At 39.4% G+C, this 113588-nt stretch overlaps 4 protein-coding genes and 1 long non-coding RNA gene across 11 annotated transcripts; 2 read left to right on the top strand and 3 right to left on the bottom strand.

Moving 5' to 3' along the window:
- Nucleotides 1-6686: 6686 nt before the first annotated feature.
- On the bottom strand, nt 6687-7384 carry LOC308652107 (protein yippee-like 1; the record flags this gene model as incomplete). Its single annotated transcript, XM_081299809.1, has 1 exon — nt 6687-7384. The coding sequence occupies exon 1, from the start codon at nt 7044-7046 to the stop codon at nt 6687-6689; it is 360 nt and encodes a 119-aa protein (XP_081155935.1). The 5' UTR covers nt 7047-7384.
- A 24651-nt stretch (nt 7385-32035) lies between these two features.
- Nucleotides 32036-65160, bottom strand: TOR1AIP1 (torsin 1A interacting protein 1). 2 transcript variants are annotated; one of them, XM_081297868.1, is made up of 12 exons: nt 64433-65160; nt 62614-62691; nt 59548-59610; nt 58117-58161; nt 53141-53185; nt 51549-51635; nt 45097-45153; nt 42142-42183; nt 41450-41518; nt 36410-36454; nt 35998-36054; nt 32036-33231 (listed from the first exon to the last, which is right to left on the bottom strand). In XM_081297868.1, the coding sequence occupies exons 1-12, from the start codon at nt 64905-64907 to the stop codon at nt 32441-32443; spliced, it is 1854 nt and encodes a 617-aa protein (XP_081153994.1). In that variant the 5' UTR covers nt 64908-65160; the 3' UTR covers nt 32036-32440. The 2 variants fall into 2 exon arrangements, with proteins under 2 accessions (XP_081153994.1, XP_081153995.1); XM_081297869.1 differs by lacking the exon at nt 35998-36054.
- A 7090-nt stretch (nt 65161-72250) lies between these two features.
- On the top strand, nt 72251-85356 carry TOR1AIP2 (torsin 1A interacting protein 2). Of its 5 annotated transcripts, XM_081297516.1 has the most exons (4): nt 76387-76513; nt 79752-79828; nt 82513-82670; nt 83832-85356. In XM_081297516.1, exon 4 carries the CDS (start codon nt 84439-84441, stop codon nt 84832-84834), a length of 396 nt encoding a protein of 131 aa, XP_081153642.1. In that variant the 5' UTR covers nt 76387-76513; nt 79752-79828; nt 82513-82670; nt 83832-84438; the 3' UTR covers nt 84835-85356. The 5 variants fall into 5 exon arrangements, with proteins under 5 accessions (XP_081153645.1, XP_081153644.1, XP_081153642.1 ...); XM_081297518.1 differs by lacking the exons at nt 76387-76513; nt 79752-79828 and adding an exon at nt 72268-72389; XM_081297515.1 differs by lacking the exon at nt 79752-79828.
- LOC308650936 (torsin-1A-interacting protein 2-like) lies at nt 72252-96965 on the top strand. Of its 2 annotated transcripts, none has more exons than XM_081297508.1 (5): nt 72252-72389; nt 92219-92395; nt 94658-95140; nt 95431-95535; nt 96135-96964. In XM_081297508.1, exons 2-5 carry the CDS (start codon nt 92296-92298, stop codon nt 96896-96898), a joined length of 1452 nt encoding a protein of 483 aa, XP_081153634.1. In that variant the 5' UTR covers nt 72252-72389; nt 92219-92295; the 3' UTR covers nt 96899-96964. The 2 variants fall into 2 exon arrangements, with proteins under 2 accessions (XP_081153634.1, XP_081153633.1); XM_081297507.1 differs by lacking the exon at nt 72252-72389 and adding an exon at nt 76390-76513 and having other exon boundaries at nt 96135-96965.
- Nucleotides 82950-106773, bottom strand: LOC308650943. The gene is made up of 2 exons (XR_014022442.1): nt 106562-106773; nt 82950-83183 (listed from the first exon to the last, which is right to left on the bottom strand). It is a non-coding gene; the product is annotated as an uncharacterized lncRNA (long non-coding RNA).
- Between the last annotated feature and the right edge of the window lie 6815 nt (nt 106774-113588).

Genomic DNA, 113588 nt, shown 5'->3' on the forward strand with positions numbered 1-113588 from the left:
TTTTTTGAAAAAGAGGAAATGCTTTTGAAAAGCTAAGCTATTTGCCCAACATTCTACCATTAGTAAAAAGGAAATACAAGATTTATGATCTCCTTTACTCCAAAACTTACTTTTCCTTTTTCCCCATGCTACCTGCTGGGCAACAGAGAAAAACACCAAAATTTTCTACCATGGTGTGAGCAGCAGCATTATTATGGTATCAAACTATGCTCAGTTTCCACTTTTTTGTGCTGATTTTTTCCTCTTTCACCTTCCAAATACCTGACACATCAGTCTCCTTCCTTTTTCATCCTGTAACTCTTGCTGTTTATACCCTACAGATTGGCTCTTGAGTGTATCAAGCTTTGTACTATTTGTTCATAGCTTAACAACTGTAATTAATCCCTGGAGCAAGATTAGAAATGGAATGTAAACAGCCTTGTTACCCTTTGGAAGTCTCCCCAATGTTAGGTATATGGTAGGTGTTCAGTATGGCCTCCTTTTTATTCCTATTTCTTCTTCTCCCTTTCCTTTTCCCTCTCAGTATGAAATGTGGTCTCAGTATACTGCCCAGGATGGTATTAAATTCCTGGGATCAAATGATCCTCCTACTTCAACCTCCAAAATAGGTAGAAATACAGGTGCATACCACTGGGTCCAGCCTTCCTAGGAATTGAATCCACGACTTCATGCGTGTTAGGGAAGTACTCTACCACTAAGTCACATCCCCAGTCCTTCATTTAAAAAAAAAAAATTATTTTGAGACAAGGCCTAAGTTTCTTGAACTTGTTATCTTCCTGCCTTAACCTGTAGAGTAGCTGGGATTATAACATGCAACTACCATGCCTGGCATCCTACTTCTTAATAAACACCAACATTGGATTTTTTTTACATTTTACATTCTTTGTTGATTATTATGGCTTTGGCACTTGCCTCTCTTTGGATAACTAAGTCTTAGTCCAAAACTTTACACTAAGTCTCCGATTACCTATTACTCATCTCCTCCTGACCTCTGTCTCTCAAGTGAAGTTTATCATTTCCCCTCTACTCAACCCTACAGAGCCAGTTTCTTTCCCTGCCCCTGTATTTCTATTAATGGCCATCATGAAACATCCTTCTGAGGGCTGGGGATGTGGCTCAGGCGGTAGCGCGCTCGCCTGGCATGCCTGCGGCCCGGGTTCGATCCTCAGCACCACATACCAACAAAGATGTTGTGTCCGCCGAGAACTAAAAATTAATAAATATTAAAAATTCTCTCTCACACTCTCTCTACTCTCTCTTAAAAAAAAAAAAAATTTTAAAAAAAATCCTTCTGTGAACTAAGAGGCTCAAAAGTTCAGAAATAGTGTATGTTATTCTCTTTGCCTTGCTCCCACCCAATTGGTCATTAAGTCTCTAAAAAACCATTGTTTCATATTCCCCCCCCCTTGGGGGGTGGGCGAGGTACCAGGGATTGAACTCTACCACTGAGCCACATTCCCAGCCCTCTTTTGTATTTAATTTAGAGTCACAGTCTTACTGAGTTGCTTAGCACCTGGCTTTTGCTGAGGCCGGCTTTGAACTCTCAATCCTCCTACCTCAGCCTCCCAAACCACTGGGATTACAGATGCACGCTACAATTTTTTTTTATTTTTTATTTGTTCTACTTAGGTGTACATAGCAGCAGAATGCATTTCAGTTCACTGAACACAAATGGAGCACTGTTGCATATTTTCTATATGCACTCCCCTTTCATCCACTTGTACCAGTGCTCTTCTAAATCAGGCTTTCATTCCTATTGCACAAAAGATTGTAGCAGTCTTCCCAGATGTCAGCTTGAGTTTTGTACCTACCCCACCTCTACCTGCCAAGGTAAATAAAAACTTCTCACTTCAGCCTTCAAAACTTTTCTCGGTATGTTCCAGCTTAGCTTTCCATCTCTCTAAAGTTTGGTAGCACATTAAAGTAGAAGGGGGAGAAATGTGATTTCAGGAAGACTGATTCAAATCTTGACTCCATCACATAATTGCCCTATGAACCTCCACCTTATCATCTATGAATCAAGTCTAGTGATATCTACCCTGTAGCATTGTCTTGACGATAAGAAATAACATGGGTTAAGAGTCTGACATTATGCAGAACACGGTGGTACACACCTTTAATCCCAGCAACTAGAGAAGGCTGGGGCAGGAGGATTGCAAATTCAAAGCCATCTTCAGCAACTTAATGAGGCCTGAGCAATTTAGTGAAACCCTGTCTCTAAATAAAGAATAAAAAGGGCTGGGAATGTGGCTCAGTGGGTAAGTTCAATCCCTGGCATCAAAGAGAAAAAAAAAAAGTCTGGCATTAAAAGATAGAAATAGGGGCTGGGGTTGTGGCTCAGTGATAGAGTGCTTGCCTAGCATGTGTGAGGCACTGGGTTGGATTCTCAGCATAGCATAATAAATAAATAAAATAAAGGCCCATTGACAACTAAAAAAAATATTTTTTAAAAAAAGATAAAAATAAATAGTGGCTATTATCACTTCACTAAATGGGAGTGATACATTGAATAGGAGTGCTACATTTCAATCAAACTTGATTTCAGACACAATCTCATTCCTACCTTAGGCCTTCATTTCCTGACATGGAATATATATTACCCTGGTTCACAATTTCTGCCATGTTCTTTAGAACTAACCCCAAAACTAGTACTAGAGGAAAAAAAAAATTCATGATTGTTCATTACTTTGCAGGTACTTTTCTACCATGAACTCCATGATGTTCTGTATCCACCATAGGGCAATGTCTACGATTGGCAGTTCTGTTGTCTCTCTTATAACCCTATCATCACATTTGTTCATAACATCCTTTGTCTCCTTCACCATGAATTAAGAGCATGATCTCTGGAGTCAAACAGGCCTCTGTATGAAGCCTGGCTCAGGTACTTACTCCCTGTATGACTTTGGTCAATGAACAATGGAGACTGCAGTGGTACCTATTACCGCAGTCCAGCTGGGAGAAATAACCGGGAGGTGACAAGCAACTTGTGAAGGTTGAAGCAAGAACTGCTTTATTGTGGAACATCAGAGGTATATATATCTAACTGATTACATACAGCTTGACTCAATCAGCATCATCCAATCATGGCATTGCTCCCCTACAGATACAGCAATCAGCCAATAAGGAATCTCCACCATCTTGATGGCTCGGTGGTGTTGCCTCACAAACCACTCCTTCTGGCAAACTGCCAGGCACCATCTTGACTTGGTCACAGCCTCCAACATCTCCCCCTTTTTGTTTTATTAAACAATAAATGACCGTGCCTGTCTTATGTAGTCCAATACTACATATGGTTCTTACCCGTCACTGGATGGTCTGACCTCAAATTGTCAGCCTCCTGGCTTAGGTTGGTACCATTGTAATTGGATTTTACCCGTCTTTGACTATTGGCCCAACATATTTAGCCATACTTGTGGATCTTTCCCTGTTTCTAGGGCCATCATGGCCGGTTTAACAACCATAGTGGTTTCTTTTTGTTGTCTGTGTAATTTACACAAACACCATAAACAACCTGCCACAAGCAGAAAGAGAAGGATACAAAATGCCACGATACCAAGCCATTGATGGCTCCAAGTGAGAAGCGCTTGGAAAAATTTTACCACCAATGACCCCGTCAGCAAAGATACCCTGGTACTATTAAGAGTTACAATTTGTTGGCTCAATAGATTAGTTAAATTTTGAAACTTTACATTCCATGTGCCATTAAGCGTAGCTCCTAGTTGTCTGGAAAGATCTCCTGCTTGAGAAATATTATCATAATGCATAGAAGTGATACACAGTCCAGGTAAGTTTTGTAAGCAGCTTAAAGCAGAGGAATCCATTAATATGTCTATTTCTTCTTGAAGTAAATCGACTCTTTGATTGAGCATCAGAATTCCATTTCTAAGATGATCATTAATAATGTTTTTGTTTGTAAAGCTTGTACTACTTGTTGAGTTACATTATTTATTGATGCAGCAGTTTGTACTGTTTGTGTGATAGCTATCGCAGAAGCTGCAGCAGCAACAGAAACAGCAACAGCTGTGATGATGGTAGCTGTAATTCCAAAGTCTCGTTTGGTTTTCAGTAATACTGGAAATTCTTCTATTTTTGTCTTCACTGGCACTGGGATGAAAGTAGGAATTCTGGCAATGATGGCTAAAGAAAATTGTGTAGCATTCCAGCAGGCACTAAGAAAACAATTTTCTGAACAATTTGGTACATTATCCTAAACAGAATTATCAGATATGATGAAAAGGAAAGGTGAAAGTAAACAAACAGGAGTTTTGTTCACATTTTAAAACAATCCTTGTAAATTTCTAAATTTAGGTAGATTATTTCATAGAGATCAACATTTTATTAGTTTTTTTTGAACACCTAGAAAAACTTGAAAGCTTAATTTTAAAGACATCTTTATTTTCATCTCTTTACCCAATTTAAATTGAACTGTTTAAATCACGTGAATAAAAGATATTTGGATCCATTTTTTTTAATTTTTCATGAGTGCTCCTCATATATCTGTCAATTTTCATATCATGTCTATGACATATGGACATATGCACATACAGACATACAACACATAACACGAGTGTGCACACATAACACAATAGTAAAGGCCTTGTAGCTTTTCACAGGTGAAATCTCCATTGCAATGTTTAAAAACTCCACAGTTGATCAAAAAATAGAACTGATCAGAAAAACATTAACCTAGGTCTGTAGGATCAAAATTGTGAGCTCAAAAAATATAATAGAACTCCATGACATGGGAGAGGGCATAATAAAATAGATATTGAAAAAAGCATCCTGGCTACCACCTGGGTTTGACTCTTCTTTTGATATCCCATCCTTCTTCCTGTTACTTGCATATGGGTTTGAAGGTATTCCCACAAGTAAGCCTCAAGGTTTTTTACATTTGAAATAGGCCTCAATGGTGCTCATTATTCATTAGCCTCCGGGTATGGGAGACCCATTGTCACAGATGTAAGGATAGCTAAACTGGAGTTCTGGATATCAGCTGTTATGGATTTGAGCCAAATCATCTTCTTTTTGGTCTGTAGAAATCGCTTTAGTTAGTCTCTCTGCAATCCAAATCGGCTGCTGTTCTCCCTGTGGAAACACACATACAGACCCCCGGCTCCAGACAATCACTGGGTCAGGACCTTTCCATTGTCCAATCAGAATATTCTTCCAAAGTACCTTGGGTTTATGTACATTTTTTGGACACATGTGCCTTTCCGCAGCACTGAGCATTGATAAATCCAAATTTAAAAAATTTAAAGTAAAAAGGGTTATGTTAAGTTTATCTTTGGGGGATATATACCCCTTCCCAATTCCCTCTTTTTGCTTTAGTAAGTACATTTTAATAGTTTGATGAGCTCTTTCAACTATACCTTGTCCCTGTGGATTATACGGAATTTCTGTTATATGAGTAATGCCAAATGATGAGCAAAATTGCTTAAAAGAAGTAGAAGTATAACCAGGGCCATTATCTGTTTTTAACTGTTTTGGAATGCCCACAGTGGCAAAGTTTTGTAAACAATGAGATATAATATCTTTAGTTATTTCTCCGGCATGAAGGGAGCCCATCAAATATCTGGAAGAAGTATCAACTGTAACATGCAAATATTTTAATTTTCCAAATTCTGGCAAATGTGTGACATCCATTTGCCATATATGATTAGGTATCAGTTCTCCAGGATTGATTCCAAGATTAACTTGTGGTAAAAAGGTCACACAATTTTGACATTATTTTACTATTTGTCTAGCTTGTCCCTTAGTTATTTTAAAACGCTTTTGTAAAGTACTAGCATTGACATGGAAGGATTTGTGAAAATTTGTAGCTTCTTCTAGTATTGAAAAAACATGTATGTCATGTGTAGTTTTATCTGCTGAATCATTGCCTGAACTAAGGGCTCCAGGCAATCCTGTATGTGCTCTGATATGTCCAATGAAAAATGGATCTTTTCTGTCCCAAATTAGACTTTGTATAGTGGAAAATAAAGAGAAAACAGTAGAGGAAGGGGAAATCCTACGAGCATCTTCAAGGGATATTATAGCATTAACTATATATTGACTGTCAGAAAATAAATTAAATACAGAATCTTTAAACATCACAAAAGCTTGTAATACTGCATTAAGCTCTACCTTTTGAGCTGATTGTTTGGGTACTAAAAATGTAAAAGCTTGATCAGGGATAACTTACTGTTGCTGTACCATTATTTGACCCATCAGTAAATATTATTGGAGCATTCATGATAGATGTTTTTCTTGTCATTTTTGGAAAAACTACAGGATTCGAGGACCAAAAAGACAACATAGGATTATATGGTAAGTGGTTATCAAATGAACAAATAGATTTGCACATGATTATTGCCCAAGTATTTAACTCATTAGCTAAGTCATCAATTTGATCCATAGTATATGGAGTAATAATTTTTTTTCATCAGTTGGTTAATTCTTTTTCTAGAACTTGAGAAGTTAGAAAAAGATCATTGCAAACTTTCAGAAACAACCATGTACATAAACAGGACACAAATTGGGGATGCCTTACCCAAGGAGATGGCCAAGAGAGGCCTTTGAGTGTCAAAGCACGGCTAGCCTGTGAGGTCAAAGTTCAAGAAATATTGTCATCTGGGATGCTCTTACATCTCCATTACACTTCAGTCTCTTTCACAAAATAGTATTCAAGAGAATGGAAAGTTTCCACTTTATTCCCAACCATTGTCTTTGATCATGTGGGCAAGCTCAATAATAAATTTTCCTTCCTTATATTTCTGACTGCTCTCAAAGGCATGCTCATATTTCCACCCGAGTGTGGTCTTGCAGTTCTCACAGTAGATGTCTGCAACTGCATGCAGCCCAGTGAGAAGGACCCTCTCCTCAGCGGGACCGCAGCCCATGTTCACCACAGAATTGAAGAGGTAGGCTCTTCCCTGACTTCCCTGAAAGGACTTGGAGATCAGCTCGTCGTGATTGGCCAGGTGGGCTCTGCAGTGGATACAGCTGTACGTTCGGTGACAGTTTGGTAGGTAAGCTTGGAACGTTTTGGATTTGGTCATTTTCACCATTTCTGCTGGGTGCTCCTCACTCAGCTCAGGGCTGGCACTTGAAGACCTGTGGCTCTGCTGGACTCTCTGACAAAAGAAACACTGGAAAATGCACGCAAGAGCCGTTGTTGTTTGGAAGGGTGTGTGGCACTGTCCACACAGCTGGGACAAGAAAAAAATGTCACAACGGCCGCTCTGCGGTCCGTGCCCTGGCCCGCAGCGCCCATCCGGCCCGGGCCTCGGTCAGCACGGGCTCTGCTCTCAGGCGGCCCCGGCATGGCCCGGGACGTGCTGCGGCTGTTGGCGCCTCGGCAAACCGCGAGGCATCCTCTCGCCGCCGCCCCGCGGGCCGCCAGCCCTTTGTTTTTTCTGGAGTAATAATTTTATTAGGAGAAATTCCAAACATTCCCTTTGCTGCTTTTATTCCTTTGAGTATTAATTGTCCCACAGCCTCAGGATACCTAGTAAGAATAGTGTTAGGAGAATAAGATAAATGTATCCATAATAATGGACCTTCTTGCCAAAATACTCCTGTAGGAATATTTTCAGTGGGTAATACAATAAATAATAGAGGCAAACTTATATCAATTCTATCCAGATGCATATTTTCCATATATGTTTCAATGAGTTTTGATGTTTTTCTCGATTCAGGCGTTAACATGCGGGGTAAGTTTGGATCCAATGGACCTTTTAAGATATCAAATAAAGGTCCCAACTCTCCTGTTGGTATGCCTAGATAAGGCCTTATCCAATTTATGTCTTCTAACAATTTTTGAAAGTCATTAAGTGTTTTAAGTTGATCTACTCGTATTTGAATTTTTGGTGGGTGGGCCATGGTCGAGGATAATAGAACTCCTAAATAATTAATTGGAAAATTTAATTGTACTTTATCTATTGCTATATCTAGATTATAATTTTTTAATAAGTTTGTAAGTGTAGCATAGCATTCTAGCATTGTATTTTTATCTTTGTGTACTAATAATACCTCATCCATATAATGAAATACTTGTAGTTCAGGATTTTGATTTCTAAGTGGCTGGATTGCTTTGTCAACATAAACTTGACACATAGTAGGACTATTAGCTATCCCTTGAGGGAGTACTTTCCATTCCGGCAGAGGCGCAGATGTCCAATCCTGTGCCCCCTCTGGTTTGTCTGATAAGGGAGTTAGTTAATGGATAATGTGTCCTGGGCACTACCCTGATGGTGTTGCTGGGTTCCTTCAATGCCCCATATATTTGTAGTTGTGGGCCCCGGGGCATTGGACCCCCCTGTCCGTTTTTTGGCAATGGAGTACCCGCTACAGTAGTCTGAGAACAGCATTTACTAGCCCAATGTTTTCCTCTATGACATCATGGGCAAACACTTGGTATTTTTCTTTTTTGATCATCCCCAGTTTTGTTACTTGTTTTAAATCCTCCTCCTATGGAGCAACTCCTTTTAAAATGTCCTGCTTGACCACAATTATAACATGTTTTTGGCCTGGCACCTAAAGCCTGTTGTACTCCTTGGGTTACTGCAGCTGCCAAGACTTGCCCCTATACCACTGGTTCATTAATATCTCTACACAATTTAATATATGCACTTAAGTCTTTATATTTCCAAGGTCGAATAGCCTCTCTACACCATCTATTGGCTTGTTCATAAGCTAGTTGTTTTATTAATGGCATCGCTTGTTCTACATCCCCAAAGACTCTGCTTGCTGTTTGCATAAGCCTATCCACAAACTCAGCGTAAGGTTCATTAGCTCCTTGTATTACCTTAGGTAATTGACCTTGTAAATCTCCCTGTCCTTGTAAAGTCTTCCATGTCTTAACCGCAGCTGAAGCGATTTGTAAGTATATGGCAGGATCATATCCAGCTTGTTGCTGCTGACCCTCATAAGGTCTCTCTCCTAGCAACATATCTAGATTTCTCTGTGGATACCCGACTGCTGCATTTCACTTAGCAGTCTCCACACACAATTCCTGATTAGTAACTTTCCATAACAGATATTGTCCTCCATTTAGCACAGTTTTGCACATGCTAGCCCAATCTGCTGGTGTCAAGTTTAAACTTGCAATGGCTTCAACCATGCTTACAGTAAAAAGGGCTTGAGGACCATAGGATGCTATAGCTTCTTTTAACTGCTTTATAATTTTAAAATCCAAAGCCTGGTGATAGCACTGCCCTCCCGCATCCTCAAGTACAGGGCATGCTAATCTTCGAGGTCCTGTCTCAGGATCCCATTTATCACTTATGGAGGATGGGTGTCACCCAGAATATGTTGTCCCCATATACATAGGTGGAGCTGTTGGTCGAATACTTACACCTTCTGGTGATAGAAAGGTATTAGTAGAAGCCTCTTGTTGTAACTCCTCCCCCATAGCCCTTCCTCCTCTGAACTTTCTTCCCCTTTCTGACTAGCTCGAGAGACTTCCTCTTTTACTTGATCTAAGATGTCTTCTCCTTCCTCTATTATAGTCTGAACTGAAGGCTTTGGACTAAGCAAACAAGATCGTATCAATGTCCATAATGGTAATGTGCCGACTGGCAGAGTTCCTGGGCTTTTCTTTTCTATCTTTTTTAAATCTTCACCGGGCTGGGGATGTGGCTCAAGCGGTAGCGTGCTCGCCTGGCATGCGTGCGGCCCGGGTTCGATCCTCAGCACCACATACCAACAAAGATGTTGTGTCCGCCGAGAACTAAAAAAAATAAATATTAAAAATTCTCTCTCTGTCTCTCCTCTCTCACTCTCTCTTTAAAAAAAAAATCTTCACCATGATGGTCCCATTGTGGTATATTTAACAACCGCTCCTTTAAGAATCATGGACTACATTTTTGTATCCTATCAACGTATGCCCTAACTGTTCTTGGTTTTACTGGGGTGCCTCCTTCCTTTAGCAATTTACTTAACACCCTTTCGGTTTGATTTTTACTAACTTCTGATCCCATATTTCTGTAACAAAGACAACACAACACAGTAAGATAACACAAAACAAAAATGAAACAAAACGAAACAAAAAAAAGCACATTGTATCAATTTTTCTATTTTCTTGAAATGGCCATCCTATCTGTTCCTCGGGGACGAGCAGCTTTCCTCCCGTCCTATCTATTTCTAGGGACGGGCAGCTTACCTTGTCACTTACCCCCGAGCGTCCTGGAGTTCCCCTTACGGGCCACCACTTGCTGCAGTCCAGCTGGGCGAAATAATCGGGAGGTGACAAGCAACTTGTGAAGGTTGAAGCAGGAACTGCTTTATTGCGGAACAGCAGAGGTATATATATCTAACTGATTACATACAGCTTGACTCAATCAGCATCATCCAATCATGGCATTGCTCCCCTACAGATACAGCAATCAGCCAATAAGGAATCCCCACCATCTTGATGGCTCGGTGGTGTTGCCTCACAAACCACTCCTTCTGGCAAACTGCCAGGCATCATCTTGACTTGATTGCGGCCTCCAACAACCTATTACAGCATTGTGCAAGAATTAAAAGAAAGACCATATGTTAAAGATATAGCATAGTATGTGACAAATAATAAGTGCTCGAAAATGTTGGTAATTCTTTCCTATTTTTTGTAAGTTGAATAAGTACCTTGCATATAGTGGGCACTCAATATTTTTTAATTAAATCGATCCTTGTTGAATTTAATTAAATTTTGGGCAAATACTTATATGTTCTCTCTTTTGGGAATGTGAAATTTAATACTGATTATAGAGAATAAGTTGAGAAATGGAGAGACATGGTGTTGGTGATGAAATTATGTCATTCACTCTTTGTAATTAATTAAATAAAAGTGCACAGCAGAATGAACTAGAGACATTCCCAAGGAAATGTCAAGGCTGGATACCAGATCTGATCTGTGGTCGTGTCCATCATCCTCTCAATAACAAATTCAAGCAAAGTATAAACCTCTTTTCCATTCAAAAAACTATGCAAACACCAAATTCAGGAATGGGCTCACTGGTTCCTTTATTTCCCTGCTAGGTTCAGTTTTGGGGTTTAGTCTTGAACTTTTCCAGGAGATTTGGTATTCTGATGGACAGAATTATGGAAAAATTAAATTCATCAATAAGAAAATTATTTGTCAAGGAAATTGACATGGCCATCTATCTTCAAATATATAAACATTTGTGTACTTGTGTGTGTATGCACGCACATGAGCGCACAACCAAGGAAATATTGGTCAGAGGAACCTCTGTGACATTAAATCCAGAAAAAGAAAGGAGAATAGGGATATCTACAAAGTCAACATTTAATTGTATTTCACTCTACAGGGATATTTAAATTGGCAATTTTGAGTGAGTTCCCAAGACAAACTGGCAGCAACAGCCTAGTTTATGAGATGGACCCAAGGTGCAGATTTTCTTTTTTTTTAATTAATTTTTTAAATTTATATATGACAGTGGAATGCATTACAACTCTTATTGCACATATAGAGCAAAATTTTTCATATCTCTGTTGGTACACAAAGTATATTCACACCAATTCGTGTCTTCATACATGTACTTTGGATAATAATGTCCATCACACTCCACATCATTCTAACCCCATTCTCCGTCCCTTCCCCTCCACCCCTCCATCCTATCTAGAGTTCATGTATTCCTCCCATGCTCCTGCTCCCTACCCCACTATGAATTCCTCATATCAGAGAAAACATTAGGCATTTGGTTTTTTGGGATTGGCTAACTTCACTTAGCATTATCTTCTCTAAATCCATCCATTTACCTGCAAATGCCATGATTTTATTCTCTTTTATTGCTGAGTAATATTCCATTGTGTATATATGCCACATTTTTTTTATCCATTCATCTATTGAAGGGCATCTAGGTTGGTTACACAGTTTAGCTATTGTGAATTATGCTGCTATAAACATTGAAGGTGCACATTTTCAAAGGAGAAATCTAAGACCAGTATATGATCCTTGGGCCCCTCAGACAAGACCTTTCAATCTGGTCACTGATATGAAAATATGGAGAAATTATAGATACAAAGGTCTTGAGAGGAAGATGTCTTCTGAGAGGACAGGCATCAGGATACAGAGGTTGCTTCTTCTTTACCCCAAGCTAGCAACAAGGGCTATGAGAGGCAGCATGGAGAGCCTGATGTGGGCACCAGAACATGAAAGGCAGAGCAGCCCGACGAGGCTGGATTCAGACATGGAAAGAGGGCGGCACCCTTGGCAATGGAGTACAGGGTGGTGCCAGGGAAGTTTTGTTTCTGCTCTAAAAGGAGAATCAAAGTTTGGAGAATCTGAGAGATCAAATATGGGACCTACAGTAGGAATCATTATAAACTATAAATTGTAAAAGTAGGTGTCGTTATAAAAAGGATCCTTTGGGAATAGTATTCTACTAATTTTTTTTCTTTTTTTTTTAGATGTAAATAGACACAATACATGTATCTTACTTATTTTTACGTGGAGCTGAGGATGAAACCCAATGCCTCACACGTGCTAGGCAAGCACTCTACCACTGAGCCGCAACCCCAACCCTTCTACCATTTCTGTAAAGAATAGGTGGGAAACAACCAATAAAAAAAAAAAAAACAATAAAAAAAAGAATAGGTGGGAATACACATGATATTTGCTTATGCATGTATAAAATGTCTTCAAAGGGATACATAACAGACAACTAATACTGGATGTCTATGTGCAAGGAAACTGGTAACTGGGAGTAAGGAGTCTTATCAGTCATCTGAACTTTTCAAATTTTGAACAAAGTAAATATACCAGGTATTTAAAAATCAAAAATTTTACAGAAACAGGTTTTTAATTAAAAAAAGAGGAGAAAAGAAAATAAATTAGAATTGAAAGAACCCTCCCAAATGATGGCCTACCATAGTGACTGGACCCCAGAAGAGGGGACAGAAGATGAGGGGACACTGAACATGGCTAATTGAAGAAGGTGACATACACATCCAAGGAGCTACAGCCTCAGAGGTTGGACAGGAGAGTATTTAAAGAACCCAGGGAACTCTTCTAAGGAAAAGAACTGGCTTTAAATATCTACTAAGTCTGGGGTGAACAAAGCGTAAAGTGAGGATGTTTTTGTGTCCCTTACAGTCTTCCCTTCCTCCCCAACTCCCTGCTTTGCTCCCTAAGAGGTGCAGAAATTAAAATTAGTGAGCTTGAGGAAAGGAATATGGTCCAGGTAGAAAGAGAAGGGAATGACCACGTCCTTCTCCCAAGACACAGCACAGCTGCCATTTTAAAAAAAAATGGCAAACTAACTACATCACTAGCAAATCAGGGAAACACAAAGTGAAACCATAACCAAAAACTATTTCGTATCCATCAGATGGGCACCATGTGTTGACAAAAATGTCAAACAATGATAATTTTTTAACTTGACATGAAGTAAAGTTGACAATGTAGCCATGACCCAACATTTTCACTCAAAATGGTCTGCATTCTCAAACTCTTTGTTACTGGACCACAACAAGATAAAGAGCTTGTTCAAATTGTAAATCAATAATAAGTCACTATGTTTAGTGACTTATTTTTTGAAGATAGACTTTTTGATGAAGGAAATAGTGTATGGACGTGTTCTGACATAAGCTCCTTTTCTCTGTGCAAAAAAATATTAAGCAATTTACTGTCATAAACCACTAAGTTTCAGGATAACTTGTGCAGCATTAATAATTAGAAGCTAAATTTGTAATCATAGTCTATATGCTTTTTTTTTTTTTTTGGTTCCAGGGATTGAACCCAGTGGCATTTAAACACTGAGCCACATCCCCAGCCCTTTTTTATATTTTATTTAGAGACAGGGTCTCACTGAGTTGCTTAGCACCTCGCCTTTGCTGAGGCTGGCTTTGAACTCACAATCCTTCTGCCTTAGCCTTGTGAGCCACTGGGATTACAGGCGTGTGCCACCACACCTGGCTCTATATACATTTCTTATTTTGTTCCCTTTTTTCTTGTTTTAGTCAGGAGTGATACTAAAACATAACCACAAGTAAGGTTGGGAGATAATCAGAAGGGGGCAGGATCAGAAGCTGCCTCCAATCTTAGGAATCAGTAAGCTAGAGGACAGCAGCTATTTACCTGTCAGTGCAGAATTATTTATTTTAATATTTAAACCATCAAACCAGGGCAGACAACTTGTTAGCTAGGAATTAGGTATACCTTATTTTAGTGTTTTCAGTGGGCTTTGGTCCATTTGTTTAATCAACCTAACATCCTTAAAAGAAAAACTTGACAAGAATTCATCTTTGGAGGGGCTGGGGATGTGGCTCAAGCGGTAACGCACTCACCTGGCATGCGTGGGGCGCTGGGTTCGATCCTCAGCACCACATAAAAATAAAACAAAGATGTTGTGTCTGCCGAAAACTAAAAAATAAATATTAAAAAATTCTCTCTCTCTCTCTCTCTCTCTCTCTCTCTCTCTCTCTCTCTCTCTCTCTCTCTCTTCTCTCTCTCAAAAAAAAATTCACCTTTGGAAAGATATACTGGACTAATGTTTTTCAACAGACAAATCTGCAGGTATATGCCTATCTCAACAACATCGTGTTTGTCTAATGATGGATGTCACACAGGCCTGGAGATCATGACTCATCTTGGAGGAATGGCTCTGAGATATTGAGATTCTATGGGAAGGCACATGATCATGCTTAACTGCTGATCAGATACCTCAGAACAAAACAAAACCATAACATAGAATGTACCTTAAAGTGTTTTGAGGATTCAGTCATTCACAGGCACAGGTAAAATAGACCAGTAAGGGAGCAGTGTTTATCTGCCCCTCAGAAAAAGAGGGACTTGGGATTTGAGCTCATCGGTGGTTCAGAATCTTCCTTTTATGAAATGTGAGGTTATTTGATCATTGTAGAAAGTTACAGCTTAGAAAAAAAGAAATTCTGATTAAACAGGATCTATTAAAATAATACAAAGCACTTGACCTCATTTAATTTACTTAAAACTTCTTGTTGACAAATAGATTGTTTCTGCCTGATTGTGAGTTCAAAGATTTATTACACTCTGGCAAAGTCAAAGCATCACTCTTTAGGAGAATGATCGGTGATTTTTTGCTTTTTTTTTTTTTAATCTACATTACAGTTACAGGGATTTAGCAGCAAACAAGCCTAAATAAGCACAAACATTTCATGTGGACTGAGAATTTATTTTACCTTTAAGATCTTAAAAATGCCCACTTCAAGCTGGGCATGATGGTGCACACCTGTAATCCCAACACTCAAGTGGCTGAGGCAGGAGGATCACACGTTCAAAGCCAGCTTCAGCAATGGTGAGGTGCTAAGCAAGTCAGTGAGATGTGTCTCTAAATAAAATACAATATAGGGCTGGGGATGTGGCTCAGTAGTTGAATGCCCCTGAGTTCAATCCCTGGTATAAAAAAAAAAAATTCCACTTTCAATAAACTATAAATACAACTAACATTGATTTTTGCATAAACTAGATGTGAAGAATGAAATCCTTGTGACAAAATTGCAGGATTTATATGGACCTGAGACTTTACTATTTGAGTAGCAGGGCATTATAGTTCTGAGTCCACACCTTTTATTCATGGTGACTTGCCCTATGACTCAACAATAAGGAATTTGAATTGTATGGACCTAGTGTTAGCAGGGATTCTGGTTTTAAGGTATGTATCTTTTTTTGAGCAATAGAATATGACTTGAAGTTACGAGGAACTAGAGGACAAATAGCTAAATAAGTGGTAGCAACTACACTTTCTCCCACCACCCTGTTCTTGATTTACTGGTTTATCATGGTTGGTAAAGGTAAGTGGGATTTGGTAAGTACCTCCTGTAATGTATAAAGTTGCATGCAAAGGGTAGAGATGTCCTTCACAAAGTTAGTGTGTGTGTGTGTGTGTGTGTGTGTGTGTGTGTGTGTGTGTTGTTAGGGATTGAACCCAGGGCCTTGCAAGCACTCTACTACTAAGCTATATCCCAGTCTCACAAAAGTTAACTTCACAACCAAAAATAAAACATAAACCTGTTAACATGGTTCTATACATTTAGCTAAAGCTAATGAAATGTCACTAGATACTGGGTTATTCAGATCAAAGTAGCTTTGGGGGATTGAATGGTGTGGAATATTGCTTCAAATCTGCACTTCACTTGTGGGGACTAATCCCTGTCGAGGTGAGCACTGAAGCACTCCTGGCATGGAGCCAGGCAGAGAGGTAGCCAGTTTCCTTCTCCTCTCTATTTCTGGATTGGCTGAAAGCAAACCAAGCAAACCCAAACCCAAACTTAAAGCTGGCTGGCTTTATGTTTTTATTTTAAATAGAGGTTTAGAATCATTGATTCATTCATTGTAGCAATTGGGAGACATTAGTAACAATAAGTACAGCTGAAAAACAGTTTATTTTTATTTACTTATTTTTATGTGGTGCTCAGGATTGAGCCCAGTGCCTCATGCATGCGAGGCAAGCACTCAACCACTGAGCTACAACCCCAGCCCCTGAAAAACAGTTTTAAAAAATATAATTGAGGGCTGGGGATGTGGCTCAAGCGGTAACGCGCTCACCTGGCATGCGTGGGGCGCTGGGTTCGATCCTCAGCACCACATAAAAATAAAATAAAGATGTTGTATCCACCGAAAACTGAAAAATAAATATTAAAAAATTCTCTCTCTTCTCTCTCTTTAAAAAATTTATATATATATATATATATGTGTGTGTGTGTGTGTGTGTGTGTGTGTGTGTGTGTGTATAATTGAGTGAAAAAACCAAGTTGCTTAAAGAATCTGAGGTTTATGTAAGTAAAAACCAAAATAATTTTGTGTTGTGTACAAGTACATAATAATTTATAAAGGTGGCAAACCCTGGTGGTGAGAAGGTCTGAATCAGGATGAGGACCATTTTTGATAATTTTGTTGCTATGATATGCTTCTGTTTTGTTAGTTTTCCTCAAGATCTGTAAATGAGACAACCAATATATATTAAAATCTAAGAACCAAGTCTTTCCTATTTTCTCCACATTAAGAACAAGAACACTGAAATGTGTGATTCAGAAATTTTTTTAAGCTTTAAAAATTGTTGTTTCCTACATTTGCTCCTCATGAACCTTTAAAGATTAGTTTCCTTTACTGTCAAGTACCTTCATCAGCATTTCCCCTGTTGGGATTCCCTTTAAATAGCCTTGCTAACAGACATGGTAATCCCTTTAACTGTACAAAGGCAATCCTTTTACTTAGAACACTCTTAAAATGAAGAGCATCCCTAGAGCATCATTCTGTTTGATGCTGATTTATGACCCAGTAATACAAATGAAATACGTGATGAACATCTTCTAGCAAGACAGCTGCGAGGAAACACGGCTGAAGGGTGCATCAGAATGAGGTTACATGTAACCAGACCTGGTTCTCTTTCGCAAAGGAGAGAGTGAGCCATCCTATTTCCAGGCATTGGAAAGTTTTAAACTTTTGACAGGAGATTTTCTGTAGCACTTCCAAAAATAGAAAAAGGCAGCTGGGTGCCCAGCCTTGAAGAGGACCACAGGTTTTAAAGAGGCTTATCAGCCACTAAAAACACTCCTGGAATCCCAGGACTGGGTGCTCCCACCTGTTGAACAAGGATTGGGAACATGTGAACATTTGGTGACAAATCCTACTGCACTGACAGCAAACTAGAAAATATTATATGAGAGAAAAAAGCCACTGAAAAATTGACAAGCGTAAAACAGAGCAGTGGTGAAGGGGCTGCTGGTTATGGAAATATAAGTGGTTACACAAATTATTGAGAATTGAAAACTTGTGCAAAGGAAACATACCCTTCTAATGTGCTGATGCATTTATATGCATTTTCTAATTTTCTTTGTTACATACATAAATGGCTGTATTATAAATAATACATGTGAATTTTATATAGCCTTTCTCTAACTGGTAATAACATCTGTATTTTCATAGGTGTTTTCTTGTTTAATTCTCATGAAGATCTATAATGCATCACCATCATCTCTCTCTCACAGATGAGGCAGCTGAACTTGGAAAGGTGCAGCTACCTGCTCATGGTCAAAAGGTTGGAGAATGGTAGCTAGAACTCAAACCCAATCATCTGAATCCAGAATGTGTGCCTGTTCCATTATACCACATAGCTGTGCAGAGTAGCTAGATGTCATTAAGAAACGACACTGGAGCCGGTGGCAGTGGCACATGCCTGTAATCCCAGAAGCTTGGTAGGCTGAAGCAGGAGGATTGCAAGTTCAAAGCCAGCCTCAGCAATTTAGTGAGGCCCTAAATAACTCAGCGAGACCCTGTCTCCAAAAATAAAACACAAAAAAGGGCTGGGGATGTGGCTCAGTGGTTAAGTGCCCCTTGGTTCAATCCCCAGTGCCAAACCACAACAACAACAAAAAATGACACTGGAATGATTTGTTGACACCAAAAGCATATGAGCAACTAAGTGAGAAATTGTTCTCTTTGCTCAGTTGATGATCCCTGTCTTTCCCCAACTATCTAATCACCATTTAACCAGCCCACAGAGGTAAATAAGGACTATGATGTTTATATGCATCTCTCTTGATCCTAAATTAATTTGACCCCCTGTCAGTATCTTTAATCCTGAACTCAGGCCAAAATGAAGGAGAAATGTATTAAATTTCTATTTTAAAATGTATATAGAGCTATGCAATTGTTATTATAACATTTTATTTTTGTCCTGAGATCCCAGTTTACTTTTAGCACAAGAATTTGATATTACTGGAATATAAACAATTTATATTTATTTGTGTTTTTTGTCAGATGTAGTAATAAAGAGTGCACACTGCAAAGTTTGTGCTCATGAAACAGACTACACAAGGTTTATAGGTAGTGGGAGATGAGAACAAAAGTGAGAGAGTAACATTATTAAAAGTACGAGAACAAAGGACTGCTCCCCTCCTCCCCTAAAGTGTTCCCCATAGAGATTATGCATTTTCAGGGCCAGTTCTGAGTTAGGAGGGGATAGAAAGTATAGAGTAATTCCTCGATCTCTTTTGATTGCGCCCTCTAGCTTCCCAGAATAATTTATGAGACACATAAGAGTCATTAGGACATGGCACACTAAGAGATGTAATTTCACCATGGATCCATGTTAGAAATCCAAAACGGGTCTTATGAAATAACTAAACCTAATGTGAATACTATTTTGAATCTGAGAGAATTTTTATATCATCTCTTAAATTTCTCCCAGAAAAAGTAACTATGGATCTCTGACAAAGTATTTCATTGAATTGTTTACAGAAGACAGTCAGTTTTAAAAGTACATTTAATAAAAAATGTATTTCAATAAATGTCTTTTGGTATCTGGAGCTGACCTAGTGATTCAAACAGAAAAGGAGATTAGATTCCTGAAATAAATTTCTGATTCCATCACTGACTCATGTGCATGCTTAAGCAAGTTGTTTAATCTTTTATTATCTTAGTTTCCCCACCTATAAAATGGGGGTAATAATATTTGCATTAGATAATGTCAGCAAAGCACTTGGAGAACCTCAGATGAAGGACGCCAGAAGTATTTTGCTATCTTAAGCATGACCTCATCCTGTCTGAGAAATGGACTTTACTAGGCTTGCTGATTACTCCAACACCTGATTTCCAAATGTTCAATCTTCAAATTGCTTTTTTGCCTTATTCACTTCTATTTATACTCAATGTGCATTTTCACGGGGCTGTTTGTATTGTTTTGAGATGATGCTTTGAAGAAGAAGCTGTTAAGCTGGGCTTTAATTTTTTGCTGTTTTAACTCTTCTACTTATGTTGAAGATTTGAAACAAATAGAAAAGCAGGTAAGCTACTTATTATGAGAGGTTCTAGGAGAGTTATACAGTAGTAGCTGTATCCATTAATTCCTCTTATTTATAGTTTGTTCATTTTACAAGTTAATTTGTAGTGAACATATATTTCTCTGTGTATACTTTGTGCAAGTTTTAAGGCAGATGTTGAGACTGTCGTAAATTTTTATGTTTGTGTCCATTTTCTAGAACAAGATGATATAAGGGCAGAGGATTAGTTGCTTAGAACTAAATCTGAGCTTAACCTACAGTCCAACTAGCTAATACATGTTGATCTCCTTGAGAAAATTACCAAGGTCAAAGGGCCACCTTGGGAATAATCAGATAACTAGAAAACAGAGCTGCTGATTCAATAACAAAACTTAGAGATAAAGTCAGATAGGAAGTTGGCTGCATTTCCCAAGAACAAAAGCACTTTATTGCCCCTCATGTCTGTCAACCTGCTTATCCAGAGCTGATAAAAATATTTCAGAGGAATAAACCATTGGTCTTTGAAAACTTAATAGAAAACTTAATTCTATTTCCAAAAGAAAAAATGTTTCATTTTAATCTACTAAGATGTTATTTTTTTTTTTTTAACAAAAGGAAATTTATTGGGAGGATACTGGGAGTAATAGCATTGAGTAAACAGCTAGAGAGCCAGGTATTGAAAAGAGCCAAGGACCAACGTGCTTTTAGAGCACAGGAATGATCACAAATGAGGGACAATTTAGCCAGGGCACTGCTACTGCCACTGCTGCTGCTGTTCCTGCTTCAGATATACATTCCATAGAGGGAGCCTGTGATCAACTTGCTTGGGTCACACACTTGCCTCTTAAGGAGAGAAGGTGGGGCACCTGAATTAACAGTTCCCCATTAACTTTTACTTACCCATTGTGAAGGAGGTCATTATCCAAGAGGAAATTACTGCAAAAAAGAAAAAGAAAGGAACCCCCCCCAAACAAATAAAAAACAACAACAGATAGAAAAAGACCAAAAGTTGTTGTTTATCTGATTTTAGCATCAAAAATAAGGCTGTTCTTGGGCTAGGGTTGTGGCTCAGTGGCAGAGCACTTGCCTTGTACATGTGAGGCACTGGGTTCGATCCTCAGAAATATAAAAATATTTAAAAATAAATAAAATATGAAAATAAATAAAATAAAGATTTTAAAAAAATAATGCTGGTCTCACAGAGTGAATTTGAAGCGGTTCCTCCCTTTCACTTCTTTGGAGTAGTTTTAAATTTTTTTTGTGTGTGTGTGTGTGTGTGTTTAAATACTTTAAAGCCAGTTAATAATTTTATTAATAAATGTTGCTCCTAAAGTGTTTTGAAAATGAAAGCCAATAAAAATTTGAGGGCAAATAAAGAGAAAATTTGCTAGAATAAATTTTTTAACAAAAAAAATCAATAAAAAATACATTGAATATTGTTCTTCCTACTAGAGAAACTGATAGCACAAAGATTCATCCATTTTTATTTAGTTCTTAACTTCTTTCCAGGACAGCTTCCCAATATTAGAGGATTATAAGTTCCAATGGATAAAGAAACTGTGATATACATACACAATGAAATATTACTCAGCATTAAAAGAGAATAAAAATTATGGCATTTGCAGGTAAATGGATGGAGTTGGAGAATATCATGCTAAGCCAAGGAAACCAATCCCACAAAACCAAGGGCAGAATGTTCTCTCTGATAAGTGGATGTTGATCCAGAAAGCAGGGGTGGGGTTTCGGGATAGGAAAAATGAAGGATTTTGATTGGGCAAAGGGGAGTGAGAGGTGGGGAGGGGGAATGGGGGCAGGAAAGATGGTGGAATGAGACTGACATCATTACCCCAGGTACATGTATGATAGAACATATGGTGCAACACTACATCATGTACAACCAGAGATATGAAAAGTTGTGCTACAATTGTGTACCATGAATCAAAATGCATTCTGCTATCATATATACCTAATTAAAATAAATTAATTTAAAAAAAGAAAATATGACTTGAAGCTATTAGATGCTGTGGTTTGAATTTTCTGAGGCTTTAAAAACATTGTAAATCTGCCTGACATAAGATTTTTTCATGATCCTATATAAGCAAAATCTTTGGTTACAAACTTGTTGTTAAAATAAAATCAACTTCTTTGAAGTAGTTGGAGAGGAATATGGCATTGGTTCTTTAAAAGTTTAGTGAGATTCAGCAATGAAGCCTGGTCCTAGGCTTTTCTCTGTTGGGAGACTTTTCATTATTGATTCAATATTCATATTTGTTATTAGTCTGCTTAGGTTTTCTGATTTCTAGTTTAATTTTGATATGTTAAGTGTCTCCAGAAATTTGTCCATTTTTTCCCCCTAGGTTTTCCAATTTGTTGATAATAGTGCCTAACAATCCTTGGTACTTCTGTGGTATCAGTTGTAATGTCTCCTTTTTTATGTCTGATTTTTATTTAGATATTCTCTCTTTTCTTAGTCTACCTAAAAGTTTGTCAATTAAAAAAATTTGTAGTTGTACAGCATACCTTTATTGTTTGTATATGTTTGTTTATTTATTTATTTATTTATTTTGTGGTGCTGGGGATTGAACCCAGGGCCTTGTGCATGCAAGGCAAATACTCTTCCAACTGAGCTATATCTTTTCAAATTATCAACTTTTTTTTTCATTCATCTTTTCTAATTTTTAGTTTTTTAAATTTTTGTTCTGATCTTTATTATTTTGTTCCTTCTGCTAGTTTTGGATTTGATTTGTTCTTGTTTTTCTAGTTCCTTGAGCTACATTGTTAGGCTGTTTTAGTCAGCTTCCCACACTATAACAATTGCCCAAAGAATAAAGGTTTATTTTGATTCACAGTTTTGGAGGTTCCAATTGATGGTGGAACAGCCCTGTTATTTTTGGGCCTGTGGCAAGGCATCATACCAAGGCAGGAGCATAGGGTGGCTCACCTCATGGCCAAGGAGCAACAACAACAACAAAAGAGACAAGAGCCCAGGTTCCCAAGAACCTCTTTGAAGGCATGCTCCCAATGGCCTAAGGCCTCCCACAAGGCTCTGCCTTTTAAAGTTTCCAACTCCTCCCAGTAGGATCAAGCTGGGGCATTTGAGGACATTCCAGATCCAAACTATACCAGATTGTTTATTTGAAATCTTTCTATTAAAAAAAAAGTTGGAACTTATTGAAATAAACAAAACTCTTTGTAAAATCCCAGCAGCTTTAGTTATGAAAGCATGGTGCCTGTGTACATAAACTTGCACCACAGGTGGGACTGGCTCATCTCTATTTCGTTCTATTCACAATTCTTCAAGCCTTTGGTGTCTGCAGTATTAGTGTTGGTGGATCCTACAATGCTGAACAAGGAAGAAAGAAAAGAAATTATAGAACAGCTACAAATAAGAATCTATAGTTTGAATATAACCTTTTAGAGATTGGGGGTGGGAAATACTATATTTGGGGTTCTGGAAAACATCTTAATTCTGAGTCAATATTCTACAGCTGACTTTCCTGTGTTTTAATCTCTGTCTTACTCTGTCATTTCACCTCTCTGTTACTCAGTTTCCTATCTATTAAACTGACATAACACCATCTCCCAGGGTAATTGTGCTAATCAAATCATTTAATACATGTCAAGCACTTGGAATGCTGTTTCAAGCATTCCAACATTGAGATCATCTCAAGATACAATTTTAAAAAGGGCTGTGGATGTTGTTCCATGGTGAAGTGCATGAGACCCTGGGTTCCATCCCAGCACCACACACACAAAAAAATCCCATCAAGAAATGTAAATAACTTATTGTGTCCCCAATAAAGGTCAGTAAAGCATGAAGTAGATTCTGCTATTTTTAGCTTAAGAATGGTATTCTTTAAAAGAGGGGAAACAAGTGGGACTGGGATGTGGCTCAGCGCTAGAGTGTTAGCCTAGCATATGTGAGGCACTGGGTTTGATCCTCAGCTCCACATAAAAATAAAGGTATTGTGTTCACCTACAACTAATATATATATATATATATATATATATATATATATATATATATGGAAACAAGTCAGTCACAGTGGTGCACATCTGTAACCTCCGCTACTCAGGAGGCTGAGGCAGGAGGATTGTTAAGTTTGAGGCCAGCATGGGCAACTTAGTGAGAACCTGTCAAAATTCTTAAAAGAGCTGGGAATGTAGGTGAGTGATAGAGTGTCTCTGGATTCTATTCCTAGTACTGAAAAAAAAAAAATCCCTAGCATATCAAGTTTGAAGCAGAGGTACACAGTCATCTACCACCTCTCTTGCCTAAGAAACAGACTAAAAATTAAAGGAAGCTCAGTGTTCTGTTGAGGGGCTTACAACAAAATAACAATAGACGATGTAATCACAATATTATTTCAAGTTTTGATAACTGTCCCCCTTTTCTGCATAGAGAAAATAGAAGAAATCACAATGTATTTATAGTAGAGTCATTATCAGCACCCAGATTTTAAAACTCCAATGTTTCCTACCTGAGAGACTGAAGTAGTAGGATTTCAAGTTTGAGGTCAGCCTGGGAAACTTAGCAAGACCCTCAAAATAAAATCAAAAAGGCTGGGGGTGTAACTCAGTAGAGCACTTGCCTAGCATGGATAAGACCCTGGGTTCAATCCCCAGAACCACACCAACAGAAAAAAAGAAAAAAGAAAAGAAAAAAGAAAGAAAGAAAAAGACAAAAAAAAATCCAAAATGTTTCCATTACTCTTAATTTCATTTTTGTAAAGGCAAAATAAAATGAATTAGTGTAGCATGTTATATATTCAAAGTATCCTTGTGTGTTCAGTGATATATTCAGTTGCCCCTTAACCATATCTGCCTATGACCCGTCTAACCTTGAGAATACTGCCCAACCCCACCCACCTCATGGGGTCCCTGTTAAAAGGGCCATCTAGGTGGGTGTGTTCAATCATACATTCTTTTCAGGGATCCTCTGTACACAGACTGAGCCATCAAAATCACTGTCTTGGCATTTAAGTCACAAGGCAGAAGTTGCTACTGGGGAGAGGCAGAGGATGGCTGCTATGGTCCCCATCCAAACCAGCCTTCCGTTTCCAAGTTTTCTTTTCTTGGAGTCTAAGATGTATATTCTTTTTTAAAAAAATATTTAATTTTTAGTTGTAGGTGGACACAATATCTTTATTTTATATTTAGTCATGCTGAGGATCAAACTCAGTGCCTCACGCATGCTAGGCAAGTGCTCTACCTCTGAGCCACAACCCCAGCCTCTAAGATGTATATTCTTCCAGTCCTCATCCTAGCCTGATTCTTGGTCAAGCAGAGTTCTTATTCTTTACTATCAGGTCCTGATTAACTATCTCTGCTTTAGTAAACTGCTAAAAATCAACATGGACATGAAGAAATAAAAATTGAGCCTGCCACTTTGTGCTTAGTAGCCAGGAAGAGAAATACATGAGCTAATAGAATGAAAAGATATTTTCAGTAGAACATTTTAAAGAGTCTTTTGAAATGTTGTATTCAATTACCACACCCTGTCAATTCTATTTCTCAAATATTTTTTCTTTATGCCCCCCCCAACACCACTTTTTTCACACTCATAGCCATCTCTTACCTGGATGATACTCTCTTAAGCAATATAAATAGATCTAAGATGACCTGATGGCTATTTTAAGAATACTCAAATGCCAAGGCTTTTACTGATACCCATATTCCTCATGAGGACCTCTTACTAAACGTTACTGCCTTCATTGCTTCGGTTGGGCTTCTTCCTTTTTCCTTAAATTATCCACAACACTGCTGAATTCAGGCTGAACTTTAATTTTTAGAAAGGGCTCAAGAATAACAGGAAAAAAAACCATAACATGGTGAAAGATACAATGTACCTACCTCCTTGATTAATAAGGTAGGGCTTGTTCTTTTATTCAACTAAGTTTTATTCTATTTTTAAAAATATCTATTCTTAAGTTTCAGGTGGACACAATATTTTACATTTATGTGGTTCTGAGGATCAAACCCAGTGCCTCATGCATGCTAGGCGAGCACTCTACCACTGAGCCACAATCCCAGCCCCTAATTTTTTTTTATTGTTGGTTGTTCAAAACATTACATAGTTCTTGACATATCATATTTCACACTTTGATTCAAGTGGGTTATGAACTCCCATTTTTACCCCGTATACAGATTGCAGAATCACATCAGTTACACTTCCATTGATTTACATATTGCCATACTCGTGTCTGTTGTATTCTGCTGCCTTTCCTATCCTCTGCTATCCCCCCTCCCCCCCTCCCCTCTTCTCTCTCTACCCCCTCTACTGTAATTCATTTCTCCCCCTTGTATTATTTTTCCCTTTCCCCTCACTTCCTCTTGAATGTAATTTTGTATAACCCTGAGGGTCTCCTTCCATTTCCATGCAATTTCCCTTCCCTCTTGCTTTCCCTCCCACCTCTCATCCCTGTTTAATGTTAATCTTCTTCTCATGCTCTTCGTCCCTACTCTGTTCTTAGTTACTCTCCTTATATCAAAGAAGACATTTGGCATTTGTTTTTTAGGGATTGGCTGGCTTCACTTAGCATAATCTGCCGCAGTCTGGCTGGGCATAATTCAGGAGCCACTTGTCAAAAGAAACAAACTTTATTTTTAGAACTACAAACACCAAACAAAACAGCTCCTCAGGAAAAAACCCTCAGAGCCCAACTGCCACCACCGGCTTCCCACAAGCCTCTCACCCACACAAGCCTCACCACCTCCCACAATCCTCCTGCTCTTGAGGCCGATTGGCTGGGTTGTGTGGGCGGAGCCAAAGAAGTCCCCCAATGAGCAGCTCCGTGGTCTGAAAGGGCAGGGAAACAGCCCAATGAGCATCACCGCAGAGGAGCCAATCAGCTAGATGTTGCTGGGGCCGCTGTGAGCCAATCATCAGCTGGCAGTCTGAAGGGCGGGGAAACAGCCCAATGAACATCACCGCAGAGGAGCCAATCAGCTAGATGTTGCTGGGGCCGCTGTGAACCAATCATCAGCCAGCAGCTGGAAGTTTGCTGGCAGCTGGAAGTTTGCTGGGGCCCCTTTGGCTGTGGCTCTCAACATAATCTGCTCTAATGCCATCCATTTCCCTCCAAATTCTATGATTTTGTCATTTTTTAATGCAGAGTAATACTCCATTGTGTATAAATGCCACATTTTTTTATCCATTCATCTATTGAAGGGCATCTAGGTTGGTTCCACAGACTTGCTATTGTGAATTGTGCTGCTATGAACATGGATGTAGCAGTGTCCCTGTAGCATGCTCTTTTTAGGTCTTTAGGGAATAGACCGAGAAGGGGAATAGCTGGGTCAAATGGTGGTTCCATTCCCAGCTTTCCAAGAAATCTCCAAACTGCTTTCCAAATTGGTTGCACCAATTTGCAGTCCCACCAACAATGAACAAGTGTACCCTTTTCCCCACATCCTCGCCAGCACTTGTTGTTGTTTGACTTCCTAACGGCTGCCAATCTTACTGGAGTGAGATGGTATCTTAGGGTGGTTTTGATTTGCATTTCTCTGACTGCTAGCGATGTTGAGCATTTTTTCATGTACTTGTTGATTGATTATATGTCCTCCTCTGAGAAGTGTCTGTTCAGGTCCTTGGCCCATTTGTTGATTGGGTTATTTATCTTATTGTCTAATTTTTTGAGTTCTTTGTATACTCTGGATATTAGGGCTCTATCTGAAGTGTGAGGAGTAAAGATTTGTTCCCAGGATGTACAAGCCCCTAATTTTTAAGAGGTCTCCCTGTGTTGCCCAGGCTGACGTTAAACCTCTTTAGGCTCAAGTGATTCTCCTGTCAAAGCCTCGAAAGTAGCTGAGACTATAGGCGTGTGCCACCAAACCTGGTTCAACAAATATTTGAATGCTCTATGTGATCACCTACGTGAATGTATGACACATCTCTGCTCTCAAGAGGCAGGTAGCACTAGGAATTGCTGATGTTGAGGCAAGGGTAATATAGGATATAAAGAGTACAAAGAGGCAGCAGCTAGCCAGTGTGTATCACCTCAAGTCATTTTAAAATGCTGAGCTCTCCCTCTTTATCTGGAAGATTCACTAGTTATTTGAGAACTTTGGAGTGGCTCACTCCCTCCCCAACTGGTGACATTACAGGGCTTTGGATAAGAGCTGGCTCCCGCTTGCAGGGGTTTCCTTTTTTCAGGGCTCTATTGGTTGTCTTGTGATGCTCGTGATAGATTTTCCCAGCTTCCAAGTCATTCAACCCAGGAAGCCAGAACTCCCCATTTCTTAGTTTTTGTGATCATAAAGATCTTAACTTAGCCGGGTGTGTTGGCACATGACTATAATCCCAGTGGCTAAAGAGACTGAGGCAGGAGGATCACGAGTTCAAAGCCAGTCTCAGCAAAAGGAAGGCACTAAGCAACTCAATGAGACCCTGTCTCTAAATGAAATACAAAGTAGGGCTGGGGATGTGGCTCTGTGGTTGAGTGCCCCCAAGTTCAATCCCTGGTACGGGAGTGTGGAATGGGGGGTCTTAAGTTAACCACCCTTGCCACATATCCCCATCCCACCCCCCACCCCAAAAAAAGGGAAGAAAAAGGAAAAACAGAAGCTACCCTAAAACAGTATTTGAGGGAAGGGAATTAGGGAAGATTTCATTGTAGTTCTGCCTAAAAAGCCAAGTCCTTAAGAGTAAGAATTAGTGAACCATGAGATTGGGGAAAGGGAGAGGACAGGAAAAGAAGTGTTCCCAAAGAGTCTAAGGATGTGTAGAAGAGCACAACATGTTTAGGAAACTGCAAGTAATTTACTATGCCCAGAGCATAGAGTTCAACGGTTTTTCTCTGTTCATGTTCAGGTGGAAGGCTAAACTTTTCAAACTTCCCAGAAGGGGCTTGCCCAACCCTGGCCAAAAAGAGACAGGCAATCAAGAGGAAGTTTCCTCCTCTTTCAGTCTGTGGCAGCCTTCTTGGTTTGGTGTCCCAGGCTCAGGATTCATTTCATTCTTGGTGGTTAATGCTAATAGAATCTTCCTTAGAGAAAGATTCCACAGCTGGGCACACTGTTCTTGCCTGTAATCTCAGTGACTCAGGAGACTGAGACAGGAGGATCACAAATTTGATACCAGTCTCAGCAACAGAGAGAAAGACTCTAGCTTAAGATTTTACTCTAGAACCTTACTTAATAAGAACACAGCAGTACATTATCTTCATGCATTCAGTGAGAACTCTTGTTCACATAGCCAACATACAGCCACTTTCAGTAGACTTTCAAGCCTACGGAACTGAATTTTGCATCTAAGCATTGGCATTAATTGTGGTATGAAATTTGTAAATTCTTTCATTTCCAAGTTGCAGTTCTTTCCACCGAATAAAACCAGTGTATTTCCAATTTTGTTTTGAGGATGAGAAGTTTACACAACTTAAAGATATTCTCATTGGAAGAAAGAAAGCAAATTGTTTCCAGGAATTTTAAAACTGGCATTGTACTATGGTGTTCCCTGGCCACTGCTGTCACCCAAAGTTACATGTACTTAATTTCTAGAGGCTCTAGTTCCTATTTCCAGGCTAATGACTTATTAAATTTTCCTTTCTAAAAGGATTGCAACAAGGCAGCAACTATTGAAAATATAGATGATCTTGGGGCTGGGGTTGGGCTCAGTGATAGAGTGCTTGTCTAGCACGTGCGAGGCGCTGGGTTCGAGCCTCAGCACCACATAAAAATAAATAAAATAAAGGCATTGTGTCCAACTACAACTAAAAAAAATTTAAAAAGAAAATATAGATAATCTTGAACATGCATTCTCAATGGAGAGGAAAATTGGTTTGTGGGGAGCAAAAATATCTATTTTGCATAACACAAAAATATATACAATATGTAAACAGATATTCAGTGTAAAAATTCATGGTAATGGGCTATTAGGAAAAAGTAAATCTAAACAGGATTTTTGGGGGGAGATGATGAAGAAAAGCTTAAGAGACTCTGGTGCAGAGATTCTTATGTCAAGTAAGGAAAACCTTAAGTAACTACTGAATTATTAAAATTTCCTGGATAAGTGAGGTATGGTGGTGCACATCTGTAATTCCAGTGGCTTGGAAGGCTGAGGCAGGAGTATTGCAAGTTTGAGGCCAGCCTCAGCAACTTAGCGAGGCTCTAAACAACTTAGTGAGACGCTGTTTAAAAAAAAAAAAAAAAGGCTAGGGATGTGGCTCAATGGTAAAGCGCCCCTGGATTTAATCTCCAGTGCAAAGAAAAAAGAAAAATTCCTGGATAAACTAGAAAATCATGGGTGTTCCATTTCTTTTTTCTTTTGGTACCCCAGGGGTAGTTAATCTCTGAGCCAGATCTACAGCCCTTTTTTATACTTTAATTAGAGAAAGGGTCTACCTAAGTTGCTTAGGGCCCCCACTAAGTTGCTGAGGCTGACCTTTTTTTGTTTTATTTTTTAGTTGTCAAAGGACCATTTATTTATTTATTTATTTACTTATGGTGCTGAGAATCAAACCCAGTGCCGCCTCACATATGCTAGGCAGGCGCTCTACCACTGAGCTACCACCCAGCCCTGAGGCTGACTTTTGTGATCACAGGAGTGCACCACTGTGCCTGGCTGATTATTCCACTTCTAACCAATGTACTTGTGAATCGCTCAAATTCTCTGGTCTTTGTTTCTCCCAGCCAAAGTCACTAAAATTGTTCAAGTGTAAAGAAAATGTGGATTTATAAGAAAAAGTTTCTAAAATCATTAAGTTTATATCACATAAATGTACAAACCAAGAAAGTAAGTTTATTTAAATTACTAAAATAGTTTTTAAAGTCATTTACACATCAGCTGCTTCAAATATTTTTCCTGAAAGATATAAGTAACATATTACTTTTAAAAAATGTTTCACTGGAGTCAGTGAAACATTTAATAAAAACATTTATCCATATAATATGTATGTATAAAATAAGTCTTTTCAAAAACTCCTGTTTTCTAATCCTCTATAAAATAAATCAGATGATCTAACTTTGGATAGTTAGGAACAAATTACAATAAAGAGTATAAATTTATGAGTACTGATAGTCCTAATAGAAAGAAACTAGACAACTCTCAGCTACCAGTTGTGAGACCCTCAAAGGGTAAATGATGAAGTCAATGACTGCCTTGAATACTCTAAAAACAGTCTTTTCATTTAAAGCCCTGTGGCCAATTAAAAAAAAGGTGAGTCCAGAATTATAAGATTTTATGAAAACCAAAGCAGTTGACAGGTGAGAAAGCTCAATTTAAATGCAAAGTTATAATTAAAATACTACAGAAGTACATCTAACATTCTTCTCATGTGGTAAAGTTTACTATCTTTTTGGCTTGAGGCACTCAATAAAATTTATCATGTGCATGAGATGGGAGGGAAAGGGAGAGAAAAGGGAAATTGCATGGAAATGAAGGGAGACCCTCATTGCTATACAAAATTACATATAAGAGGTTGTGTGGGGAATGGGAAAATAAACAAGGAGAGAAATGAATTACAGTAGATGGGGTAGAGAGAGAAGATGGGAGGGGAGGGGAGGGGGGATAGTAGGGGATAGGAAAGGTAGCAGAATACAACAATTACTAATAGGGCATTATGTAAAATTGTGGATGTGTAACCGACGTGATTCTGCAATCTGCATTTGGGGTAAAATTGGGGGTTCATAACCCACTTCAATCTAATGTATGAAATATGATATGTCAAGAGCTTTGTAATGTTGTGAACAACCAATAAAAAAAAAAAAGAAACACCAGCAAAAAAAAAAAATTTATCATGTGCATAATAAATCTTCAGATTTGTGATGCCGTGTCACTAAAGGACTTAGACTGCAACAAATGGGCAAGCAGAAAATTAAATCCTTCTTCAATAGCCCAGGATGGCTGGTTAACAAACTGTGTGCCAATTTCTGAAACTGTATTGCTTATTTCAAAAAACCCCAAACTTCTGGTTATGTCCAAAATATACTGCTCTGAATTTACATGCCCTTAAGAGCCAAAGGAGCAAATGTATTAAATCTTGTGATATATAGGCTTTAAAAATCCTTGGGAGAACCAAGAATTTCTTGGAAGGAAGGAAGGAAGCAGGGAGAAAGAAACAAAACACATCTCAATAGATTTTGCTGAGATCACAGTTCAGATGTCTGACTAACATACAGCTCAGTGACTTCATGAACATTTCATCTTGGAGATTTTTTCTCTTCCACAGCATTCTCCATTCCACAATTCCTCTTTTCCCTTCCCTCATCCCCAGCCTTCAAGAACAAAGGAAAAAATTCTAAATATATACTCAGATGACCGCTCATTACTTTTGTTCCTAACAAGCAGAAGCTGAGAACTCACACCTCTATGGTATAAAAGGAAACATAATGGGAAAGTCCATGGTTACAATCAGAGAGCTGCCTTACTAATAACAAACTGTGAGAAATCTAAGTTAAAAAGCAGGAACCGTTCCTAGGAAAGGCGCCTAACTCCTCTCACTGTCACACCGCAGCAATAAAGACTTAGTCCAGAACCAACACAGATCCTCTACGGGACTGCATATAATTTACTCTCCTAAATATCTTAACATAGCTCTCAACAGAAACAGAGAAATGATTCTCTCAAGTCACAGATAATTAGGTTGAATATATGATTTAGATGTTCCATGAACTTCCTTTAAAAAGAAACCAGTTCAAAAAGTACTCTGAATTTTGACTCTGGATACAAAGTCTGAAAAATTCTCAGAACTTGAGACATGATTTTCTCTTCTTTCACCCCTTATAAGCAGATGCCCCTTTTCAGGGCATTTTCTGGTTGCACAGGCAGAACTAAGTGGGAAATTCTGCTCCAGAGCCCATTCAGTTTGTCTGGGTCCATGTGATTGTAGGAGCTGGGTGTGTTTGAGTTGGTGAACTTGACTTTGAGGAAATCCCTCACTTTTTCTTCAATTTCCTTTAGGCCAAGACTGGTTCCAAGTGTCTCCTCTTCCAACAAGACAGTCAGAACTAAAGCTACATCTTTGAAGGCTGCATTTTCATGGTCACAATATTTATAGAAGATCAAGGTAGAGCCTGCAGGCAGCGACTCGAAGCGGTGCACCACTGCGGCATTCTGGCCATTTTTGAATCCGTTGCTCAGCTGCTGATCTACCTCCAGTTTGACAATATCACTGTCTTCAGCAGCTTTGCCTGTCCCATCAATCCTGATGGCACGGACACTGCGGAAGGAGGAATAGGCATCGGCAATTTGTTCACTCAGACACTTCAGTGCTTCTTCAGCGTCCCGGGCAGCAGTGAGCAGCAAGATAGCTGGCTGATTCCGAGGATGGGAGCTGTTAAGATGCTTTTCCAGGAACGTTTGGCTCCTTTTCCACAGCTTCTCATCTTGACCTTGGTACTTAGTCATAAGTTGTTGCATCTGGTTTTGGAACTCTTGAACAGCAGCAGTTTCTACCTCAGGAGTATGAAGGAACCAAAATATCCCGCAGGTGAGCAGAGCTATCATAAAAAGCAGCCACCATCCCCATTTCCTCTTGACAAAAGATTCGTTTTGGGGTTGTTCAGCCACTTCTGCTTAGAAAAAAGAAATGACACATGTATCATTTTCTTAGATTCAGTATTGTGTGACTTTTAAAATATTAATCTTTATAAACATTAGACAAAAAAGAGGGAGGACTTTAAAGAAGGGGACTGATAATTTTCTTTCCTGAAAGAACAAAATAATTTATCACATTTTCAAGAAAATCTCACACCCACAGGCTTGAATTCATGTATATAAATATGCATATACCTCTTCAATGTAAAATGACAAAAATTATGAGGAAAAAGTAGAATTTAAATGTACGAAATGGCATAAACAAGTCAGAAATAAAACCATTTACAAAGCAAAACTATTATTACCACTGCTAATAGTTAGGAGATAAAAAATATTAAAAGATACCTTATATTTTTAATTTATAAACCTAGTAGTTCAAATGACTAATTATCTAAGGTAGAATCTCTCTGAAGAATATAAAGATAAAGGGATGCGAGGTATCTCCCACAGATGGGACATAGCTACCTGTCCCTTTAGACTGACTGCACTGATGCCAATCTTTTTGCAACATGCAAGTCACACTGGTAAAATTTAGTTTTGAATTTCATCCCAAATTATTAATAATAGTTACAATATCAATTTACATTTTCATAGCACTTCTCCGTTTATAAAGTGTTTTCTCATATACCACTTCATTTAATTGTTAATAATGACAGTAGTAGTAACACTTTTACATCTTTTATTGATTGTTTCAGCCTAACAATTGTACTAGGACCTTTAAGAGCAACAGCTCCCAAAGTGTGGTCTGTGGGGTATCTCAAGACCCTATTTAGTGAGGGTGTCCATGAAGTTAAGAGTAAGATGTTTTTTGACTTTTTCCATTGTGTTGACATTTGTACTGATGGTGCAAAAGCAATGGTGGCAAAAATTTCTGATGCCTTCATGTGAATTGTAGGGTAGTGGCACCAAACTGTACTAGGAGAGTGACTATTTTTCACTGCCGTGCATTCAAGGTTTAAAAAAAAAATGAACATCAGTTTCACTTAAGATTGTCCTTCATAAAACAGCTAAAATTATCTTGGGCTTGGGGTGTAGGTCAGTGGAAGAAAGCTGGCTTAGCATGTGTGAGGTCCTGGGTTTAATACTCAGCAGCACACAAAACTAAAAGCCCCTCAATTATTTTTAAAAAATATTTATTTAGTCATTTATTTATTTTAGTATAGGTGGACACAATATCTTTATTTTATTTTATTTTTTTATGTGGTGCTGAGATCAAACCCAGTTCCTCATGGATGGTAGGCGAGCACTTTACCTCTAGGCCACAATCCCAGCCCGAGCCCCTCAATTCTTGAGTACATATCTCCTCAATACTGTGTGAAGAGATGGGAAATAGACACAGGGCACTCTGATATACAGCACACAAGCACATTGTTATAAGGAAACGAACTTTGTGCAACCGAGTTGCAAGCTGAATCAGCACTTTTTCTCATGGAATACCATTTTCACTTCCAAGAACAAATAACAAAATATGGTTAGTCAGACTTAATTATTCAGCAGCCATTTTCTCGAAGATGAACAAAATAAGCCTGTTACTTCTAGGAAACAAAATGGCAATATTTTTGACAATTATAACATTCAAGCTTTCAAATGAAAACTGAGGAGTTTAGAAATATATCTACCACCATGAGCTTGATAGCCTCCAATACTTGAACACTTTGATAAGTCTTGAGATTGGTGGTAAGTGGTATTTGAAAATGTGATTTTTTTTACACTGTAAGACAACATTTGTAAAATCTGCATATCTCAGTGAACTCATATTTTCTAAATGACTAGTGTATTATATTCCAATCAAAACACAAGCTCAGTGAAATTTAATGTAAGAGAGTACAAAAAGGTCATTAATATGGTTTCAATCATATTTCAAATAATACTTAAAAAACTACCACTTGTTAAATTTTGAAGAATATTAAAAAAAGAACATCCACAATTATCTGAAAAAGCTATCCAAATTCATATTTGTATAATATTTCTACAGGTACTTCAATTGAAACAACATATTCTAACAGACTGAATGCAGAAGCTGATGCAGGAAACCAACTAAATGATATTAAGCAAGGCATTTAAGAGATTAGAAAAAATTCAAAGCAATCTGTCATTCTTTTTATTTAAATTATTTAAAAATAGAGATTTTAAGAAATTTTTTACTTTAATTTCTATGTAAATATACACAAAATAGAAAAGCTTTTTTTTTAAACTTTTTTTTAAAGAGAGAGAGAGAGAGAGAGAGAATTTTTAATATTTATTTTTTAGTTTTCGGTGGACACAACATCTTTGTTTGTATGTGGTGCTGAGGATCGAACCCCGGTCGCATGCATGCCAGGCGAGCGCACTACCGCTTGAGCCACATCCCCAGCCCATAGAAAAGCTTTTATTTATATATAATAAATATATATATATATATATACATACATATATATATATACATACATATATATATATATATATATAATGTCTGGCTATGTGCCCTCTTTCTGCTGATTCAGCATGGTTCACTCAGTTAACCAGTTAATGGCACTGGAGGCTTTACTTATACTTTTATTTTGGGTCTTACGGATGACAAAGTGATGGGGAAAACTAGATGTTGTTTCATATAATTTGTTCATAGAGAATTTCCTTGCTAATAAAATTCATATTTTTTCCTTTGAAGTGCTTCAAATAGCATGAAGTTACAATACTGTCAAAACATTCCCAAACAATTATGGGTCAATTTTAGAGACTCAATAAAAACTGAACAAACTTACGTTGGCTAGAATTTGATGGAGATTGATTTCCAAGCTCTGATTTCTGAATGCTGTCATCTAATGATAGGAGTAATTAAAAAAGACTATCAACTTATATTTCATAATTTGAGCATTTATTTCTCATAGACAAGGAAGATACAAATTTGACCAAGAGAAAAGGCAGAGATCAACCACGAGCAGAAGAAAAAGCAGGACATCCAAATCCTATTATACTGAAAGCTTCTTAAGACATAAGAATTGTATTTTCCATAGTTATTTACAGCATGTAGTGATGCAGCACAAAGCACACACTTGATACTTGTTATGAGGAAAAGAGTTGACCCATAATTAATTTAATGGGATTGGTAAAATTCTGGGACAAAGTTAAGAAGACAAAGAAAATAAGAACACCATAACAAAAGGAATACTGTACCATCTGGAAAACGGCCATATACTGAACTCTTGCCTGGTGAAGATGCTGTAAAGAGGGGGGGAAAAGGACAAAATATGGATTATGGATTACTAAACTACCTGGATACATTGTTTCAATTTTAGAAAACTCAAACTTCACTATATTCTACCTCAAACTAATTCAAATATTTATTTGGGGCTTCTGACTATTTCAAACATGTAATATATCTAAAAACTTTTCATCATTTCTGTTAATAGACAAATAATTCTGTTTTAGGTTTGTGGTTAAACTCCAAAGTTCAAAAACAAATTTCTCATAAATTCATTAAATCCTTATTTCTCTCATTATTTCAGAAAATAAATTAAAAACTCTCCCAACTTTTCCCTTTCCCTCTCCATTTTTCTTAACATAGCAGCAGGATCTAACATCTGAGAGAAGAGACAGAAGGAAAGGCCAGGGTTGGGAAGGTGCATAAGCTGAGTTATCTTACTGGTCTGCCCTACATTTTAGTATTGCCATCTATGGCTTCTCTGGAGTTTTGCAACTTTTATACATATAAATGATTTTCCTTGTGTTTATCAACAGCTTTCATTTGAGAAACATTGGACAAAACACTGGAGGAATAAATTTAGCTCTGCTAAGATTAAAGAAATAACCTCATTTTTGATCATATGATAAAAATCCCAAATAACACAAAATAACATCAACCATGACTCTAAGAGGCATATTGTTTTTCAATTACTAAAATAGCTTAAGAAACTTTATAATTTTAGAAGTTTCTAATTTAATTCATCTAAGTCACAAGTGTGTTACTAAAAAACCAAACACCAACCACACAAAAAAATCCCAAACCAAACAGATGTTTATTTTGAAAAATTCACTATATGGCTGCAAAAACCAAATGAGAAAATATTTATGAAAATGCTGATGTGCTATATTATGATGATGTTTATGATGAATAAATATTAATATGTACATGTATAGTATTTATATAATTCATAGAATACACAAAACAGCATAGGAAATATACACTGCTTAGGCAAAAAATTGTCTGTAATCCCAGCAGCTCGGGAGGCTGAGACAGGAGGATCGCTGAGTTCAAAGCCAGCCTCAGCAAGTGAGGTGCTAAGCAACTCAGTGAGACCCTGTCTTTAAATAAAATACAAAAAAGGGCTGGGGATGTAGCTTAGTGGTCTAGTGGTCTAGTGCCCTTAAGTTTAATCCCGAGTACCAAAAAAAAAAAAAAAATATATATATATATATATATATATATATATATATATATATACCACTCACCACTCTATCCTACTTATTCAAATTATTAGAAACAGTAACAAAAATTCTGAAAGAAATCTTTTTAAAAGATAAAGATCAACCTTTTCCAGTCTGAAGAGTATGGTAATAATTACTTCACAAAAGTCAAGAGTGAACGAATGAATTCTCCATCTTAATGATTTTTACACAACATATTGTTAATAAAAAAAGCATTAATATTTAAGTGAGTTACACTCTAAAAATTGTTTATACATGTAAGTTTATTACAACAACCCAGCTTAAGCACTATTGTCTCTAAAGGTAAGAAAACCAAGGTTCACAAAGCTTAAGTGACTTTACTCCACTTTACTAATTAGTGGAAGAGCTAGGACTGGACCCTGAGAGCGAGCTCTAACTCCAAACTGGTCCTGGTGGCACCCTCAGGTAATTCCATCCACTCATGAAGTTGAGGCACGAGAATCTTAAATTTAAGGCCAACCTCAGTAACTTAGCAAACTCTATCTCAAAATAAAAAACCAAAAGGGCTAGGGATATAGCTAGGTGACAGGGGAATCCTGGGATCAATACCCAGTACTGCGCAAAAAAAAAAAAAAAAAAAAAAAGAGGAGGAGAAGAAAGAAGAAAAAGGAGAAAAGGAGAAGGAGGAGGAAGAAGAAAGATGATAGAAGAAGAAAGGAGGAAGAAGAGGAAGAAGAGAAAGAACAGAAGAAGAATAAGAGAACAAGGAGAAGTACAAGAAGGAAGAAGGAAAAGAAGAAATGAGAAAAAAGAATTCTACTTCAAACTCTACTTTTTTTTCCCTTCACATCAACTTAATAAACAGATTCCAAACCCATATATTAATGATCCGGTCTATCCATAGACATCTTCCCTATTCTCACTATTTTATCACCTGTAAATACACAAAAAAGTGAAGAAGTGACTCCATCTTTCCCAAAGACTAGGATGCAAGCAGAAACGTGAACTGGGACCTTTTACCCAAGGAATTGGTGCTAACATGCAGTGACAATAAGGATCCAAAGTCCCAGTTCTTGAACACCCAAATTTTACTTTTCCCTCACCAAAGCAGGCAGAATGTGTAATAAAGAGGATGAGATATGAAAATTGAATTGGAATGCTAATAAAAAAGTTAAAAATGTCTTGGATTGAAGAGGAATCTATGATAAGGATCTTAAAAAAATACCCCCCCAAAATACACTGCTTTAAAAACAAAATGATAGCCAACAAGAAGGCAAGGGCAAAAGACCATTTTAGCTCTAGACAATTGGAGAACTCATGTGGAGCAAGACTTCACAGCTAAAAAAAATGAATTGTGATCACTTAGGAAGTCACTGCAGTCTTCTTCTATTTCCATTGACAATATTTTTAAAAATTTTTTTTTAGTTGTTTATTTATGTACTTATGTGGTGCTGAGAATTGAACCCAGTGCCTAAGACATGTCAGGCAAGTGCATTACCGCTGATCCATAATAGCCCCAGCCCCAACAATATTTTTTACCTGTGCATTACTCTATCTTAATGTTCTGTTACATGCATATTTCTAGTATGTTACTTCTACATAACTCTCAAAGCTCAATAGAGTACCTAGATATGGTAGATGGTTACAAGTATTTAAGCCACAATAAATATACTAACTTAAACCAAAATCAGAAGGCAAATAGAATTCTAAAAGTGAGCTATCAATTTGGAAACAAAAAAGGTTTCTTTGGCATTTCAATTAGATGTTCAATATAATTATTTTTCCTTTTGCATTGCACAGTGTCTCATTATTAGAAATAACAATACAAATACATTTTCTGCTGGGTACGATGGTGCACACCTATAATCCTTAGCTTGGGAGGCCGAGGCAAGAGAATCACAAGTTGAAAGTCAGCAACTTAGTGAGGCTCTAAACAACTCAGTGAAACCCTGTCTCAAAATAAAAAATAAAAAGGGCTAGAGATGTGGCTCAGTGGTTAAGTGCCCTTGGGTTCAATCTCTGGTACCAAAATAATAATAATAATAATAAAAAAATTTAAAAAATCATTTTTTATTAACAATGTGTACTAACTTCACTTATCTGTAAGTTGTTTAACTGCTACTCACTACCCAGAATGTATAGTTAAGAACTAAGAGGGCTGGGCTATAGCTCTGTGGCAAAATGCTTGCCTAGCATGTGTGAGGCACTAGGTTTAATTCTTAGCACTGCATAAACATAAAGTAAAGGCATGTTGTCCACCTATAACTACAAAAATAATTAAAAATAAAAGAAAGAACGAATGAACTAAGAAATAACATAAAAAGTCTCTGAATTTCTCTTGATATATATCCTGAAACTTATGCATTTTCACTTTCAAAGAGTATCTCAGGTTTTCAAATTTAATTTTCATTTTAAATTCTGGTTATAAACATAATTCTAATGAGATGAATAGTTAATATTTGGTTTCCCAACTATAATAGCTCAGGAAGATCAAATTATAAGAGGAAATGGTCTTTTAATAGTAGGCACACATGGGCTGGGGTTGTGGCCCAGTGGTAGAGTGTTCGCCTACCATGCATGAGGCACCGGGTTTGATCCTCAGTACTACATAAAAATGAAGATATTGTGTGCACCTATAACTAAAAAATAAATATTAAAAAAATAGTAGGCACACATAGCAATTAGAAAAAGACATTCAAGGCCAGGTGCAGTGGCACATGCCTATAATCTCAACAGCTTGGAAGGCTGACACAGGAGAAACTAGAGTTCAAAACAGCCTCAGTAAAAGCGAGGCGCTATGTAACTTAGTGAGACCCTGTCTCTAAAATTGGGCTGGGGATGTGATTCAGTGGTTTAGTGCCTCTGAGTTCAATCCCTAGTACCCCTGCCCCCCCCAAAATACACTGCTTTAAAAAAAAATGATAGCCAACAAGAAGGCAAGGGCAAAAGATCATTTCAGCTCTAGACAACTGGAGAACTCATGTGGAGCAAGACTTCACAGCTAAAAAAAAATGAATTGTGATCATTATTAACTTTACTAATGGAAAGACAAAACTGAGAGGTTATCTAGTCTAATTACAGTTAACCATTCCAGGAGCAAGAGACAGAGTAAAAAGGGGACAGAAGATGAAGGTCATTTAAGACAGTGAGCATGTGCAGATTTTTTTATATAGTCAAGGTTTAATATGAACACATTTCTACAGAAATTATGATAGGCAATGAATTGGAAGTATTATCATTCTATCACATCAATTCATAGGTATTTCTTAAGTTCTGTCACATTTAATCCATCCTAAACCTAAACATGAAAATGCAATTTATGGATTTCAGCCCTTTTATGTAAAATGATGGGTATGCAAATAAGTGGTTACTTTTATAAAGTCTCCTAAAAACAAAAAATAGGAATTGTCAAGAGTACAATTTCATTATTGTATAGATTGTTCTCTGCTGCTAGAATTGACAGCCTATCAAGCCTAGATCTACATCCACTGGTTTTCTCATACCACTTCCTATATTCTTTTCTTTTACTGTGGGGAAACATTATGGTTGTACATAATGAATGATGGGATTTGTTGTTACTTATTTGAACATACATAAAACATAACAATATAATTTGGCCAATATCATTCCCTAGCACCTCCCCGACCATCTACATTCTATATTCTCTCATCTGACATCAGTCCAAGCAAATGGAAATTAAACTAGTAATCATAGCTGTCCTTTATTAGTGAACTTACAAACACCCCAAATGCTGATTTGAAGAATTAAATATTTTTGTATGCAGATAATCAAAAAAAAATAGTAAATAACAGAGATTTATCTACTTACTTTGCATCTTAGTCCTCATTCTTACATTTTGTTCAATACACTCCTGAGGATTTTTTTGATATCCTGAGCCTAAGAGCAAATATACATATCAAAATATTATTTCACATACTTTCTATGTCATAGTGTAGTGCTATATAATAAATCTATCAGAAAGGAAAAACAAAGTAGGGATGAAAACAATGAAAGTAACAGTTTCTTATGTAAAACAATCTCAAAGGATTGTATCTGTAAACATGACTTCTCATAGCAAAATAGGTAGTAAATAAATATATTGTCATCTAAGAGACAAAAACTACATACTACATAGTTTGCACTGGTCTATGAGAATTACTGAGTTTCAAAAGTACTTTGGTGGATTAAAAAAGCAAAGTGAGCTGGGTACAGTGGTGCATGCCTGTAATCCCAGCCGCTCGGGAAGCTCAGACAGGACGATTTTGAGTTCAAAGTCAGCCTCAGCAAAGGCAAGGTGCTAAGCAACTCAGTGAGATCCTGTCTCTAAAAAAAATACAAAAAAGGACTGGGGATATGGCTAAATGGTTGAGTGCCCCTGAGTTCAATCCCTGATTACCCCCCCCCCCCAAAAAAAAAGCAAAGAGCGTGGAATGGCTTCAAATTATATTAGAACTTTCCATTGACAGAATAATGCAATGGGTTAGAACTGACTGAAAGAGAGCAGACTGCCAACCACTTACTCAGCACTGAAGTTTGCTTTTCTTGAGCTGTGAAGTCTTGATCTAAAACAGAAAACAAGGAAAAAGGTCACAGAACCTTAGAAATAAAAAAAGATAAAACAGGGGCTGGGGTTGTGGCTCAGTGGTAGAGCGCTCGCCTCGCACATGCAAGGCCCTGGGTTCGATCCTCAGCACCACATACAAATAATAAATAAATAAGTTAAAAAAAAAAGATATCACAGAGACATTTTGCTTGTTTACCATGTATATTATAAACAAACAAAACCAAACTTTTTATCACTACTCTCACACGTACACAATAAATGCACTCACCTAGCTTTTGTGAGGGCCTGGGTACCATCCCCAGCACTGTTGCTCCCCCACCAAGAGCCATACGGTGTTTAACAGTTTCAAGTATAATTTTGTTAAAAAATATTTTTAGTTGTAGAGGAACATAATACCTTTATTTTATTATTATTATTATTATTATTATTATTATTATTATTATTATTATTTTGTTGTTATTATTATTATTTAAGAATAAAAGACAATAACTTACTCTTGAAAATAAATATACTTATGGTAAAACACCTCTGAATACATTTCCATATCACAGAGTAATTCTCACATGTAGTACCAGAGCATCATGGTAGATTAAAAAAGTAAAGTGAGCTGGGCACAGTGATGCATGCCTGTAATCCCAGCTACTTGGGAAGCTATCTATTTATCTATTCTTATGTGGTGCTGAGGATTGAACCCAGTGCATCACATGTGCTATGGAAGCACTCTACCACTGAGCCACAACACCAATCCCTCATGTATAATTTTTTTTCCTCATGTATAATTTTATTTAATTCTTACACCTTATATAGAAGGTGCTATTAACCCTATTTTATAAATAAGGGAAAACAAACTGATAATTTCCCCGAAGATTACATTCTAAAAGGAATGGGACTGAGATACAAATTCGGGCAGTCCAGAAGTATATGTCATATTATATAGAATGGTATGAACTATATATGCAAATTTGTGGGCATTGCAAAGTTAGCTTGGAAGTAAAAGATGCCACTTCAAGTTTAAAAGTGGTATTTAAGAATAACTGTAAAATGATGCAAGAGGATAATTAGAAAATAACATTACAACTATAACAAAGCAAATTTTAAAATCCACAAGAAGAAATGTATTACTTATGTCCATTTATAATATACACAAATACCAATGTCAATATCAATGTCAAATTTTATTTATGCATCTGGGAGGCTGAGGCATGAGGATTGTGAGTTCAAAGCCTGCTTTAGCAACCTAGGCTCTAAGTAACTCAGTGAGACCCTGTTTCAACATAAAATATAAAAAGGGCAGAGGATGTGGGTCAGTGGTTAAGCAATCCTGGGTTCAATTCCTGATACATCCCCCTGCACCCCCCCCCAAAAAGGCTAGGTATGTGATTCAATGGTAAAGTGCCCCTGGATTCAATCCCCAGTTTGGGGAGAGGGGGAGGAATTCTATGAACAGTGATTAGATCAATTTCCAACAATGTTTTCTTTTTTTTTTTTTTTTTCAACAATGTTTTCTTTAAAAGTAGTCTTATTTTTAAAAAGAGGGTATGGAAGAAAAAAGTTCTTGAAGACCTTACATACAAGGATATTTTCATTTAATTAATAAGTAACTCAGCTGGGCACAGAGGTGCATGCCTGTAATCCCAGTGGCTTGGGAGACTGAAGCAGGAGGATCATGAGTTCAAGGCCATCCCTAGCAATTTAGTGAGGCCCTAAGCAACTCAGTGAGACCCTGTCTCCAAATAATACAAAAAAGGGCTGGGGATGTGGCTTAGTGGTTAAGTGCCCCTGAGTTCAATCTCCAGTACCAAGAAACAAGAAACAAACAAAAAAACCCATTAACAACAAAAAAAAGTAACTCAAATTCTGGGACTTATTTAAAAATGGAAAAAGAAAACAGTTATTTTCACTTAACCTAAGAAATACAAATCCGGGCTGGGGATGTGGCTCAAGCGGTAGCGCGCTCGCCTGGCATGCGTGTGGCCCGGGTTCGATCCTCAGCACCACATACCAACAAAGATGTTGTGTCCGCCGAGAACTAAAAAATATTAAAAATTCTCTCTCTCTCTCTCTCTCTCTCACTCTCTTTAAAAAAAAAAAAAGAAAAAAATAAATACATATCCATTATAGATAATCTGCAAAATATAGACAATGATAAAATAAAAGAAAAATGTCAGGCTGGATGTGCAGCTCAGTGGTAGAGCACTTGCTTAGTACATAAAAGGCCCTGGGTTCAATTCCCAGTAGCATCCCACAAACATCTCCCCAAAAAATGTCACCAATGTTCCTGTCATTCTGAACAAATCATTGTTACCATTTTAGTATATTACTTTCCAAAATTTTTTGACATATTTCCTCAACATCAGATCATAAAAATTGTCAGAATTGTAAGACTCAAACTATTGTAACAAAGTAAATATAATTGATACATTTATATTTAACAAATCCCAGAAAGCCATAGGGTCCCCCCCCCACCTTGTTGTTTCTTTTTAAAATTCAAATTCAGGTTTGAGTTTAGAGAAGAGTTAACTCAAAAGTGAAATCAAACTGGGTGCAGTGCTACACACCTGCAATCTCAGCAACTTCAGAGACTGAGACAGGAGGACTAAGTTCATGGCCAGCCTCAACAATTTGGCAAAACCTGGTTTCAAATAATAAATTAAAAAGGCCGAGATAGCTCAGTGGTAAAGTACCCCTGGGTTCAATCCTCAATACCAAAAATGGTGGGGGGCGGGGGGAGAAAAGAAGGAAAGAAAAGTGAAATCAAAAAGTAGAGAGATACTGGGTGAACTTTTTTAGCTTTTATCACATCTCTTTTTAATTTACATTAACTTGCAAAAGAAGATCTTCAAAAATAAGAATAACATTATTAGCATCTGACCACGCCCAAAGGTAGACCTCCAAACACTGCTTTACTTACTTTGTGATAATCTCCAAATTGATTCTGGATGTTGACCAGATGATCTGGTGGTTAGATCTAAAACATTAAAAAAAAAAAAAAAAGTACACTGTAAATTGTATTTAACTTTTTAAGTACACATTTTACAAGAAAATAATGAATATTTAATCAAAAGAGCAAAAATAGACAAACCACAGAGAATTTAACATTCAGGTACACAACTTATTTTAAAAAGTGTGTGTTTTCCCCATACACTACTTAAAAAAACTGTAAGATACAGAAAATGAAATTTCTGCATTAGAGAAAATTGTTTTTTCTCACATTTTTTAAATTGGTGTATTATTATTGTACATAATAATGGGACTTATTGTTATCTATGTGTACATTCACATAATATAACAATAAATTTGGCCAACATCACTCCCCAGCACTTCCCTCTACCTCCCGGCTCCCACTCCTTAGTCCCTTTCCTCTACTGATCTCCCTTTGATTTTCATGAGATCCACCCCATCTTTTCTTTTTTCTCTCTAGCTTCTGCATGAGAGAAAACATAGGACTCTTCACCTTCTGAGTCAGATTTATTTTGCTTAACATAATGGCTATTTTCCTGCAAATGACATAATTTCATTTTTCTTTATGGATGAATAAAACTCCATTAGTGTATATACCACATTTTCTCTATCCATTCATCTGTTGATAAGACACCTAGGCTGGTTCCATTGTTTGGCTACTGTGAATTGTGCTACTATAAACATGATATGCACTTATCACTGTAGTCTGATGACTTCAGTTCTTCAAGGATAAATACCAAGGAGTGGTAAGCTGGGTCACAAGGTGGGTCTGTGCCTAGTCATTTGAGAAACCTCCATACTGATTTCCATAGTGGTTGTACTAATTTACAATCCCACCAATGGTGTAAAATGTGTTACTTTTTCTCCACATACTCTCTTGGCATCTATTATTTGTATTCTTGATGACTGCCCTTCTGACTAGTGTGAGATGAAATCTCAGTGTAGTTTTGATTTGCATTTCTCTAATTGCTCATGATGCTGAACATTTTTTCGTATGCTTGTTGGCCATTTGTATTTTTTCTTTTGAGAACTGCCTGTTTCATTACTTTGCCCATTTATTAATTGGGTTATTTGATTTTTTGGTGTAAAGTTTTAAAAATTTCTTTAAATATCCTAGCTATTAATCCTTTTTTTTTAAGAGAGAGAAAGAGAGAGATTGAGAGAGAGAGGATTTTAATATTTTTATTTTTTTTTTTTAGCTTTCGGCGGACACAACATCTTTGTTTGTATGTGGTACTGAGGATCAAATCCGGGCCACAAGCATGCCAGGTGAGCGCACTACCACTTGAGCCACGCCCTATTAATTCTCTATCAGAAGAGTAGCTGGCAAAGATTTTGGAGAAAATTTTCTTGCAACATTTTAAAATTTGTTTAATAATGGTCAGATTGGTATTTTGAAACAAGCATTTGACACATCTGGCTAATTTTTGACAGTACATAACTTTTTCTTTCTTTCTTTCTTTCTTTAGTATACTACTCTTACTAAAAAAATTTTGAGCCTTGATCCTTGAAACATTTTTTTCTTTAATTATTTTTTATTTATATATGACAGTGGAATGCATTACAATTCTTTTTTTTTAATAAAGAGAGAGTGAGAGAGGAGAGAGAGAGAGAGAGAATTTTTAATATTTATTTTTTTAGTTCTCGACGGACACATCTTTGTTGGTATGTGGTGCTGAGGATCGAACCCGGGCCGCACGCATGCCAGGCAAGCGCGCTACCACTTGAGCCACATCCCCAGCCCGCATTACAATTCTTATTACACATATAGAGCACAATTTTTCATATCTCTGGTTATATACAAAGTATATTCACACCAATTTGTGTCTTCATACATGTATTTTTTTAATACCTTTATTTTTATTTATTTATTTTTTTTAAAGAGAGAGTGAGAGAGGAGAGAGAGAGAGAGAATTTTTAATATTTATTTTTTAGTTCTCAGCGGACACAACATCTTTGTTGGTATGTGGTGCTGAGGATCGAACCCGGGCCGCACGCATGCCAGGCGAGCGCGCTACCACTTGAGCCACATCCCCAGTCCTTTTTAATACCTTTATTGATTTATTTTTATGTGGTGCTGAGGATGGAACCCAGCACCTCACATGTGCTAGGGAAGCGCTCTATCGCTGAGCCCCAGCCCCAGCCCGCATACATGTACTTTGGATAATAATATCCATCACATTTTTTCTAACATTAAAACATGCATCACTGAAGTAATACACTAGTTAATATGTAATTTTTTTTTTCCAGTGCTGAGGATTGAACCCAGGGTCTTGCACAAGCTAGGCAAGTGTTCTACCACTGAGCTATATTATATCCCTGGTCCATGAGTTGTGTATATTATAAAATTAGATATTTTAAAAGAATGAAATTAAAAAATGTGAAATTTTAGTATTTTCTTCTTGTATTCCAGTCTCTAACGAAATCATCAGCCTGAGCTTAAGTGAAAAATGAATTTAATATAGAGGAAGTTGCAACCATAGCAACCACATATTACTTAAGAAAAGTAAAAGTTCCTTTTTTTTTTTTGCCTTAAAACTAAGTCTAATTATATTCAATGTAGGTTCACTTAAAGCCATAGATTCTGGAACATATATAGAATATACCACCCAACATCAAGCAGTTACACTTTTTTCTCAGCAGCACATGGATCCTTCTCAAAAATAGATCATATATTATGTCACAGGGCAACTCTTAGACAATATAAAGGAGTAGAGATAATACCATGCATCTTATCTGATCATAATGGAATGAAACTGAAAATCAACGATAAAAGAAGGAAGGAAAAATCATGCATCACTTGGAGAATGAACAATAGGTTACTGAATGATTAATGGGTTATAGAAGACATCAAGAAGGAAATTAAAAAATTCTTAGAGATAAATGAAAACACAGACACAACATATCGGAATCTATGGGACACATTGAAAGCAGTTCTAAGAGGAAAATTCATTGCTTGGAGTTCATTCCTTAAAAAAAGAAAAAAAACCAACAAATAAATGATCTCATACTTCATCTCAAAATCCTAGAAAAAGAAGAGCAAAACAACAGCAAAAGAAGTAGAAGGCAAGAAATAATTAAAATCAGAGCTGAAATTAATGAAATCGAAACAAAAGAAACAATTGAAAAAATTGACAAAACTAAAAGTTGGTTCTTTGAAAAAATAAATAAAATCGGCAGACCCTTAGCCATGCTAACAAAGAGAAGAAGAGAGAGAACTCAAATTACTAGCATACGGGATGAAAAAGGCAGCATCACAACAGACACTTCAGAAATACAGAAGATAATCAGAAATTATTTTGAATCCTTATACTCCAATAAAATAGAAGATAGTGAAGGCATCGATAAATTTCTTAAGTCATATGATCTGCCCAGATTGAGTCAGGAGGATATAGACAACCTAAACAGACCAATATCAATTGAGGAAATAGAAGAAACCATCAAAAGACTACCAACTAAGAAAAGCCCAGGACCGGATGGGTATACAGCAGAGTTTTACAAAACCTTTAAAGAGGAACTAATATCAATACTTTTCAAGCTATTTCAGGAAATAGAAAGAGGGAGAACTTCCAAATTCATTCTATGAGGCCAACATCACCCTGATTCCTAAACCAGACAAAGACACTTCAAAGAAAGAAAACTACAGACCAATATCTCTAATGAACCTAGATGCAAAAATCCTCAATAAAATTCTGGCGAATCGGATTCAAAAACATATAAAAAAAATTGTGCACCATGATCAAGTAGGATTCATCCCTGGGATGCAAGGATGGTTCAATACACGGAAATCAATAAATGTTATTCACCACATCAATAGACTTAAAATTAAGAACCATATGATCATCTTGATAGATGCAGAAAAAGCATTTGACAAAGTACAGCATCCCTTTATGTTCAAAACTCTAGAAAAACTAGGGATAACAGGAACATACCTCAACATTGTAAAAGCAATCTATGCTAAGCCTCAGGCTAGCATCATTCTGAACGGAGGAAAATTGAAGGCATTCCCTCTAAAATCTGGAACAAGACAGGGATGCCCTCTCTCACCACTTCTGTTCAACATAGTTCTCGAAACACTGGCCAGAGCAATTAGACAGACGAAAGAAATTAAAGGCATAAAAATAGGAAAAGAAGAACTTAAATTATCACTATTTGCAGATGACATGATTCTATACCTAGCAGACCCAAAAGGGTCTACAAAGAAACTATTAGAGCTAATAAATGAATTTAGCAAAGTGGCAGGATATAAAATCAACACGCATAAATCAAAGGCATTCCTGTATATCAGCGACAAATCCTCTGAAATGGAAATGAGGAAAAACACTCCATTCACAATATCCTCAAAAAAAATAAAATACTTGGGAATCAACCTAACAAAAGAGGTGAAAGACTTATACAATGAAAACTACAGAACCCTAAAGAGAGAAATTGAAGAAGATCTTAGAAGATGGAAAAATATACCCTGTTCATGGATAGGCAGAACATCATCAAAATGGCGATATTACCAAAAGTTCTCTATAGGTTTAATGCAATGCCAATCAAAATCCCAATGGCATTTCTTGTAGAAATAGAGAAAGCAATCATGAAATTCATATGGAAAAATAATAAAAGACCCAGAATAGCAAAAACAATGCTAAGCAGGAAGTGTGAATCAGGCGGTATAGCGATACCAGACTTCAAACTATACTACAGAGCAATAGTAACAAAAACAGCATGGTACTGGTACCAAAACAGGCGGGTGGACCAATGGTACAGAATAGAGGACACAGAAACCAATCCACAAAACCACAACTATCTTATATTTGATAAAGGGGCTAAAAGCATGCAATGGAGGAAGGATAGCATCTTCAACAAATGGTGCTGGGAAAACTGGAAATCCATATGCATCAAAATGAAACTGAATCCCTTTCTCTCGATGTTCATAGCAGCACAATTCACAATAGCAAGTCTGTGGAACCAACCTAGATGCCCTTCAATAGATGAATGGATAAAAAAATGTGGCATTTATACACAATGGAGTATTACTCTGCATTAAAAAATGACAAAATCATAGAATTTGGAGGAAAATGGATGGCATTAGAGCAGATTATGCTAAGTGAAGCCAGCCAATCCCTAAAAAAACAATGCCAAATGTCTTCTTTGATATAAGGAGAGTAACTAAGAACAGAGTAGGGACGAAGAGAATGAGAAGAAGATTAACATTAAACAGGGATGAGAGGTGGGAGGGAAAGCGAGAGAGAAGGGAAATTGCATGGAAATGGAAGGAGACCCTCAGGGTTATACAAAATTACATACAAGAGGAAGTGAGGGGAAAAGGAAAAATAATACAAGGGGGAGAAATGAATTACAGTAGAGGGGGTAGAGAGAGAAGAGGGGAAGGGAGGGGAGGGGGGATAGTAGAGGATAGGAAAGGCAGCAGAATACAACAGACACTAGTATGGCAATATGTAAATCAATGGAAGTGTAACTGATGTGATTCTGCAATCTGTATATGGGGTAAAAATAATGTGATATTATATGTCAAGAACTATGTAATGTTTTGAACAACCAACAATAAAAAAAAAAGAAATTAAGCAATTTACTGAGGGTGTGTACACCAAGTAAGTGAAGAATTGGAGGGATTCTGGCTCCAGAGGCCATGTTCTTAGCCACTTAGAAATGTTACATAGCTTCTTTTAGGATTTCTCTATCAATTAAGAATGAAGGAAAGAAAATGAGGAAGAGTGGGAAATATACAGAATACCAAATGCCCATAAACCAGATTATGGGTTTTGAAATTTTTTGCAGTGCTGGGAACTGAATGCAGGGCCTTATGCATACCAGGACAGTCTTATAGGCTTAGTTTTTAAAGGAATGATGAAGTAACTCATAAGAATTACAGAAATTCTCATGAGTTAGGTAAGGGGAAAGACAATTACTTTTCTGTGGGACTAAAATATAAAAGTACTCATTATTTACAACATCCTCTTAATACTCAAATTAGTTTTATTCTCTATTTAATTAGCAACTGTCATCACATCACTAACTTGGTATGAATTTGAATAATCCAGAGAAAAGTGGTTATCTATGAATATTAAAACTTCCTTAAAAACTAAGTAACTCTCCTGATAGTGTGGGATGTCAATGTCCATGTGACTAATTTCTTTGTAAAATTCAAATACAACAGGTAATTCTTTTTTGAGTACAAAAATATTTTATTTTCCTTAAATAACTATACAGGCTAAAAGTGATATACTTAGCTAGTTACTATATGTATATGGAATGAGTAATTTTAATAAGTATTAAGGGTTTTTAATAAAAAAATTCAGACATTTTTTAAAAAAGCAAATGTTAACATACATTTATGTTTTAACTAAAAAAATAATTCCTGAGAAGACTCATATGTATATAAAGCAAGGTTACCTCTAGATTCAACAGAATCCCCAGATTTGACCTTAACAGCAGTGATGTCACTGTAAGAGCTGTCTTGATCATCATCTTCGGTTTCTCCTAAAGAGAATAACGTATTAGTATAGTATTTATTCTAAAGCCTATAAGGTCTGCATTAAAAAAACAAACAATTCAACAATAAAATGAAGGCTTTTAAATTTCAGATATGGAATTTTCATTTATTATGCTTACTATTTTGAATCACAAATTTCCAAGTGAGTTCCACTTGTTTGGTGTTCTTTAAGATACATAAGTACTTCCTAAACAAACAAACATTCAGCTTACTAGCTAAAAGAGTATACTCTGAGGCTTTAATGTAGAGTAAAAAATTAACAGCTTGGGGCTGGGGATGTGGCTCAAGCGGTAGCACACTCGCCTGGGATGCGTGCGGCCCGGGTTCAATCCTCAGCACCACATACCAACAAAGATGTTGTGTCTGCCGAGAACTAAAAAATAAATATTAAAAAAAAAATTCTCTCTCTCTCTCTCTCTCTCTCTCTGTCTCTCTCTCCTCTCTCACTCTTTCTATAAAAAAAAAAAAAAATTAACAGCTAGGCTTGATGGTGCACACTTGTAGTTACACTAATGGGAAAAGATGAGGAAGGAGGAAGCCCAGCCTGGACAACTTAGTGAGATTCTACCTCAAAATAAAATTTTTTTAAAAAAGGGGGCTGGGGATGTAGCTCAGTGGTAGTGGCACCTCTGGCATCAATCCTCAGTACCACAAACACCCACACACAAAAATAAAAAACAACAGATGAGTATTAAATAATGGAAAAAGTTTATTTTAGGGAGGGAAAACTACATACATATAGTTAACATGTAATTAAATTCAAACACAATTACTGTACAGATGTGTATTTATTTGTAAGTGTGTGTTTAGGGGATAATGTACACATACCTACACACAAACCTTTCAGTATACAGGTGACTAATTTCAGATTATGTGGCTTAAAAATGAACAAAATTTTATATATGTACTTTTAAAACACTGACTAGTTATGAGAATTTGGAAAAGTGATTATTTTAATACCATAATCAAAGGCCAACACATGCCAGAAATGGAAAATATTATTTCTGTTTAAAATTAACTCAAAGACAAAAAGATGCTTAAAATATACATAAGGGGATAGAGGTATAGCTCAGTGGCAGAGCACCTAGGTTTTATCCTTAGCACTGCAATTAAAAAAAACAAATGACAGGGGAGGCTGAGGCAGGAGGATCAAGAGTTCAAAGTCAGAAACAGCAAGGTACTAAGCAACTCAGTGAGACTCTGTCTCTAAATAAAATACAAAATAGGGCTGGGCATATGGCTCAGTGGTTGAGTGCCCTGAGTTCAATCCCCAGTACCTCAAAAAAACAAACAAACAAAAATATTTAGGGTTCTCATCATTCATTCTGTCCCATTATATTCTGGTTTAACAGTTTAGATATGTATTAATTTTTTTTTCCAGAAGAAAAAGACACTATTTTCTGTTCTTACCTCTTACATATTTATTAAAATTGCTTCTAATGTGAAGAAAAAGTCTTAAGATTATTTTGTATGATATTTAAAAAGAGAATACCTTCTTCTTCGGAAAAATTGACCTTCTGTAAGACACTGGCGGCTTCTAGAAAAGAAAAGCATATATATAAAACTTCAAAAGCTATTGCTTACGAATTAATAAGAGCATACAGTTTTTTTTTTTTTTTTTTTTTTTTTGGTACTGAGGATTGAACTCAGGGGCACTCGGCTACATTCCCAGCACTTTTTTGTATTTTAGTGCCTCGCTTTTGCTGAGGCTGGCTGTAAACTTGCGCTCCTCCTGCCTCCTGCCTCAACTTCCTGAACTGCTGGGATTACCGGAATGTGCCACCACTCGTGGCAACAGCATATAATTTGGGAAAATTAACATCAAAAACAAAATAAATATTTTTTTCTGTTAAATCACAAAGAATCTACCATTTCCATCTAGCTATTTTAGAAATGAGTCTGATACAGATTAGAATCAGAAATAAAGTATTTATTTTCTTCTCAGTTATAGGTCTATTTGTCAACTAAAATATAACTTTGGTGTGCAGGAAACATTAAATTCTACATTGACAAATATTTTAGTCTCTATAGGTTTATGCATTCCTCATTCTTCTATTTGCTAGATTTCCTAAGTCCCTTGAGAAGTCTCCCTTTCCACCACTCCAGCTGAACTGACAAGCCAAGTCTTTAGTGCACTGGTGTATCCAAAAAGGAAGAAAGAGAGGTTAAAAACCCTTTCTCTCGTTCCAGCAAGGCCATGTATATCCCTGTTTCTTAGAGAAAAAGGTCAAATAAAAACAGATGAACAAAACTTATGATACTTTAAAGACAGTATTTTTACATAGGCTATTCTGATTTTTTTTAAATAAAGGGAAATCTACCAAAATGGAGGCATTATATATGATTAGCCTAAAATACTGAAAAGACCCAAATAGAGAAGTAGCAGTGTGATTCAAACTTCAACAAAGCTAGAGAATATTTCTTTTCAGTGTTTTTCTTTACTGGCTTTAACCTGTTTTCTTTCTTTTTAAAGAGTGTAAAAGTTGTCACTATCAAACCTAAACAAGATGGAGCCAGGAGGCCATTAAGGAAGGTCCTTCATGCATGTATGCTTAAGATAAGAACTATATTATAATCAGTCTCTTACACCACAAAAATTCCAGTGTAGTCACTTCCATAAAGACATCTCTCTAGCAACAGCCAGAGTTACCAACCAGTAATCACCAACTCCTGCAACAGTTCTCGTAGCCAAGGCTTATTTCAAAGCAGCTCACATGGACTTCTCACGTCTTTAAAATTTTCCTCATGCCCCAGCCCCCTTTAGTTATACTCATGGTCCGCCATACAGCGCACATCCTGGACTACAATTCCTTGTGATTTTCAAATAAACTCTGTTTTGGAGAGTTGTTCTCTCTTGCCCATTTTAGGTTGATGAGGGAAAATAGGAGTGTGGAAAGCAACTGCCAATGCATTATATGGTGAATTTGGAAAAAAATTTTCACATCAATTTAACTGTTTTTCTTTGTCATTAGATCATCTACTCTTTAGCAGAAAACTTTCTTGGCTCTTTATGGTCTAAGCATTCAGGTAAGTACCTGACACATGGAAGGTAGTTAAAAAGAAATATTTATTCAATAAGTGAATAGATTTTATGATAACAAAATTTAACATTTTTTCCCTTTTGTGGTACTAAGGATGGAACCCAGAGTCTTGCACATGCTGGATGAGTGCTTTACCACTGACCTACATCTCAAGCCCCAAATAAAACTTTTAAGTTAAGACTTTTGCCAATATATCTCTGATAATGATAAATAACACTAATTAGCAACTTAAGAAAAATAACCTGAAATTGGTTCTCAATAATTTGATTTCATACAAGTTTTAAAACATTCAATCTATTTCCATATTTTTAAAGTGATCTACAAACAATGTACAGATAAATATATCTGATAATGAATCAGTAGCATCTATGACTTTCTACATTTTAATTTCATTTCCCTATTTTGTTATTCAGCTTCCTTTAATTTCAAGTTGGTTGCTACATGCAGAAGGTTAAAGCATTAAAAAGGCGTTATTTTCTAAAAGGTGTGAAGGAGGCACATGCCTGAAATCCAGCAACTCAAGGCCAGCCTCAGCAATTTAGTGAGACCTTTAAGAATTCATACTCGGGGTCTCAAATTGTTTTTTTGAAATTTTTAATATTTATTTTTTAGTTATCGGCGGACACAACATCTTTGTTTGTATGTGGTGCTGAGGATGGAACCCGAGCCACATGCATGCCAGGCGAGCGACCTACGGCTTGAGCCACATCCCCAGTCCCCAGTGTCTCAAAAAAAAAAAAAAAAAAAAAAAAAGAAAGAAAGAAAAAGGACTGAGGATGGCTCAGGGGTAAAGCACCCCTGTATATAAATAAAGAAGTTAAAAATTATAATAATAAAAGGCAGTAGTTGAGTGGTAAAGCTGGGTTAAATCCTCAGTACAAAAAAATTAAAAATTTGGAAGTAGGTATTATTCTTTCTTATGTTCATATAGAAGCTATGAGAAGCTAAAATTCTATTTGAAGCAAAAATATAATGTCCTTAATAAAAAATTAAGAGAAATTATAAAGGTTGTGGATTTAACAAATAGACAAATGGTAGTAAACCACACTGTGAATAGGTGTGACCTTCTTATCATCATCAACAGATTGGGAAAAGCTACTTTCAGAAGTCCTAGGTCTTGGTTTAAGAACAGATCACTTATAATCATCTCTTGTGGAGACCATCCACTAAATGTACCACTTTCTTTTGCTTAGCTAGACTCTTTAAAGGAATACAAATTCCAGGTATATCTCAGTTTGTCAGACTCATAAAAGTACCCAGACTCATAAAAGTACCCAAGGATGAAAGCCCAGGTTCCCAAAGCATCTACATTTCTAACATTTCTTTCTTTCTTTCTTTTTAAATTGGTATTGGGGATTTAACCCAGGGCTGCTTTACCACTGAGTTAAAAATCACAGTCTTTTTTTTTTTTTTTGAGAAAGGGCCTCACTATGTTGCAGAGGCTGGCCTCAAACTTGGAATCCTCCTGCTTTAGCATCCCAAGAGTCACTGTGATTAGAGACATGTCCCACCACATCTTCCGATTCCTAGAGACTTATGAGATGTGCTTGGTGTGGTGAACGCCGGGTACTCAAGAAAACATAAACTTTATTTACTCTATGTTCTCAAAAAAACATAAACTTTATTTACTCTATGTTTTATCTGGGGAAAAAGATACAAAAATATAATAAATGTAACAGCAATTCTTTTTCAAAGGAAGACTAGATAGAACACAGGAGTCATTGTCTTCTTTGTTCCTGCGCAATCAGTACAACCTAGTAAAGAGTGTTGTAATAAAGATATATTCAGGAAAATAGAAAGTCCTGAATTTACTCTTAGAATAAATAAAATGGCAACTTGGGTGATTTAATGTCTTTGTTACCATCATCAGTATAAATCAGGAATCAGCAATTTTTTTGGGGGGGTGCGGGGAGTACCAGGGATGAAGCTCAAGGGCACTTAACCACTGAGCCACATCCCCAGCCCTATTTTGTATTTTATTTAGAGATAGGGTCTCACTGAGTTGCTCAGCACCTTGCTTTTGCTGAGGCTGGCTTTGAACTCACGATCCTCCTGCCTCAGCCTCCTGAACTGCTGGGATTACAGGCATGTACTATGGCACCTGGACAAATTTTTTCCATGAAGAGCCACACAGTGGACTGGGGTTGTGGCTTAGTGGCAGAGCACTGCCTAGCATGTGTGAAGTACTGGGTTTAATTCTCAGCACCACATTAAAATAAAGGTCTGTTGACAACTAAAAAAAGAAAAAAGGGCCACATAGTAAATAGTTTAGACTTTTTGAAGCACATAAAGGCTCTGTCACATGTTTTTTGTGGACATGTAAAATTGTCTCACTACATTGCTCAGGCTGATCTTGATCTTGAACTCTTGGACTCAAGCAGTTCACCTGACTCAGTCTCACAAGTAGCTGGGATTATAGGCATGAGCCTACACACCTAACTTTGAAAGTACTTTTAAAGTTAAGTTTCTATTATAAAATGATTTCTAAGTCTAGCATGCAAAGTAAGAATGTTAGGTTATTTCAGCTCCAAGTTCTCTTCCAATTAAGAATCTATAGCTTAAAAAACTGCTTTTTAGGGTTGGGGCTGTAGTTCAATGGTAAAGTGCTTGCCTTGAACGTATAAGGCACTGGGTTCAATCCTCAGATCCACATAAAAATAAATAAAGATACTGTGTGTTCATCTACAACTAAATAAATATTTAAAAAACAAAACGAAACAAAAAAATCACGCTTTTTAAAATTTTGAGACAAAACTTGAGAAACTCTGGTGGGAAAAATATATAAAACACGCTGCATACTACAAGGATCATTTTCAGTACCCAAATACTATAAGTCCCTAAGTCTCTAACGAAATCATCAGCCTGAGCTTAAGTGAAAAATGAATTTAATATAGAGGAAGTTGCAACTATAGCAACCACATAAATTACTTAAGAAAAATAAAAGTTCCTTTTTTTTTGCCTTAAAACTAAGTCTAATTATATTCAATGTAGGTTCACTTAAAGCCACAGATTCTGGAATCTCATGTCCTATATGAAGGCAAAAAAAAAAAAAGAATTTAAGGTAGTTCAACAAACATGGGAAAGAACACTGCACTTTTAATGAAAAACATTTCAAACTTACTTCCTACATCAAGAGAAAAACTATAATAGGTAAGTTGATATATTCTTTTTGTCAACAGTATGAATTTAGCAAAGGCTAATAAAAACTATTTTGATTTGCTATTTTATGCTCTCATATAAATTTTAAAAATAAAAGATTCAATTTCAGATAGAATGAAAATCAAGACTACTATAGCAGGTCAATGTCACAGGACAGTGTACCACAAGCAGAGATAATGAACAAAGTAATATTCTCAAGCAACTAATAAAATATATGTTCTCTTATATTCTGACAAATACAATTTATAAGAATTAGAGAAGCACTAACCTACTTCACTCATTTTAGTATTTCCATTGGTTTTGTAAGTTGAATCTGCAAGACAGAGAGTAAGAAAATGATTAGAGCTGTAAAGGAAATGCATCATATGGTTTTTTACCACAGGCTCAAACCTTGACAGATCTTTATCATTCTGACCCTAAAAGAATAATGAATTATTATACAAAACAAAAATCATGATTTTTTTCTTAAAGGGATAAGGAGCAATAGAAAGCTAATGAAAAGATTAACACGTTTCCTTTTGTTCCTTGATACAGCATCCTTCACCATCAATAAACACAGAAAACAAAATAGATGTGTGGAGTGATCTAACTGATTTTCTTTTTTTTTTTTGTTTTTAATAAAGAGAGAAGAAGAGAGAGAGAGAGAGAATATTTTAATATTTATTTTTTAGTTTTCAGCGGACACAACATCTTTGTATGTGGTGCTGAGAATTGAACCCGGGCCGCACGCATGCCAGGCAAGCGTGCTACCGCTTGAGCCACATCCCAGCCCCTAACTGATTTTCTTTCACTGTCATGAAATCCATTTAAGGGCAATACTTTTTAAGGTTTTAGTCAAAAAGAAATATAATTGAGATGGAGAAATTTTATAGCCCATATCACAAAATCTCAGTCTTGAATTTTTTATTAGCAGTATATTGGGAAGGATAGAAAGTCCCTGACTCAATTTAAAAGCATCATGTTAGCACAAAAGAACCATAGCCATGTATAAGAAAAATTTCTTTAAAAAGATCAGGGAAAGACAGGTGTGGTGGTGCACCCCTGTAATTCCAGCAACTTGAGAGGCTGAGGCAAGAGGATTACAAGTTCAAGGCCAGCCTTGGCAACTTAGTGAGGCCCTAAGCAACTTAGTGAGACCCTGTCTCAAAATTTTTAAAAAAAGGGCTTGGGATGTAGGTCAGTGGTAGAGCACTTCCTTAGCATGTGCAAGGACCCAGGTTCAATCCCTAGCATGGTGAAAAATAAAATAAAAAGGACTGAGGATGTAGCTCAATGGTAAAGCACCCCTGGATTCAATTCCAAGTACTAAAAAAACAAAAACAACAAATCAAAAACCAGGAACTTTTTTATATACTAATACGGAAAGATATCTCAATACACGTGAAATAAAACTAAAAGCAAACAACAAGAAGGTGCAAAGTACTATTTATTGGGTCAAAATTTTGTGTTTGGAAAAGGAGAAAAAATATATACATGAATTTCCTTAACCCTCCCCCAAAAATCTTTGGAAAATACATAAGAAACTGACATTGGTTAGCTAATGAAACTGGGTGTTTAAAGGACAGCAGAAAATGAAAAGTCTCCCTGCATCTATCTATAGTAACATCTGAGTTCTTAACCTTATGAATATATGCAGTATTCAAAAAACAAAACTGTATTTATAAAAAATCTTAAACCAACAGACAAAATGATCTCTTACCAGATCTTGGGCTTCTTAGAGGGGGTCTACATAGGCTAATCACAGGATCTTCACTTGCCACTGCTACAGGAAGAGAAATAGTTAAAAAATATAAAAATGTGGAACATAGTTGATTTATTATGCAATCATCCCTTTATTTAGTTAACAAAGATTTATAAACCTTTTCTTCATGCTAAAAAACTAAAGACAAGTTTTCTCTTAGTGACAAACTCTTGTGAACTAGTAACCATAGTGAACTAGAGATGTTTCTTGCCATATAAAATTCTTTGTCTTGGAGAACTTTGCCACTTTTCTCAGTATACCACACTGTACCAAAGGAAAGGAATACTAAATAAAACTTCTAAATTGCTTAATTAAGAACCAAAATCTGTACTATAGCACCAACTAAATTATCTATTCCATTCATAACTTACCTTACTGTGGATTATTGATGATACATTTTCATCTTACAGTTGATTTAATAATCTACTCCAGCCAACTATATAATCCTGGGTATGTTCAGGAAATGCAAAGTCTACTTTTAAATAAGATGTCACTGTTAGACATAGTTCATATCAGTCTATGGGTTTAATGACGCAGGATTTCGGGGAAGTTAGTTCCATTAAACAACATGCTAATTTTCGTCTAGAAAGCTACACATAAAGTATGCTTTCTCAGAGGGCCCCATACAGTATAATATAAAACCCAATATATATATCCTAAATTTGGATTATGTTGTTTTGTTTCAATCATTTCTATAAAAAAAGCATGGTTTTGGTTCTGTTTGAAAGCTGCAAAAATAGACAGGCATAGTGCTGCATGCTTGTAATCCTAGTGACTTGGGAGGCAGAGGCAGAAGGATGGTTCAAGACCAGCCTGGGCAACTCAGCAAGATCCTGTCTCAACATAAAATTTAAAAAGGGCTTGAGGCTGGGTTGTGGCTCAGTGGTACAGCACTTGCCTTGCACATGTGAGGCACTGGGTTCGTCCTTAGCACTATATACAAACAAATATTTAAGATATTGTGTCCATCTACAATTTAAAAAATATTCTTTTAAAAAAAGGGCTTGGGATGTAGCTGTGAGTTAAAGCACTTGTGTAACATGCTGTGGCCCCAGGTTTAATTCTCAGTATGAAAAGAGAAAAACTGGAGAAAACACATTCTGGAACTCTGATGATCCCCCTAAATCTTTCAATTCTAAGATTCTATGAAATAGCTATTTGGTTGTTAGCATTTCACATATCAGGCATTTAGAAAACACACACTAGCACACATATATGATAATATACACTAAAAGTAAACCTTGTACATATGTTGATAAAGGGGCAAATTTTACTTACTAATTACTCCCAATATTACAAATACCTTTTGTATTTGTACTTTTTTGTACCAACTTTTTTGGTTTAATTCAAACCTAAAACTCAAAATCCATTTGTTGTTGAGCTGTTAACAAAATCTACAGACGTCAATTACTATCTTTAGTTCCCATCTTTTCATTTAAGAAGCTTTTCCTGTGTGTTCTACTATATACACAGCCCTTGGTAACATATTTGAAGGAGACAGAGTACCAGAGAGAGGTATAAAAAAAAATAAAATAGCAAATACCCTTCTTTGGGGAGAAGTCTCCTTCCCTTGTCTGCTTTGCTCATCACTACACCCTCAGCCTCAAGTGTGGGAACTGGCATAAAGCAGGTGCTCAACATTTTACAAACATCTCTTATAAACTACCATGAGAGGAGGCGGGGAAAAAGCCTTATCATTTGTATGTTCTATAGTGTACAAAGTGATTTCACATGGACTCTTTTTTCCAGTGGTCCTGTGAGTTACACAGGGCAAGTAATACAGCTATAAAAGCCTGAGGCTTAAGGTAGGTGGGTAAAGCATAAAGGTGTGTTTATCTGAAACTGAACTACAACCAGACATACTTTATTCTAAATTGAGAATAGAATAGTTCAAATTATAAAGAATAATTGTAATAGAAGTAACAGATAAATAAATCAGGATTTGGGCAATAAAAACCAGGGATGGCATGGTGGTGCACACCTATAATCCCAGAGACGCAGGAGGCTGAGGCAGAAGGATTGAAAGTTTCCTGAAAGCCTCAGCAACTTAGTAAGATTCTAAGCAACTTAGTGAACCTGTGTCTCAAAATAAAAAAGGGTGTAGCTCAGTGGTAAAATACCCCTTGGTTCAATCACTAGTATTAAAAACAACCACAACCACAACCACCACAACAACAACAAAGCCCAGGGATGATCAGTTTCAATAGGTCTTATGAAATTTTCTTGTTATCAAGAAAAGCAAACTGAAAATAAATGAAAAAACTGAGGCATTAATAAACTAAATTGAACCTGGGTCTGAATTTTGGCTGTTAGACATCACACGATCTTAATTAAGAGAAGAATCTTAGATGCTTTGAGCTTCAGTTTTCTCATCTATAAAACGTGTATAGTTAAGTGCATAACTGTAATCACAGCTACTTGTAAGGCTGAGGAAGGAGGATGGAAAGTTTGAGGCCAGCCTGGGCAACTTAACAAGATCCTGCCTCAAAAATAAAATAAAAACGGCTGGGAGTGTAGTGTAGCTCAGTGGGAGAGCATTTGCCTAACATGCTCAAGGTCCTGGGTTTAATCACCAGTACCAGCAAACAAAAGGATATAATATCTATCCTGCAAGGTTTTAAGAATTAGTATATGGCTGGGGATGTGGCTCAAGTGGTAGCGCGCTTGCCTGGCATGCGTGGGGTGCTGTGTTCGATCCTCAGAACCACATAAAAATAAAGATGTTGTGTCCACCGAAAACTAAAAAATAAATATTAAAAAATCCCCTCTCTCTCTCTCTTAAAAAAAAAAAAAAAAAAAAAAAGAATTAGTATATACAGAGTGGCTGGTACTTTGAGTGCATACTGAAAGATCCACCTTTTCTTTTCTCGACACATTCCTATATTGCTTAAGTCAATGAACTGACACAGAATGACCCACAAAACTAAAGGAAGTATGACTTGGGATCCTTGATGAAAACTTGATAAATCTATACTTCAAAAAGTTCACAAGTAAGGAGAAAAACAAAAAATTAACTATTTTTACCTGGAGCCTCTTGGGTTCTCCCGACAATTTTCTTTGAGACTGTCTGGCTTGTAACAGTTTGGTAAGATGTTTCGTCCTCTAAAAGAACAGACATGACTAAAGTTAAAATTCTGGGTAAAGGAACCTCAGAGATCATTACAGATTATGACTATTTAACAGCAACACATAAGCAGAGAATGCAGGTATTTGTGTATATTTAGGAATGTGAAATCAAAACTTTGAAATTAAACTAGTCAGAACTCCTCTAAAGACAGAGAATAACTAATTCATCAAATATATCAACTATTCACCACACCACTGATGTTTTCGAACCAAAATATATTACTTTAGAAAATTTAAATGATGGGCTTGAGTGCAAAAAAAAAAAAAAAAAAAAAAAAAAAGATGTGGGAGAAAGTAAATGGAAGAAAAAAAAATAAAAAAAGAAAGTAAATGGAAGAATGATAAATGTTTAAATCCTTACACATTTGCTAAAACAGAGGCAAATTCCTTAAAAAAAAAAAAAAGTTAGCCTAGGTAAGGTACTAGGTGTGAGTCAATACAATGTAACATATATTTACATTGCTTCCCAGGTGCAAAAGCATTTTTCCAGGTACTGAAAGATACAGAAATTAACACAAGCCTTTAAGTAATCTCACTATCAGTACACATGATAGGATCCTTGTCTTCAAGAAGTTTGTCATCTTAAACACACACACTAAACTATATCTGGTTATACCCAAAAGTAACTTACATATCTTTATGTAACAAAGTTTCCAAAATCAACAAGATTTCAAATGTGTCAGCACTGTCATCAGGTCAACTTGCAGCATACTTACTATCATGCTCTGATTTAAAATTCATTCCTCTTTATATGCATCAATGATCTACATTAACTATGTCATTTCATTGTGACTCAAATCCCCTGACTTTTACCTCTTGGTTTGGTGCTTTACATGCGGCTAACATGAGATTTCATCTGTAACTCAAGTGTTAGATCTGGAGGAGAGGGGACAGGGTGTTTTAAGGAATGTGATTCACCTGTGACTTACCAAAAACTATCATACAGTCACTGTCAGCATTTTGGTCCATTTGGACAAAAACTTCCTAATTAACTGACCATCTCGTTTTGTTGGGCTACTTTGTCAGCCTTGTCAGGCTACTTGATGTTACAGTCAGGGTCCTCAACGTGGGAAGATTTTTGGTAGAGACCACACTTGAGAAAGGATCAGCTGAAGGACATCAGACATCGGGGAGCCTCAGTTCAGGATAACTGAGTCACCCCATTTCCGCATAAGTATTTGGAATAAAGTCTCAACTCACTAACTCTGCTATCCCTCGAAACCTCACAAAATTTCTCCCCACCAGAATGGGGCTGGGAAAGACAGGAAGGTTAGAGTAGAACCACGCTCCTCAGCGGGGGACTCCGGGCCTCCAAGGGTTAAAAGAGGAAAATGGAAGTGGTTTAGGGAGAAACATCTGCAGAGGACCTGGAAATGAAACCGAACCCTGAGTAATCCGGTGTTAGACTACCGCCTACCTCGTTGTCCCCTCTAGAAAGCCTGGAGAAACAGGCGACCCCCAAACTGATGCCCAGGGATGGGCAAGGCTCCCCGTCCGCCAGGTCTTTGGCACCACCATCTTTCCGCACCGAGGTCAGTCCCTCCTCGCCTGCGGGTCGACGCGGACCCCGCACGGGGGCGCACAGCGGCGGGGTCCGAGGGGCCCCCGTCACCCTCGCGAGGACGAGCCGCGCGGAGGCGCGCGCCACCCCCCGTGCGCCCTCCTGCCCGCCCGCTCCCTGGCTGAAGGCTGAGACTGTTATCTCCGCTCCCCTCACCTTCAGAGGACTGCGAGTCCCGTAAGCCTCTCCTGGCCGTAACCGGAGACGGCGGTAGAGGAGGCTGTGGTGAATGCTGCTGCAGAAGGCGGGTAGCCCTTCGCGTCTTCATCTCCTCGGCTTCCTGGAGTCGCGGCTGCCTCCGCTGCCGAGACCGAAGGTAGTAGGCGCTTTCTCTCACTTCCTCTTTCGCAGAATCCGGCCGGAACTCTTCTGGTGAGGTTCGTTTTCCCACCGGGGACCTTTCTTTGGCCACCCGGGGCTCGAAGTCGCCGTATACTTCTGGCGGTTCCTCTGAGAACCTCACTTCCCGCCGGCCCTGGCGCGACGGAGAAGTTCCGTACGCAGGCGCGTCACTGCCGCTGCCATTTTGAGGGGCGAGCCGGTGCCTTCCCTCGCGAAGGGGGGCTCGGGGCGTGACGTACATGGCCCAGCCTTCTCCCGCCGGCTCCGCCCGCCGCCCCTCGCGCGCCATAGTTGTTGACGTAGCTTTAGTAGATCGCGAAGATGGCCTTGAGACCCCTAGATCCTCCTGCCAGGGTTGGCAGCGGCTTCTCGGGCGTGTTGGGCGATGGTCACAATGGTCAGGGAGGCAGTTGAGAGTCGCCGGGGCCGCCACCCGCGTCGTCGCTGCTGTGCCGCAAACCCGCCTCTGGGCCCATGGTGTGTCCTGAGGGCTGTGGGAGAGGCAGTGCCCGGGCTGGGTCAGCTGCTGTGTGGGTCACTCCCGCCTCCTGGCTGGAGGCACCAAAGAGGAGGAGAGGGGGAGGAGGACGTCGTTGTCCTGGCCTTGGGGGAGGGGAAGGTGGGGTGCCTGAAGGGTGGCGGGGCAAAGTGCTCAGGCTAAATCGGGCGGTTCCTGACAACTGTTGCCCGCACTCAGCATACGCCTGCCAGGCCCCCGTACCGAGTCTCTGGGAGAGGACAGGCGAGGGTGGAGGAGCCCGAGTTCCAGTCCTTGCGCCAGGCTGTTGCGCAGTTTCTTCGGCATCTTTTGGATGGACTGCTGTCTTAGAGCCTTACGTTCCCAAGTGTCCCCAGCAGGAGTGATGATCAGATATTTTTGCATGTGTCGTCTTTTAATAACGAGAATTGTTTCAAGTCGCTTATGAAGGCGGCTACCCAGTTTTAAAATTTAAATCACCTGTTGAGGGTGTGCAAAGTCTTATCTACAGTCATACTCATTGGACAGATTTGCATTTGCGACATATACCAATAGCAAGCAGCCTTATTATTCTTTTTTTTTTTAAAGAGAGAGTGAGATAGGAGAGAGAGAGAGAGAATTTTTAATATTTATTTTTTAGTTCTCGGGGGACACAACATCTTTGTTGGTATGTGGTGCTGAGGATCGAACCCGGGCTGCACGCATGCCAGGCGAGCGCGCTACCGCTTGAGCCACATCCCCAGCCCCATTATTCTTGGTCTTTCACATAAAGGTTCTATTCTGCAGTGAGAATTGAATAGTGTGATTAAAGACTGCACTGTAATTTTAAGTTGAGATTCATTATTTTTAGATTCTGGGCATGACGATTTTCCTGCGTTGGATTTAAGGTTCTTCGCGTTTAATTTACAGAACAAGAAAGCATGATGAAAGTTATTTGTGGGCTGGGGATGTGGCTCAGAGGTAGAGCGCACGCCTAGCATGCGTGAGGCACTGAGTTCTATCCTCAGCACCACATAAAGTAAAATAAAGACATTGTGCCCACCTGTAACTAAAAATTAAATATTAAAAAATTATTTGTTTCAGCTCCATATATTTACAGATGTGGATAATCTGCAAATATCTAACCAAAATTAAAATGATGGAAGATAGATTAATTTGGTATAAAGTCTGAATTAGTATTGAAAGAAAGCTTAATGTTGCAATACATAAACTATGCAACTTCTTGGAGGACTTTCTATGATTGATTTAAATGGAGAGGTTTAAATTGATATTTGGAGACGGGCTTGGTGGCACACTCCTGTAATCCCGAGGCTGAGACAGGAGGATTGCAAGTTCAAAGACAGCCTCTGCAACAGCGAGGTGCTAAGCAACTCGGTGAGACCCTGTCTCTGAATAAAATACAAAATAGGGCTGGGGTTGTGGTTTAGTGGCAGAGTGCCCCTGAGTTCAATTCCCTGGTACCAAAAAAAAAGGGGGGGGCTGGAGATGTATGTTGGTGGGTAAAGCTCCCCTGGGTTCAATCCCCAGTACCTAAATAAATTGAGATTTGGATATCAATTAATTACAATGATTCCAAAAATTTGAAGACATTTGTTTACCTTATCAAGTATTTAAAATAATCACTTTATAGTGTGTGAGCACTTCATTTGTTGCTCAGACTTGCACAAATTTCTGTTACTTATGTTTTCTAATATTCCACAAATTTGGCCAAAGAGACAAGGAATGACAGAAATTAGGTAGGTTTCAGCAGTTAAGAGTTTAGCTTTAATATAACCAAAAGAATATTTAATGTAACCAAAGAAACTGGAGTAGTATTAACAAGACTTTAAAAAAAAGTTGTTGAAAATGAAAAGGATACTCTTTGTTGTTAATCTGGAAAATTTGAGATATATTCTACCAAATGACACTTGTTAATATCTGGCTTTTATTTAAGTAATTCTTTCTCAGCATGGTGGCTATTACATTACTCATTATTGACACATAATAGTAAAAATTATTTAATAGACATGCAGTAATTATTAGAGAATACAACTTTTATAATATTAATATACTAAGCTCATTATGAACATTTACTGGGACAGGTGATTATATAGGAACTTGGATATTGGCTTATGAAACTTTTTGTTTGGGGGAACATATTAAAAAGACAAGAGGTTCTACATGTATTGAACAATCAGAGATGGGAAGTTTTACAAGTTATTAAATAATTAGTGTATGTGTTATAATTAAAACTGCTTATAAAAGGTTTAGACTTTTTAAAAAAGTAAATGAGAATGTTAAGACAATGAGAAGCATGGTAACTTTAGTATCAACACACATATTTGCTTAGGATTTTCCCTGTTTAGGTTATAAGAACACAAGATCCTAGTTCTAAATAACTGCCTCCCACACCTAGCAACCTTATAAATACCAAACTTTCATTACTAATTGAGTTAAAGGAAGTCTTGTAAAACCAGATATTCTACTGTAGATGTTTTCCAAACTACAGACTACATAAGGGTGCCCCAAATGAAATTAGAAACAATAGACTTATAGCCAATGTTGTAAGAGATTTGATGGGCCACCAGTTCCAAGAGGAGACTTGAGCTCTAGATGTTAAATAAGTAACTGGGAATTTTAGAAATATGGAGGAATTCATATTCTCAGAAGAAAGAAATGTTTTAACTGTTGTATCTCTGTGGCAGAGTGCCGCAGTCTGGCTGGGCACAATTCAGGAGCCACTTGTCAAAAGAAACTAACTTTATTTTTAGAACTACACATGCCAAGCAAAACAGCTCCTCAAGAAAAACCCTCAGAGCCCAACTGCCACCACCGGCTTCCCACAAGCCTCTCACCCCAACACCACCCTCTCCGCCTCCCACAATCCTCCTGCTCTTGAGGCTGATTGGCTGGGTTGCGTGGGCGGAGCCAAAGAAGTCCCCCAATGAGCAGCTCCATGGTCTGAAAGGGCAGGGAAACAGCCCAATGAGCATCACCGCAGAGGAGCCAATCAGCTAGATGTTGCTGGGGCCACTGTGAGCCAATCATCAGCTGGCAGTCTGAAGGGCGGGGAAACAGCCCAATGAACATCACCGCAGAGGAGCCAATCAGCTAGATGTTGCTGGGGCAGCTGTGAGCCAATCATCAGCCGGCAGCTGGAAGTTTGCTGGGGCCCCTTTGGCTGTGGCTCTCAACATCTCCCCCTCTCTGTTTAAACAACAAGCATGTGGCTTAGGGACCGTGCCTGCCTTAGGTTGTCCAATACTACATATGGTCCTTACCCGTCATCGGATGAGCTGACTTCAGGGCGTCAGCCTCCTGTCTTAGGTTGGTACCATTGTAATTGGATCTTACCCGTCACTGACTACCGGTCCAGTATACAGCCACACCTGTGGAGAGGTACGGAGGGGGGGTGTTGAGGTTCTTTGCCTCACCTTTGTTGGCCCCCAAATTTTAGCTGAACGATCATGACAAGCAGAAGGGAGGAAGATACGCCAAGCCAATTGACGGCTCCTTTTGGAAAATTTGTACCACCGATGACATCATCAGCAAAAATACCCCAACACTACCACAAGTCGCTGCACCAACAGATAGTTCACAATGCATACAAGTGAGTTCACAATGCATACAAGTGACACATAGTCTAGGCAAGTTCTGCAAGCAGTTCGGTGATGGCTATTGCAGAAGCTGTAGATTGGTTTTATCTTTGTCTTCACCGGCACTGGGATGAAGATAGGAATTCTGGCAATAATGGCTAAAGAAAAAATTGTGTAACATTCCAGAAGGCACTAAAAGAAAACAATTTTCTTAACAATTTACATTATCTTGAAGAGAATTATTAAATATAATGAAAAGGAAAGGTGAAAGTAAACAAACAGATCTGTTAACCTCCTTTTTTGTTCACATATTAAAACAATCCTCAACAATTGTTTACCCAATTTAAATTAAACCATTTAAATCACGTGAATAAAAAAAAATTTGGATCCATTTTTTCATGAGCGCTCCTCATATATGATATATGGACATATGTACATTCAAACATATAACACAAAACACAAGTGTGCACACATAATACATACAACACATAACATAATAGTAAAGGCCTTATAACTTTTTACAGGTGAAATCTCCATTGCAATGTTTAAAAACTCTATAGTCAAAAAAAAAATAGAACTGATCAGCCAAACATTAACCTAGGTCTGTATGAGCTCAAAAAACAAAATAGAACTTCATGATATGGGAAAGGGCAATAATAAAATAGATATTGAAAAAAGCATCCTGGTTAATCATTGTCACAGATGTAAGAATAGCCAAACTGGAGTTCTGGATATCAGCTGTTATGGATTTGAGCCAAATCATCTTCTTTTTGGTCTGTAGAAATCGCTTTAGTTAATCTCTCTGGAATCCAAATCAGCTGCTGTTCTCCCTGTGGAAACACATAAACAGACCCCCGACTCCAGGCAATCACTGGGTCAGGACCTTTCCATTGTCCTGTTAGAATATCTTTCCAAAGTACCTTGGGCTTATGTACATTTTTTGGACACATATGCCTTTCTGCAGCACTAAGTCCTGATGAATCCAAATTTTTAAAAGTTTAGAGTAAAAAGGGTTATTTTAAGTTTATCTTTGGGGAATATATACCCCTTCCCAATTCCTTCTTTTTGCTTTAATAAGTACATTTTAATAGTTTGATGAGCTCTTTCAACTATGCCTTGTCCCTGTGGATTGTATGGGATTCCTGTTATATGAGTAATGCCAAATGATGAGCAAAATTGTTTAAGAGAGGTAGAAGTATAACCAGGGGCATTATCTGTTTTTAACTGTTTTGGAACACCCACAGTGGCAAAATTTTGTAAGCAATGAGCTATAACATCTTTAGTTTTTTCTCCAGCATGAAGGGAGCCCATCAAAAATCCAGAAGAAGTATCAACTATAACATGCAAATATTTTAATTTTCCAAATTCTGGCAAGTGTGTGACGTCCATCTGCCAAATATGGTTAGGTATCAATCCTCTAGGATTGACTCCAAGATTAACTTGTGGTAAAAAGGTCACACAATTTTGACATTGTTTTATTATTTGTCTAGCTTGTTCCTTAGTTATTTTAAAACGCTTTTGTGAAGTATTAGCATTGACATGGAACCTTTTACGAAAATTTATAGCTTCTTCTAGTGTAGAGAAAATATGTATGTCATGTGTAGTTTTATCTGCTAAATCATTGCCCAAACTAAGGGCTCCAGGCAATCCTGTATGTGCCCTGATATGTCCTATAAAGAATGGATCTTTTCTGTCCCAGATTAGACTTTGTATAGTGGAAAGCAAAGAGAAAACAGTAGAGGAAGGGGAAATCCTACCAGCATCTTCAAGGGATACTATAGCATTAACTATATACTGACTATCGGAAAATAAATAGAGCACCTCCCTAGCACATGTGAGGCACTGGGTTCAATCCTTAGTCCCACATTAAAAAAAAATAAAGATATGATGTCCATGTACAACTACAAAAAAAATTTTTTTAAAGAATTCATTATGGGGTGGGATTGTGGCTCAGTGGCAGAGCACTTGCCTTGCACCTGTGAGGCACCAGGTTTAATCCTCAGCACCACATAAAAATAAACAAAATAAAGATCTTTTGACCATGTATAACTAAGAAAAAAATTTTTAAAAAGAATACATTATATAATATATTCTGGGCAACAAAGATGAAGACAACTATGAAGGAATTTGTCATAAACTTGACATAAATTACAATTCAGATAAATGGTTGTCATTGATTGCTTACCTAGCTGGTATAGCCAGAGGTGGGAATCCTGTGCTCTTGACATTGGATATCTAAATGAAGCAATTTTAAATGAAACATTTTACTTTAAACTTACTTTAAAATAATTTTGGTACAGGATTTTTTGGTTAAAAGTAAGCAGAAATTAAAGAGAAAGCATTAATGAATGCATAATACATTTCTGGATGGATAGGGAAATAACTTTGTGATTATGGCTTATAATAGAAGGGGCAAATCTAAAAAGAAAATAATAAAATATTAAGAGGAAATAAAGACATAGTATCTGGCCGCATTCTCACAAGCAACAGAAAAAAATTTTTTAAATTCTTTGCAGTACTGGGAATTTGAACCCAGAAGCATTCTACCTCTGAGTATCCCCAGCCCTTTCCAAAATTTTTTATTTTGAAACAGAGTCTCAAGTTGCTGAGGCTCCTTAATCTTCGTACTATAGCCTCTGGAGTCAACTGGGGTGACTCAGTGTACCACCAACTCCAGCCCTTGGACTTTATTTTCAATAATAGGAGTCAGACAAAAATCAATTTTAGTATATGTGCTGCCAAAGCAAGCGCAGACAAAAGTGAAAGTTAATAAAGTGTGTTGGGAAAAAAAAAATGAAAGGGCGAGATTTACAGATTTCTTCTTGATTGTTTTGATTGGGTAACAGGAACAGGAATGTTAGACATGTTTGGCTTTTCCCCTACCCAATTACATGTTCTTGGATAAATTGTTCGCCATTTCTTTTCACAGATAAAAATTAATAATTAATTAATTAAGGGGCTGGGTTTGTGACTCATGGGAGAGCACTCTCCTTGCACATGTGAGGCCCTGGGTTCGATCCTCAGCACCTCATAAAAATAAATAAAATAAAGGTATTGGTCCAACAACAACTAAAAAATATTTAAAAATAGAACCAAATAATATTTTTGATTCATGGTTTACTATGGTCGTGCTGCTTACATTATATCATTTACAGCAACCTCATATAGGTATGTAGCCTTGTCCCTGTTTGACACACTAGGGAACTGAGGTTTAGATTAGGTAACTCATCAGGACACACTCTTAGTCATGGCAGAGGCTGGGTTCCAAGTCAGGTTGGGCTGGTGTTGGCCATTTTCATTATACACCGCTTCTCACTCTGTTGGGCCCATAGGTTTTCCTAATCTATGGATTTCAGGTCGTTTGAAGGGTCGAAGTGGCCAGGCATGTGGCATAGGTGTCTGTGTTCCTTCCAGATCAGCAGGAGAAGCCGGGCAACCAGTACTGGTCACTCAGGCCCACTCCGGCTCTCGCTGGCGGCCAGGCCCCAGAGAGGCCGGGGCGTGGAGCAGAGGGAGGGGCCCGCAGGAGGCGGGGCTCCGGAACTACCCGTCCCAGCATTCCTCGCGCCTCCCGGCGGAGGTGGCGGTCACGTGGACGGGGACAGAAGACGTTCTGCCGCGGCGGCCGCAGGGTGCTTCTCGGCGTCTGGAGCAGGAGGCACACTTGACGGTCTCCCCTGCCGCTGACAGCTCCCCACCCAGATCCCCGCTGGACCTGGTAAGCAGGCGGGACGGGCACGCGGCCTTGCAGGCCGGGACTGAACGGCGTTTGCTCCTTTCAGAGGCCTTTCAGCCGCGGCCCGCCCCGCCCCCACCCTCGCGCGGACCCTGGACGGGTGTGGGGCCGGCCCAGCCCGCGGGAGAGCGGGCGAGCGGGGGCCGGCGGAATCCGGATCGTCCAGCGCGCCGCGCCGCGCTCTGCCGCGCCGCGTCGAATTGTTGGTTTGGATTTTAAGACCAGGAACTGAATTCCCTTTGGTTTCGAACCCTGAACGGGAAATCTGCTGATGTAGGTGGAGGTTACTCCTTTTATTTCCACGCACAGCAGGACCCCGGCACGCATCATCTTAGTCCTTAAAAGATAGTGTTTTTTTTCGTCCTTAGTGGTGCTAAAAAGTTTGAAGTTTTAGTAAGAGCCATAGTTACTGTTTTGCTTGCATATTTATATACTCTCCATTATATTTCATATCCTATGAAAAAGTTCATTCCTTTTCCTTCTTTGAACAAAGTCTCCGTACTTATCAGTAGTGCTTACTTGTTAGACTTTGTCCTGTTAGAGAGATCCGGAGATGAGTGATCTTATTTGATTAAACATACTGTTTTTTGGTACTGGGAATTGAACCCAGGGACACTTTACCATTGAGCCACATCCCCAGCCCTTTTTATTTTTTGTTTTGAGTCAGGGTCTCACTAAGTTGCTGAGGGCCTTGCTAAGTTTGCCTGGCAGGCCTCACACTTAGGATCCTCCTGCTTCAGCCTCCCCAGTTGCTGGGATTACAGGCGTGTGTCCTGGCGCCTGGCTGGTTTTGTTTGTTTTACCTCTCTTTAGGTTTTAAAATACTTATTTTGGATGTATATGAGGGATTGTTTCCTCCTCTTTATTTTTTAAGAATTAAGGCCTTGGGGCTGGGGGTTGTGGCTCAGCGGAAAAGCATTCGCGCACTGGATTCCATCCTCAGCACCACATAAAAACAAATAAAATAAAGGTATCGTGTCCAATTACAACTAAAAAATAATTTTTTTAAAATTTATTTTTTAGTTTTCGGTGGACACGACACCTTTAGACACCTTTATTTTATTTTTATGTGGTGCTGAGGATCAAACCCAGCCCCTCCACCCCACCCCCCCTTGAGCCACATCCCCAGCCCCCCAAAATAAATATTTTTTTAAAAAAGAATTAAAGCCTTGACAGCTACCAAAGTTTATCTGTTCTATTTTTTAAAACACATGGTTAATTTGTAAATGGCCAGTGAAAATGGAAAAAGGAACTTCATGGTTGAAGAAAAATTTATTTTTGGAAGCCCAAAGGCTTTTTAGAATAGTATGAAAAATGAAAATTTGCTATGGAAGCTTTTATCTCTATATGTTAGGAAGAAAACCAGATAAAACAGAGCTTAAATGAGTCATCCAAGGTAACATGATAACCCTGTAGCAAAACTGGTCATCAAGCTGGGGACTCTGTATTCAACAGGAGCGTCTATAATGAAAAATAAATCAGAATTTAGCTACTTATTGCAGGGTTATTGGATATGTTGGTAATACGTTGTATCTTGTGTATAATTTATTTTTAACCTGAGAAGTCATTTTAAATTGTATTCATAGAAGTCCACATTTCTTTAAGTGCCACTTGAATTTCCCAAAGGAAGTTTGCTCAGAGAATCCTTATCTGCTTTATCTATTTGAATTTGTGCTCTAAGCCAACTGTTAAAGCATATAAACTTGGAGATTCTACAACACACCAAAAATGTAAAGAATAAAGAATTGCTGGGTGGCTTTTTTTCTTCCAGCTGACTATATTTGTATTTTATGAACCGCTTTTTAAGCTGTGCTCATAAGAGATGATTCAATATGGTGATTATACTTGATCATAAATTTCAGGCAGAAAAATCAAGTGTTTGGGAATAAGGAATGGTGTCCCCAATATTGGTTATGCATATAGACTTTGGAGTATAGCTGGGTCTGAATCCTGTTCTTTGACAATGTGACTCTCATAGATCACCTTGTAGTGCTGAGCCGTTTCCTTATTAGTAGAGATTCATAGGGTCATTTGGAGTATTAAATGGGATAGTATAAGGACTCCAGATGAGTGGAAACTGCTATTATTTATTGGGCTACTTTCCTTCATACTAGTATTAAAGGAGTTTTATTACATGATTTTGATAATCAAACTAGAGAGGAAGAAAATTCACCTATAATTCCACTACCTTAACACATCAAATTGTTTTACCTTTTATGTATTTTTCTGTAGTCCATGACTGTAAATGTACAAACATTGGTTTGTTAACTTCAGAAGTTCTTTTTATTTTGTTGTTGCTTTCCCAACTGGGGCTTGAACCCAGAGCCACTGAGCTACATCCTCAGCCTTTTTTATTTTGAGACAAGGCCTTGATAAGTTTCCCAAACTTGTGGCCTCAAACTTGTGCTCTTCCTGCATCAGGAGGCTCTGAAAGTTTTATTGTAACTATATGAATAGAGCTCTCTGGGTTTGCCTTTATTCTGATCTACTGGTAAAAAAGCAGCAGAACTTTACTTAGTGCAATTTCTACTTTTCCCATTCCCCAGTATGTTAAAAAAAAAAAAAGTTTTCAAGAACTTTTTTACGCCCCACAGTGGTGTTACATATCATCTCATTTATCCGCACCCTGCCTCTGTCTTCTAACTAGTGTTATTCCATTTTGTGGTTAAGAAAACCAAAGGCGAAGAGAGAGAATTCAGATCAGAAGCAGGAGCAGTCATTAATGCCAAGGCAGTCGGCTTTAGTGGCAAGTCCTGTGTTGGCGTCTATATTTGTAGATTCGTTACATGGCTACTAGATCATATATGTAATAATCAGGAGTTAATCCTGGAGGATGACTTGCAGCTTCTTTGTATAAAAGTAACAGCATCTGTACATGATAACTACTTAGACCACCAGATGTAAACATCATCTTATAGGAAAATGATAAAGAATAGGGAAGTGTTTAGAGCCTTAACAGATGAGGCCACTCATCTGTTTTATTAGTTGTGGCAATAAAAATATTTATACGCAAGGAAATTATTAGGACTACACTTTCCTTTTTTAAAACTTTAGAGATAAACATAGGGTTTATAATAAAGAAAGATGCTCCTTGAACCTTATAGTTTATAGTGAGCACCAGAATCATCTGGCAGACCTGTTAAAACAAATTCTTTTAGGAGACCTTGGAGATTCTGGTCTAATGGATCTGGAGTGGGGCCCAAGAATTTGTAGTTCTAACAAACTCCCAGGAGATACTAATTATTCCCAGCTAATAAGTTTAGTACAGTAAGGAAACACAATATTAATATTAGTGGGAAGCATGGTGGTGTGCCTGTAATCCCACCTACATGGACACTGAGGCAGCAGTATTGAGAGTTAAGAGGTCAGCCAAGGCAACATGGTGAGACCTCTCAAAAGAAAAAAGGGGCGGGGTTTATTGTTCCAGTTGTTGGCTTGACAGTGACACCCCAATAGCATTGAGCACCTAGATCTTGATTTTTGAAGGAACCAGGTTGATTCCCGGGCCAGGACAGAGAAAATACCAGAGAACCTGGAACATGTCATGATGCTTGAAGTTAAGGAAATACTCAAAAGTTTGGGTGTTTATTGAAAAGAGAAAAGTCAAGTTAGAGAATCTTCTTTTTTGGTATTAGGGATTGAACCCAGGGCACTCTACCACTGAGCCACACCCGCAGCCCTTTTTCTTTTGAGACAGGGTCTGTGCTGAGTTGCTTAGAGCCCTGCTAAGTTGCTGAGGCTGCCTTGAACTTGCTATCCTTCTGCCTTAGCTTCCTGAGATGCAGGCACAGTGGCGGCACAAGGCAACTTGGAGAATTGTCTAATGGCCAAGTTAAAACAGAGAATAACAAAATGAGTATTGATAGTATTGAGTTTGTTTGTTTGTTTGTTTGTTTGTTTTGTGGTACTGGGGATTGAACCCAGGGGTTTTCTACCACTGAGCTATATCTCCAGTCCTTTTTATTTTGTTTTGAGACAGGGTCTTGCTAAGTTGCCCAGGCTGGCCTCAAACTTGTGATCCTGCTGCCTCAGCTTCCCAGAGTTGCTGGAATTAACAGGCGTGTACAACTGTGACTGGCAATAGTGGTCGAATTTTAATCCTCAAAGTAAGTATGAGTCTATATTAATACTAGCCGAATAGACAAATAAGAAGGGAGAAGGGATAACTCTTACAGAGGAATTTAATTAATAAACAGAAGGAAAGAAGGAAATAGAAAATCACCAGTAGGCAAATAGCACCATACTAAATGTTGCAGATGATATCTGCCTATATGGTAGTGGGTGAAAGTTAGTGGAGAATCAGGCTGTTTACATAGTCTCTAGTCTCTTGCCAAAGATAGTTATTAATTACAAAGGAAAAATAGTAACTCAGCAGTTGAGAAACTGTAGACCAAGTAATCAAGGTTTACATCACATAAAACATCTGGGCGTCATGAATCTGGTGGTGGGACACAGTGAGAAAGACGCAGCATTGCATCTGTGGTGTTTGTTGTTCTTGCCAAAAATGCATCACCTCTTTTGTCTTTCTCATCATGATAAATGTTAAACAAACCTACAGAAGGACACTCTCCAAACTGATTATACTCTTCCAAAGTGTCAAAGTCACAAAGATGAGGAAAAGTCACAAATGAGAACTAATGGAGGAACTGTCACATATTGGAGACTAAGGAGAAATAGCAACTAAGTGCAATGGGGGTCCCTGAAACAGAAAAAGAATGTTAATGAAACATGGACTATATTATTTTAATTGACTTGCACCAATGTTAATTTCTTGGTTTTAATAATTGTACTTTAATTATATAGTTGCTAAATGAAGGATATAAGGGGACTTTTTAATTTTTAAACTAAATTCTTGCAATTTTCCCATAAGTCTTAAAGTTAGTTCATACTAAAAAGTGTAATAAAAATATGTTCACCTGAAGTAGATATAAAAGGTGACTAGGGAAGGTAAGTAATAAATTGAGAGTCAGTTATGGCACCCACTGTTGGAAATCTTAGCAAACTCTTGAATTTTTTATGTATTGCTATTGCTTTTCCAAGGTCAGGCTAAACCAGAGAGATATGAATCAAAGGGTTGGGAGTGGGGGGAAGAAGGATAAGCAGGAAAAAAAAATTGCACTCAGAAAGTACGTGTAGTATCTGAACCGCTCCAGACATTCAGTCTCTATTAAAAACAGTTCCATAAGGAAGTAATGGGAGTTCTTTTTTGTTCCTGTTTTAAACTCCCTCTTAAACCCTCTTTTAAAAATCTGGAACAAGTTATCAGTTAGTGAAAGTACTGGAAAATGAGTAGAAAAACTGTGAAAAAATAGTACTGGGATATTATGACAGTGGATTTGGTGTAGAGAAGTGGACAAGACCTAGAAATTTGTTATAAACACAAATAGCTATTGCAAGTATTAAAATACCTATGCTTATACCAGGTCTGACTATTGAAATCTGTTTGGCTGGTATTTTAAATGGAAACTGTGGATAGAACCATGGACTTTTGATCTAGTAGGGCAGAGTAGGTGGAATGTGCCAGTAAACTTCTAAACTATGTGTTCTCTTTGCGCACATACCCCCAACCCCCACTATACAACACATACACACACCTGTTTTGTTTGTCAGTTCTTGCAGTGAGACAAGAACATTCTGCAGCTGTCCTCAATCCTAGGATCATATTTTTAAAATTAGCTTATCTCAACAGTGTTTGTGCTAAGTAGCACTAAATATTATCATCCACATACCTTCTCTCAGTGATCTCAAGACTTTGACAAATTGAAAGTAGTTGCTCAAAAAAAAGGTAGTTCTTCACAAAATAAAGTCTTCAGGACTATTTTTTTTTTTAAATAGAGACGAGAGAGAGAGAATTTTTTAACATTTATTTTTTAGTTCTCGGCGGACACAACATCTTTGTTGGTATGTGGTGCTGAGGATCGAACCCAGGCCACACGCATGCCAGGCGAGCGCGCTACCGCTTGAGCCACATCCCCAGCCCAGGACTATTTCTTTTTATAAAATATTTTCAACAAAGAATTATTTTAGAGTATATGAATTCAAAAGAGGGGCTTTTTTATTTTCATATTGCCTAATCATCTAAATTGAGAATTCATGAAATATGAAGCTCTTGAGATTTCACTTTGTGTATAAAACTTACCGGAGAAACTATTTCATACAAAAAGTAGACACTTAGGACTGTTGATTAGCCTTAGATTATGCTGTGAAAAAGAATATTTTAAGTGGAAATTTGAGAAGAATCAAAGCTTTTATTTTTTTAATGTGCTTTTGATTTTATGTATCGTATGAGGAATTTGGTCAAGGCTGAAGTCTAAGGGATATATTCCCTGAAAAATTGTCACCCTAGGGGCTGGGGCTGGGGCTCAGGGGTAGAGTGCTCGGCTGGCACATGAGAGGCACTGGGTTCGAACCTCAGCACCATATAAAAATAAATAAGTAAAATAAAGATATTATGTCCAAATATAGCTAAAATATATATATATATTAAAAAATTTGTCACCCTAATAATAAATAATCAGACTTAGTCTGAAACTTAATTATATTCGACCACTAAAAAGAATGAGCGAATTTTTGTCTATCAAAGACAAATTTGAGCTTGCTTACTAACAATTTGTTAAAGAAATAACAAAGAATGTTATTTATTATGTATAAAGCTGCTGTGGTTAGCTGATATAAATTTCAGTGAATTAAACAGAACTTCATTTTCTTTTTTTTTTTTTTAATAGTGATAATTGAGCCCAGAGGCACTTAAACTTGGCAGTCCTCCTGCCTTAGCCTCCAGAGTTGCTGGGATTGATTATAAGCGTGTGCCACCATGTCCAGCTAGAACTGCATTTTCTATTTTGGTGCTAAAGTACTGTTCCCCGCCCCCCCTAAATTTCCCCTAATACAATTTCAGGAAGAATCTTATATTTACTTTAGTTCTCACAGTCAAAAAAACTGATTGGTAGTTTCTTTTGTGCTGTACAGGACCTCTTTAAGCTTTGGTTTTTTACCCACTGTGTTTGGTCATTTAGTTTGTTTGAAAATAGAGGCATTCCAGCTTCTTTTGTGACCTTGCTAATGTTAGGTGATCTTTTTTTTATATCCCTCTAAAGTCCTTAGCTTTCACCTATAGCATTGATTCCACTCTGGATTCCCTGGACATAGAAGTCTTGAAAGATTGTTTTTTCTTATCTATAATAATTGGCATTGGGTCTGGCCCATGGTGAGTTCCCCCTTAAAGAATTGTGTTTAATCGTTAGTAGGGTAATGGTAGTTTTCAAGATATTTTCAGCATTTCTAAAAGCCCAATGATAGTAATACTTTTACCTTAAATCAACTGCTAATTTATTTATTTTTTAGTTGTAGTTGGACACAACTTTATTTTACTTATTTTTATGTGGTGCTGAGGATTGAACCCAGGGCCTCGCTCGTGCTAGGTGAGCACTCTACCACTGAGCCACAGCCCCAAATCAACTGCTTTTGACTTGCCTTAGTAGAATTGAAGAAGGAAGCAAATTCAGGGTATCTCAATATTTCCAACGTTATAGTATAGATATTTTGAATAGTATTTCTAGTTTAAAATGTTGAAAGTTCTAACTAAAGCTAATAACACTAGTTTTTTTAATTAGAACTTCTGATTGGCAAATCTACGAGGCTATGAGAGTGCAGATTGTTCGAATGTCTTTCCAAAATGAGGTGGGGGGAACAAAAGTTGCCCTTGGTAGTGAAATGATTAGGAACCATTTTAGATTCTTCTGGGAGTCCAAAAGCATGTACCATCTTTCTGGGAAAAAATGCATATAAATTTTTTTATATGCAATGTCAGAGGATTCAGAAAGCCCTGAAACCTATCCTGTTTATCTTTTTGTGTATGGGGGTGGAAAATCATGAGAGGTGATTTCTCCCATCTCCACCCTAATATACACACTACCAAACCGTGTCCTGGAAATTTGTGAACAGTTTGTGAAAGGACTTTCTAAAGTATTAACTGTCACTGTTTTAGAAAGGGAGTGTCTCATAGTGGTTAAGAGTAAAAAGACTCTGAATCAGGATGGTCAAATCTGGTTTCTCTAAAGCTATGCATGTGACGTCAGGCAAGTTGCTTAACTGTTTCGTAACTATGAAATGGGGATAATAATCCTCCTGTGGATTATCGTGGTGATTAAATTGTTAAAACACATAAAGTGCTTAGAAGAGAAAGTGGCTTTCCTCAGGTCTGCTGTTAGCTGTTGTTGACAATAGGAGTAGCTGATGGTGTGTTACTGTGAGTGGTTGAATACCTGGCCAGGTGAGGTGCTGGAGGCTGCAGATTGCCTGGAGGAAGGGTTTGTTTTTCTAATTGGTGCAGAGACACTGTATGAAATAGCAGTGTTCCTACACACAAATGCATTCCTTCATGGGGAATGCCAAAATAAACATTCTTTTCATACCAGCATTAGGTAGGCCTCTTTTACCTCATTTCTGTAGAAAAAATGGTGGTTACAATTTCAGGAGAAAAGCAAAGATCCATATTGATCTCTTAAAAGAGTATTGTTGTTCTTTTTAAATTATAAAATATTGAATAGAAATGCTGTAAGTTAGTAGGAATTGTGATATATTGAACATTTTTTTTCTTCCATCTAGTTATCTTTAAAATTCTAGGAATGTCTTCCTAGGTCCTTTCCTTTAATCCTCCAGTTAAAGATAATAGTTACCCTGGGTTTGATGCTTATTGTCTTTTCTTCTTAGCTTTACTGCATGTTTATCCTTAAATAATATATCAATTTTATGTTTTCCAAACTTTATGTAAGTAGAAAATTTATAGGAATGTGTGTATGTATATATTATTTTTCTTTTGCTACTTTCTTTTTTTTTTTAAGTTTTATCTCTGTATACACAGTATTCCATTATGTGGCGATACCTGGATTTATTTACCTATTGTACTCTTCATGAGCATTTTGGCTGTTAGTTTGGTGTTACATAGGGCTACTCAGTGTTTTTATTCATGTTTTTAAATGTGTATTCACAGGTTTCTCTAGGGTGTATGCCTAAGTGTGGAATTGCTGAGTTACGAGTAGTGCACGTCTTTAGCATTATTAGATAATGCTAAGTTCATCCAGAAGTGGTTTTACTCACTTATACACTAACATTAGAGTATAAGGGTTCAAATTGCTCTTCCTTGTCATTTACTTCTTTTAAGAAATATTTGTTGGACACTTCAAGCAGTGAATAAAAGGACTAAAAGCCCTCTTCTCAGGCAGTTTATATTTTAGTGGCCAAAAAAGCTAAAACGTGTAATATAGCAAGAAGTTAACATATTTTGTGGGGTCAAGTCAAGAAAGGGGAGTGGGTGCTTTCTCTCTCTGCTCTCAGAGCCATATGGGCAGTGAGAGTCTTAAGGGGATGAAGGACAGCCAGGAAGGCTGGGGCTTCATGTGATGGTTGACATGAATAGAGGTGCAGGTATGAGATTGGTTCTGACGCTTGCGAGCAAATAATGGTAGTAACCCTATGAGTGTTGGTGAGGTGCAGGGGTTTGGAAATTGTGCCAGAAGCATTTGACCCTTCTCTCAACTTATCCTAGTGGTAGTAAGGCTGAAAAGTGAGCAAGGAGGCTGGTAATGGGTGGCATTCTGAGCACTTGGAGATCTTTAGTTCCCCTTGATTCTTGCCTGTTGTGGTTTGAGGGACCAGGGCAAGTGTAGCTCATCTGAGACATCTGCAACACCAGCGTTTTGATTCAGGATTACTTGGAGTTCTGGTGATTGCTTGATTCTTGAAGTTGGATGTAACCCAGCTCTAGGTCTGTCTCTTAACTCCTATAGATGGAAATGGGGATTCCTGGGGGAGAGATGCTTTTACCTCGAATGATATGTGGCCTCCGATTGTCAGATTTGTCAATTTTGCCAGTCTGGTAGATGTAAAATAGTATCTTGCTATGGTTTTAATTGCATTTCCCTGATTTCACTCTAAAAATTCCAAATTCTATATCTGACTTAGTCATGAAACTTTGCTTTTATCATTTATGTTTAATGAGTTCCACAATTATGAGAATTTTATTTCCCATCTGTCTGTTCTATGACTATACACTCTATATTTAATCTAGCACCTGAAATTTTATTTTGATTGTTTCTGTCAACAGAGCCTCGGGGAAATCTATCATTCCCTGTACAGTCACTACCAAGGAAGTCCTTGAGTCAGAAACGCACCTGAGTCGGAGATCCTACCTTTCTTCCACTCTGCCTGAGTGCCTGACTCGGTAGACTCATCCACTCATTGTCATCTCACTTCAAAAAACAGGTCAATAAATCTATATTGACTCTACTACCTCTGGGTACCATTGAAACACGGGCCCCATTTCACATCACTGTAGGAGGCTCTTCGTTGCCTTTTCAACTTGCCATTTTAAAATCAGAATCATGACTCTTCTTGCAAGTTTGTAAGGAAAATGGTTGCCTACACTGAGGCTGTAAGTCCTGCTTTTCAGGCTAGTTCTTTATACAGTTTTACCACTTACACCCTCGCCAGTGTTCCATATTGTCCCTTGTTGCCTCAGAATTTACAAAAAGAACACTGGAGAAAGGGACAGTATATGATGTAATTTTGGTAATCTGGGGTACTGCCTAATGGCTGCGGTGTACCCTACTCCCCCCCTGTTTACATGTTACATTCAGTGGCATGAGGGAGCACAGAGGTGATGATAGCATCTGCACATTCCAACTGGTTGATGATGCATTTTCCAAGGTAAATCAGGTCTCTTGTTCAGGGCTGTGCCTTCACATACTTGTTTTCACAAACACAGTGTGCATTGACCTGCGAAGACAAGCATAGGCAATGAGACCTGCCCCACTGGTTTCTTTTTCAGCCTTCAAAAGGGTTGTATCCAGTTTCCTACGGTTAGCTATTAAGAATATTACCTAATAATTTTTTAAGCTTTCTCCTGTTCAGATTGAAGTCTGTGATGGAAAGCCTACATCATTAATGTCATCCCACACATCGTTAATGTTTAGGGAATACCATATACGGCATCCCTTTCACAGAAGAGAGATACTAGAGTTCTTAAAGTTTAACCAGGTTAAATATGATTATACAGACCTTATTATTCCAGAAGTGCAAAAGGAGTATAAAAAAGAAATCTAGTCCTAAAAACATTGTCTTATATAAATCCTAAATAATCCAAAACCTTTCTTAGAGCTCACATGAGCATGACTCCCAGAAGATAAATTTGATTGAACCCATACTATAGTCTCATCTACCCTGACTGATCCAAATAAGTTCTAAATGCATGTCTCTTATGTTCTTTCCTTTTTGTGGTGCTGGGATTGAACCCAGGGCCTCCTGCATGTTAGGCAAGTGCTCTACCACTGAGCCACACCCCCAGCCCTTCAGATGCATGTTTCTGATGATATTGTGAGCAACTGCAAAGCCCATATGAGTCGTCTGAAGTTTTATCATTTACAGGTGTGTGACGCATTCCCAGACCCTCCATCCAAGTCAGCATCAGCTACTTCTGTGACTGGGTCCAGATTAAGGTCCTCCCAAGACAGACTTCATTAGATCCACGCTTAAGAGGAATCTGCCAGGTTTTCCTACCCCCTCTGCAGCACTGTAAAGTGTCAAGGCCTGAAGACTTGGGTACGTGTATTACAACTGCAAGGGTGCCAGCACCAGCTACGCAGAGTAAGCCTCGTGTCTGTGTGACGCCACCACCGGCTGATAACGCACAAGAAAAAATAACTAATTGAGACTAGAGCCCTCTCTTTTCTTGTGAAGCTGGGATTTGAAAGAGCTGTTCTGAGATCTGCACTGCTAGTAAGTGACTGATAACATCATAGTCTGCATCGGTCCCTGAGGTCAGTGATTGAGCTGCAACTGAGTGAACACCAGACAACGAAATCTTGAAGAATTGCACTGAAGTGCCAGCCACATTGAACCTTCTGCAAGTAATGCTGGTTGAACTGAGAAATTGCTAAACAAACCTGTAACAGGACTGCTTATTTGGGTGTCTCTCTCTGTCAATTTGCCTCTTGCTGTTACATTGCTTCTTGTGTTGTCTTTTGAAGTCCAGATGTTCTCCGATAATTCACATTGCCCTGATTGTGGGCAGCAGTGGTTCCCTAGTTTAGAACTAGGCCATTGGTTGTACCAAACCGAACTTGTTGAAAATGAATGCTACCAAGTATTCTTAGACCGTATTAACAGAGCTGATTATTGCCCAGAATGCTATCCTGATAATCCTGCTAATAGAAGCCTTGTTCTTCCTTGGTCTTTCCCACTTGAGTGGGCTCCCCAAAATCTTACCAGGTGGACCTTTGAAAAAGCTTGCCATCCATTTCTTCTGGGTCCTCCACTGGTTAGAAAAAGGATACATGACTCCAGAGTAGCTGGTTTTAACCCTGCATTACAGTTAATCTTGACCAGAACAGATAAAACCTTAAACAAAAAACTTGGCCAAAATAAATAACTTCAATAATAGTAAAAATCATGGAGACTGTAGAGGGTTTTGTGCTAGTAGCCCAAGGAAGATGGAAATATAATTCTTTTTTCTTTTTCCTTTTTTTTTTTTTTTTTTGGGGGGTGTGCTGGGGATCAAACCTGGGGTCTCACCCATGCTAGGCAAGCACTACACCACTAAGCTATATCCCCAGCCTCATTTCTGAATCTGACCCAGGCACTACTTAGGGGAACTGCTTAAATTATTGGGTCTGCTTCTGTGGCCTAAGCATATTTTATTTAGCATATTTTAGTATTCTAACCAGATGGTTCATCTAGAACCAGACTAATGCATATAAATAATGTTTTGAAACTAGCTTGCCCCTCCTAAAAAGTTGTACAGCCTAATTATTGACATCCAACTAGGTATTCCTGGAGGGGAGGCCCCATACTATGTGCTCCATAATTGTATTTCTAATAGTAACTTTTGCGGGAAAGCATCATCACTGTAGCTGAATTCTAGATTCTTCCAATAAATTTTAATAAGAAACTACATTGTTCTAAATTGTCCCTCTTCTACATCTATCGGTGATAAAGAGATGTATGAGTGTGTGTGTATATAAAATTTGTTCATATATAACTATTTATTCCTCTTGCTCTGTTTGACCCCATCCTCATGTTAATAACTGGTCATGGCCAGAAAAATTACATTCTATTAGGCAACACTTACATAGTTTACACAAAAATATGTAAAAATGCTGCCTGTTTACATTTTTAACTTGGCTTTACATAACCAAAGACTACCCTGTCTTTGTAGTGACTGAAACTTAAAATGTCCTCCCTTGGAATTGGAAAAGTACCTGTATTGTGAGGTTTATGGCAAAAGGAATTACCAAGCTTGACTTTTCTTAGAAAGTCTTGCTGGCCATGTCTGGCCTTCTCTTATTCATGAAAATCATGGAACCAGAGTTGGGAGTTAGGCAACTTGGGAAAAGCTGTTGGAAACATTTCAGAAGCCACTGGACAGTTTTCAGATTAAGAAGCTGGGTAATCCAGTGCTTGTGTAGCAGCTCAGCAATGCTATTGAGGATCCAGATTCTTTCTGTCCTTACCTCTAGGATCCTTGTGTTTGATTTCTGTCCTCATGGTTTGTTTCCTCAATGAGTGTAATATGGTTTGTTGTTGCCCCAGACATTTTAATCCCACCAGACACTGGAAGCAGGGAGCAAAAGTCTTTCTCTCTTCAAGACTGTCTTGTTTGGGAGTAAAATCTTTCCACCAGATTCCTAGCAGATTTCTTCTTACATCTCACTAGAAGGTTAACCAGGGAGCCTGGGGAAATCTGGCAAAGGGGAATGGGGTTGGTATTGCCCCAGTGGGGCACATGGTCTCCACTGATACAATCAAGATTCTTTTAGGAAGGAAGAAGTGGGGGATGAATGGCTGTTGACACACAACAAATCATACTTGCTGCATGTTATGAAACCTAAAGTTATTTATTAGTCTGTGTGAAGAATGTATCCCAGAGACCCACTTCTGTGTTCTGCCTTATGTCTATCATGATGGTTCTCCCCAGTTACATTGCTGAATAAACTCTGTGGACTGCTAAACGGAGTGAAGACCACTTAGTTTATCATTAACCTGTGATTCAAAACTCCCTTCACTACTATAAAGCTCTTCCTAAAAAAGAGACAGGGCTTTTGAGGATAGTACTACGATAATGTTGCATCTGAATTTTTTCAGTTATTAGAGAATGGTTATGCTCCATTTCCACATGCTAGGAAATGTTGGGGACCACAAATCAAGTCAAGATGGCGCCTGGCAGTTTGCCAGGAGGAGTGGTTTGTGAGGCAACGCCACCAAGCCATTAAAATGGTAAGGATTCCTTATTGGCTGACTGCTGTATCTAGATGACGCTAATTGAGTCAAGCTGTGTGTAATCATTTAGGCATATATACCTCTGCTGTTCTGCAGTAAAGCGGTGCCTGCTACCTTAGGTGCCCGCTACCTTGAGTTCCCGCTTCAACCTTCAAGTTCCTTGTCACCTCCCGGTTATTTTGCCCAGCCAGACTGCGGCAAGGAAACAGTCTACATATGTGAAATTTTCAATATCAGCAAAATGGAGAAAAGGTCTGTGTTTTTGTTTTAACCAATTTTAAGTAGTGGAGAAACTCTGCAGCAGCACATCCAAGGTATTTACTTATTGGTTTAAAAGGATGGGAGCTGTGTGAGTAGTTTTTACACTAAAAGGTAATGATGTAGTTTGGTGTCCCTAATTCGGAGATCTGAAATATTCCAAAATCTCATGCATTTTTGAGTTATCTTGTCAGTGCTCAAAAATTTTTGATTTCTGGAGCATTTTGAATTTTGGGATTAAGGATACTTGACCAGGCCAGGCATGGTGGCGCATAATCTCAGCAGTTTGGGAGGTTTAGGCAGGATAATCCAAAAGTTTAAGGGCAGCCTCAGCAATTTAGCAAGGCCCTAAGCAACTTAGACCCTGTCTCAAAAAGAAAAAAGGCTGGGGATGTGGCTTGGTGGTAAAGCACCCCTGGGTTTAATCCCCAGTACAAAAAAAAAAAAAAAGAAATACTCAGTCCATAAAGTCTATGCAAATATTCCAAAAGCCTGAAGTCTGAAATGCTCTGGATTTTGGAGAAGGGATCGTCAACCTGTATTTATCATACTTTATACATGGAATATAGAAAGGTTTCATGTCAGACTGAAGGCCACTGGTGATATTTTAGGTCTTAACAGCCATATTTTTCTTTTTAATTAAGACTTCCCCAGGCATCCTCATGAACAGTTGTGTACTGCATTATAAGTATGTGGACAAGAGAGGGGAATTTTTTAAAAAAATCTTCATTTTAATATTAACAAGGGTACTTTGCCTTCAAACATGATGGCATTATCACACCTATTAGGGTTCACTCTCAAATCGACTTCATGTAGAAAAGCTCATAAAAGTGAGCAAAGGAGAAAATTTAGAAAGCCTTTTTTTGCTTCAGCTTAGGTCTTTTTGGAATGAATTCACAAGGCTTAAAATATTGTAGACTATTCTAGAATACCTTGTAGTTGATATGAATAATGACATTAAAACAAATAGGTTGCTAAAATTAATTCTAATAACCTGCTCTGGGGTCTGATATTTTCAATTGTGAGCCTTATAAATCTCTATTTGCATTGTGTGGGAGTTGATGGTATTACTTAGACATAATGGTAGCATTTTGAAAATGACCATTATACCTGTTTCCAGTTATTTAATGGCAGATTTGAGAGTGGAAACATACTGGGGCAGACTGGGGAAAATATACACCCACCAGAGCAGTGGCTTCTGAGGCAGTGCGTGTGATTGAAATAAAGACAATAAGTTATAGCAGGAGGCCTGGCCAAGCAGACAGGTAAAAAAGCAAGTCTGTGGCATCCGAAAAGTATCTGCATGTCGTGGCTTCTCATACCCACTTCATCTCCTAGGTCTCCACTGGCAACCCTTGAGACTCCGTGGAATTTTAAGGACATGGCTTAAAAACTGCTTTGTAAGGAGGAAAAATAATGACTTTGCTGCCAGCTGGGTTTGTGTTCTAATTCTGATGCGATCAAATGATGTTGGGCATGTTAACCATGCTGTATGGTTTCACCATCTGTGAAACAGGCAGTGTTATAATGCCTACTGCATACCATTGTGGGGTTTGAGTGTAATAACATAATCTGACCATACTTCACATAGTAAGGTCGAGGAGAAGGTCAAGACATCAAGGCAGAAATGACAACTATGGGATAGAGTAGAATCTTAGTTTTAGAACAGGGATTAAAGCCTGTTAGAACTTGCTCTGAATTATCAAAAATTTAATCTCCCAAGAAAAACAGGATTGTTCTGAGGTCTGAAGTTGAGCCTGTAGTCACAAGTCAAATGGTCTTCTGTGTAAAGGTGAAGAGGCCTGAAGGAACGGATGACCCAGGGCAGACAGATCCTTGTCACATTTTTCAGGCTCGTGGATAATCTTAATTATGGGTATATGTCATTGCCACATGATTTACTATGTCATCTGAGCTTTTCAACAACAAATAAGCAGAGCAAAGTTGAGAGAGATGTCTAGATTCACCCAGGTCACATATGCTAGGGTCACATTCACACTTAGATCTAATATTGTAGGACCTGGGTGCTTTGTTTACCAGTTTGAGATTTTCAAACTGTCTTAGTCGAAACTTTGTGTGCTACAGCCAGGCTCTTTTTGTTCGAAAATTCTGACTCTGCTCTTAATGGTCATGTGTTCTTGGGTAAGGTTCTTAATCTTCTGCATCTCGGTTTCCTCATCCAAACAGTAGGAGGAATATTAATTGTCCCAACTATATGAGATTGTTGTGAAGATTAAAGGGTCATTAATGTGCTTTGCTGCCTGGCACAAAGAGGGTGCTCAATAAATGTTAGCTATTACAATTGTGCATGCTTTATTTATTGTTTGTTTCCTCAGCAGGATTAGAAATTGCTTGAGGGTCAAGATATCGGTTTTCATCCTGAGATCCTAAAGTTACATAATTTACTAAACTAAGAGTGGTTAAAAATTTAGAAATACATAAACTTACTGGATCCTCACTGCTATGCCCTTGTCACAGTTGCACTCATTTAAACCACCATCCTGGCTGGAACGACTAATTTCTTTTGCTCTACAGCTGCTAAACTTTTAATTTCCTTGTGCTTGTCCTTAAACTTCACACCTGGCCCCCTTCCCCCAGTCCTCTCCCAGGTCTCCATCTTCTGCCCTTCTTTTCTCTGGCCCCTGTGGCAGCGCCAGAGGTTTGTAGGATGGAGTGAGGGAGGGTAGGTCCTGCTGCTCTGCCCGTCCTGATTTCCGCACAGGCAGCATTTGCTTGGCTTCTTTTTACATAATTGTTAGACTTCTAGGTTTCCTCTTCGTTGAACTGCTTGTCCATCTCTTTTGCCCACTTTTTCATAACATATTTGTCTTTCATTGACTTGGGAGTTTTTGTGTATTCTGGGTGTTAATCCTTGACTAGTCATATATGCTGCAGATATTTTTCTAGTCAGCAACTTACCTTTTAATTTTCGTATTTTTTCTTGTCTAGTAATTAAACTTTTATCATGTGATCACATTTGTCAAATTCTTCTTATGGTTTGTGTATTTTATATTTTGTTTAAGAAACTGTTGAAGTTAGAAAGATATTGACATCTTCTGAAAGTTTCACAGTTTTGCTTTTTACATTTAGGTCTTTAATCTGAAATTGATTTTTGTGTGAGGTCAAAATCTAATTTTTTCCCCATTTGACTTGTCAGTTGTGCCTCAACTGTTTATTCATTAATCTATTTTTTTGTGTCACTTAGCCAACTTCCTTTACACAGACTCACACACATACGTCCACGTATTTTTTTGACTATTCTGCATGTTCCAGTGGTCTGTTCTTGGCCCAGGACCTCATTGTTTCTGTTAAATGTGTCATTAAAGATTGCCCCTTCTTTAGGATTTTCTTAATTCTTCTCGATCCTCTGCCACTTGCCGTTTTCAAACTTTAGGATCAGTTTGTCTATTCTGTTAGAAACCAACCACAATCAGAAAGCTTTCTTGAGATTGTGTTTCACATTGTGTTGAATTTATAGATTCCATTTGGAGAAAATTGGCACCAATGGTTTGCATTGTTACTGTCTATGCACAACTTATTTTTCTATTTAATTTATCTCTCCCTGAAGTTCTCCCACATCTGTTGTTAGATTTCTTACTGTGTACTTTTTAGTTTCTGTTTTTAGGTACCTTATGCTCATTGTGAATAGCATCTTTACTTTCTAAAATTTTTTTCTACCGGTACATAGAATTTTACTCTAAATATTCTTGGTTTGGGCTGGCAGGAAGAAAATTTTCTTTAAACAAAATTGAAAAGGATTGGGTACTTTTTATTTTCTTCAATGAACTAAGAGAGGAGGAAAACTCTGCTTATAAAAGGGGATAGCACAATTAAATTAAATGCAAAGCAATTCCAGGATCTTAAAGAAGAATGGGGTGATTAGGAAGCCTCCAAATCTGACATGTTCATAAGTGTTCACATCAGTGGAAAGAAGGGCCTGTCCCTCATTCCTCCCTTCCAGTTTATACACCACACCACTCTTGATTCATATATTCATTCATTTTTTTCTCATTTTAAAAATGAAATACAGAATTCTTACTATACACTGGGCACCGTGTTAGGCATTTGGAATACAAAATTTTAAAGATTTTAGTTTGTGAAACTAAATTTTACAACAGTACTGTGAGAAAAACAAAAGAAAGCCCATTTGAGAGGCTAACCAACTAGCTATCAAAAAATGTAACTGGGGGCTGGGGATGTGGCTCAAGCGGTAGCGCGCTCACCTGGCATGCGTGCGGCCCGGGTTCGATCCTCAGCACCACATACTAACAAAGATGTTGTGTCCGCCGAGAACTAAAAAATAAATATTAAAAATTCTCTCTCTCTCTCTCTCTCTCTCTCCTCTCTCACTCTCTCTTAAAAAAAATGTAACGGTACAAAGCTCTTTCACATGTGTTTTTGCATTTATACAACAATGCTTTGTCTCATTTTTTTTTAAACAGGTAATGAAGGTTAAGTAACTTACTGACCAATTTGTTTTTTCTTATTTTTTTATTTTTAAAATCTTTTTTTTTTTGGTGCTAAGAATCAAACCCAGTGCTTCACATGTGCTAGGCAAGCTCTCCACTGAGCCCCAACCACAGCCCAATCAATTTGTTTTTGACAATAAGACAACTTTAAAATGATCTAAGTTTTTATTGCTTACAAACTGCCTCTGATTTTGGTCTTTTTGTATAAAGCTCATAATATTTTACCTGTATTTTCTGAAAATGACATAGGAAGGCATTGTAGGAAGGGTTCATCTTTGTATTTTACAAAAGAGTGCTGGGAAGAAGCTCTAGGAGGGTGGTGATGAAATTCCAGATGCGTGCTCCCTGGGACCATAGGCAGTCATTGAATTGGGTGGCACCATGTATTCCTACATGTTAATAAGTGGGAGCATCTGACAGGTGAGCTTTTGCACAGTGAAGGGTCGTCCAAGCCATACGGAAGTCTGCAGTGGCCACAGACCCGCTCTTGGGAGTCGTTAGCATTTCAGGTTCAGAGCTGTGGTCTTTCGGGCTCTGCTCCCTTGGTATGACTGTTCATACCCTTGCCATAGCCCTGGGATGTATTGGGAGACCGTGACGTCTGTGCCCGGTTAATAGTCGGGGGCCTCTTTCTGTGGTCTAGGATTTGGAGGGTAATGCTCATGAAAGCCAGAAGCGCCTTTTCTTCACAAGGAACATTTCAGAGAGGAAATACTGTGTAGACCAAAGAGGTGTAAAAAATACAGCTGAAACTGGCATTTCGCCTTTGTATGGCTGAAAAGTCATTTAATGTTTTTCATTTTATTGTAGTCATGGTATATATGCCTTGTCTCCTGGGTCTGCAGGAAGCATAAGTCTGTTGGGACTTGGGATGAGAAGAAAACAAGATGTCTTCACAAGGAAACCCAGACACTAAAAAAAGTATCCTAAGCTCTGAAGAGATAGAACACAAAATGACCGACAGTGGACTTAGGGATCCTCCAGAGGGTAAGACTAGTTGGGATGGCACTGAGCTTATGCTGTAGGCGACTAGGGCTGTGCCCAGAGAAAATCTGATGATTAAAACCTGAAGTTCTGGGGCTGGGGCTGGAGCTGGGGCTCAGTGGTACAGCACTTGCCTGGCATGTGTGAGGCACATAGAAATAAAATAAAGGTATTGTGTCCACCTACAACTAAAAAATATATATTAAAAAAAGAAGACCCTGAAGTTTTAAAGTAAAAAGACTAACTCAGTAGATTCATTTGTTATGATTATGCTCTTTTGTTCCTATTTACTGAATTTTAACACATAGCAGACCCTCACTATAATATGAGGAAGAGAAATATTTTAGGCACTTCGATAGTAGGGACTTACAATAATGGCCAAATGCATACATCTTTTAAAAAGATGGTAGGCAGATCTTCAGAGTTATAAAATCAAAAAACCTGTAATATGCTATATTTAGAGGGCATCATTCAGTTATAGGTAAGGATGAGACTTAGGGTCTTCTTCCTACTTACAGAAATGAGATATAAAATAGCCAAAATATGAAATAGACTTTTCAGAAGAAAGAGGACGTGTTTATTTTAAATCTTTTATTAAGGAAGCTTTTTCAAGGTATAAAAGTAGAACAATATGAACCCACCCCCACCCCCCAGCATCCTCAGCGTCCAGCTCCACCTTTGACCAGCACAGCGCTGGTCTTACCTGCCCTGGATTATTTAAAAGCCAAGATAAATATGACTTCATTTGTAAATGTTTAGGTTTATATCTCTTAAAGATGGATTTTTAAAAAATATATAACTAAAATGTCATCATCACATCTGAAAGATGAAGTTATTGTTCCTTAATATCATTACATAGCCTGTTGGAATTCAAATTTTCCAAGTTGTCTCATAATTTTTTTTTTCTACAGTTGAGTTTGTTTTCGTTCTAGTTGGGCCACAACTGCATTTTACTGATATGTCTCCTCGGCTGCTTTTTTCCTGAGCTTTATCATAGATTATGTCTAACATAGATAAAAGCAGAGGGCTGAAGTGAGCCTCCCTGTAAACAGCTTGGTCTGCCCTGAGCACGGGGAACACTCTCAAGTCTGTGCTCCCTCGTCCCTGCTTCCCTCAGCATCTGACTGAGAAATTCTAGACATCTGTACTAAAATATGCCCCTCTAAAAGATAAGGATTCTTTTCTTTAAAAATACAACCCAGGCCAGACGCTGTGATGCACGCCTGTAATCCCAGCAGTTTGGGAGGCGGGGGCAGGAGGATCACGAGTTCAAAGTCAGCCTCAGCAAATGTGAGGCACTGAGCAACTCAGTAAATAAAATACAAAATAGGGCTGGGGACGTGGTTCAGATGTGGTTCCCGAGTTCGATCCCCAGTACCCCCCACCACAAAAAAAAACATAATCCAATAACTTTTTGTTGTTCTAAATATTTTTTTATTTGTTGATGGACCTGTATTTTATTTATTTATATATGGTGCTGAGAATTGAATCCAGTGCCTCATACATGCTAGGCAAGCACTCTGCCACTGAGCTACAACCCCAGCCCCCCAATACCTTTATCACACCTAAAAAGATAATTTCTTAATATCATCAAATATCTGGCAGTCAGATTTTTCTGATTGTTTCATAGGTGGTTTCTTTAATGATTGGTTTATTCAAAACTAGACCTAAACATTTTGGCCTGCACATTGTGTTTGTTTTTTTTTAAGAGAGATTACCCCTCCTTTTTTCCCCTTTTCTGGCCATTTATTTTTATTGTTGCTGATGACATCCTTATAAACTAGTAATTAGCTCTAGAAGCTTAATCAAACATAAGTCCAGTTTAGCAAGAATGCTCCGGGGGGGGGGGGGGGGATGGTGCACTCTCCATTGCCTGTAGTGGGAGGTTAATGATGGGAAGGTTGGTCAGTGGGTTCAGCAGTTGTCAATTTGACTCATCCATTATAAAATTCCCCATCAGCCTTTTGCATGATGGTTTGAACTTCCAGTGATAATCACTGCCTTTCATTAGAGGAGATATTTAATATACTCAAATATTAGTTTTGTCATTCAAAATTGTTTTACATTAGTATTAGCTGTTAGATTTATTAACATGATAATGAGTTTGTTTTAATCACCATTAGTGGGGTCAGAGACAAATACTCTTTAGGAAGGGTACTTTCTAACTAGGAAAATCTATATAAATATCAATCAGGGACCTTGTTAAAATACAAAAAATATGGGGGAAGTTTTTTTCCAATAAAAATTAAATTTTTATCTCACTAGACTCTCAGAAGGTTTTGGAAAATGATCCATCAATAAATTCTCAGGCACAGGAGACCACAGTGACAGCAAGTGCCATTGAAGAAGAAGAAGCTCAGACCCCTCACCCTGCCTCTGGTCTTAACGAAGACCACCAAGAGGTAGAGGCAAAAGGTCTAGAAAGTGCAGATACAGATGATAAATCAGAAAGTCCAGATGAAACAAATATTGGGAGCCATCCAGAGGATAAAACAGAGCACGAGAACAGCCCCAGTTCTGAGGCTAGCGCTCAAGGGCACCACTTCCCTTCAGAAGGGCTGGGTGAAAATCCCCAGGATCCAGATCCCAGCTGCTCTCCAAGCCAGGAGGTAGGAAGAGCGCCAACAGGCCTGGGAAGTGCTTCTGAGGAGCCACCTGCTGAAGACTTTCCAGAAGCCCTGAGTCCTGGTCATTCCAGCGCAGGGCCGGAGGGCCAGGATTCACTGAGGAGGCGACGACCTGCCCCAGGTGAGGGGACCCACTTAACCCTACCCTGTCTGGTATTGCCCTGTTACCAAGGACAATTTCAGGATTATGCAGGTTCACTATGAGTAGAAAAGAAAACATTGTTTTAAAAATGCAGTTGGTGTGTGGGAAAGAACCTGACAGAGTGGAATGAGCTAATCTATAATCTTGGTGGCATAAAAGAAATTTTTTCAAAGTTTAGAAATTCAGTGTCAGGTGAAAGGTCATAAAGGCATACACACTCTTATTAGTGTACTGTCTAAAAATAATATTGTTCCTCCCCTTCCCTCCAGAGGCTGAAAGTCATGAGCCAGAAACACAAATATTGGAAGAAAAGGAAGAGATTGCACAGGATACCACCATAAGAAAGATTACTAAAAAGAATTTTTGGAACTATGGTGAGAACAAACCTGGTTTTATTGTAGTGTTGAACACACACTCATAAATCCTCAGTGAACATATCTAGAAAACCAGCACAGTTAAACGGTTTTAATATCATGTTAATATCTTTCTAAAGAATGTTTGATAGCAAGTCATAGCAAGTCATAGTAAAATAGAACAAGAAAGTTTGAGGATTTTTTCCCCCTTAGGGGTACTGGCTGATGTTTTGCTGAGCTTAAACAAAATGGAAATCCCCACTGTAGGAAGGCTTTTCATAAACAAGAAACTAAACCCGCCTTCCAGTCAGAGTACTAACTTGTTTGCTGTAGGTGGTAAGCATTTTGAGAAAGTGGAAGAAAATACTAATAGCTCATTTCTAAAAACATTAGTGACAACAAAAGATAAATATAATCCACTTTTACCTATTAACAAAAATGCCATATCTTAAAAAATAAGAGATAAAAGGTATTTCTGGTAGACTTTAATTGTTAAGTTTAGAAGATTCAGGCGGAAGGAACCTACTCCTCCCTGTGAGAGCTGAGCACTCTGCCTCATTTCAGTCACCACAGGCTTTGCATCTGACTCTGCTCTCTCTCGTTTTCTCCTTCTTTGACAGGCTTCTTTCTTGGCTGCCTGGTTATCGTGGCTTTTGTGTTAAGTTCCGTTAGTAGCTACTATTCCTCCCCAGTCCAGCAAGTGCCTCCAAATCCAGCGTTAGAGGCCTTCTTGGCTCAGTTCAGCCAATTGAAGGACAAATTCCCGGGCCAGAGTCCCTTCCTGTGGCAGCGAGGACGTAAGTTTCTCCAGAAGCACCTGAATTCTTCGAACCCCACTGAGCCAGCCACCATCATATTCACAGCAGCTCGAGAGGGAAGAGAAACCCTTAAGTGCCTGAGCCACCATGTTGCTGATGCCTATACCTCTTCCCAGAAAGTCTCTGCCATTACGATTGATGGGGCGGACAGGGCCATGAACGACAGCGATACGGTCAAGCTGTGGGTTGACTTGGAGCTGAGCTATGGATTTGAGAACGGCCAGAAGGCTGCCGTGGTCCACCACTTTGAATCCCTCCCTGCAGGCTCCACCTTGATCTTCTACAAGTATTGTGATCATGAGAACGCTGCCTTTAAAGATGTGGCCCTGGTCCTGACCGTGCTACTGGAGGAGGAAACATTAGAGGCCACTGTAGGCCCAAGGGAAACCGAAGAAAAAGTGAGGGATTTACTCTGGGCCAAATTTACCAACTCTAACACTCCCAGCTCCTTCAACCACATGGACTCTGACAAACTGAGTGGGCTATGGAGCCGCATTTCACACCTAGTGCTGCCCGTCCAGCCCGTGAGGAACATAGAGGAACAGGGCTGCCTTCTGTCAAGCTAAGCAGGGAGCTGGTAACGGAAGGCCCCGGTTTGCAGAAGAGCTACAGACTGCCCTTCGGTGGAGAGAGGGGGAGGGAGGTGGAGAGAGGGAGGGAACAGCCTGAAAAAACACGAACGAGCCTAGTTTAGAAAACAGCTTTCACCTTTTTACTTTCTGTAAATTTTTTCTAATCTAAGCTTTGACAAAGCTAAAATTGACCTTTTCAAGTAAATCAGGTTTGAGATATAGCATGATATAGAAATCTGAGGGATTTTTAAAATCCCAAAATATAACAGAATCATTGCACAGAAAGATATTATTCTCAGAGTAACTACAGAGTGACATTTGTTTTCTTGAGGGAGACGAAAGAGGCTTTTTAGACGTGGACTGAATCAGAGTTTGAAGCAGTGATCATTTTTAGAAACTTTTCAGTCATGTTAAATATTTTTAAAACTTGCTTTAATAACCAAGTTGAGGGATGATATTTTATACTAGTTTGTACTTTTGACTAGTATGGAAAAAAAGAAATAAGAATTCAAACCACCAGATCCCTAAATACTCACTTTATGTAAAGCACTACACCTTTGTTCCGTTAATGAGCTGAGGTCAAGCAAGCTATATTCAAAAATGTTCTTAAATATTGGAATCAATGGGAAATTGCTTACAATCATTGGAAGTGAAGACATTCCAATTGGCTGTGTCTTTACGTCAGCTTTCCCTAATGATTTAGAGCAGTGATTCTTAACACTGTGTCTACCAGGATCCCTACGCTTTTTATCAGGGCAGTTCTGCTTTTGACAGTTTTATATGTTGGGGATCTCTGTATGATTTCATTGGAACAGTTTCACTATAATGAAGTTTGAAAATCAATAAGTGAAAAAACACCTTAGAATATAGGAAATAAGTAGAAAAAAAAAAGATTAAAACTTGTGAGCAGGCAGAAGATGAAAAATAGGTTTATTGTATACTTGTACTATTTATGAAAGAGAAAGACCTACAAATGAGGATTAGAATGTATAAGCTAGAATTTACTAACATGTTTCTGATGCTTTTGTTCATTCTGTTAATCATTTCTGTCTCCCTAAATGGAATTTTGTCATTGTTTAGGATGAGAGTCTGAGTACCATTTTCAGAAGAACAGATTTTAGTAACCAAGTTAATGGTAGTCTTTATATGGGCACATTGGCATAACTTCACCAAAGTTTCTTGGCTGTGCTGTGATGGAGCATTGTATACTGCAGCTCATTTTTAGACAGCTAGTTAGAAGCACCATTAGGGTAAAAATCAGAGAAAATGTGGGCTAGGAGTGTAGCTTGGTGGTAGAGTGCTTGCCTAGCATGTATGAGGCCTTGGGTTTGATCCCCAAAACTGCAAAATAGAAATGCAAGAGATGTTATACTTGGTGAGGAGAGGCAGAAATGGTAGAGTCTCAGAGGTTTTAATGACCAATATCAATTGCTGAATGATGATCTGTGATTGTGAGACAAACTGAGAACAATGTGTATGGAGACAGAAGTTGTTGATCAGCATTTGAGCTCTTGAAAGCGGAACACTAGTAGAATGTAGACCTAACAAAAGGTCTGTTCCATTACATGGACTATCACCACAGCCCTGGAATGTTTTAACTAGACTTTGGCTTCTCTTTGTGAAAGCATACACATGTGCATGTAGTTAAGAATTCTTGTGACTGAAGAATGGAAGGATTTTAGGAAACACTAAAAAGATGTAAGGATCTGTGTTGGTACCAAAAAGATTACAAAGACATGGGGAAAAGTTTATTTGAATATCTGCCAGAGGAAAAAAATGTGTTTTGAGCAAGGCTTTAAGTGTGCTCAGTTGAGTGCAGGGACATCCCCAAAGGAGTACTGACTTGAAGGAATCCTCAACAGATTTGAGAAAAGACCTGAACACAAAGTTAAACCATAGTGAATGTAATATCAGGGTCAGTCCAATATAAAATCAGGAAATAGAAGAAAACTCTATATGCCATAAGTTGAATTTTTCCAGTATTTTTAGATCTTCAATGCTAGTATTACATCACACACAACCATTGGTGCCTTGTAGAATTGTTATGTTGGCCTGCTGACCTGTGCTACCTCAGATCTATAGAGGAACCAGTTTGAAGTACAGACCTAGTTTCTGTCAGTGATTCACATCACACTTGAAACAGAGGGAACTGTTTCTTCACTCGGTTGAATATGGATTTTCATCATTTGCTCTCAGTATAATTTAGGAGAATTGCTAAAAGTTGCTCAATTCCTTGTTTACTGTTAAGCATACTTTTCCTTCCATGTATAACAAAAGCTAAAGTGCAATTGACTGAGATTTGTCAGTTTTCTGTCCATTATTTCAAAAATCATTTTTAGACAAAGCAGATAATCTCATGAATAAAATGATTGTTTTTACAGCATAAAACTATATTTTTTAAATATGCAAATAATTAAAATCTATTATATATCGTACTCTATTAGTTTCTATTCCATTATTTTTTACATTTTTCATTTTTCAGACTTTTGTGTATTTAGTTGTTCATCTTTTATTGTTGTGGCAATTTGCTTATTTGACTCTGAAAAATGATTTGTGGGCACATGATACCACACATGACACCTGAACATCATTAATTATTGTCACAGAATAACTTCCATGACATTATGTGTTAATGTAAAACACTTCTTGTAGGAGCAAGTGTCATTGGACTTGGGTTTTTCCCCTCCTTAGGATGAAATTTAGTTTTTCTAGTTAATTTCAGAGATTGAAAGGCAAGTTCCAAGGGATTCATACTGCTAAAGGTAGTAGTGCTATTTGTTTCTTTTTTCTACTTTTAAAATGGATGAATAAAGTAATTGTAGCATGTTTCATTTGGAAGCCTCCACGCTTGGTTGGTGAGGCTTGGTGTGTCCTTGGCCCACCAACCCCTGGGCCAATGGCCCAACTGAACAGTGCTAGCTGCCAAGGAGGCTTTGATCTAGCTCTTGTTTGATCTGTACTTCTGTTTGTTAAGACAGGAAGCATATTGAGCACTGGTGTTAGAATATAACAAAGACAGCTTATAAAAGTGAGAAAATTCAGCAAAATGCTCTTCACCAGTTGTTTGCTAATCTCTGGCCCAGATTTTTAAATACCATTGAATTTTGCTTTTGTGTATTTAAAAAATTAATGGGCATTGAGAATCATTAATGTCAGACTTGACATTTCCCTTTTCCTTATATAACCATGATTACTTCTGCATTTATTTCCTGTAGACATTGAGTGTGCCTTATTCAAATCAGTTTTCTGGTTCTTATAAAAAATAAATCTTAATTTTTTTCTCAGCTGACTGATTTCTTCTTTTATTTTTCTTCTTTTGGGGGAATGGTACTAGAATTTGAACCCAGGGGTGCTTAACTACTGAGCTAAATCCTCAGCCCCTTTTATTTTTTTTAATTTTGATACAGGGCTCACTAAGTTGCTTCAGGCCTCAATAGGTTGCCAAGGCTGGTCTCAAACTTGTGATCCTCCTTCTTCAGCTTGGGATTATAGGATTGTACCACCCCATGCCTGGCTTAGATGACTATTTTTTTTCCAAGTTGTAGATGGACACAATACTTTTATTTTCTTTTCTTTATTTTTATGTGATGCTGAGAATCAAACCCAGTGCCTCACACATGGTAGGCAAGTGCTGTACTGCTGAGCTACAGTCGCAGCCCCTGATTCTTGATTAAAGTTTCCAAGATAGCAAGTTTATAGAAATGCAAATGGTGTAATGAAGGGAAAGAAAACTGCCTTCAATTGGCAATTAGGTGAAGAGCCAAAGATTCTTGGGAGGTACTCATGGCCATCAGTGAAGAGGTGTAGTGCAGATGTTGCCTATCATCTCCTCATGTCTTCTGATCACATTCTTTGCGAACAGTTCCTGCTCAACAAGGCTTTCCTGACAGAGGGAAAAGAGTGAAGTAATACGTGCAAGCCCGGGAGTTGCTACTAACCTGGGGTGTCCTGATTAGGAATGCAGTTCTTAAGCAAGGGCTTCCATGGTCTTATATGTGGGGAGTGTGGAGGTGGGTGTAAAGAATTCCAGTCTCCAGGGCCTTGGGCTGGGGCTCAGTGGTAGAGCACTTGTCTAGCATATGTGAGGCACTGGGTTCGATTCTCAGCACCACATATAAAACAAAAAGGTCCATCAATATCTAATTAAAAAAAAAAAATTCCAGTCTTCAAATGGTGCCAAAACAGAATTAGCAGAAACACTTGGGTCCATACCCATTAGATCCTCACCATTCTTTCAAAGTTACACTCCACTGTCTATATGCAAATAAAACCAAAGGATTGGTTGACACATTTTTCAGACTAGTTTCCTACCAAATATGAATTGAATTATAAAAATCTGGAAGATTTATTTTTGCAGTTTAGAAAAATAGCAACTCTCAGGACTTGGCATATCTTAAACTATAAGCTTTCAGTGAACTGGGCTAGTCAAGTAAGCCAGAGGGGAAGAACAAGGATTCCCTAATACCCATTCCAAATATGCACAGTTGGTTAGCAGCAGCATGTTTTTCTTAATGCATAAACTCACCACTACAGGATATTACAGTCTATACATGCGCTACACAGGCCTCAATGCTGTAAAAAGTGATAAGGAAGGGAAGGATTATGAATTATTCAATTACTGTAATAATTTTAATTTTATACAAGATGCAATAGGAATGACGTCAAATCTGGAGTTGTACTGTGTGTCACTGGTGCAGAAGCAGCACCATCAAACTAATAAAAGAACTTAGCTCCTGGACCAAGATCTTAGCTGCTTTAAGCCAAGGAGGCAGATCCCTGTGTGTGTGTGTGTGCGCCTGGACTGAGGAACATTCCACATGCTATATGATTTTAGGGCCAACAGAAGCCCCAGGAACACAACTAAAAATCAAACTGTACTTTTGACCCATAGCCTGATGCTTTTTAGGATCTGTAATTTCTTTTCTTTTTTTTTTTTTTTTTTAGGATCTGTAATTTTTTAACATACAAGTCAACAATTTAGATGAGCCATCAATACGACAGTGCTTTTCATTGTTGAATTTCTAGAGATGCCATTGGAAGTCCTCACTTGGGAGTGAGGCACACCTAACTCCAAACACAATAATAATAGTAAAAGAAACCCAGGCTCTAAAACAAGAGGTACATTTTTGAGGATCAGAAACAATTTAACACTCAAAAGTGGCGAGTGGGTATGAAGCTGCAGACCTTCCATACCTCCCACATCTGAACTGCTGCACACGAGGTTGGGTCCATTATCAAGACTGCTGGTTGGCAAGCCCTACGGTGGTGGTGGAGGTATCTACAAATATTTGGTAATTGTTTTGTCTCAAGCAGCCTTTTAAAATGTTTGAACGCCTCTTGTGAAGTTAGGCTGCAGGTCAGTTTCACAGTTTCCTATTTGCCGTGTTTGTTTTTGACTGAAGAGGGCCATTTGAATGAGCCCCTGCCACCTTCCTGCAGATGGGCAGCAATCCCTTCACACAATGGGGGACTCTGATTGCTTACCAAACACATTTCTGAACAGTGTGGACATATACTGGGTGCTCATGATAGTTACTAATTCGTCATATTGATTCTACTCTCAGTGACATTGCACAACATTCTTCTATCAGTTTTCATTCTCTGTTTCTTCAGATTTTCCACTTGTTGGTTTCAACCCGAGATCTGGCCTCTCAGGTAGAAAAGCAGAGGCATGGATGAATTCATTGTCTACCATGCTGTCAAAACCATTGATTATTGTTTCCACATGACCAAATGTCCCTTCATATTAGCTAGTAAGTTATGCTGTACTTTAAAAAAATTTTTAGATGTTGATGGACCTTTATTTTATTCATTTATTTATATGTGGTACTGAGAATTAAACCCACACACTCAGTGCCTCAGTCGTGCTAGGCAAGCGCTCAACCACTGAGCACAACCCCAGCCTATATCGTACTTCTTTCCTTCACATTGTGTATCACTGATTACATCTGATTCATGATCTGCTTCATAGATGTGCTTGTACATGATTTGGGCTTATTTTTCCTTCTCATGAAACTTTTGAGGTGGCAAAGCTGACCATTTTACTTTTTGAGTTTTTAAATTAAAAACCTTTTGGGGCTGGGGATGTGGCTCAAGCGGTAGCGCGCTTGCCTGGCATGCACGGGGCCCTGGGTTCAATCCTCAGCACCACATAAAAATAAAATAAAGATGTTGTGTCCACCGAAAACTAAAAAATAAATATTAAAAATTCTCTCTCTCTTTAAAAAAAATTATTAAATTAAAAACCTTTTTTTCCCCCAGTACTGAGGATTGAACCCAGAGTTCCTCTGCCACTGAACTACATCCCCAGCCCTTTTTATTTTGACACAGGGTCTCATTAAGTTGCCCAGGCTCCTTGAACTTGGGATCCTTTTGCCTCAGCCTCCTGAGTAGCTGGGATGATAGGTGTGCCAGATGTCCAGCCTGACATTTTACTTTTAATACATGTTTACAAAATGTGAAAAAATCCTAATAGAACTTAAAAGATGGTTTAAATGGGGAGAAAAAACCACTAAGAATGTAGCCATTAGAGATGAGCAAATTTAGGCAAAACTGCTCATTCTACTAACACTATTCAAGACCTGAGCTAGGTGCAAAATATCATGCCAGGCACTGGAGAAAAACAGACAAAAATACCAGTCCTGTCCTTGAGGAGATGATTAAAGTGTAGGGTGGAAAAATCACACACATTTTCACAGATGAAATCCTAAACACTTCAGGCATTTACTTTCCCTGGACTAAAATAAAAACACAGTGGAAGCCAGGTGTAGGAGATGAACTCAGATTTTCTAAGACTGGCCATGGTTGGAGACGGTGAGTCCTTCTGTCTGCCAGGTGTGGAATAATTACTTTAGGAAACTGCTGTTAACCTCAGCATTTCTTCCCCACCAGACTTTGTCCTCAGTTTAGAGAGAAAAAGAGTGAAATTACTAAGAATGGGCCTTAGATCGCTATTTATCAGTTGGTGAAGACAGTGAAATTCAACTAGAGATGAGCACAACATGAAGAGGATGGGCAGGTGACAGGCTCATAATCTTGAGAAGTGGAAAAGATAATGAGGTCAATTAGGGAAGCAAAGGAAGAAAGAAGACGCTCCAGACTGGACCCTGGCTGTTAGCATCACAGCGTCCTAGGGCTAGAAGGACCGTTTGAGGTCATCCTGTCTACTTAGCGACATGGAACCACAGAAGCTGTCTGACAGGAAAAGCAATGTGCCCAGTTTTGCAGATAATGCCATAGTCCAAGATTTCATCACAGAGGAAAGCCATCCTGGCAGAGCTTGCCCACTGGGTCAGCACAGCCATTACTAAGTCAATCAGCTTCAAAGTTCCAAGGCAGAGCTCTGCTTGGGTGTAAGGAGACCTCTGTCTTCAGTTTCTCAAGCAGACCCAATGCCCTTTAGATGACACAGCTGAAGGGAACGAAGGCCTTCTTAACTCCCTGAACTTGAATCTTGTTCTCACTTGAAATTATTGTACTGTTCTATTTCTTCCTCTCCCCTTCTGAATACATCTACCTCTTTAAAAATGTTAAGAATGGCTTGATCTGCCTCACCCCTATCAGGATGGCTACTATCAAAAATCAGAAAATAACAAGTGTTAGGATGTGGAGTCATGGGACCCCTGGGGCAGTGGATGTGACTGTAAAATGGCAAAACTGCTGTGGAAAACAGAATGGTGATTCTTCAAAGTTTCAACAATTACCACAGGCCCCAGGAATTCCACCTCTGGGTATACACTCAGAAGAGGTCAAAACAGGATCACAGAGTTATCTCTACACCCATGTTCTCAGCAGTATTATTCATAGTTGCTAAAATGCGAAAACAACCCAAGTGTCCCTCACGGATGAGGTTCATAGATAAGCAAAACGTGGTACAGTACCTGCGATACATGAGGGACTGTCAGCTTGAAAGGAGGGAAACTCATGTATGCTACATCATGGATGAATCCCGAGGGCCTTATGCTAAGTGGATTAGGCCAGTCACAAAAAGACAGATACTGTATGATTGCACTTTTATGACGTACTTAGAATCGTCAAGATCATCAAGATAGAAAGTAGAATGGTAGTTGCCAGGGCCCAAGGAGGAGAAGATGTGCACTGTTGTTTACAGAGGGCGCAGAGTTCCAGTTTTACAAGATGAAATGAGTTCTGGACATGGGTGTTGGTCATAGTTGCACAGCCTTATGAATGGATTGAATTCACTGAACTGTATACTTAAAAATGGTTAATTTTATGTGTATTTTACTACAATAGCAACAAAAATTAGGGGGACCCCCCAAAAAACATCCCAGTCTAATGAAAGGGAGAAGGGCTTCTCCCTCCTGGGGCAGCATTGGGCCGCCTGCAAACTGTGCCCAAGGTGCTGTGCTGGATGCCAGGGCTGACATGGTGGTGACTCCAGCCCTTGTGGGATGGGCCTGCCTGCAGTGGAAGATGAGGGGGTGACAAGGACCAGTAATCCAGCCCAGAATGTCAGAGAGGTGTTTGGTGGAGATCAGTGGTTTTGCTCATTCAGAAAAGGGAATGATTACTTCCAAGTGCTGCATGGGCGTAAATCATACAATCACGAAGGTCTGAAGGAGAGGTAGGACTTGGGTAGGTGCCAATAGGTTTGTGGGGTCAGAATTGACAGTGGAAAGTCATGCCGGTGGGTGAGTATGGTAGAGAAAATTCATAGTGATTTGTAACTGGCGGGGGGCCGGGGTAGGTGCACGGACCCGATTTGAATACTAGATGTGCACAAATTTCATTGAATCCCTGCAGGTTTGTAGACCTTATGATCATTTAAACGGGTCAGTCTGCGGGGGGCTCAGGGTGGAAAGTCTGGAGGTGCAGGGAGTGGGCTCCTGGTTTTTCTCTTCCCCCACTCCTGGGGCCTGTGCTTCACTCTGTCAGTCTAGGGACCATTTATGTCCAGGGCAAGCATTCCTAGGTGGTGGTGGGAGGGCTTTAGTGGACGGTTTCGCCTGGGTACCCATAAGTGGCCTGCCTGAAGCCTCCGCCGTCCATCCCATAGTCTAGAACGTCAATGTGTTAACAGATTGGAGAAAGGAGGCCAGGTGGGCCAAGCTGGGCAGGGGAGAGGAGATGCCACCCACCGCTGTGCCTAGGCGAGCTTCACAGCCTCCCAGCGAGGGCTCCTCCCCTTCCCTGCGCCTCTCAGTGCTGAGGCACGTAGCTCTCCCAGCCTCCACCCTGTTGATATCCTTCCTTTTCACTTTAAATCATGCTGCCCATCCCGCCTGTCCCCAGGACAGGCCATTCAGCTGCATTCCAACTCCTTTACCTTTGGAGCAGCTGAAGCCACTTCTCGCTGGGCGGAGTTCACCCTGGGAGCAGAAGCGCGGCCCTCAGCTTTTCAGGCTCACTGAGCTCCGTCCTCCCAGCAGGGCGCGCGGGATGAGCCTGCCTTAAAACTGTCTTAATGCAAAATAGCACATACCTGCTAAAGGTAAGCCCAAACACGAGTGGCTCCAGAGGGTCCGCTAGGGGCCATGAAGGGGCTTTGGGAAGATCGCGGAGGTGGCTTCGCGACCTTGTGAATGAATTCATGCCATGGAACCGTACCCTTCGAAATGGTCAAAAGCCACACATTTTCTATTGCAGTGTTTCCTTTAACCACGACAAAAGTATTTTTAGACATCATACCGTAGGAACCTGTCCTGCCGACTCTGTTTTGCACGCTGATCTTCAGCGCTTTGTCTTGTTGGGAGAAAACGGCAGGGCAATTGGAGCATGGCAGCCCCCTGCCTGTTGAAAGCCACCGGAGAGGCCCCAGGGCAGCAAGTCCCAGCTCCGGGACTGGAGGGTGGAGTCTGGCAGCACCCTAGACACTCGCTGTGGGCCCGGCGGCGCTCCAGCTCCTGGGCGTCTCTCCCGGCGGGGGCGCAGCTTTCCCGCGCATGCGCCTGCGGGAGACCGCCAGGGCGCGCCTGGCACCCTCAGTCGCGGTTTTCGTTTAAGTTTACTTAGGGGGAAAAAAAAACTTTTAAAATGTAGAGTGACCAAAAAACAAACAAACAAACAAACAAAAAACTCTTTTAGAAATGTAGAGTGACAAAAAGAAATCAAACTAACATAACAAGGCATAATGTGAAAAGCTTCGTTTCTGCCCCCTTGTCATTCCCTGTTCCCCAATAGGAAATATTACCACGTCGTCATCATGTGGATTCTTCCCATTTTTCTTTATCTTAGGCACATTTCCTATTACGACCTTTGCGTTATTTTAAATTCTCAGTTCCTTTTTCTTTGGGGCTCCTTCTCCTTTGTCACCAGCTCCAGACTCCTCTTCAGGAGGCGGGAGGTAAAGGTGGAGGCCTGGTGAGACCTCAGTAGCTGGAGGCCTGGGGCTTGAAGAGTGGGGCCTTCTGGTCATTCCGGAGCCCTGCGGTTTGGGGCTGGAGCTCAGGGGACTTTCCGACGGGGAAGCAGTCTCTGGTGTAATTTCCCAGTTTTTCCTTAGACCCAGAACAGAGCCTTCCAGGCAGTGCTCCCGTTTTAGGAGTGAGGATGCAATTCCCATGCAGTGGGAAGCTGCCAGGTCAAGGGGCCAGGGGTTGGGTGGGAGCATGGCAGACCTGGTGGGTGCAGGAGGGTCTGCAGTGAGCCCTGAGCTCTTCCATGTGCTCAGGACTGAGTGAACTGGTGTCTTATGGTCAGACTTGGAGGGGAAGACAGTCTCAGATGCTCAGGACGATTTAACCAATCCAAGCCTCTGGCCATCATTGGATTGATGCCCAGGTTAAATCATCCTGGGCATCTGAAATGATGAACTTGAAATTGTCCATCCACTGGGAGTCTTCAGGGAGGCCCATCTCCCTACCCCTCTCCCACTAGGCTGTGGCTGAGGTCCCCATATTGAGGCCCCATGGAGCTGGGACTTGCTTCTGTGGGGACTCTCTGGTGGCTTTCAACAGGCAAGGGATTGCGATGCTCCAACTGCTGGGGCAGTTGGTGATAGGACAGAAAGGAAGTATGGAGATCAAGTGGTTCCCCGAGGCTTGGGCAGGACTGGCCACACTAGGGAGCCAGGTGCACCAGGGACCATGGAGGGGAGTTTTCAAAAGGAGGGGTGACTTCTGCCTAGGTTGGGGCAGGGACCCTGGTTGGAAGTTCATCTCCTAAGCTCCAGGAAGAGTCCAGGGCTGCCCACCAAAGGAGTTAAGAAGCAGAAAGTGTCATCTTTGAGGATATTCATGACAAGTATGTTTATCCTGAATGTATTTGAATATGTTCATCAAACAACCTTTTCACAAATTTGGAGGACGTTGAGTTTTTTATAGCCTGTATGTAGTTGCTCTCAGTGATCTTGACCTTTAGCATCAGGAATAAGATAACTTCCTGCCTTCCCCTGCCTTCCTCTCACTCCCTATCTAGGACTCTGCCCGACAGGGACGAATTAGAGACTCAGCTCCACAGGTCGAGTTTTGGGCTCCTTACGTTACTGACACTGTGACGGGTCCAGTAGACATAGATGGTTTGGAAAAGACCTCTCCCTTTGGTTGGGTCCCTGTGTTTGGGGAAGGATTCAGGGGACTTTGTGAGGAGGATCAGGCCTCTGTTTGAGCTTGCATTGTTTAGTCCAGAACAAAAAGTCTGGTGACAATATGACGAGGAATGTGCTCACAGGGTTTATTTTTTCCTGTCTAAAAAGAGCCCACTTCTGCCCTTCAGAGCAGGCCCAGGGCAAAGGCAAGCACACGGGAGCTGCCCTGGTGAGCCCTTCTTCCACTGGTGCCCACCACAGCCCAGGAGGGAGACGGAGACAGAAGTGTGCAGGTGGTTAGTGGCGCTTGGTGGCACCACGGTAGGATGGCCGCCCATCCTCCTCCGCCGTGCAAGTGGAGGGTGGCTTGAGGGTCTGGTGTAGAAGTTGGCCCCAAAGCCTTATTCCCATATTCCATCTGCTAGCACTGGTCAAGGTGCCTTAACTCATTGAGGAGTTGAAGTCAATCTGTGGATGCAACGTCCCCCCTGCAACCAAGAATTACCTAGAAAACTGGCCTGAATATGTCAGATGACCAGGGCCACCGCAGGGCTGCAGGTTGGCTTCACCATTTTGGAGGCTGAATAGAGAAAGAGAACCTTGATTTCACATCTTAGGAAGTTTATGTCCGTTGGAAGGAGGGGCTTACCGGATCACAGGGTGGTTAGTCAGGGGAGTGGAGTTGCCTGTGGCCCCGGGGTTAGCCTTAGAGCTGCAGCGACGTTTCCTTCTCTGTGGAGCCTGGCAGGACGTGAGGTAGGAGGGAGGATTCAGGGCAGAGGAAGCCGGTCCCTTACAGCCAGCTCTGGCAGCCATTGGCACATGGCAGGGCCAGTCCTCCAGGAGGCTCTCCTTTGGTTTCCTAACTCTGAAGGCACAGGGTATTCTGCGTGGGTGCATGGGTGCATGGGTGTACGAGTGCATTCCCTTCCTTTCCTACCAGGTATCTGCCTCCCACCCTCTCCCCTAAGACGGTTGGAGACCCGGCCCGTTCTTGTAGCAGGGAAGCCAGAGAGTATAGCAGGTTCTAAGTGAAGCCCAGCAGAGCCAGGAATAGGCTCACGGGAATCCAGGCTCACAGGAAAGGGCTAGAGGTCCTCTCTGTCCCCAGGCTGACAGGCACGTGGCTCACTCAGAGTCACCGAAGAGTCATTGGGGAGGGAGAGGTCCAAACGGAGAGGGAGGCAGAAGTGCACAGGGTATTAGTCCCAGCAGTGCCTGGCTTGGGCAAGGAGAGGGGTTCAGTAAAGGCGTGAGCGTGAGTAAAGGTGGAACAAGAGAGTGGAGCCCAGAGGAGCCTCCCACCCCGAAGCCTGAGCAAGCCCCACGTGGGCCCTGCTGCCCCTCTCGTGCAGATACAAGTCTGTCTACAAATCCTACACATGGGAACGGTGACCTCGGGCGCCAGGCACCAGTTCACTAAATTTCACAACAGTGGACTCGGTAGACTTTAGGATCTCTATTTTCCAGATGAGGAAACCGACACAGGAAAGTTCAAAACATGGCCTGAAGTCCCGGGGTGAGTGGTGGAGCCAGGAAGATTCACACTGAACTTTCACTCAAATTCCAGCCTCTACCACCACCCTTAGATTGCTGCATCTGCCAGAGAGAAAAGAGACGATGGCCTTGTGACCCAGGATCCCCTCCATTCCCTCTCTCGGCTGTCCCCACACAATGCCCACCGGCTGGTGATGCCACCTGGAGGGTGCTGTGTGCTGGGCTGGAGGATGGGGTATTCCATGAGCACCCTGCTCTCCGGGAGGGCACCCAGAAACGCACGTGCATGCAGTATGTTCTGGGAGATCACGAACTCCCTGGTTCTCCACAGAGGGAGCAGACAGGTGACAGAGGAATGGTGGTCACTGGAATGGGGACTGGGGTAGAGAGGGTACAGACATCAGGGGAGGGTGGGGAGCAGCTTAAAGGTGACATGGGGATGGGACGGGTGCCATGGTAAGATTTGCCTCAAGGTGTGGTTTCTGTTCCCAGAGGACTATGGTGACAGAGCTGCCCCTGAGGGTCAGGGGGGCGGCTGCTTCCTTTCTGATCACACAGCACTCTGGGGGGAGTCCTGGTTCTGCCCCTCCTAGCTGCTGTGCCGTCCTGGAAGTGCCCAGCATTGGACATCATGGTTTGGGGATTCCTCTCCTGCATGGCACTCGGGTGCAGAACACTGGGTGAGAGTGTTTATGGTGGAAGCACTTTCTCCTAGAGTCCCTGCTGAAACCCAGGGTCAGGGGGACAGCATAGGGTTGAGGACCCAGGTTGGCTTGATGTGACTTACAGGGCTGGTGGTCTCGAGAGGGCCAGAGCTCTGTTGGTCAGAGAGACCCAGGGCTATCAGGGCGCGGGGCCTGTGGCCTTCAGCACTGCTGAGGCCGAGAGAGGTCAAGGGATGCAGGGAGAAGCAGGGTCAGGGATGTGGCCCTGCCACCAAACCCCAGCCAAGCCAATGTGCCTGGGGTGGCCCTGCCTCACCAGGGTGCCAGGTGTGGGTGGGTGGGAGGTGTTGGCTGCTCTGTAGGGGCAGAGAAGGTGGCTTGAGGATGGGACGGGTGCCATGGTAAGATTTGCCTCAGGGCCTGGTTTCTGTTCCCCGAGGACTGTGGTGACAGAGCTGCAGCCAGCGTTCCCTGCGCTGGGGTAAAGTTGTGCTCCCGGTGCTCAGGAAGGCCTGCTGCAGGTGCGGATTGCTCAGGCCAGGGTGCCTGCTGCCACCTGGCTCTAGTTATGGCTGCCATGACCCCGAGGTGGGGCGAGAGCCTCTCTCACACAGATGCAGACACACTCTGGCTTCATACCCAGGTTCTCTATTTTTGCATACAAAGTTATTTCCCATCACTACTCTATAAGGCTCCTGTTTTGTCATCTCTGCCCCACACACTTGGCTGTGGCCAGTGAGGCTCAGCATCACAGGCAGAACCTCTCAGTCTTGGGTTGCAGCTAGCACAATCCCTCTCCCCCAAAGCAATCAATCCTCCCTGGATGTGAACTCCAGCAGAGCCCAGGAGGGGCTGCCTGAAGCAGATGAGGCCTCATGTGAGCAGTAGAGGAGAGGAAACGGACCTTCTGGCTGTTGAAATGGAGCGTTCCCTCTAAAATCCATGCCCAGTTGCCCCTTCCCCGGGAGAAGAACGGAGAACCCTGTGGAGTTTCTATTTCAAATTTCTCATTTATTTTGACATTCACTTGGTTGTGATTCCAAGTTATCAAAGATGCAAGACAAGAAATCTGCAGGAGTAGTGAAGTGGAGGCCGAGAAAGATGGCGGAGAAGACTGGGCCCCGCCTCCTTCTTTTCTGTTCAGGGTTCAGTTTGAAGAGTGTATAAATAGTGTCCCGTAGTAGACGCCACAGCTAACAGGACAGTGTGGCCGAGTGGGGTGAGCTTCCTCCTCCACGGGGCAGGCCTGTTACCGTCTGGGCCTGGAACATCTCCGCCGCGCTCCTGCGTGGAAGGCAGGCTCTCCAGCGCAGCAAGGTCCCGGGTGGGGCTTTTAGGCAATGATTGGGTCCTGGGGGCTCAGGACTCATCCGTGGATTAATGATTTGATAGATTGATAGTTTGAATGGGTTTTCTGGGAACTGGTGAGAACTATAGGCAGGTGGAGCGTGGCTGGAAGATGTAGGGCACTGGGATTGTGGCCTCGGGGGCTTCTTCTGTCCCTGGCCCCTTCTCTCTCCCCGGCTCTGCTTCCCTCTGCCACACCCTTCCACCATAAGCAATGGAGCCCACTGACCATGGACTGAGACCTCTGATGGAGCCCAAATAAGCTTTTCCTCCTCTAAGTTCTGATCAAGTATCATTGGTCACAATGACGAAAAGCTGACCAGCACAAGGCCCGGCAGCCACAGCGGGGCAAGCGAGCCTGAGCCTGGTTTGCAGCCTGTGCTCTGAGCAGTGAGGGCTGCATAGGGAGGGCAGTGACCTGCCTTCTAACACCCCGGATCTAGATTCGGACTTGGGTTAAGAACAGTTAGGTTGGGACAGCTGCCGGAGGAGACAATGCTGTGGGATGCTTTGTCCTCAGGGACCCCAACAGATCAGGGGCAAGAAGCGGGTGGTGGTTAGCTGGGTTGTGCTGATTCTTCCAAGGCAGGAGGTGCAACCATGGAGTTGTTATTTTTGGTGGGGAAGGCTGTGGCCCTGGGGTCATTGGCTGTGGAATTGAAGGGGCGCAAGGCACCGGGGCTGGTCCTCAGGAAGCAGGGAGGGCGGCCAAGCCCAGCAGCTCATCACAGGGTTACATTTGCCCAGGAAAGGGATCAACGCTGTTCCCCTGCACTGGGAGACGAATCTCCTTGACCCGCCTGGAGCTGCTTCCTGGTGCAGAAGCCTTGCTCCCACCTGAGGAGGTCACTCCGTGGGGGTCAAACATGTCTGTCTGACAGTTAGAATTCAACCAGCATCCCTGTACACAGGATCAGACAGCTGGGAGCATATCCATCCCCCATCAGGAGGAGGGCGAGAGGGAATAGCCAGGCTGCACCTGTTTTTAGGAAGTCCTCACTTCATACAGCACTAGGGGGCCCTTAGACTTCACCCTCGTCTTCCTGGAGAAAATAGAGTCTCAGAGAAGTGACTGGTCCTAGAGCCAATGAGTGACCAAAATGTGGCCAGAGCCCAGGTCTTCTGCTTCTCAACCCAGTGTGCTTGGATTCCAGGTTGAGACGTGAGGTGGGCGTCCCCCTTCCCACTCCCTCCACTGTACCTACCCGTGTCGAATACTAGGATTTCAGCAGAGAGGCCAGCCTCATCCCTGTGCCGCCATCTGCAACATTCAGCGACTCAGGAGTGGGCAGGGGTTAGCTATGCCCTCAGAAGCGGGGACAGCCACCTTTTACTGCAGAAGCTACTGGAAATTGCATCAGATATATGACTTAAAAAGCATAAGGCAGGGTTGTAAAAAGCAGGGTTGTAAGCAGGACTTGAACTTGGGACTAGAGTGAAACAGCAATAAATGTCCCACCAGCAGGAGACCGGAGAGTGGGGTGGCCAAGAAGGGTAGCAAGCACAAAAGTCAATTGCCAAGACACACCTGATCCTCAGAAGCCCTCTAGTGCTCGGGAGAGCTGTTGCTCCCTGTGGGACAAAATGATCTGGTGACACGGGTGGATGCCCAAGTGGAGTCCCTGGCTTCTGGAGGAGCTTGTGGGGGCAGCTTCAGTCACTGCAGCATTGCCCCACGGACTCCAGGCTC

Source organism: Spermophilus citellus (assembly GCF_964194105.1).
Source record: "Spermophilus citellus genome assembly, chromosome: 6".
Taxonomy (NCBI): Eukaryota; Metazoa; Chordata; class Mammalia; order Rodentia; family Sciuridae; genus Spermophilus; species Spermophilus citellus.

Coding starts and splice junctions, on each gene's coding strand:
- LOC308650936 (XM_081297508.1), top strand. CDS start 92,296: ATGTCTTCACAAGGAAACCCAGACACTAAAAAAAGTATCCTAAGCTCT. Junction 92,396..94,657: donor ACTTAGGGATCCTCCAGAGG/GTAAGACTAGTT, acceptor TTATCTCACTAG/ACTCTCAGAAGGTTTTGGAA. Junction 95,141..95,430: donor GAGGCGACGACCTGCCCCAG/GTGAGGGGACCC, acceptor CCTTCCCTCCAG/AGGCTGAAAGTCATGAGCCA.
- TOR1AIP1 (XM_081297868.1), bottom strand. CDS start 64,907: ATGGCGCGCGAGGGGCGGCGGGCGGAGCCGGCGGGAGAAGGCTGGGCC. Junction 58,162..59,547: donor TCTAAGAAGCCCAAGATCTG/GTAAGAGATCAT, acceptor TCTGTCTTGCAG/ATTCAACTTACAAAACCAAT. Junction 45,154..51,548: donor GGATTCTGTTGAATCTAGAG/GTAACCTTGCTT, acceptor TTAATGTTTTAG/ATCTAACCACCAGATCATCT.
- TOR1AIP2 (XM_081297519.1), top strand. CDS start 84,439: ATGTTCTCCGATAATTCACATTGCCCTGATTGTGGGCAGCAGTGGTTC.